The sequence below is a fragment of the Nuphar pumila genome, chromosome 6, assembly GCF_984573655.1.
Source record: "Nuphar pumila chromosome 6, dmNupPumi1.hap1.1, whole genome shotgun sequence".
Taxonomy (NCBI): Eukaryota; Viridiplantae; Streptophyta; class Magnoliopsida; order Nymphaeales; family Nymphaeaceae; genus Nuphar; species Nuphar pumila.
The window spans coordinates 12,057,979-12,202,157 of record NC_143254.1 but is presented as its reverse complement, the minus strand read 5'-3'; the positions used below and the strand labels follow the sequence as shown (position 1 = coordinate 12,202,157).

Genomic DNA, 144,179 nt, shown 5'->3' with positions numbered 1-144,179 from the left:
GTTAGATATATATATATATATATACACACGTCCTGATTTCTAGTGGCAGGGCTGATTTCCATATGTTTTCATAGTTAGCCGAATGATGTTAATCGGACTTCCTATTTTCATAAATGAATATACAAAGTTCTAAACCATTATAACATGAATGCACTGCTTCTAGGTTCATGAACTGTTAAAGTCCGACAGAATCTTACATTTATTACCTAATATAATGTTGTAGGCTGTCTATTGGCATAAGATGGTGCTTGAGTGTAGTAAGCTCAAAGTTTGTAAGATGCAGCGTGGGATCATTGAAACATAACCTGAAAATTTTTAGTTGTGTATAATAGTGCTCATGTTACACTGTTTAGGGAGGATGGATACATAAAACTAAAATTTTATATATGTAATGTATCTTGCTTGGATGTCTCTAGCTGAACATTATATTTTTGGCTAGAATCCATGTGTTAATTAAAAGCTTGTGTATTGGATTGTATGAAAACACTTGCCGTGGAGGTTTATGTTTTCACTTGACTGTTATGATTATGGTATGCATGAGTGGGAGCATGATTCAATTATTAGTAATGCTTCTTGAACATGTACGCTTGGTTTATATGTGAAATGGTACATGTACACTCATACCCTAAAAGAAACCATGGATTGGTTAATACCCGTATGTGATGTAGGTAACACGCACATATTGAAAATGCATATGAATGAATTATGACATGCATATGTTTGGGTTTATATTGGCATGAATATGTATGTTGTTTGGCATTTTGGCTTAGTGTTATAAAAGAAACACTGTTATGGTTTTATTATATGATGCACCGATGGCCTATGGGACCATCACCGGCCTGGAGAGCTGTGGGTTTGGTTTTCTTTTATATATGTTTTTAAAAGCATCACTTAAACCACATAAGATGGTTTGGCACTTTACTACACTGTTCTTTGTGTTTACACGGGCTGGAGTCCCGAATGGGTCCCTGCAAGAGAGGATGCGGGGTTTTCACTTTACTTTTGCATATTGTGTTGCAAACTTAAAGAATGGAATTAAATAAAAATATAATGAATAAGAACAGTGTAATATACCTTCTGGGATATCTCATCTGGAGTATGAGAATCTTAGTTATCTGGTCTTTGGGAGACTGTGAGGATACAAAAACTCTGTGTGCGTTGTTGCCCCTAAACCCGATATTGAGGTTCTTCTCCTGGCCACGGTTTTAGGGAGAGCCCGCCACTTTACCCAGGAGTGGTGTGTTAGTCACAGCTGTGAGTTTATGGTACCAAGGAAGTGACACTTATGGGCGTGGGGTGTCCTTTGTGTCCCCGACATTAGATGTGGAGGTCTAATGTTCCGATGGATGGTGTTGTTTCCTGATATCGGTCGAGGGCTAAGTTGGAACCCAGTAATAAAATACAAATTGTGTGTTAAGCTACCCTGGGAACCTACTTGACCTCGGGGTTTGTACCCGTTTGGTGTATCCGCGGGCCACGGTAATTTAAAAAGAGGAACTTATAGATGTGTGCATTTAATAGGGCATGCATATGGAAAGATGAAACTTAAATGAAAGATAACAGAAGAAATCATGCATTGCACATAATCATGCATTTTTCTGTTATGCATTAGATCATGCATGTTTGAATCATTCTTGATATCATAACATCATTTGGTGGTAGCATACACTTTACTTTGTGAAATCATGCTGAAAGGTTTGGTTATTTAATTATTGATATGTGACATTGCTTTATTGTTCTTGACTGGTAAGTATATGCAACTGTTAGTAGTTATAGATATTTAAATGTTGCAAATTTTATATCTGCACTCGCTCAAATCACTGCATGAAATCTTATTCATGTTCTTTCTCTCACCTGGTTTCTTTAGAAGTAGCTGTGCTCAGAATTTCGGTTCTGACACCCTACTTTGTTGATTTTTCACAGGAAATGGTGAACAGAGAAGTTGGACATGCATCTGGGGATGGATGAGTTATACTTGGGCTTGTCGGCTTCAGTAGATGACTTAGTGGCTCTATCTTTTGTCTTTTAGTTCTTTTAATTTCTGAAATTGTTACTTTACTTTTAGTTGAATAAAACCTTGTCTTTGAAATTTGCTTACTCATTAATAAAAGAGTTTTAGTTGGTTGATATGGATGATAATTGCAACTTCGTTTGTGGTGGATGGGCTATTCAATGGAAAGTGGAACTGTGAGGACCCCAGATCTCTGGGAAGGTTTCCGCAACTCTTTAGAAAAAAAAAATCCGCAATTTTAAAAGGGTCTGGATTGGGGTCGTTACATTGCCAACCTTTAGATTTTCATCCTATGGTTCAAAAAGTTTTCTTATTATTTATCTAGTAATCTTATGCAAGTATATCGTACACAAAGAAGCTTATTTCACTAATGATTTTGCTAATAACCTTATGTTTTCTACTTAATAAACCAATACCCCCGCTACACCCACTTGCATTTCAGAACCTAGTGTCACTGGTGTTGACTTCATCCTCTTTGAGCCCAGAACTAGGCACTTCAACATGTCTCATCCAGTTTTCATGTTAAGAGATTCATGGTTGACCATTTAGACATATTCATCTGTGATTCCATATGATCACAAGAGCCCTGTGCCAATAGGGCCACGGGATGTACTAAGCTCATTTTAGAGTTAAAACAAGGAAGAAGGTCAGAGTATGAGGGTTCATCCTCATAACCAACAGTCTCTAGGTCCACAACATTAAGATCTTGTGAACTAGAAGTCTAGGAAGGAGCATGATGTCATAGTGTTGTGGCATTATGGTTGGTGGAGAAGTCAGTTGGACTTGGAACTCCATAAAACTCTTATGGCTGGTGGAGAAGGCAGTGGAAACTCCATAAATTACCCACTGGCGCCACTGCAAAAACCCCAACTGTCAAAATCATATTTCATCGCAAAGAAGAATGTGTCTGTGAGAGAGAATAGATTGAGAATAGCAAGCTACAACTTGCAGAGACAATGAATATAAGAGAGGTGTTGGTGTTCGAATATGTGAGGAACTACTCAATTTTTTTAACGTCACATTGTTTGTCATTACCAACTTTGTTCAATTAGATCCATGTAAGGATCAGTGTCATGGTATATGTCATGTCTGCTGCAGATAAAAACTATATATATAGTCACTTGTATCATTAAATGTAATTTCTTGGCCAGGGTATTTCTTGGAGAGATTTTCAAAAGTTGATAAATCTTGGAAATATCTTCTAAAAATCTTGGGAGTTTAAAAAATTAAAAAAAATATAAAGAACAACAAAAAACCTAAGAAAATAATAAGTTTTGTATTATTTTTTCAAAAATATAAATAAATATATTTTAAAGGTTCTAAAATATAAAAGAAACAAAAAAATAAGAAATACAAACTTAAAATAAAAAAAACTAAAAAATATCATGATATTTTAAAAATATCGTGATGTATTTCCAATATTATTGGCAAGCATGAAATTCCTATAGGGGCCGTTGGAACCAAGGAAGGGGACAAAGTTGTAGCTCCCAAGCAACTCGAACCAAGGCTCTTCAAATCAACGAGGACCAAAGACCTATCAATATTGTAGAAGAGAGGACATATAACAAAAATTCTTAAGACATTCTTAAAGTCTTCTCTGCCATGTCTCTTCAACAAAGTATAGATGATTATTGGTATCCTGGTGCTGGTGCAACTAACCATTTAGCAATAGACGATCAACAATTCACCCATATCAAGGGAGTGACTCAATTATGGTTGGTAATGGTAAGACTTTGCCGATATCTCACACAGGTGATTTGGTTCTTTCTTCTAACGGTTTCCAATTTATGTCAAAAAAATGTCTTTCATGTGCCTGAAATCATGAAAATTTTATTATTTGTTGGTCAGTTTATTGAAGACAATGATTGTATATTTGAATTTACCCCTTTTGAATTCATTGTTAAGGACTGGCAAACAGACAAGGTTTGGCTCAAGGGTCTGAAAACCAACACGGGTCTCTGCCCAATTAAATTCAATGAGTCTCAGTTGGTGGCAGCCTATGACGGAAAACAAGCTTCATTTGATCTATAACATAAATGGCTCGAACACGCCAACAAGAACATCATTTCCTTCCTCAATTGCAGTAAATCAATTTCTATCAGTAGAGATAGACAAATAAAGTTGTGTGAAAATTGCTTAATTAGGAATGCTCATAAACTTCCTCTTGGGCATTCCCAATCAAATAGTTCACAACTGCTTGAACTGTTACATGCGGATGTCTGGGGATCGGCCTCTATATCTTCTCATGAGGGTTTTAGATTTTATTTACTAATAGTTGATGACTTCTCATGTTTTTCTTGGTTATTTCCAATGAAACACAAATCTCAAGTGTTTGAGTGCTTTAAGATTTTCAAGCCTACGGTGGAAAAACAATTTGTTGTTGACATTAAAAAGTTTCAATCTGACAATGGTGGTGAATTCACAAGTTTTGAATTTGAAAATTATCTTCGGATCAATGGTATTTTTCATGTTTTCCGTGTCCGCATATGCCTGAACTGAATTGGTTGGTCGAGCACAATTATCATCATATAGTAAAGACTGGTCTTAGTATGCTCAGTGGTACTTCTTTGCCTTATGAATTCTAGGTGGATGCATTCAGAACAATGACATATGTTATCAATTGCCTGCCTACATTGGTTCTTCATCGCAAAACACCCTATGAAATTATTTTCAAGAAGCTTCCTGATTACCACATATGTGTGTTTGGTTATTCATGTTATCCACTCCTCAAACTTTATAACACCTCTAAGTTTCAGCCCAAAACCATGGCCCACGTCTTTCTTGAACATGCAACATGCGACATGCCACAAAGGCTACATCTGCCTTCACTGCCCCATTGGTCGAACGTATGTCTTGCGCCATGTTTACTATGAAGCCCCTTGCCCACCACCAGACACTATCCAATGCCCTTCCCAGTTAACCCTCAACCAATGAGGCATGTCGTCCCCAATTTTGCTTGTATCACCGTCTGGTTCACCCACATCCAACCTGCCCCTCGTTCCCAGTCCTCTCACTATATTAAGTCCACCCGTTGCACTACAGCCACCTGCTGCAGTGAATCTACCTGTTGGGCCAAGCCCACCTGCAGCGCAGAGCCCTATGTTTGGCCCTCTCGTCACACCAGGCTCACCTGTGGCGTCGAGATCACCTGTCATGCCATGTTCACCCACCCTCCTTGCCCCATAACTTGGCTGCTCCTCACCTGACTTTAGTGAGCTTTCCAGAGTTGCCTCTTCATTGCCTGAATCTCAGCAGCATCTCCCATCGTCCTCCACAGTTAATACCCTCTGATGACTCAACCTCTTCTGCTCAGACTTTTAATCGTAATACCACTCACCCAGCGGACCATATCCACCATATGGCTACTCGGTCCATGACTGGGTCACTCAAACACAAGCCCTTTGCCACTATTCTACACCCCATCATTTTCACCGGCCTCCATGAATCACTGCTTGAACCTGAACCTACCACCTACAAACAGGCAACTAAGTCTTGCCAGAGGCAATTCCCTATGGCATAAGAGTATGATGTGTTAATTCAGAACCATACTTGTGACTTAGTTTCATCGCATCCTCAACTAAATGTTGTTGGTTCCAAGTGGGTTTACTGTATCAAACGCCACCCTGATGGGTCAATTGCTCGATATAAGGCACGTTTGGTAGCCAAGGGGTTTCACCAGGAGGAAGGAGTGGACTATTTTGAAACATATAGCCCAGTGATTAAGCCCACCACTATTTATGTAATTTTCAGTCTTGCAGTCTCTCGCAAATGGGCTATGCAACAACTTGACTTTAACAATGCTTTCTTAAATGGGTTCTTGAAGAAGACATATATATGAGTCAACCTCTCGGGTTTGATGATGCTAGCTTCCCTAATTATGTGTGTAAACTAGATTGGGCTATTTACGAACTCAAACAGGTGCCTAGAGCATGGTACGAGCAATTGATCTCATACTTAATCTCTAATGGTTTTGTAATATCTCAGTATGACACCTCACTATTTATAGTCCAGAAAAATGGGCTAATAATTTACGTGTTAGTTTATGTTGATGATATTATCATCACAGGAAGCTCGCCCGAGGTAATCAAATGGCTCATATCGCACCTCAGATCCACCTTCTCAATTAAGGATCTTGGGCGTTTGTAAAACCACCCGACGATCATCGGGTGGCCAAGGTAAAAAAAAAAGAGACAATGGGGAAGACAATTCCCCCATTTGCAGAACCACCTTCCCAATTTCGTCGCAGCGGGGTGGGGGGATGAGGATAAACCTCGCCCCCCACGATCAATGGGTCGAGTGAGGTTTATCCTCACCCACCGTGAGGGCCTTATAAAAAGCCATCACAATGAGCCTTCTTTCCCATCGATACACAAAGATCGAGAGCATGAGGAGAGAAAAAAAAAAGAGAACGAGAAAGAGTTGCAGAAAGAGTGGAGGGGCTTACTGGAACCGTTGTCGGCGACCATCGTAGGTACGCCATCCTTCTTCCCCTTCTTTTCTTTTTTCAATTGTTCAGAAGGTCGGCAACCATTACCGTTGGCGAGTTACAGAGAAAAGAAAAGGAAAAAAAATGAACAACAAAGCTAGCAGCCATGGCTGCTAGCCTTGTTGTCGAGAGAGAGAGAGAGAGAGAGAGAGAGGGTCAGCTCTGGTTGTCGGCCCCTCTGCTTTAGAAGAGGGGAAAGTCGGGAAGGGGTCGTTCCCCCTCCACCATTTTACCCAGCAGGCCGACTTATGTCGGTCTAGGTGCAACCCAGACCAAACCAGACGGTATGGGTCGCACCCAGACCAAACCAAGTAGGAAAAAAATTATTCAACCATACCGAACCAAACCGGTCGGGACTGAACCAGTTTGATGATTTTCTTGAGTCAGACATTGTACCCTTCGCTTGTCTTTTAGAAAAGAACTGCCTCACTTATGTCTTCCTCCCTTTGCTTTGCTCCCTCTATAAGGAAAGCACTCACTTGAAACAGCAAACTGTAACATACATAAAATGTTATGTCATACGCAGCCTAATCTAGACTGTGACAAACAACGGAAGCTTCAATAACTCCTTCAACTCCATCGTCGGATCTTTCCCCTTTCATCTTTATTGACTTCCCTTTGAGTGTGCTAGCCCACATGTTCTAATGATCTGGATAGAACCGGTCTGGGTGTGAACCAGACCGGGTCGGCCAAGACCGACTTGATCCACTTCAGTCCAGACCAAATCTGGTCAATTGTTTCAGACTCGACTTGGTTGACCAAACAAGTTCTAACCGAATCAGATTGAGTCAGGTCTGAGAGGGTCTTGGTTCCTTATTTGGATCTGGTCTGATCTGGACTAGATCAGATCTGGGTCTAATTTGATCTAGCCGATCTCGACCAATCCAAATTGAACTACACTCAAACAAAATTTGGTTATGGATCCTGTCTGACAAATCAGGATCCAGATCAGAACTTGATTTGGTTCATATCAGTGTTGAATCTGGATCCAATTGAATAAATCAGTTTTGGATCCAGATCAGAACTAGGTCTCGATCTAGTCTGATATTTCTATATATAGATTAGAGCTGAATTTGAATCTAACTCATAGCCGGATGGATCAGTTTTGGATCCATATTATAACTGGATCTAGATCTAGTTTATGATCAATTATGAATTTTGATAATCCAATTGAGTTTTTAAATCAAGCCCAAATGGGTCCAGACTAGGTTCAGTAAACCTAGTTTTTAAACTCAGATCGAACCTGTTTTGACCTAGAATGAGTCAAGTCAAATCATAAGATTTGAAATAACTAAATTACCCTTGTATGCACTCAATATTTGATTAAGTAAAATGAGCATAACTTTGCACTCTGAACTCAAAATTGAGTGAGGTTTGGTACGTTGAACTCGTATCATAGAGGAGAATCTCTTTGTCCTCTAGTTCTGGTCAAATCAGGGGCACAAAAATTGATGTCTGATGAGTCAACTCGGGAAGAGTATTTTGGTAATTTTATTGAAATATAAAGAAGGTATGTGTATTAATATGAACATGCTTGTATGATAATTAGATTTTGTTGTTAGAGCCTCTTGAGACTCGATTGTGACCAGAGTAAAACATTCATATTCGAGGTAAAGGATATTCTAAGTAACCTTAGTTGTAAACAAACCATATCACATTGCATGTTATTATTGATGTCATATATTAGCATGTTTAGAAATATAGTTCTTAAGTGTGAACATGATATGCATAAAATGATCATGCATGAAATTATTGCAATGAGATGATTATATGCACATGTTAGTCATGTCATGCATATTAGAAAGAGATTATTTTTATGATGACATGTTTATGTTATAGTCTGCAAATAACATACATTATGATAAGATTGTGATTAGCCTCAAGTCTCTTAAATCTAGCCATGTCATATGAATTTTACATTGAGATTAGTATGCATAACCTCTTAAATCTCAAAAGTGACAACCTATGAAAAAAGCTACCTGGTTTGCGGCCAGAATGCAACCATCATGGAGAGTGGGTCACCAGTGATTTAACAACTTAGAGACTCTACTTCATTGCATGCTTAGTATAATACAAAGTATGAACCTTAATGACATTCTGCGATTGAGAGTGAAATCGATCGTAATTATTTTACGATATCACTTGTGTGAGAATGAGTGAAATATGAGTTTTAGAGTAAGATTCAATGTAATAAACTTAAAATATGACATGGGGTTATATTCACAGAGTATCTGAGACTCTAGACAACCATAGAGGGTTGAAAGTCATTATGGTTAAGATATAGCATGAACCATGCCAAGTTTGAGTTTGAGCCTGACCTCCTGGCTAGCTACCGGTGGGGTCCTCTCTTTTTGTTTTACTGTAATGCCTAGTGATCCGAGAATCACTGGGAGTGTATGGTTCATAGTTTGGCCAATAATAGAGAATTGGGTTGTTTTACGTGAGTTGCTACACCCATAGAGAACTATAACCGGTATAGCTGACCTAATGTTATAGTTTTGTTTGAGTGAGTGTTTGAATGAGAGAGTTCAGAAAAAAAAATAAAATATACGAACCTTATATAGTGTGTCAAAAACTAAACTCAAATTAGGAGCTTAGAACCCACTATATTTATAAATTAAAATTATTATTTGCTTATAAATATTTTTTACTGAGTTGTAGACTTACCCCGTGTATATTACAACTGTAGGTTCCAAGCATACTAGCGTAGGCAAGACATGATTGGCTACTCCGACTTTGCAGCAGAGTATTTGTTCGTCTATTTTTTTGTCATTGAATACTTATATAATCATTATTTTCACATATTATGCATGATGAACTTTGTTAAAGAAATTGAGTTATTAGAAAAAAAATAGCCATATTTTCTCTTTGTGAACTCTGTATGATTTCCTTTTAAAAAATAATACCAACCAGACTTGGACTCTCGAGGTCCCAGATCGGGGTATTACAAAATGGTATCATAGTCAGGTTCACACAAAAAGGTTCATTATTTAGAACAAGTTCAATGACATAGAATATAGTATAAGTCGCTACTTGTTAAAAACATGATAGTGACTAGGTTCGAGTGGAATGACAAGTGTGAGTAGAGTTTTTAGAAGATAAAGAAGTGTTTGGCCACTGCTCTAGTTTTGGTCTTACCTTCTGGATCTGGAGGCTTTAGTATTTATAGTGATGTTTCTCATAAGGAATTGGGTTACGTTCTGATGCAGTATAATAAGATGATAGCTTATGTATCTCGCCAACTAAAAACTCATAACTTGGAGCTAGCAAAGGTTGTATTTGCCCTTAAGATATAAAGACATTATTTATACGGTGAAAAGTTTGAATTTTTACTGATCATCAAAGCCTCAAGTACCTGTTTTCATAGAAAGACTTGAACTTTAGACAAAGGAGATGACTTAAATTTTTAAAAGATTATGACTTTGAGCTGAAATATCACCTGAAAAAAGCAAATGTAATTGTTTACGCTCTTAGCAGAAAGAGGGGAGTATTGTCAGACTCATAGATTGAGAGTTGTTTTCTTTAATTGCGCATCAGAAAGGAGAAGCTCGATGCTTACCAGGTTTATTATTGTTTGTGCAAACCATATTAAATTCAGAATTGTGAGAGCAGAATAAGGAAAAGTAACCTTTAGATATAGAGTTGGCCAAAGTTAGAAAGAGAATTTTTGAAGGTAAGGAATCAAACTTCAAGGTTTATGATCATGGTCTTCTCAGATTTCATCATAAAGTGTGCATTTATAAGGATTATCAGCTCAAGAATCAATTGTTGGATGAGGCACATCACTCTAGATATGCCATCTACCCTGGCAGTACCCAAATGTATTGAGATTTGAAGGATACGTTTTGATGGAGCAGAATCGAGAGATATTGTTAGGTTTGTAAGCAAGTGTCTAGTGTGCCAGCAAGTAAAGATTGAGCACCAACAACCCGGAGGACTTCTACAACCACTTTCCATACCTGGGTAGAAATGGGCAGATGTTTCTATGGACTTTGTCTTAGGATGTTCAAAGACTAGGAATAGGATGGATTCAGTATGGATGATTGTGAATAGGCTAACTAAGTCAACTCACTTCTTAGCTTGTAAGACGATTTACACATCTAACCAGTTTGCCTAACTTTTCATCAAAGAGATAATCAGACTTCATGGAGTACCTGATTCGATTGTTTCGGATAGGGACTCCAAGTTTACTTCGTGATTCTGATAGAGTTTTTAAGAGACAATGGGGACACGGTTTAAAATGAGCACAACATTCCACCCTTAGACAGGCAGACAGTCATAAATAACCATTCAAACCCTGAAAGACATGTTGCTAGTATGTACTTTAGAGTATAGTGACTCGTGCAATGATATCCTACCTCTGATAAAGTTTTTCTATAACAATAGATTTTACGCAAGCATAGGCATGGTTCTCTTAAAAACACTATACGGTTGACGGTGCCGAACACCATTGTGTTGAGATGAGGTCGAAGAGAGAAGATTGTTAGGGCCTGAATTGGTGCAACGTATGACAGACTAAGTAAGATTCATTCAAAAAAATCTTCTGGTAGCGCAAAATCGACATAACAGTTATGCAAACTAAAGATGTCGCGAGTTAAAATTTGAGCAAGGTGATCATGTGTTCTTGAAGATATCGCCCTTTAAGGGAATAATGTATTTTAATCCGAGGGAAAAATTGAGTTTAAGATATAATAGATCATTTGAGGTACTCGCAAGAGTTGGTCAGACAGTATATCGATTGTCTTTGCCACTTTTTTTGTCAATTATTCACAATATATTTCATGTCTCTGTGTTGTAGAAGTATGTGCTTGATCCCTCCCATATATTAGACGCAATCAAATCAGTGTTGAAAATTCAGAACGACCTGAGCATAAGTGAGAAACTCATAAAAATCTTAGATGTGAAAGTGCAGAATTTGCGAAACAAAGATATATCACTAGTATTGGTCAGACGAAGTTATCACAAAAAAATAAGGCTACATGAGAGCACGGCTACATGAGAGCACGAATCGGACATTCGTGCATAATTTACATAATTATTTTCAAGTAAGATTAAGGATGAATCTTCTTTTAAGAGAGGTAGAATTATAAAATCACCCGACGATCGTCAGGTAAGAAAGGTAAAAAAAAAAGATAGACGATTTCTCCATTTGCATAACCATCGCTGGAGGGGGGTGAAGATAAACCTCCCCCCCCCAACCCACACACACATCCCTGCCAACGAGGCTGCGCTTAGCAGTCAAATCCATTCACGTTCCAAAACAAAAACAAAAATACCTGTTGGACCGTCCGTTACGGTTCCAGGAGCGTACTTCTTCGAGAAACGGTAACACAGGCTCGAGCCTGCCTGTCATGAGCTGCCTCACATCGGCTTACGAGCCCACCGAACCCACTCGCCCGGTTCTGAAACCGCAACAAAGTACAACCATAACCACGTGTCAGCATTCAAACGAGCCATTCCAATCTCAACGTTCCTCTCACTACCACGCGTCCCTTCTGTGTCAGAAAAACCCTCCACGGCAAAACACCGTCTCACTTTTACCTAATTACCGAGAACCTTCCCTCCTCCCTATAAATTCCCTTCAACCCCCTCTCTTATTCTCACTGACTGTTTTCCTCAACTTTGAACTTTCAGAGTTTCAGGTGCAATCTTGTTCGATTTTCCGGCAACCGGGATGGCTTCGCAGACTCATTTCGGTCGAAGAAACGAACCGGTTAGGGAGCGGACCATCGAGGTTCGAGTCATGTCCGCGCAGGACCTGGAGGACGTCAAGCACCTGAGCAAGATGCGGACCTACGCGGTCGTCTACGTTGAGCCCGGCCGCGCTGCCCGCACCCGGGTCGACGAGGCGGGCGGGACCGACCCGGCCTGGAACGAGACAGTCTCCGTCACGTTCGACCCCAGGCTGCCGGAGACCGACGTCCTCGCGGCGCTCAACGTCGACGTCTACGCGCACGGCCACCTCCACGACAAGCTCGTCGGGAGCGCCAGGGCGCTCCTCTGCGACGTTCTGAGGAAGGAGGACGGCGAATCGAGGGAGCTCGCGTCCGACCCTGTTCAGTTCGTCACACTCCAGCTGAGGCGACCGTCCGGCCAGCCGCAGGGCCTCATCAACCTGTGGGTTCCGCCCACCGGGAAGTTCTTCGTTCCTCGCTCCTCGTTCTTGTTCGACGTCCCCGAGACGCCCGTCGCTCCGGCCGAGTCGGGCGGTGGAGATGGGCTTGGTAAGTGAAGGCAGACTTGGAGCGATGGCGATTGTGCTTGAATGGTGATAGAAAATTTTGCAGCAATTATTTCTGATTAAAGAATAAGTTGCGTAGAAGTAAGCCCCACCTCAAGATCTCACATATGAGAGAGAGAGAGAGAGAGAGAGAGAGATGCAATTACTTGATAATACTGCCCATGTAATTAAGTGTGGTCATTCTGTAGCAATCTTGGCAGACAGTTTGTTCATGAAATGTAGGTTTCATCAGTTGAGTGGTTGTCCTTATGCTCGATAAAGTTGTGCTATTTGTGAAGTGATTTGGTTGGGGGTGGGAGAAAGTCTATTCCGAACATACCAAACACGATAACATCATGTCTAAATGCGATTACCTGAGAACCTTGCCCATGTCAGTTTGGTGTTTGGTCATTCTGTGGTAATCTTGTGGACTGACTACGCCCACGAAATGCAGCTTGCACCAGTTGAATGGCTGTCCTTACACTAGCTGAAGTTGTCCAATTAGTGAAGTGATTTGGTTGAGGGTGTGAGAAATTTTACTCCCAATATACCAAACACGATAAAATCATGTCTTAGCCAACTCTGACTTGGGTACTTTGAATTTCCTAGAATAAGGTGTTTTTTCATCCAGATTTGGATAAAAAGAATCCCTAGTGGCATGTTTGTTTTAGTCATAAATGAGAAAGTAGAAGCTTGATTAGGTAGAAGCTGTGCCTTGTGACCAACTTTCACAATCACAGCTGAATCACAATCACAACTTGTACTTTTTCATGTTTCACTAACCATGACCTTGAAAAAGTATTTTGATTGTGATTTACAATCGCAAGATCCAAGAATCACAGGGCATTGCAAACATTAAGAGTTCCTTATTCCATACAAAGAAATATAGCGGCAGGGAAACGCAATGAGAAAGAAAGCCTTCTACGCCAGGGCAATGTGAAGCTCAAGTCGAAGGGAAAGTGCTTATTTATGAAAAAAAAAAATAAGACAGGAAACAGTTCCTATAGGGGCATCAATCAAACTAATTTTCAATTTCTTCAACCTTTAGAATAAATCGGAAACTTGGATCCAAGGTTTTCGCCGGTAACTTCTCCACACCTAGTAGAGCACAAGCTTGTAGGTTCAAAAAATGTATGTTTCTGTTGGATTTAGTCTTGTGACGAGGAATGCACACCTCAGATATCGAACTCTCAATGTCCTTTAACTTAAATACCTTAAGCAGACCCACCTAGCTAGGTGCATGGATCCCTGTATGCTAGCTAAGCTTGGAAAGAACTTCCCCATGAGTCTTATCTAAATCTTGTTACCCAAATGCTCCTTGTAGGTTTAAATTGTCACATCACTAGATTCACATCAGACAAAAAGTTTGTTCCCCATGTATGCATAGCTTTAGATAAAGAGGTTACAGAATAATAATAGGGTTAGTAGTCCCTTCTGTATGCACATGTACTGAGTTTTTTTTTTTTTGAAAGGCAAGCTGAGGTTAGGCAGGCCTACGAGATATCTCTTAAGCCCCATGTGGCAGAGGGATTCGAACCTGGGCCTTCAGCTTGGCACAGGAGCCCGCTTACCACATGGGATACCACCTCGGTGGTACATGTACTGAGAATTTCTAGTTCTTAAAATTGGATAAAACCAGTGATTACTTTTGTAAATTGATGCATCATTAACTTAATAAAATCATTTCTTATATTTGGACAGAGGACATAAACAACAGCTGAAAGTTTCATACTAGTTTTTTAACACTTTCTTAAAGGAGGAAAAGACATCAAAATTGAGAAAAGAGAAAAGGAAAACCCTTTTTTGGTTGCCACTGAACAACTTGGATGGCAATAAAGTTTCCATAAATTGCAGTGCAAAATAGCCCTAGAGCACATTAACTTGGACATGTAGAAAACAAATAGCACATAAACACAGACCCACTACCCATGAATATAGAACAAGAATGGGTAGGGAAGAAAGACACAAGAAGTAGGGGGGTTGATTCAATCTTACAACCTAATATAAAGTGTCCACAGAAGAGAAATAAAGCCATAGCACATAAAACAGACCCACGCTACCCATGAACCAATATAGAACAAGAATGAAAAAGGAAGAAAGACACATGAAGTAAGGGGGTTGCTTCAATCTTACAACCTAATATAAAGTGTCCACAGAAGAGAAAGAAAGCTATTGAACATGGAGTTAGACAACTAGATATAATTCAACTTAACTAGAATTATTCATGAGTTCATGCTTCTGGCTGTCATAAAAAGTCTGTCACAAGACAAACATAACTCTTAATCATCTAGTGGAAAGAAATATAGACCTATATTTTAATTTTAGATCATGGTACTTAATGCCCATAAGAAGAGAATCAGATCCCTTATTTTAGATGATGTCACTATCGATGGATGATACATTAAACTTTTAATATTTAAAAGGAAAAGGTGGTAAAATGAGTTTGAATATTCATTCTCCGTGCATCGATAGTAGCATAATATTTTCTTCTCCGTGCATCGATAGTAGCATAAGAAGAGAATCAGATCCCTTATTTTAGATGATCTCACTATCGATGGATGATGAATTAAACTTTAAATATTTAAAAGGAAAAGGTGGTCAAATGAGTTTGAGTATTCATTCTCCGTGGATCGATAGTAGCATGATATTTTGAGAAAAGCACTAATGCAAAATAACAGAATGAGCGACATGCACCAATAGTAAGAGAATGGCTCTCAAATAAAGCTCGAGTCAAGGGTTGAGGAAAAGTGGAGTGTTAGTAGGAATATCAGCCATCAAGAACCAGACATAGGATATTGTACCATCTTTTGCAACATGAGAGCAGATTATGCAGCTTTCTGTGTGTGAGCATGTTTACAATGCCAGGAAGGTTTCCCACTGGGTAATGGAACATATTAACTAAAATAGATATAGATATACATGTACGCCTGCTGCTTAAGACAGAGAAAAGAAGAAAAGGCTTTTGCATCTAATCAGATGAGAGCAGCATCAAAAGAAAACATCATAAAACCCCATAAACAGCCTCTCCAATTAAGGCAAGTTCTAAACAAATGTTTTGGAACTCCTATATATTGTGGGTTTTTATTTTTGTTAAGGATCTCCAATCAATTTGCTCTTTCTGCCCACTCAAAGATCAGAATGTATGACATCAAAGAATTGTAATAAAAGATATCTTCCAATGGGTATGTGTAATGTCATCTCAAAATTGCGACATTTTCAACAGACGCATCACATATGATAATATGCAATGATATAGAAAAACGGGAGCATCAACCAAATTGGGTAATCAAGCACAGGGCATTGTAGAGATACAATCCAAGAATCTGAGAAAATATACTGCTCAATGCTGGCCTCACAGATATGTGGAACACGAGAATCTTATTAAGTTTTGCCTTGAGGCAGTGGTTGAACAGTGTATAAGGATCTCAACTGCCTGCTGATGAGCTTGCTATGCTGTGCCTCCTGTAGTTCCAAGTCATGAGACCACCATTGCTCCAATCCATGAGCCTCCAAAAACTTCTGCGGGCCCTTGGACATCACGAATAGCTTAGCAGCCAATTTCCCTTGCTCCTCAACCTTTGGCTTGTCTGGACCACCGGCATCGCCATTTTGCCCTTCAACTGTGCCTGCTGGATTAGTGTAATAACAGCAGATATAGTCGCTGTTGTTCACATATAGATGGGGAACCCATTTATTTAGTTCATTGCAAACTTCACCCTTGTTACTATTGTCTTCTTCATCAAGGGGTTGAACCTCACAATTAGCAGGCAGAATTGCTCGGACCATATCGATTGCACCCCTGATCCTCTTCCACAAATACTCAGCCCTCTCCCCAATGGTTCTTAAGCCCATAGCAATTGAAACAGAGGGTGGATTGAACAAGTGAGTCTCCACGTATATGCCTTGTTTGGCCAATGCTTTGCCCACTTGCAGTGCCAATCCTGCTCCAAGAGAATGCCCTGCAATGCAGATATTGGAGCTGCCAAATTTGTCTGCCGCAGACTTTAGCACTTCCAATGCTTTGCTGAATCTGACAGAGCCCTTTAAGCTTTCCCAAGTCAGGAAACGTAGATCGTCCTCTAAGTCTCTCCTAATGGTTGGGCTCTTCAGTAATGTTCCTCTGAGTGCCAAAACTGCCCGTGGAGCACCACTTGGTCTCATCAAGATGAAGTCCGACAGCGCAGCTGCTCGATCCCATTCCAAAAGTGCCCCAAAAATGGATCCGTCCCTGTCATCTACCAATGTCTCTATAACCTTGTACTTAAATGGCTTCCACCATTTCGGAGCAAGGGCATTTTCTTCATTTCTTTTATCCTGTCTATCGAGCTCGAGAAGGTATACTGCCTGTATGAAGCAAGCTATCACTGTTCTTCTATAGTTTGGATCTTTCCTGTTAGCAAAAAGCAAAAGAAGATTTCAGAGAGATAAAAACAATAGCCTTTTGGGCACGGTGATATCGAAATTTGCATTTAAAAACTAATGAAATTCCTCCTTTAAGATATCAATGCTCTGTTAATTGTTAAAGACCCATCAACTAATGATTTCGAATACAAGTTATTAATTCACTACATTTATGCAACCAATTTCAAATCAGTCATCAAATGCCCTTTCAAATCAGCCATCAAAGAAATTGTATACAGGTCATGTCCGTTGAAGTACATTCAAGTTCCAAAACATACATCACAAGAGCATCTTGCACTAGAATGCTACTCTGAGAAATTTCATCATTGACAATTTTCGGCAATTTTGCATAAAAAAACACTTTTATGTTCACCATTCTATATGCAATATGACGAAAGTCAATTGCATTTTCTATAACATACTTAGAATTTATAAATGAAACCAAAAGCCAAACCACTCAGACTTCTGTGAAAAAGAAAAGACAACAGTCCCCAAAGCAACCCACACAAAGAAGAATCCCAGAACATAATTGGTTCTCTAAAATGAAAACTCACAACCCACTAAGCAGTTATTCCTTTCCCACCTAAGGTAAACATCAAAACCACCGCCCACTACAAAACCAAAAGAAAAACCACAAAACCCACAAAGATTTTGAGACAAAAAAAATGTCCCCATCACAAAATCCCACTCCAAAACCAAACTTTAGCCCAAATAAGACCACAAAGGTCAAAAAGGAAGATGTGGGTGATTACCAACTAGAACAGATGAGGTCCCTCCAGTTAGGAGAGGAAAGATTTCGAGGGCCAGAGACGTGGAAAGCGTAAGGGTGGGCTTCTTCCGCAACCTCCTCTGCACCACTCTGGGCCATCACTATCAATCTTCTTTCTCCTCACCGTCCACACTTTCTATTTACAGCAACTCTAGCATATTACCACCACCACTAGAGAAGATGAATTTGGGGAAGAGCAGAGCAAGGAGTACACAAATAGAGAGGGAAGGAGAGGAGGAAGTGGGGGGGGGGGGGGGGGGGGGAGAACACGGCAAAACGGTCCAGAGAGTCAATGTTCGTGTGGGGTTTCCCTTGCTTTTGAAGGGTTTGCCATCCAAAAGTCAAGTGGTGTCCCCCACCAAGCTTATCGTTCTGGATCCTCCCCACCAACGGTCATATTTTTCGTGTGAGCAAACGGGTCGGATCCTGTTGGATATGGGCATTGCCACGTTAATCGCGTTCTGATTATTGGATCTGTGCTTGAATTTACCGTATGGTTCTAACAAATGTGCCAAGAATCCCTTTGAGGTTGTTCATTCATGCGATGAACGGCATCCAACCACCATAGTTTTTGGCTTTGCTCTCGCATGTCCATTAGATGTGCAGGGCTGGAAAATAAGCTGAACGAGCCGAGATCGTTATGAGCCGATCACGAGTTGACTTGTTTTCTAAAATAAAGATTGCTTTTAAGAATTTTTAAAGCTTGATAATATATATATATATATATATATATATATACATATATTATTTTTTAGTGTATAATGAGTGCTTATATGGTGGTACCATACCAGCATAACTCTTGATTTACAAGAATCTATGCTCCAAATGTAAAATCTAACATTCTGAACATGTTTAACATGTTCTATTCACTATTTTCATGTGTTAACTAAAATATGATGCTTTATACCATTTTTAGACAACCCATGTTTTCATGAATTGTGAGCCTTTGATTTTTCACCGTCTCAAAAGTAAGATTTTATGATGTATTGGACATGATAAAACCATAATAATGTTAAACGCATCCTAACTTTTAGATCTACCATTTTCTAGCTAGATCCATATGTATCACTATAAGGTATCATGGTACAAAACCACCATATATTTTTACATGTATAAAACACATATAATAGCATACTATATACAACAACAACAACTACGCCTTCATCCCAAAACAATTGGGGTCGGCGATATGAACCAACAAAGAAAATCATTTTGGGTCTTCCACATGAATCCTTCTCCTCCATTCATTTTTATCCAATGCCATGTCCTCGGTGAGGTTCAAAGCATTCATATCCTTACCTATCACCTCCATCCATGTCTTCCTAGGCCTACCCCGACCTCTTTTAACTAATATATTTTCCCATTTCTCCATCCTTCTAACTGGAGCATCATTAGGCCTTCGTCGAATATGTCTAAACCACCGTAAACGATTCTCTCTCATCTTATTTTCAATGGGTGCAACGCCTACCTTCTTACGTATATCCTCGTTCCGAATCTTATCTTTTATTGTATATCCACACATCCATCTCAGCATACGCATCTCAGCTACACTCATTTTTTGAATATGATGTCTCTTGGCAGCCCAACATTCCGTACCATATAGTAAAGCGGGCCTAATAGCCGTCCTATAAAACTTTTCCTTCAACCGCAATGTCAATAGCATACTATATATACATATATAATATGTATAAAATACATTACATGTAAAATGATCTTATACGAACCAATCCAAGCCAAGCTGAGCTTGCCATTCGTGTGCTTGGCCCATTTACCTAAACTAGTTGGCTCATAACTCGGCTCATTGAGCTCAATTTTTTGGGCAGAGTCAAGCTGAATGAACCACTCGTCTTAAGATGAACGGCATCCAAAACCCCTAGACCCACTATTTGAATGTGAAACCCATTTACACGATAGACACCTTTATCTATAGGGTTATGAAAGCCTTTTTGACTTGATTCTCTCCCCAAGAAGGCATGGGTGTAAACTTAGACAACTAATCTCAATGGTTTTTGCATTTCTCAAGATATTTGTTTTCATTAATCATTGGATCATGTAATTTCAATGAAAAAATGTGATTGGCATGGTGAAAAAATGTGCTAGAAAATGAGAACTAAAAATATGACCATTTTTGACATTTTTTTGCAAATCCAACCATGTGGATGTGCTTGGCATGGTGAATTTGATAGGAATCAACCATTAGATCGAGTATTTTTTATGAAAAAAATGTGATTTTTGAATGCTTGAATATTTATGAAGATTATAAGCCACTGATTTTAAAGTCTTAAAAAAATCTTGTTTATGCATCAAAATCAGATGATTCAATAGCAGGTTCTTATAAAACCAAACATGTAAATCACATGGGTAAGGTTAGATTCAAGAGAAAAGAACAAAAAATCCATGAAAATAGCAGTTCACACATTAGTTCTCATATTTTCAGTTTTCATATTCTAGTGACTCATTTTACAATAATTTGCATCATATATAAATCATTATCAATACCAGAATTGTACTGGTCCATATGGCTGGGCTTTGGTAAATTAATGAATTGATCTTTGACATTTTTATTAAGATGAAAAACAAAATGGTAGAAGCCAAAAGCTGCTGATATATTTAGACACCAAAAATAAGTTTCTTTCTTTGCTAAAATGAAAACATGGTAATAAGAAAAATAAAGTAAATAGTTACTTTTTGTTATTAAGATGTCATTTGGATAACACCTAAAATGAAATTTTGGAAACTTTTTTTTCCAGGACTTCACAAGTTTGAAACCCACAGGTGGCATCTCTTGCCGTAAGGTAGAAGCTGGGTATACTCCCCTGGCAGGGGAGACCTCAAGGGTTTTACCAACCAGAGGCCAACCAATGTACAGTTGGTGATGGGAAGTTTTTCCCTTGAATTATTCAAAAAAAAAAATTCTTTCAAAACTGTCACAAGCATATGCCATTTAGAATCTGTGTGGAAGGAGACACAATCAGACACGCTAACACGACCTGACACACGCAAACACAATTTTAATACATTTTAATAGTTTGTAATAATTATTTATTATATTTTCCATATATTAAAATTTCAAAAATATGATTTTTTATTCATTAAAATTTTTGAAAGAAATCCATGTCCTTGTGTCTTATTTTCCAAAGAAATTTATGATCTCACGTCACTAACTTCACACAGTGGGTGGTATTGTATCTTTGTGGCACAGTGCAAAAAGTTTTTTTACTTTTTTAATCACTAAAATGGTGGTTTACTAAATAAAAGGTAAAACCCAACTTTTCATAAACAGCACCATCTAGGGTTGTAAACAGTTTGGATGTAGTTAATAGTTAATACCATAGCCAACGAATCGGACATTGGCTAAAGGATTCATATTCAGATTTGGATATGGACTGAAAAGCTCACACTAAAACTGTTTTTTTACATGAAGATGGATTCAGATATCCATCAAATTAGGATATTCGAAGGATTAAGAATCTAAAAACTAAAACCATATTCACATCTAATTATAATCAGATATTGTTTTGACTTATTACCAAATCTGACAAAACAGAGTTGGATTCGATCAGATATCAGATAAAATCCAATCTGTTGACATCCTACCTGCATCGCATTGAAGGGGCTCAATGCCATCTTTACTCTATTATCACCACTACCTTTTCGTCCCACAGTATACAACAGTGACCATATACCTCCCCGGTATATTCCAGCATTCATTTAGACGAAGTTGGTCTCAAAATGAGTGGGAGATGGTCACAGGGACACACCATTTTGGGTGTATTCCCAGTGACATGAGCGGACACGCTCAGACATGCTGACACAGACAGTGAAGCGTATGGAAAATATTTTAATTTTTTTATTATTTAAAAAAAAATAATATTATTTCAATAAAACATATTTTTTACTATTAAAATATCAAAAATAGTTTTTATTGATTAAAATTTTTAAAAAAGATTGTGTCCTTGTGTCCAATTTTCTGAAAAAAAAAATTGAACAGCCATATATAGAGACATCACTGAAAGGAGTTATCTTGTACACCAAAAAGTGCCATGGTCCTGGTTTTACAGCACATCCACTTCACTGTATTTCACATACAATCTTGGAAGTCATGAACGTGTGCTGCGTTATAAAGACTCATCTGACAACAGGAGCATATGCATGGTGAGTGAGAATCATCAAGTACACAGCGTCCATGAACTTGTCCATCTTCCTAAGAGATCATTAAAACTATCTCATGAAACAGTAACCAACACAGCACTGAATTCTTCATCAATGTCTATAACCAAAAAAGTGTGTCCCTTGCATACAGCAAGATTTCATATAACTGAACCAGGCATTGAAGAGTTAGTGGCACTTCTGGCCAGTAGCTGCATGCCAAGCTTGTAACACATGATCCACAATTTCTGCCACACCAACTCCATGCTTCACCTGCAAGCATACGCAATATGAAGTTAGTATATCTATGTTTCCTATGACCAAACAGGACTGTAAATAGCAGAAAACCACAAACAGCACTTGAAATTGATGAAGTTTCAAATATATAATGATTGTTTACAAGCATCGCTGCTAAACAGTTCATCATCCAGGTCCCTGAAGGCACGGGTTAAGATAAGGGTCTAGATAGATTTACTGTAATAAGAAAGTCAAGGCCTGCTGTGTTTTTTTTAATGAAGGACGGGGAAACCACCCTCGGGATCAGAGACCTAATCCCGCTGGCTCAGCCTGTTATACCTATGGTCACCTTCCCAGCGGTGTAAACCCATGGTACACCCCTTGTGCCCAGGGAGTCGCCCGGCTTCAGCTGAGCAAGGGCTTATCCCTTGCCCTCATTAATGCAAGGGGTTTGACACTCATGATAACCCTGACTACCCGTCTAGTGGCCAAGGCCCCCTCCACTGTGCCAAACTCCTTGGGGCTAGTCACGGCCTGCTGTTTGTGTTATAAAGAATGAAATAAACTTGTAATCAACACTCGTCAGTATAGGCAACCCAGAAAGAGTTGCATGTTTTACAGTGAAAAAAGCCCAAATCTAAGTCTGCAGTGTTACACAAAATAGTGACATCAACTGAAAAGAACACTAGTCCATGTTACACAACCTGAGCAAAAACAAAGGGCCCTCCATCACGCATCCGGAGTGCATCATGTTCCATAACCGCCAAGTCAGCTCCAACAGCTGGGGCAAGGTCAGTCTTGTTTATGACCTGAGAAGTGAGAATGTTCCATCCCCATAAGTAACATCCAAGACACATGACCAAGGTGATACCATGGTTTTAAAACCCGGTGACTCGTCACTCAGCTCGTCCTTGAGTGACTCGTGACTCGGCCAGGTCATGTTAACTTTATATTTTATAATATATTTAATTTATAATTTTATTAATACATGTATAATCATATTTTTATATATGTATATATATGCATAACTCGGCTGAGTCGCCCATGACTCGACCGAGTTTTGTAAAACCGAGTTACACATGTTTTTGACCCAGTGACTGGGCGATCCGGGCCGAGTCAACCGAGTCACCAGGTCAACCTGGCGAGTTTTTAAACTATGGGTGATACATGTGTAGCAGCCAGCTTACACAGCTGCAGCATGAACACACCAGCATGCATGGATGTGTGCATGGGCATCACACACACACACACACACAGAGAGAGAGAGAGAGAGCTCACTAGAAGGTCTGCTTGGGTAATTCCTGGGCCACCTTTTCGAGGAATCTTATCACCTCCAGAAACATCAATAATGTAGATGATATAGTCTGCTAGCTCACGGCTAAAGTTGGCAGCAAGATTGTCTGTCAAACCCCAATGTTCAATCACATAAACAAAATAAGATTTCTCTTCACAGATGTTCTCTTCTTATTTTGCCTAATGAATGTGGTATTGTTGTTTGATGATGATCATCATTAGGTACATGTGATATCTCAAAGGGATTTTAATTACAGATGTAGGAAGAGAACTATTTCAAGAACAATGTTATACCAAATACTGCCCCTAACTTTTCAGCCTTTAGGGAAGATTTGAACTTAACCACACAAGTATCAGACAAGTCACTCAAGTATGTGGCAGGTCTTTTCACATTTTTCTGGACATGTCCATAAACTGGAATAGAAGTCATATGAACATAAAAATATGAGCCCAAAAAGATGTTGTAGAAGGTCATGCAGATTGCGGGACCAATTTATTACAGCAAAACCCAACAAAGAAACTAGGTACTGGATGACTTATCAGGCAGTATTTATCTATATTGAGTGTTCAGTGGCATGAATCCGAAGTGGTTTTTAAACTATATGTGCCCTTCTCTAGCCATAATCATAACTATTATAAAATAGAAAGAAGCTACAATTAACAATGTTCATTATAGAGGTACATGGTAACCAAACACCTCTATCATTCATGAAATCACAGCAGCATAGATGAGGTAAACATATCATAACTGATGAAAGACAAAAGTACAAGATGATCATACAACAACAACTACGCCTTCATCCCAAAACAATTGGGGTCGGCGATATGAACCAACAAAGAAAATCATTTTGGGTCTTCCACATGAATCCTTCTCCTCCAATCATTTTTATCCAATGCCATGTCCTTGTTAGTTTGGATCATGGATCCGACCTGCACCACATTCCAAGGATCCACCTCGGGATGCGTGGGCGGTGGCATGTTTGTAATTTAATTTAATTTCGTGTGTAATGTTATACCCTGTACAACACTTATAAATAACAAAAGAAAAGGGAAAACCCTATTGCCGCCGACTCCTCTCTTCTCTCTCTTCTTTCTTTACCTCATCTTTAACTCTTGCAGGTTGATATTTCTGACATGGTATCAAAGCACAGGCGCGGAAATCAATCATCTAGAAGGCCTCTAAGGACCAGCACGTGCTGCTAAAGGACGTAGGTTTCATTTCTGTCTCTCTTAATCAGATTTACTTCTTTCTTCTTTTTCTTAATCCTCTTTCACGTCATTCCAGTTTCTCTTTCGATTCTTTTCATTTTCAGTATTTTTCTGGTACGCATGTCTTAACATCTTGTTTTCAGTCTGCCGAATCTTTGTTTTTCTCCCCAAAACATTTATGTTCAATATTCTTCTGGTTCGCACGTCACTATTCTTCTGTGTAACGTGTGTGCTGATATCATTTTCTGTGTAACGTGTATGTTGATATCATTTTCTGTGTAACGTGTGTGCTGATATTATTTTCAGCACACAGCATTGTTGTTTTCCCCTCAATGCACTGTTAGTACAGTCGGCATTCAATATTTTTCTGGTTCGCACACCACTATTCTTCTGTGTAACGTGTATGCTGATATTATTTTCAGCACACAACATTGTTGTTTTTCCCTCAATACACTGTTGGTACAGTTGGCATCTCATTCTTCATATAATCCATGGATTCCAAGTTGAACCCTAGTTTTCTTACTCACCTCATGACCCACAAGTTATCCCATGATAACTACTTACTTTGGAAACGTCAGATTGTGCCCTTTATTCGCAGTCATGGTCTTTATGGGCATCTAGATGGGCGATCACCCGCCCCACCTACACATATCATGCAAGAAATAACAGGTGAATATGGGAAGGTGAGTCAACTTCGAATCACCAATCCTGCTTATGACATATGGGTACAACGGGATCAGACATTAGTTGCTTACATAACTTCCACACTTTCTGATCGTGTTTTACAAACTATTTCTGATGATCAATCTGCTGCCGAGTTGTGGAATGGACTAGCTCATTCTTTTTCTCAGGTTTCCGAATCTCGAGCTTTACAACTCAAGTGGCAATTCCAATCCATGCGAAAAGGAAACAAATCCATTACAGAGTTCATAGGGGATGTAAGAGTGATTACAGATCAGTTAGCTGCAATTGGAAGTCCTGTATCAGATAAGGATATGGTACAACAGGTATTAGGTAGCCTTGGACCTGAATATCGCATGTTTTGCACGGCACTCCAGGTTGTTTCAGTCCTTCCATGTTTTGATGATCTTCAATCTAAACTTTTGCAATATGAGGTCAGTTTAAATCAGGAACACGCGTCAGATGATGCTCATCCTGTGATGATGGCACATACGCCTATTCAAACAGGAGTCTTATTTACTCCTCCTCGTCCCAATGGAACACCTATGAACAAAGGAGGATTACTACCTACACCAGGTGGAGAAGGTATTGGTTCAGGCAGTGTACCACGAGGGGGACGTGTTCCTACTTGTTTTCTATGCAACAAGCGGGGACATGTTAAAGCAAATTGCTGGTACAATCCTCAGAACCGGAACAAAACAGGGAGGCCAGATAGTAGGCCAGGGCAGAAGGCAACTCATCAGTTTGCACGCACTTCTCAGGGACAGGTTCTTCCACAGGACGTACAAAATATCCTTATGACTACTTTCAATCAGATGAACTTGCGCCAAAATGATGAAGGTATATGGTATATTGATTCAGGGGCAGCAACACATGTTACTTCTGATGCAGGTAAATTTTTTCATTTGACTCCTTACACTGGAAATGGCACTATAGTCATAGGAGATGGATCTCACCACCCTATCTCTCACACTGGAAATGTCTCCCTTTCTTTGCCTGAATCTCAATTACCCTTGTCAAATGTCTTACTCACACCTGCTATTCAAAAGAATATTCTATCTGTGTCAAAATTAGTTGATGAAACAAATTCTTCTGTTGAATTTACTCCTTCTGTTTATCTTAAGGATCTTCACACCAAGAAGACGCTCGCTAAAGGTGACCGACGCGGGAACATGTACGTCTTTGAAGAATCTCATGTGCCTTTGAAGACGTCGTCTTCCGTAGCCGTGGCTTCTTCAGCTTCTTCCTTCCCAACATTTTTGAGTCGATCTACAGATCATAGTTCTTCATCTAGAGTCTTGAAACTTAATAAGCCAGACTTATGGCATCTTCGTTTGGGTCATTGTAGTCAAGTTTTTCTTGACAAGTTGTCGGCTAAAGGTTTAATACCCGCAGTCAGTTTAGAGTCAAAATGTCTAAGTTGTCACTTATGCAAAAGTCATGTACTTTCTTTTCATAGTATCAATAAAAGAGCAACAAAGCCTTTTGAGATTATATGCTCAGATGTTTGGGGTCCTGCGCCCACTGCCTCTCTTTCTGGATCTCGATACTATGTACTCTTTCTTGACTCTTACACTCGTTTTAGTTGGATTTACTTCATGAAAAACAAACATGAAGTTTTCAAGTTGTTCAAACAGTTCCATGCACTAGTCCAAAACCAATTCAATACCAATGTTGTATATTTCCAGTGTGATGGGAGGGGAAAATACATATCCCATGATTTTAGTGAATATTTGAAGGAGCATGGCATTACACGTAACATTTCTTGCCCTCATACCCCTCAACAAAATGGAGTAACTGAGAGAAAACACAGGCATATGTTAAAATTGTAATGAAAAGAGGCGGAAGCACCAATAGAGCAAAAGTCACTCTTTAAGAGTGACCACTAGAGCCAAGAACACAAACACCAAATGTGCACACACAAAACTCTCAAATATAGAAAATGACTTAAAGTCATAAGTTGGATATTATTGAAGAAAGGAAGAGAAGGGTTAAAAACCCATGCTTACAAGAGGAGAACACCTCCTCTATTTATAGAGGAGGGAGGCACAAAGAAGGGACCACAAGGGGGCTCCCTTGTAGTCGTTGGGGCCCCAACGACTACAAGAATGGGGCCCCTTGTGGTCATACAAAAGTAAAAAAAGAAAAAGAAAAAAGTAAAAAAAGGAAAAAGGAAAAAAAGAAAAAGGTAAAAAATAAAAAGTACATTGGCTGTTTTACAAGAATACCCCTATCGGGTATTTCACTAAAAGAGAATATGTATATATATACATATATGTATATATATACTTATATATATATAGATGTATATATATATAAGTATATGTATATATATATACATATTTTAACACGCCCCCTCAAACTTTACGGGGAGAAGACCGAAAGTTTGCTAAGGAGAAACATAAATCGTGGAGTTGGGAGTTCCTTGGTGAAGAAGTCAGCTAGTTGATACTCTGAATTAACATATGGTAATGAGATAGTCCCTCTGAGGTATTCATCTCGAACATAATGGCAATCAATTTCGATATGCTTGGTCCGCTCATGAAAGGTGTGATTGCTGGCAATGTATATCGCACTTTTGTTATCACAGCAGAGCTTGGTGGGAGTGGAAATGGGGATGCCCATGTCAGCAAGGAGACTTCTGAGTCATACGATTTCCATAGTTGTCATTGCCATGGCCCGACATTCAGCTTCAGTGGATGACAGTGAAACTTTTTGCTGCTTCTTGCATCTCCACGAAATGAGGGATTCACCTAAAAAAATACAAGGACCCGTTATTGAGATACGATCATTGGGATTTCCTCCCCAATCAGCATCAGTAAAAGCAGTTAAGTCAAGAGATGAGGAAGAGGATAAGAAGAGTCCCTTGGATATAGTATTTTTGATATATCGCACAATCCTCATTACGGCTGCCATATGAACCGAAGTAGGTGCATGCTGAAACTGGCTTGCTGCATGAACCGCATGAGCTATGTCTGGACGTGTGATGGATAGATAGGTGAGAGATCCAATTAATTGACGGTAGGGGGTTGGATCCTCAAGAAGAACACCATCTCCAAGTCTTAGTTTTGCATTAATAACTTCGGGAGTCTCAACTTTCTTTTCATCAGATATTCCTGATTTGGTACAAATTTCCGCAGCTAATTTCATTTGAGATAGGATGTATCCTCGTGGGGAATAAGCCACTTCAATCCCTAAAAAATATCTCAAATAACCAAGGTCAGACATATCAAAAGTTTCTTTTAACATAGACTTTACATCATTTACTCCCTTTTTGTCATTCCCAGTAATGATCATATCATCAACATACGGTAGAAGCATAATAATGGAGTCACCTGTCCTTTTAACAAAAAGAGCAGTGTCAGTATAGCAAGAAGAAAATCCTAAATTGATTAATATGTTACTAAACCTATCATACCAAGCTTTGGGAGCTTGCTTAAGTCCATATAAAGCTTTTTTTAATTTCAAAATTTTTCCATTTAAATTCATACCCGGAGGCGGTTCCATATAAACTTCTTCATTTAAATTACCATTCAAAAAGGCATTTTTGACATCAAGTTGAAAGATTGGCCATTTTTTAACTGAGGCTATAGCAATAAGAGCTCGAACACTAGTCATTCGAGCAACTGGGGCAAAAGTTTCATCATAATCTACCCCATACTCTTGGGCATATCCCTTGGCAACCAACCTAGCCTTATATCTTTCCAATGAACCATCACTTTTAGTTTTTACTTTAAAAACCCATCTACATCCAATGGGTTTCTTGCCATTGGGAGGATCAATGATTTCCCAAGTTTGTGCCTTTTTAAGAGCATTAAGTTCTAGTTCTATAGCTTCATTCCAATGAGCATATTGCTTAGCATCATTATAATGAGATGGTTCATGAAAGGAATGAAGAGCAAGTAGGCATGCTCGAAAGTTAGGGGAAAAGGAATCATATGAAACAAATCTATTTGGTATTTTGGAAATCCGATTTGATCTTCCTTGAGAGGTCTCTTCGATTGACTCATTTTGGGAAAAAATTTCAAGGGCACAAGGAGGATTTCTTTCATTCCTTCTAGAGTAGACTTGAATTTGTCTTGAAACATTTTCTTCTAAGTTTTGATCATCACTTGGATGTTCAAAATGATCTTCGCTAAGGGATTCACTAGGATCAATATGATCATCTATGATGTTTTCTTGAGGCAACAAGTCAAATAGAAAGGAATCATCAATATTTTCATTTGGTTGGTGCGAAAAACCATTTTCCTCTTCAAGGAATGTGACATCTTTAGAGATATAAAGTTTGTTTTTAAGTATGTCAAAACATCGATAACCTTTTTGTTTTTCGTCATATCCCAAAAAGATACATTCAATAGCCCTAAGAGAAAGTTTATCATTTTTGTGAGTTAGAACAAAACATTTACATCCAAAAATTCTTAGTCTTTTATAATCGGGAGACATATTGTAAAGTTTTTCAAATGGAGAAAGATTTTTCAAAGAGGATGAAGGAGTTCTATTGATAAGATATGTAGAGGTTAAAACCGCTTCGGCCCAAAAGGATTTTGGAATATTTCTTGAAATTAATAATGTTCTTGTAGTTTCTATTATGTGTCTATGCTTTCTTTCCGCAAGACCATTTTGTTGCGGAGTGTTGGGGCAAGAACGTTGGTGACAAATTCCATTTTCTTTTAAATAGCTTTGAAAATCATTGGACATATATTCGCCTCCCGAATCGGACCTAAGAATAGATAGATTTCCCAAAAATTGATTTTTGACCATTGCATGAAATTCTTTAAAGAATGAGAAAACTTCGGATTTGCGACTTAGGAAGTAAATCCAAGTAAATCGAGTGAAGTCATCAATAAAGACCACGTAATACGAAAAACCTCCTTTAGACAAAATAGGGGAAGGTCCCCACACATCGGAATGAATAAGTTCAAATGGCCGAGTGGTAAAGTAACTTCTTTGAGGAAATGGAGTAGCTTTAGATTTCCCAAAAATGCAATCTTTACAAGTCATGTGATTGTCTTTACAAGTATTGTTCAAAAACGGAAAAAGAGACATTTTTACAAAATTTGGATGGCCAAGTCTCTCATGCCATATTCCAATACTTTTGTCTTTTACAAGATTGCAAGATGACTTAGATGGAAGAGTCAAAAAATCCATAAAGTAGAGGTCACCCCTTCTATGGCCTTGCCCAATCAGCTTCCCTGACTGGAGATCCTGCACGGTGCAATCTTTAGGTGAGAAAGAGACTTGGCATCCATGATCAGTGATTTGAGAAACAGAAAAAAGATTTAAATTAATTTTAGAAACGATTCTTACTTTAGGAACGAAAAAGTTTTTAAAATCAAGTGTTCTGATACTTTCAATTTTTAATGATGTACCATCGGCCGTTGAAACACAAGAGGATATGGGTTCGGAAAAAACATTTGAAAGAGAGTTTTTATGAGATGTCATATGAAAAGAAGCACTGGAGTCTAGTATCCACATACCTGGAGGTGATGAAGAGTAGGCGATGGCAGCTCCGGATGTTGAAGGAGAAGTCTTGAGAAGATGTTGGAGAACTTCGGAGATGTGATTTAGAGTTTCTTTGATATCTCCTTCTTTGGTACTTTCTTCCTTCTTTGGAGAATTTTCCCCAACCGCGGCTACCTTTCCTTTGAGTTTTGGACAAACCGGTCTAATGTGTCCCGGTTCATTACAATAATGGCATATTATTCCCTTTCTAGGCCCATTACTATTTTTGTTAAAATGGGGAGGTCTATATACTTTAACATTCGATCCGGGCCTAGTAACGGCCAAAACTTCATCACTCTTAATGCTCAAGCCAAGTCGAGTTTCTTCTTGACATATCTCGGCAAGGGCATCTTCAATAGGTAGGGCTTTGCTTCTATGAAGAAGAGATGCCCTTGTTCAAATTCCGGGCGAAGACCATGAAGAAATTGAAAAAAATGTTCATTTTCAATTTGTTCCCTTCTTAATTCAATATCTTCCAGAGCCACCCACTTAGGCTCAAGAAGAGCAAGTTCATCCCAAAGAGGAGTTAGAGAGCTAAAATAGTCCCGGACACTCATATCCATTTGTTTGGTGGAACGGATTTTTTCTTGACAAAAAAATTGTCGAGCAAGATCCTTTTGGGTATACATACCCTTAAGGAAAAACCAAGCCTCATTGGCCCTTCTAAATTTGGCAATATTAGCACATATTTTAAGGTCTACATTGTTCATAAACCATGCCAAAATTTTGGCATGGTTACTTTTCCCAATCCTCAATTTTGGATTGAAGATCATTAATAGCTTTGATGCGCTCATCGCCATCTAAAGCTTTTTCAACTTCATTTTCGATTTTGGTGAGAACAAGAGAGGGTTTGGGAGTAGTTCCCATAACAAAACCCCAAAGTTTCTTACCTCTAAGATGATTTTCCATAGCGGAAGCCCACATGAGATAGTTGGACCCATTTAGCTTAAAAGAAAGCTCTACTTTAGAGTCACGTTCCATTGGCACCAAAAGTCCTTCCTTTCTTCAAAAATTTGAGAGGCACACGTTCCAAAGAAGAAGCCCAATCACCAACCGAGCTCTGATACCATGTAATGAAAAGAGGCAGAAGCACCAATAGAGCAAAAGTCACTCTTTAAGAGTGACCACTAGAGCCAAGAACACAAACACCAAATGTGCACACACAAAACTCTCAAATATAGAAAATGACTTAAAGTCATAAGTTGGATATTATTGAAGAAAGGAAGAGAAGGGTGAAAAACCCATGCTTACAAGAGGAGAACACCTCCTCTATTTATAAAGGAGGGAGGCACAAAGAAGGTACCACAAGGGGGCTCCCTTGTAGTCGTTGGGAGCCCCAACGACTACAAGAGTGGGGCCCCTTGTGGTCATACAAAAGTAAAAAAATAAAAAGAAAAAAGGAAAAAAGGAAAAAGGAAAAAAATAAAAAAGTAAAAAATAAAAAGTACATTGGCTGTTTTACAAGAATACCCCTATCGGGTATTTCACTAAAAGAGAATATGTATATATATACATATATGTATATATATACTTATATATATACAGATGTATATATATAAGTATATGTATATATATATATACATATTTTAACAAAAATATGTGTACTCGTACACATATATGTATGTTGAAATATAATCCTTAAATGTACATATATATATTTATATATATATATAAAGATACGTATACATATATATGTATATGTATCTCTATTTATATATATATATATATATATATATATATATATTCTCTTCCTAAAATACCCTCAAGGGTATTCTTGTAATTTGTCATTTTACACATATTCCAATTGGAATATGCATTGTAATATTTCTTTTATTTTCTGTTTTTTTTTTTTGGTTTTTGGTTTTTTGTACCATATTGGGGGCCTCCCAATAGAGACGTTGGGAGCCCCCAACGGTCACAAATGTGACCGTTGGGGGCTCTCCAACGTCTCCTTCGGGAGCCCCCAAGGTGGTCCCTTTGAGAGTGTATAAATAGGGGCTCTCCCCTTTGTATTTTCTACTTCAAGAAGGAGCTTTTGCTCCATTGTAATGGGTGTTACACCCTTTTCTCTTCAATAATATTAACTTATGTAATAAAATGGTGGTCTTCAACAAATGCACAAATAACTCACAAACAAGTGTCTATTGGAGACACTACAAGCATGACCCTTGAAAGGGTATAAAGGGAAGAACACTTGAAAAATAAATAATACTTTATTCATGAACAAAATGCTTAAGAAGCATAGTTATTTACATTGAAGGGGTTCACCCCTATATATACAAAAAAATGGGAGAGAGAGGAGAGCTCATTTTGAGCTCTCCAAAAAGTGACGTTGGATTCCAACGTCTCTTAATATAGCTGTTGGACTACAGTCCAACAACATTTATTATTATAGCTGTTGGACTATAGTCCAACAGCATTTATTATAGCTGTTGGACTACAGTCCAACAGCTACTTGCACAGTCAAGTTCCAACAGGAACTTGACTGGATCAAAATATCTAGTTTCTATTGAACTAGATGCTAAAAAAAGAAAATAAAAAATAGAAAAAGAAAATAATAAAAGAAAATATAATAATATTAAATAATATATATATATATTGCAGTTTACATTTTAACACTCCCCTTCAAACTTACGGTACAATGAGCGAAAGTTTGTCTAAGAGGAAGTGAAATCTGGGAGCAGCGAAAGGCTTGGTGAAGAAGTCTGCTAATTGATATTCTGATGTAACATATGGCAGATCAATGGTTCCATGTAAGTATTCCTCTCTGACATAGTGACAGTCCATCTCAATGTGTTTAGTGCGCTCATGGAATGTCCGGTTGCTTGCAATGTAGATCGCACTTTTGTTGTCACAGCACATCTTTGAAGCTTGCGTTGCTTTAGCTCCCATATCCGCTAGCAATCGTCTGAGCCAAACAACCTCCATAGTGGTGGTTGCCATGGCTCTGTATTCAGCTTCGGTGGAGGAAAGAGAGACTTTCTGCTGCTTCTTGCACCTCCATGAAATTAAGGTTTCACCTAGAAACACACAAAAACCAGTAGTTGAGTGTCTATTATTGGGATCACCTCCCCAGTCAGCATTAGTATATGCAATTAAATTTAATGAAGATGAAGCAGACAAGAAGAGTCCTCGTGAAAGAGAGGATTTTAAGTATCTAATAATACGCAAAATCGCTCACATGTGCACGGAGGTGGGAGCATGCTGAAACTGACTGACTGTATGAACCGCATGAGTTATATCTGGCCTAGTAATGGAAAGATAAGAAAGAGCTCCAACAAGTTGTCTATAAGGAGTAGGATCATCAAGAAGTTCTCCATCATCAATTTTCATTTTAACATTAACAACTTCTGGAGTGTCTACTTTCTTATCATCTGTAATTCCAGACCTGGAAACGATATCAAGAGCAAATTTAGATTGAGATATCAAATACCCCCGAGGGGAATAAGCAACTTCAATGCCTAAAAAATATCTTAATAAACCTAAGTCAGTCATTTCAAAGTGAGTTTTAAGAAGAGATTTGATATTTGCAACTCCCTGTTTGTCGCCTCCGGTGATGATCATATCGTCCACATAGAGAAGAAGAATAATGATGCCTGCATCAGATTTCTTAACAAACAAAGCAGTGTCAGTTAAACAAAGTTGAAAACCAATATCAAGCATAACATGACTAAATCGATCATACCAGGCTTTTGGAGCCTGTTTAAGACCATAAAGAGCTTTTTCTAGACGAAGAGCTTTACCCTTAGGGATTCTAATACCAGGTGGGGCTTCCATGTATACTTCTTCAACGAGATTCCCATTCAGGAAAGCATTTTTGACATCTAATTGAAAGATAGGCCATGTTCTAATGGAGGCCAAGGCTATTAAAGTTCTAACAGTGGTCATACGGGCCACAGGAGCAAATGTTTCTTCATAATCGATGCCATACTCTTGGGCATATCCTTTTGCTACTAAACGGGCCTTATATCTTTCCAGGGTCCCATCACTTTTGGTTTTGACTTTGTATACCCACCTACAACCTATAGGTTTCTTACCCGGAGGAATATCTTGTATCGTCCAAGTATTGGCCTTTTCTAGTGCATTCAATTCTATTTTCATGGCTTCTATCCATTCTATATGATTTTTTGCTTGAGAATAGGATGATGGTTCAACATATGATTGTATTAATGTAATGGCGGCCCTATACGTGGGTGAAAAAGATTCATAAGACACAAATTTTTCTGGAGGTTTAGAGATTCTAGATGTTCTTCTAGGTGAGACTTCAGAGTATTTTTGTAATGCACATGGAAGATTTTGCTCTCTACGTCTTGAATATTGTAGACTAACATCCCTATGGATTTGCTCTTCATTATCATCATTTTCAACAACAATAGGACTTTGATCATTGTCAAGGTCACATCCAACATCACATTCATTGGATTTTGAAGTTGGATCAATTAAAAACGAGTATTCAGTGACATCCTTGGATTTTTCAAATTCAAAGAAGCTTTCTTTTTCCAAAAAAGATACATTTCTTGACACATATAATTTATCATTTTGAAAATCGAAACACCTGTAGCCTTTTTTATTATCAGCATATCCTAAAAAGGCACATGGGATTGCACGAGGAGAGAGTTTATCATTTCTGTTGGTGAAAACAAAACATTTGCATCCAAAGACTCTTAATCTAGAATAATCTGGAGTTAAATTAACAAGCTTTTCTATTGGAGTTGTATTCTTTAATGAGGAAGATGGCATCCTATTAATGAGGTAGGTGGCAGTTAGGACCGCTTCAGCCCAAAAACTTTTTGGAACTTGATTTGCAATTAGCAATGTCCTAGTAGTTTCCATAATGTGTCGATGTTTGCATTCGGCTAGGCCATTCTGTTGTAGAGTGTGTGGACATGATCTTTGATGTGTAATACCATGTAAATTGAGATAGTCTTTGAATTCGTTGGACATAAATTCTCCCCCTGAATCAGTGCGAAAAACAGAAATATCATTTTGAAACTTATTTTTAACCATTTTATGAAATATTTGGAAGTTAGCAAAGACATCAGATTTATGTTTAAGAAAATAAATCCAAGTATGTCTAGAAAAGTCATCAACAAAAATGACATAATATGTATAACCACCTTTGGAAATAACTGGTGCGGGGCCCCAAACATCCGAATGTATTAACTCAAGTGGTCGTGAGGAAACAAAAGTTCTACTAAGAAATGGTAACCTTTTCATTTTGCCAAGAATGCAGTCTTTACAAGAAAAATTTTCAGAATTACAAAATTTTTCCAAACTTGGAAAATATTGAATTTTAGACATATGAGGATGGCCAAGCCTTTTGTGCCATAAATTCAATTCTAATTTCTGAATATTATAACAAAATGCATTCTTGGGTAATTCCAAAAAGTCCATGTAATAAAGTCCTCCTTCTCTATGGCCTTTCCCAATCAGCTTCCCTGACTGGCGATCCTGTACCCAACAACCATGAGAAGAGAAGGAGATATTACATCCATAATCAGATATTTGCGAGACAGATAAGAGATTCAAATTAAGTTTAGGGATATATCTAACTTCTGGGATAAAAAATCTTTTGGATTTTTGAAGATTTTCAAAACATCCTATTCCTTTTACTTCGAGAGATGTGCCATCGGCTGTAAAAACCTTTGACACACTTGAGTTATTTTTAAGACATTCGGATAGACTATTAACATTTGGGGTCATATGAAAAGAAGCACCAGAATCTAAAAGCCAAGGAAAGTTACCTGAACCGGAGAAAGATGCAACTGCCGCTCCAGTTGAGGCTTCGGTTGAGGAGGATACCCCTTTGAGAAAAGGTTGAAGGATTTCCATCAATTGAGCCATAGACACAGGTGCATCTTGATCTTTTGACTCAGATTCAACAGATGCAACTCTTTTTTCTTCTCTTCTTTTTAACTTTGGACATTGAGGCCTATAGTGCCCCGGTTCATGACAATGATGACAAATAACTTTTCTTTTATCAAAGTCGTCGTTTTGCCTTCCAAAATGAGGCGGCTTGTAAGTACGAGTATGATTCCCCGGTCTAGATACAGCTAAAACGGAATCATCATCAACTTTTGGAGTACTTTTTCTAAGTCTATTTTCCTCCATAGTGAGCTCTTCTATAGTATCAACAATAGAAGGAATTTTTCCACAATGTAAAAGGGCCGATTTGGTGGATTCAAACTCCGGCCTTAGACCATTCACAAATTGATAGAAATGTTCCATATCGAGTTGCTTTTGGCGAAGCTCGATGTCTTCGGCACAATGCCATTTGGGCTCAAGAAGAGCCAACTCTTCCCAAAGTTCGGACAACTCATTATAATATTCTCGAATAGTTTTATCTTTTTGAGTCATTGTCCGAACTTTATCTTGTAAATTGCATACATGTGCAATATCTTTAAGGGAATACATGTTTTTGAGGTATTCCCAAGCCTTATCGGCATGTTCAAACTTAGCTAGACTAGAGCATTTTTTAATGTCTATGCTATTGATGAGCCATGACATAATTTTTGCATGCCCTATCCTCCATTCTTTCCATTTCTTTTCATAAGTGGCTAACGCCTTACTCTTCTCTTCTTCCGTTAGAGGAACCTCTTTATCACCCTCTTTCTTGGTAAAAGATAGTTTAGGTTCCAAATCGGAACCATCCACTATACCCCATAAACCTTTTCCCCAAATGTGGTGCTTCATAATCGAAGCCCACATTACATAGTTAGTATCATTTAGCTTCATAGGAATGATGGTGATCTTATCATTGTCATCCATCTTTTACAAGGGTAAGAGAGGAATAAATAGGAGGAGAGAGAGAGAGAAAAATAAAAAGAAAAGAAAAAGAGTAGACAAAGGAATAAGAGAGGATACAAAACCAATTTTTTTGTAGCACAAGTTCGCCTTTCTTCAAACAAATCTTCTTGAGCCAAGAACAAGGTGATGAAACACCTTTTGTAAATGTGGCACGGAAATCGAGGCGGAAGCACTTCAAGATCTAAGGATTTCGTAGCTCTGATACCATGTAATAAAATGGTGGTCTTCAACAAATGCACAAATAACTCACAAACAAGTGTCTATTGGAGACACTACAAGCATGACCCTTGAAAGGGTATAAAGGGAAGAACACTTGAAAAATAAATAATACTTTATTCATGAACAAAATGCTTAAGAAGCATAGTTATTTACATTGAAGGGGTTCACCCCTATATATACAAAAAAATGGGAGAGAGAGGAGAGCTCATTTTGAGCTCTCCAAAAAGAGACGTTGGATTCCAACGTCTCTTAATATAGCTGTTGGCCTACAGTCCAACAACATTTATTATTATAGCCGTTGGACTATAGTCCAACAGCATTTATTATAGCTGTTGGACTACAGTCCAACAGCTACTTGCACAGTCAAGTTCCAACAGGAACTTGACTGGATCAAAATATCTAGTTTCTATTGAACTAGATGCTAAAAAAAGAAAATAATAAAAGAAAATATAATAATATTAAATAATATATATATATATATTGCAGTTTACATTTTAACAACTTATGCCTTATAGGCATTTTGCCCCTTTTGTGGGTTATGTGTTAGCACATTATGTGCTTGTGTTGTTCCCTTTAGTGGGTATATTCGCACTTCATGTGCATGTGCATTGGTTCATTATTGAACCTAATGTATTCAAAGTCATTTCCTTACATGGTATCAGAGCGAGGTTACGATGGGGTTGTCTTTTGGTGCAACGGAAAGCGTGGTGCTCAAGAAATGGTGAAGTATTCATTGTTCCTCTCTTTTTTTAGAAGTTTTCGGTATGTATCTCTTTTCTTAATATATTATGCATTATGAAACTATTTTTCTTACACATTTAGTGTTTTTTAGTTGAATCATTCCCTTTCACATTTCGCATGTTCGTATATTTTAAAATATCTCCTTTTTAAATTTGGTGAACTTGTTTATTGTCCAAATATATAATTATTGGTTATATATTAATCGATTCCTCATCACATATAATAGTAATTTATGTTTTGCAAAATTGTTTTTCAATTATGTGAGATTTATGATTTTTCATAAGAATTTCGTGATTAACCTCTAAGTTAACTTTTTATATATGATTTCTTGCTAAATTAATGATCTTTGCTTAAAAACTCTTGTGTATGGTTTTTAGTGCATGTTTTTTGTGAAAACAAACAAACAAAATATATATATATATTTTTATATAATTCTTGTATGAGAATTTCTCACATCTAAATCTTTATAGTTTACTTTTTTATGAATCCCAAGTAGTTCTTGTTAATGATAAATATTTATGAACTCCTAAAAGTCTCTCAATGGTTTTGGTTTATTTAAAGAATTTTGAAAAATTGTTTGTGATAAATATGTTGTATGAACCATTGTGTTCATTAGGAAAGATCCTTTAAAAATCTTCTCACACTATATAGAATGCATAGTGTATCTATTGCATCCTTTGGTATAAAAGATTTCATTAATTTTTTATTTTTTTTCTAATAATGCAACTTTATAAACATGTTTGTTTGTATTTTTCACATAAGGTTTCAAAACCTCTTGATTGTATCTCTAAGGGTGCCTACATTGGCCATAATATGGTCTTCTTTGTCTTAAATTGCATTTATCAAGCATATAATTGCATAATTAAAGCTTGAGTGACTCAAGCATTTGTTTTTTTTATAAAATACATGCATTATTGCATGTTTGCCACTTTTACGCTTTTTGCGTATTTTGTTCAAGTATTGTGAGAGTGTCTTTGTGCACTTCTTTTATAAAGTATTTATGCTTGTATGAGTATTGTCTCTTCATAGACATTTTTACATTGTGGAGCTTTTGTGCACATTTCTTTTGGTGAAAGTGTAATGAATTTAGATATTGATTCTTTTGTCGAATCATTATAAAACATTGTAAGTGCTTATGGCACTTTGTACGTTTCCGCATATCTCATCACAATCAAAGAATATTAAAATTTGTTGCATGGGATTTAATCCCAATTCTATAAATTTTCAAGTATTTTTTGAATATCTTTTCCTTGGATATTGTATTAAAGCTCTCTTTGCGAACCATTACGGTTCTTGTGATGTCTTTGTTAAAAGCTTGATTATCTTCTCTTGATTATCCCAAGATGATTTCTTTATGTCATTATGGTTGTTGAAAAGGTATTTTTGCCTTTTATGGCACTTATTTTATCCATCACAAGTTGTTATATGATGCATCAATCCTTTTATGGCCTTATTGTTATATTAAAGATGGTTGTTGAGGTGAGTTATGGGCACCTTATGTCATTTTAGATTGTCCACTTGCCATATTAAAGATGGTTGTTGAGGTGAGTTATGGGCACCTTGGGGACTCTAAAATGATTTGTTATATGATCTTTAATTATGAGTGTGTCACTCGTTTTTTTCTCTTTTGGCCATTGATCTAGTGGATGCTCTCATTTATATGTAAATGTGATGGATATATGAAACCTTAAATGTTTTAATGTATATTAAAATCAAGGTTTTTTGGGATTATTGAATCTTATGAGTGCATTTGCACATTTGAGATTTCGTGTTTTGTGCTTTTGTGCACAAGTGTTCCAAGTGTTCTTGGTGTGTGTATATTCACACATTTATTCCAAAATGTTATTGTTATAGGTATTCTTTTTAAAAGGAATATTATTTTATTGATTCAAGGTTTTATTTATATGTTCGTCATTACAAGTTTTATTGCTTTAAAAGTCTTCTCCTTTTATGCCCCTTATCTAAGTGTCATCATATGTAGACAAGACATATTATTACACCTTTGTGTGTTGGTAGCCCTTTGTTGGCTTTTGTTCTCTTGGTCTAGTAGTTAAACACACTTGTCTTGAGTGTTATTATATGTAGACAAGGTACGTTGATTCACATCATGGTGTGTGATTTTAGTCCATGTTGGCATTTGTGTCCTTGTTCTAGTCGCTGTAATGTATGCCCATGGTTGTATTTTAGCCCATGGTTGGCTTGATACTCTTGCTCTAGTAGCTGAACATACTTGTTTTTTAGTGTCTTTTTACGTAGACAATAGATGCTTTTGGTCCATGTTGGCATGTATTCTCCTGTTCTTGTCATTGATACACTCATTTCAAGTATTATTACATGTAGACAAGAGGTATTTTTACACACCTTTGTGTGTGTCTTTTGGCATGGCATTATGGTTATGTTCTTGTTCTAGTAGCTTATATACTTGATTTGTAGGTTTTAGAGGACTAATGAGGTACTGGATTGTAGTGGATGAACTACTATTGAAAATTGCAAAATTTCATTCATAACTTGTGTTTTTAGATATAAGTGAATCATATCTATAATATGTTTTTAAATCAAATTGATATTTTAGCATTTAATCTATATATTAAGTGCTTACAGTTTTTCGGCCACTTTTGTATTTGATATGCAAAATGAGTCTTTTGTCTCAAATGATATCCATTCTTGAATCTTGGGTGGATGTTTTAATATACTTAGTCAAATCATGCTTCTTATATATGACATTTGTTTGACATAGATCTTCTCCCTAAAGATGTGAAGAACTCTATTGTTGATCTATGCGTGTTAAATATACCTTTATAAAGCCCCTCTTATTAAAGTTCATATTCGTCATGCCTTTGGACATTTGTATCCATGTTCATTTTGACTAAAGTATGTTTGGAGCATGTTCATTAATGATTTCTTTAAGTGTTAATTCATTTTATGATAGTATATGCATATGCTCATTATGGCCTTTTAGGCCCTCATTCAATAAAGCATATGTAGCTTATGCCTCTTCGTAGGCTTATTATGGTGTCCCTTAGTGGACCATTTTGTTATTCCCCATTATGGGGTTGTGTTTGTCCAATGTTGGACCTTATGAATGCATTATGCATTTTTTTGCAATTCGTTTTCGCTCACTATTTAACATAATATATGATTTTGAAACCTTGGTTTTCTAAATTTTCTTTTCATGCTAAAGTAATTATCCTATCATGTGCTTCAAATTTCTATGCATAAGTTATAATTTTGCACCTTGTTAGAAATGTTCTATTTGAGTAAAGTGCAAAGATATTTTTTACTTGTTCTTTGTTGTTATTCCACAGGATCTTGGAAATAGGATAAAAAGAAGTACCCTAGATGGATCGGGAAATGTGTTCACCATTACAAGGCAATTGGAGAAAGGCATTTACAAGCTTCAATAGCATCCTTACCGAAGCCTCTTGGAGTCTTGCGACTTTTTTCAATCTTTTCGTTTCCCCACAAAGATTGAGAGGGGGTGTTAAAATATGTGTACTCGTACACATATATGTATGTTGAAATATAATCCTTAAATGTACATATATATATTTATATATATATATATAAAGATACGTATACATATATATGTATATGTATCTCTATTTATATATATATATATATATATATATTCTCTTCCTAAAATACCCTCAAGGGTATTCTTGTAATTTATCATTTTACGCATATTCCAATTGGAATATGCATTGTAATATTTCTTTTATTTTCTGTTTTTTATTTTTTGTTTTTCGTACCATATTGGGGGCCTCCCAATAGAGACGTTGGGAGCCCCCAACGGTCCCAACGTCTCCTTTGGGAGCCCCCAAGGTGGTCCCTTTGAGAGTGTATAAATAGGGGCTCTCCCCTTTGTATTTTCTACTTCAAGAAGGAGCTTTTGCTCCATTGTAATGGGTGTTACACCCTTTTCTCTTCAATAATATTAACTTATGCCTTATAGGCATTTTGCCCCTTTTGTGGGTTATGTGTTAGCACATTATGTGCATGTGTTGTTCCCTTTAGTGGGTATATTCGCACTTCATGTGCATCTGCATTGGTTCATTATTGAACCTAATTCCTTACAGCATATTGTTGAGACAGCCTTGAGCATGATGCACACTGTGGGTATTCTTTTCTCTCTTTGGACAGAGGCTTTCCATACAGCTGTTTTCGTTATTAACAGGTTGCCCATGACCATCCTTGAAGATAATTCTCCATATTTTGTTCTTTATAATTGTCATCCATCATATGAAGAGCTACATCCTTTTGGTTGTGTATGTTATGTTCATATTGATCATTCATTGAGAAATAAGTTTCAATACAGAGTTGTACAGTGCAAGTTTCTTGGGTATGCATATGACTATAAGGGATACAGGTGTTATGATCCTCATACAGGCAAAATTCGGGTATCTAGAAATATTGTTTTTTATGATGAAAACTTTGACACTCTAGGTTCATCTTCCACAGATACACAGGATAGTTATGATCCTTGGCTCAGTGGCTCACTTTTATATGACTTGTTGCCTTATGAGGATTCATCTTTATCGACAGACAATGAACCCTATACTTTTGATGTGGAACCGCATATGGAAGACATTCCTCCTACAACAACATCCTCACGTTTTTCTAGTCTTGTTTATTCTCGTAGAGTTCATCCAGTTAATGATGAGACTCCTCTACGACGTTCCACTCGGATTAGACATCCTATAGATCGATGGGTAAGTTATAACAATTTCTCTTTGGATTTTCAAACATTTCTAACTAGAGTGTCCAAAGAAACAGAACCCTCCTCCTTTCATGAGGTTGTACATTCCCGTGCCTGGGTAGAGGCGATGAATGAGGAAATGGAAGCATTGCATGAATGCAACACATGAGAAATTGTACCAAGGCCAGATAACAAGAATGTTGTAGGATCCAAATGGGTGTACAAGATCAAGCACAAACTGGATGGCAGTGTTGAGCGTTATAAGGCTCGTCTGGTTGCACGAGGCTTCACACAGCAGTATGGGCAGGACTACGATGAAACGTTCAGTCCAGTAGTAAAATTGGGCACCGTCAGGATTATCATTGCATTGGCGTTACAACATGGATGGTCACTCAGTCAACTTGATGTTAAAAATGCTTTTTTGCTTGGTGAACTAAAGGAAGAAGTTTACATGGAGCAGCCACCTGGTTATAACATGCATGATTCATCAAATTGGGTATGTAAACTTCGACGCTCTCTTTATGGCCTGAAACAAGCTTCTCGATCTTGGTTTGAAAGTTTTTCCACGGAGATCCAGCATCATGGGTTCACTAAAAGTGTTCTAGACCATTCATTGTTCATATTCAAAAGTGATTCAGCTATTGTTTGGGTGCTTATATATGTTGATGACATCATTATTATCGAGAGTGATGAGGATCACATATCTTGGGTTAAGTCTATGCTGATGGCTAAATTCAAGATGAAAGACTTGGGTCCCTTGTGATATTTTCTAGGTGTGGAAGTTGATAGTCGACATGAGACTATTACATTGAGCCAACATAAGTACATCATTGATATTTTACTTGCTACAGGGATGGAGAATTGTAAACCAATTAGCACACCTTGCCTTCTAAATCATAAGCTAAGTGCTAAAGAAGGCATTACTTATCATTATCCTACTTTGTATCGTCGAGTTGTAGGGATGTTACAATACTTAACATTCACTAGGCCTGACATAGCATACTCTGTCAATCAGGCTTCACAGTTTATGCATGCTCCTACAGATGTACATATGGAAGGAGTAAAAAGGATCCTTCGGTATTTAAAGGGTACGATTGGAGATGGCTTGATGTATACCAAGGACACAGCTTATACGTCAGGGCATCGACTATTCACTTACACAGACGCGGATTGGGCTGGTGATCCTGACGAGCGCAGATCAGTTTCGAGGTATTGCAATCTTATCGACAATAATATTGTAACATGGAGTAGCAAGAAGCAAAAGGCAGTGGCACGATCTAGTACTGAAGCAGAGTATCGTGCAATGGCAGCAGGAACAGCCGATGTTACATGGGTGAGACACCTACTGCAAGAATTACAAGAACCGATCTCGTCCTCTATGCTTCTTTGCGATAATCAGAGTGCTATTAATATTGCCTTCAATCCCATCCTTCATTGTCGCACGAAGCATATCGAGATCGATCAATACTTTGTTAGACAAAAGGTGGAAGAAAAAGAAATTGAACTTGCATATGTTCGGTCAGATATGCAAGTTGCTGACATTTTTACCAAGGAATTATCCACTCATCAGTTTTGGGCACTCAAAGACAAGTTGAGCATGATCAAAGACCATACTCAACTTGAGGGAGGCTGTTAGTTTGGATCATGGATCCGACCCGAACCACATTCCAAGGATCCATCTCGAGATGCGTGGGCGGTGGCATGTCTGTAATTTAATTTTATTTCTTGTGTAATGTTATACCCTGTACAACACTTATAAATAACAAAAGAAAAGGGAAAACCCTATTGCCGCCGACTCCTCTCTTCTCTCTCTTCTCTCTTTACCTCATCTTTAACTCTTGCAGGTTGATATTTCTGACAGTCCTCGGTGAGGTTCAAAGCATTCATATCCTTTCCTATCATCTTCATCCAAGTCTTCCTAGGCCTACCCCGACCTCTTTTAACTAATATATTTTCCCATTTCTCCATCCTTCTAACTAGAGCATCATTAAACCTTCGCCGAATATGTCTAAACCACCGTAAACGATTCTCTCTCGTCTTATTTTCAATGGGTGCAACGCCTACCTTCTTACGTATCTCCTCGTTCTGAATCTTATCTTTTATTGTATTTCCACACATCCATCTAAGCATACGCATCTCAGCTACACTCATTTTTTGAATATGATGTCTCTTGGCAGCCCAACATTCTGTATCATATAGTAAAGCGGGCCTAATAGTCGTCCTATAAAACTTTTCCTTCAACCGCAATGGCATTCTACGATCGCACAACACTCCAGTTGCACTTTTCCATTTCATCCACCCAACCTTTATCCTATGATTTACATCTCCATCAATTTCTCCATGCTTTTGAATGATAGATCCCAAATATTTGAAACAATCATTCACTGGTATTTCTTGCTCACCAAGCTTCACTACACTCCCATCACTACTTCGTTGCTTACTAAACCGACATTCCATATATTGTCTTACTCTTACTCAACTTAAAACTTCTTGCTTCCAATGTTTGTCTCCATAATTCTAACTTACCATTAACCACAGCTCTAGACTCATCAATCAAAACAATATCATCAGCAAACAACATACACCACGACACATTTTCTTGAATTGATCTCGTAAGCTCATTCATCACTATAGCAAATAGGAAAGGGCTTAAAGCAGATCCTTGATGTAACCCAACCGTTATAGGAAAATTGGTTGTCACCCCTCCACAAGTGCGGACATTGGTTACTACTCCTTCATACATATCTTTAATTATACTAATGTACTTAAGAGAAACACTTTTCTTCATCATTGTCCACCAGAGAATGTCCCTAGGTACTCTATTGTATGCCTTCTCCAAATCAATAAAAACCATATGCAAATCTTTGTTCCTCTCTCTATTTCTCTCAATAAGTTGTCTAAGAAGATGTATAGCTTCCATAGTTGATCTTTCACGCATAAAACCAAATTGATTCTCCGATATCATGACAACCTTCCTCAACCTAGACTCAATCACCCTCTCCCAAAGTTTCATAGTATGACTCATGAGTTTTATACCACGATAGTTTGTGCAATCTTGTATATCACCCTTATTCTTATATAGAGGCATCAAAGTACTCTTCCTCCACTCATTAGGCATCTTATTTGTCCGCCAAATCTTGTTAAAAATATTTGTCATCCATTCTAAACATTTCTCTCCCAAGCATTTCCAAGCCTCGATAGGTATACCATATGGGCCAACTGCCCTTCTTGATTTCATTTTCTTCAAAGCCTCTACAATTTCTTTCTTTTGAATCTTGCGCATGAAGTCACGATTCATCTCATGAAAAGGAATGGACAAGTCTCCAAGGTTGTCGCCCGGGCGCCGGTGTGATGCGTCGCTTCCGGGCGACGACCTAGCAACCCTTGCTCATTTATCACTGCCTCCGGGCCTATAGAGTACAGCGCGTCGCTCAGTAGGAAATGCCCCAACGAAATTCTCATATTGGTTCATATTCATAGGGTATGACTAAGTTTTTATGTTGGTTGTCACTGGCCTACCGCAACCCTCCTCCTTTATCCGGGCTTGGGACCGACAATGTATAACTAAACAGTTATACACAAGCGGAGTTAGTACAAGATGATCATATTTAAAAAAAAAAATCAAGACAAGAACACACAAGCAAAAGCTAAATATACCTCCCCCAGATTCACAAAGAAGGATGTCTGCCTTAAACAAGTTGGACAGCTCCTCAAGAGGACCTAGGTTTATACTGATATCTTCTCTTATTGCAGCATGTGGACAGCCACCAGTTTCCACAGCCCGAATCCTTTCCTCAGGAAGTGCTCCATGCTTCACCAAGAACTCTCCATCCTCTTTTGTAAATATATCATTTGTTACCTACAAAATAGCATCATTTACATAAGAGAATTCTAACATAAATATTCCAGGTAGAGAACAACACCAGGACTAATGTGCACGTTTGGATAAATAGCTGCATATTTATATTCAAAACAGTCAAATAATTAAGAACAAACAGAACACTCAAGGAACTGCATAAATACCATAAGGGAAGCTTTGGTTCCAAGTATAGGAGATCTTGATCTTCAAACTATGTAACAATGGCACTTCTACCAGGCTACTCCTGGGTACAGGTCAACTGAGTTCCGTACTTGACCTAACCCATTTTATCTATCTTATGATCCGGTCATGTTCAATGTGGTCATTGCATGAGATAAAAAATGCTCAATGACTCAATGTAAACCATAAATTTCTCAAATATCAATTGTAAGTTAACCATATATCATTGACATGTTTTAGACCTTTAATTCATGATTGGCAATCTATAACTTCAAACGGAGAGAAAATTGCAAAATATAACATAGGCATGCATTTTAGCATGTGTGTAATTTCTGTATTGCACCCTTCATGCTCATGTCACACCCAATACTTGCACTTGTACTGTGGTGATATTTTTAAAAATTAGTTGCATTTAAAAGTATAAGTTCCCAGCTACCAGGGCCCGGGTTTCTTCGCGTAATAAATATAAAAAAAAAGTATAAGTTCTTCATCCCATATGCGATCCATTAAACAATGTAAACACCTCAAAAGTATTACTCAAAAATCATAACAGTTAAGGTGAAACTTTTACACGCATGCATGAGACTCAGATAGGAGGTTTTTTTCCCCTTCCCAAATCTTGCCTTTTGCAGGATGCTCACCTCTATCCTCGAGATGGCTAAATCATCAGGTTTGTTAAACAGGTGCCCTTTTACCAGGCATGGAATGTCTCATGGAACATCAACCTTAATGCATTACTATTACTCAGTGAGCATTCCTCTCTTCAGTCATGTGATGCAGGGCATTGAACTTCTTTTCTACAGGATGTCAGGATGCAAGTTAGAATGGCCGGGCAGAACACATCCTGGATATAGCGATATCAACTAAAAATGGTTTCAGCAATCATTGTTATCAATGAATGGTTACTCTTTATTTTGCATTTGGTTCTTTGTCTGTTTTTGTTCCATGTGGTGACACCATGTCAACTTATTTTCCACCCATTCCGTCTAATAAAGCTTCTAAAAAATCCAAAGAAAAAGGAAAAAAGAGGGTGATGTTTGCTATTCATCAGTAGATATTCTGGTAATAAATAAAAGTTCCAACTACAAAAGTTCGATATGTTTTCTTCCATAATACCCTGCATGCTCAAATTCTAACTTGCAACGTCTTCTATGTCTGCTATGCCAGAAAAAAACAAACCATGCTAACTACTAATGCTTTAACTCTGCATAAAGATTAACCAGGACTACAGAAGTTTTAGGTAGCAAAAGACTTATCATGCAGGTTATTCACATTCAACTAAACCTAAGAATAGAAAGGAAAAAATAAATATAAAAGTCACATACTTTGTTTTTAGGTGATTGAGCATTCAGATGAAAATAGAGAATGTACTCCCTGAAACAGGGGTAAGGTGCTAAATGAAACATGCTAATGGATTTTTGGTGTTTTTTTCTTTAATTCTGACCCCATAGATGTATTCAGCATGATTGATTTACTAAAAATCAACACTTGGATCATGCATTTTGGATGAAAAAATGGTATTTAGAGCCTCAAAAATTTATGAAAATTGTAGACCGTTGATTTTTGAAACCTTATAAAAACTAATCCATGCATCGAAATCAAATGCTCCAAGATGAGATTCCTATAAAAACAAACATATAGATCACATTTGTACTGTTAGAATTTCGAAAAAACATCAGAAATCCAATAGCATATAGCACCATGCCCATTTTGTAGGTTTCCATTTGAAAAAACATCAGAAATCCAATAGCATATTTCATTTAGAACCATGAACATTTTGTAGGTTTCCATTTTCCTATATATATATATATATATATATATATATATATATATATATATATATATATATATAGAGAGAGAGAGAGAGAGAGAGAGAGAGAGAGGAGAGGGGACAGCCATGCCTAATGAACCAACACAAAGCAAGGATGTATTTTTCTAATACCTAACCACCTAATCTTTAGATAAGAGCCATATGAGCATCTATGGTTGATTTTGCTAAAATTGTGCCGATGAAACACTCTAAAGTCATAAGTTATATAAGATACATACCACAGCTAGGCTGTACTTGTCACGCAATGATTGGCAAAGTTCCAACATTAGAGCTGTTTTCCTGGGGAAAAGAAAAAAGAATCTGAATCAGTTACTCGTTGGAATGCAGCTAGTTAAAAAACATGACAATTAGAAGAAAATCAATTTGGAAATAAAAACGTGAATGAATTTGTTTAGTGCAAATATGAAGTGAGGTCTACAATTAAGTACCGAACCCTCATCACAGGAACAAGTAAATAGCAACTTACGATCCAAAAATACAATAGTTTGCAGATAAGCTCATTACTGATCACTTAACGGAAATCCATAGTTTTCAACATATTTGAATACAACCTTCACTTAAGGTTAGAGCAAAAATAACGGAAACGGATGCCCTAGAAATAACATGGAAACAGGAAGATACATTCTTGGATTCCGAACTTACTGTGTCTGCGGGAACTTTTAGAAATTCTGGAGAATTCAAGCATGTCATCGTTTTTCCAGGCAAAGGGTTTTCAATGAAAGCCACTGCACTTTGATCCAAAGAGTTTGCACCTGTGCTGAAAGAACAATGCTAATGCTAGCATCACCTTGAGGAATACTACAACCAACTTCTGACATCATGATCCTAGAATTTCATTTTTCTGTAAAGCACCTTTTTGAATTTTCAGTTACTATCCTTCAGTGTTTTTCAACTTGAAGACTCTATCGACCACAACTCAGAGTTCTGAAAGATCGGTATAATTTATCTAGGTCATGATTCAGTATTAATTGAAATTATTTCTCTTGACACATTACAGCAAACTCTCTAACAGTGAAATAGAGCCCAACCACACAAGAATCATTCAGTACGCAACAGTGGGAGGTTGGTATTAACTAACTTCCCCTAACAAGTATATAAACAATGATTGGTACACTCTAAACCATGATATTCATTATTAAAAACTCAAAAAAACACCCACAATGCCACAACATAATTTATATCCAAATCAATCAAGACCACCAAGATCCAAAACGCTGCATTCGCTATTAAAAAACCTAAAGACCCATAAACTAACTCAATGAAAAATCCAAAACCCATGATAGAAAATAAGATACATTATTATAACAAACTGAGGGAAGTCTATAACGGACCATACCCAGTACCAACGGGACCACCGATTCCGACGGTGAAAGCGCGCTCACTGAAGTTCCTGTTGTGGAGGGGAGGTGCCCTTCTTGAGAAGTAGCCAGGGGAGTAGATGGGTTCATGTGAGTGGGGGGCTAAGCCATCATGGGAATGGTATATCCTCCCATCAGGACCGACCCATGATGATGAATCACTATGGTCTTCCCCACTAACAAATAAAAAGCATGATACCCCAAGAAAAGTAAGAACCTCCATGAGATTAAGAGAGTCATGATGTTGCATTTGAGAGAGAGGCTTACTGATGGTGATGAGCATGGTTATGGGCATGATCGTGGTCGTGGTGGTGATGATCATGGTTATAGGCATGATCGTGGTCGTGGTGGTGATGATCATGGTCATCAGCATGGTTACGAGTGCGGTGTGGATCTTCAGAAGCCATGAAGAGATGTACAGAGAGACGGTGAGAAGTCCTCAGAGAGAGAGAGAGAGAGAGATGAATACAGTCTACTACCTCTCTTTTTTTAGCAGAGAGTGAGCTCTATTTTCACTCCTATCTAATAACCTTTCTCTTATTACTCTATTGGGGGCAATGGGTGCGTCACGGGTTTGTACCGCAGGCACAGCGACCGTAAGTACATCAGGCTTAGTCAGCACGACTAGGTGTCTGATTCGAGAGGTGATTCTTCATTTTTCATTGGAAAAAAAGTTAAAAACTTTTCTCTTATTTACGATGAACGATATCATAATCTTTCTCATACACGCTGAGATTATCTTGCAGTTTAACTAGCCTCTTAGCAGGGCTGGTAAACGAATCGAACAGGGCATGTTCTGGCTCAGCTCGTTTACCATTGGATTGAGCTTATGGCTTGTCGCTTGGATCTTGTTCGTGTTTACCTGATCCGAATTCATTTTCATATTTTATGTATATGTTTTCCACTCATCATTCTTTTTATATATAGTTTATGTATTTTTCTATATTATACGAAAAATTAAGAAAAAAGGTAGGTACCTGACACTTTTTGTGCATACTGTGTGCCTATTGAGCTTAGATAAGGGTTTTCAGATTGTTTTTTAAATATCTGACTCTACAGATGTGTTCATGATCAATTTACTAAGAAATTATACTTAGATCATGTTTTTTGAGAAATTACAGTGGGAGGTTGGTAGTAACTAATTTCCCCTAACAAGTATATAAACAATGATTGGTACACTCTAAAACATGATATTCATTATTAAAAACTCAAAAAAACACCCACAATGCCACAACATAATTTATATCCAAACCAATCAAGACCACCAAGATCCAAAACGCTGCATTCGCTATTTAAAAAACCTAAAGACCCATAAACTAACTCAATGAAAAATCCAAAACCCATGATAGAAAATAAGACAGGTTATTATAACAAACTGAGGGAAGTCTATAACGGACCATACCCAATACCAACGAGACCACCGATTCCGATGGTGAAAGCACGCTCACTGAAGTTCCTGTTGTGGGAGGGAAGTGCCCTTCTACAGAAGTTGTAACGCTGCTGGGGTGGGTAAGGGAAGAGGGGGAACCGCTACCCCTCTTCCTCTCCCACGAAAATGAAAAGTGACAGACGGATGGGAAAACCGCTCCCCCCCCCCCCCCCTATGGAAGGACAAGGGTGAGGTGGGTAACGGACGCCCCTCACCCATGGCTATAAAAGCCATGGGAAGGCTCCTTCCTTCTCTCGTTCTAAATTGACACGGAGAGAAGGAGAGACTGAGGCAGAACAGGAGAATAAGAGAAGGAGGCACGGCCCCACCAACACAGGTAAGTCCCTCTCTCTCACATTTTTTGTTCAGTATAGAGGTCACCGACAACCTCATGGTTGTCGACGAGTTGCAGAGGTTCAGGAATAGAGAGAACCTTGTATCTGCCTTATGTAGAAAAGGGGTTTTCCCTCTGCTATCAAAACCCCCGAACGATGATGCAAAATGTAAAGGGGTCGGCAGTCGTTGGTGATCCAGCGATGCCGCCCTACTTACAGGAGACTGCATCAGTTTGACAACACTGGAGTTGCCGAAACTGCCACACACCGTGAATGGCAGACTCGGTCTGCATTTTCTACAAACCGAGTCGGCTATATCGTTTGGTCTGGGTATGACCCAGACCGAACTGTATCAGGTGCGGACTGGGATATGACTCGGACTGGCATGCCCACACCGAGCCAAGCAATAGGAAAAAAAATTGACAAACTAAGTCGAGTCTGTGTATTTTGACAAACCTACTCAATCTGAACAGACCGAGTCGGGTATGTGTATTGCCACAAACCAAGTCAAGTTTGTGTTTTAGCAACAGATCGACTCGGTCTGAACAGACCGAGTTGGATTTGTTTATTGTGACATACCATCTTGATCTAGACAAACTGAATCAGATCTGATTTTTTTGACCGACTCGATTTGTTTGTACCGACTTGGGTCTGTTTTCTTAGCAGACCGACTCAGTCTAGACAGATCTAGTCAGATATGTTTTCTTGACAGATAGGCTCGGCCTGGACACACCGGCTCAGCCTGGACAAATCAAGCCTGAATTATGTTCACGATAGATCGACTCGGCCTGAGTAGACCGAGTCAGGTCAGTTTCTGCAAACTGACTCGATACAAACCAATTTGGCCCAATATGGGTCAAACTGACTCGGTCTAGACCAAGACAAACCAAACTTTTAATGTATATGAATAGATATGTGTGCACGTAAGTGGAATTGAAAGGGTGCGGTGGAAAATTAAGATAGTGAAGACATCAATTTTTTAGTACAAACCGAATCCAAGTTTGGATCCAAAACTCAAATCGGATTACGAACACCCAAGTAAAATCGAAACTAAGTAGACTTAGTGGATTTTAGTCCAAAATTTAAGACGGTCCAGCATAGACATCATACATGTGCTAAACCATCACAAATAGGTTTGGATTGGGCATATGAGATCCAAGATCCAGTCAAAATTGCAATTAAAAAACCTCAGTGATATATTTTGAAATTATAGTGGATCTAGATCCGAAATTCAATACGAATTAGACATGGTGTAAAAGATGTGGTGTAAAAATAACATAGATCGAAAAACATTGCATGAAATCGGGGGTGGTTAAAAAGTAAAAAAATTATTTTGCCCTTAGTATGCCTAATTAGTAAACAAGGCATAATTTGGTACCCCGAAGTCAGATTCAAGTGATTTTTGGATCCTTAAATTCTCCTATACAGGTGGGATCCATTAGCAGAGGATCTTATGATAAAATCTAAAAGAATGGAGTCAAAGTTTGACATTAAAGCTCAAGAGTATTTTTATAATCTTTATAAAGATAAGATTGTAAATAATAATATAAAATATTTGTTGAATTCATATCAAAACTTGCGATAGGCTAAGAATATTTCTTAGAATTGAAATTTAAGCGTTTCATATAAGTGAACATTTGCAAATTTCTCCTTAGTTGAGTAAAATACATGCTAGTTGGTTTAGAAATCTTTCAATATGATTTCATGTGCTTTAAGTATGCTAGCTTTATTTATCATGAATAAAACAATATTTAGCATGCTTAAGGATCCATAAATTGTAATGTTCAGTATGATGTTTAAATATGATTATACATATTGCATATCGCTTGATTCATGGCATGATTTAATTATGAATGTATCTTATGTTAAGGAAATCATGACATTACTTCAGTGTAGAGTGCCAGAGTCTTGAGGTAGAAACTATCCTAAGAATGTCATGTTTATGCCTTGGGAGGGGCATTGTAAGTGTTGTGATATAATAAGTTTGTGGTGAGTTGTTATCCTTAAAGTTTTGACATGCGAACACGTGTTAAAAAATAGTTAGTGGACATACATTGATGATTGTATAATGCACTAACTTTAAGATATGAATGTTGAAAGAATATTGTGTATAGGATAACCACATTGAGCACAATAATGAACTCTACTATAAGGCATGGTCCAAGGCATTGTTGAGGCTTGTACCTCATGTGTACCTTAAGAATATCTCAGATGTTCGTAGGTGACCCTTAGGGGTTAAAATATTGCCCACTATACACATATAGGATGTAGCATGAACCACAAAATCTTATAAGCAAGTATAGCTCATCAACACTTTGAGGTTAGGTATAACTCCTTAAGACACCTTGAAGGCATGTATAGCTCTTTGAGTACCTTGGGGCAGGTATAACTATCCTACCTCTTCGGCTAGCTACCGATTGAGCTATTTATAGCTCTCGGCTTGCAAACGGTGAGCAGTTGCAACACTTGTGTCTATAGTCTGGGTCGGTTTGTACTATGTTGTTGTGAGTGGTTCATATATCTGGCCAACACCATAGACTTTGAATTGCTTACATGGGTTGCTACGCTCAAATAAGCTTTATCCGGAATAGCCGATTAGAATAGAGTATGAGTTTGAGAATGGTGATAGATATTCGATAAAAGGAAGTAAAATTCATAAACAATATACATGTATAATTAGCAAACTAAACTAAGACTATGAGCTTAGAGCTCACTACAGTTATAACAGTTGTGTTTATTTATAAATAAGAACTTATTGGGTTATAGACTCATCGTCTCTCTTTGTTGCAACTATAGGTTCAAGAATAGCTACCAACCGCAAGAATTAGTCGAGGACTTTGACTTTGCCACCAGATTTCATCACGTTCGAAGTATGACTCACTTTCACTCTTATGTTTATTCTGCTTATGATAGTTGTAGTTGGATGATTATGATTATTGTAAATGGTTGTATGGACATTCAGTTATTGAATGAAAATAAAAAATTTGACATAGCTTTTATGGTTATTACAGTAATTTTCCTCTAGAAACTAACGTCTACGAACTCAAGCTCGAGAGGCTCCAACTTAGGTCGTTACAATTGATATCAGAGTCAGATTTTTTGAAAAAGTTAGATTTTGAGAAAGTTGAGGATTATAATGATTTTAAGGTCCTATAAAAAGATAATTTGAACCATCCAAATGAATACGTAGCAATGAGTTATAGGAAAGTCCATATAGTTGGATAGATCCTGAACTTATTGAGTGTTTCATGTTAGCAGGAATGGACGCTAACAGTAGTGACAACAACGAGAGCGACCATAGGAGTGGTAGGAGTGTAATAAGGCGAACTTATGTGACCCAAATTAAATACAAAAAAAACCAAAATGGATACAAAAAATTTAAATACAAATTAAATACAAAATTAATCTAATGTGACCCAAATTAAATACAAAAAAAAAAATTTGATCAAATGTGTCGTTGAAATTAGATGCATGACAAAAAACCCAAAACGGATGTAATGTGATAATAAAAGTAGGTGCACAACAAGCCTAAAGGGGTTCATAAGGGCTAATTGTGAATGTCACCAAATTGTGTGGAGGTCACAAGTTCAAAACCCAACAGTGGCATTCATTGCCATAAGGTGAGTGTACTCCCCGATGGAAAGAAAAGACATCAAGAGTTTTAGCAACCAGAGGTCAGTTAATGTGTGGTCGGTGATAGGGTTTTTCTTATAAAAAAAAGTCAAAGGGGCGTCATTTTGGTTGTGTCTTTTGGTCAATCAAACACGATGACATGAACACTGACACATATATACTATTTTAATAATTTTAATTGTTTTAATCATTTAAAATAATATTTAATAAAAAACTATGTTTTTCGTATTTGTCAAATTTTAGAAAAACTTTGTCCTTATATTTTTTTTTCAACAAAGCATTTCGAAGTATGGGCATGCAGCACCTTGATGCTTGTCATGGCTCACATGCATACTAAGAGTTGGGGACCACGATTCCTTTTTAGTTGATCTAGTGCACCATGTAAAATGTTTCTAAAGAGGTCAAATGGTCCAAGCTTGCTTTGCTCATGGTTGGCTTGTTTTGCTCGATAGGAGCTCGAGCCCAAGTATGCGCTTACCTAGGGGTGTAATGGGTTCAGGTATACCCAACTAAGACCAATGTCTCAAACCAGTTAAACCTGAGCCTATATAATTTTGATGGACCCCGTGGTTAGAGTCAGGTCTAAACTTCAGACCCTTTTGAAAACCAAGTCGTTTCTTGGATAATAGAAGCATATACTCCTTTGACCTTACGACAAGCGACACCCTCACTTTTTTTTTCAAACCTTGATCATCTCATGTCAGGTGAGGTGACAAATAGGGATGGCAGTGGACCGGGGAAAATGGGGCTCCGCCCCGCCTTGCCCCGTTTGGACCGGGGATGAATGCCATGAAATGGGGATGGTGGCGGGGATGAAGGTTAAAATCCATCCCTGTGTGGGGATGGAGGCGGGGATGAACTTACGCTTTCCCCCACCCCGCCCCGTCTCAATCCCCGCCTTGCCCCGCCTCACCCCATCCCCATCCCCAATCCTTTTAAGGGATGACAATATACCGAGGGGAAATGGGGTCCCGCCTTGCTCCTGTTTTGACCGGGGATGGAGAACATGAAATGGGGATGGAGGCGGGGGTGGAGGTTAAAATCCATCCCAGTGCGGGGATCAGGGATGGATGTTCGGATTTTGAGATGGGGCGGGTGTGAAGACCTTGTCTCCTGCCCCGCCCCGGTCCACGCTAACAGGACTTTTAATAGAAATAGGAACTAAAATTTTGAAATTCTCCTGAACCATGTCAGTGCCCACCCACAATCACAGATGTCGGTGATACGTTGTAAATATTGCAAAAAATGATATTTTTAGTCACCCGTTAAAATGGTCAATACATCGAAATATATATTATCATTCAAACGAACCGATTACATAACATTCAGTAAATATTGGTTAATTTATGGTTTTCACATTATTTAGTAATTCTCTTTTCTACTTTGTTATTTATTTATTTTTTCTATATTCATGCTGAGATTTCGCCAATAAAAATGCGAGAAAGCCAACAAAAATCACGATATTTTCATGGCCGATAAGTTGCGGTTTATAATGTTTGTCCTCGTGGACCCAGCAGATAAGGCTACTGGAAGGCGCAGTGATCCCAATTTTCTTGTTTCTTGAGAACCGCCTATTCCAGACTTTGTGGGGTCACCCGTTTTAGAATCAGAATATGCAACTAAAAAACTAGTGATGACCAATACATGACACAAACATGTGGTGGTATTACTGCTCCCCAAAGTTTACGAGAAAAAACTGGATTCTGAAATTTTTGCCTGTTGCCAAATGCAACAGTGAGGTCAGGAAGGAGCCGAGGCAGAAGCAATGACCGTGCCTTTTGCAGTTTCCATCCCTCCCCACACTTCTCACTCCAGATTTCCAGTCATGGACAGGACTGGACTTCTGAGGATTCGATCCTGGGTCACTTGCACTGCAGTCATAAACTTGGAGCTCCAATGAGATCCCCATCAATTCTGGAGAGACGATCCCCCAGAGCTCAATCTGATAAAGTCTCAGACGACTAGGTCACAACAGATAAGCCACCGCTGACCAAGTTTGTATGTCAAGATTTTCATGAAATATGAGAGAGAGAGAGAGAGCATGGTTTTTGTTTTGTTGAAATAATACTGAAGCTCAGAACAGAACAATTCGTTTGATATAGACTTCACAACATAAGATTGTGCGATTACCAACATTTTTTCGGGTTATATGCTTTCAGGTACAACAGAAGGTGCTCATAGAGCTAACAAAATTGTAGTTGATTTAACTTTTTCATGAAGGTGCTCATAGAGCTCAATAAACACTTAGATTCATTTTTATTTGAAGGTGCTCATAGGGTGAAACAATCTCGTTAATTTTGTGCAACATCACCAACGAATCAGTTAGCATCAGTGAGAAAAAGAGAACATTTTCTATATAAACTTGCTAGCACCAGCGGCTTTTCTAAGAAATCGTTGCAGGAACATCATTAATTCTTTATAAACTTGATGCATGTTTAACTCGGGAAATATCTTGATGCACATTGCACCAGGCATCTTAAGAAAGAGACAGTCACTGTTGAAGGGCTCTTGCTGATATGTCTGTCTGTTGGTTTTGATCTATGTCACATGGGTGCGGGTGCGGGGGTGCAGCACTTTCAAAAACCTTAGGTGGGGGGTGCGGCAGGGAAAAAATGTAAATATATATATATATATAACATAATTTATGTAATCTCATAAGTTTTTAGTTTACTTTTATAGTTTAGTTAGGATTAAGTTAGTTTATTTAACTTAGTTAGCTTTCTTTTGTTTTTTACCTTTTAGTTTTATTTTTGGACATTTTAGGCTTTATGTTTTTTGACCAAGTCAAAAAGCATAAAGTAAGAGAGAGTCGTTGGACCCTCAATGGTTCTATTTAGAGCAGTTGGGAGCCCAAGGACTCCCTCATTCCCTATCTTGTATTATAAATATGGGGTGTTACCCCCTTGTAGTCTACACTTTTGTAAAGCCCCTTTTTGGGACCCAAGATATTGAAGTTGATATTTTTTACGTTTGTGCATTTGTATCCGTGCATTTATGAGAGTTCTCCTTTTGTGCATTTATGCACACTTTGTGTTTATACACAAAATCTCTTTTTATAGAGATTTTCACTATATATATATATATATATATATATATATATATATATATATATATATATATATATATATATATATATATATATATAATTTTCAAGTTTTAACAGTTACCATTAGGGGTGGCAATTTCTTACACGACCCGCCAACCCGCCTCTTAGGCGGGTTCGGGTTGGGCTTAAGCCAACCCATTTAATAAATGGGTCGACCCGCGTAACCCGTTTATTAAACAGGTCGGGTTCGGGTTGGGGGTATGCCAACCCGCCAACCCGGCTGACCTGTTTAATAAACGGGTTAGGCGGGTGGGTCAACCCGCCAACCCGTCTGCCAACCCGCCAACCCGACCCGTCAACCCGACCCGCCAACCTGACTATCTGCCAACCCGATCCGTCAACCTGACCCGCGAACCTGAAAACCCGTTTACCCGACCCAACCCATTTATTAAATGGGTTGGTGGGTCGTGTCGGGTTACTCGTTTATTAAACGGGTCGGGTTCGTGTTTGACACAGCTGACCCGTTTAATAAACGGGTCGGGTTCGGGTTGAGGTATGCTGACACGCCAACCCGACCCGATTGCCACCCCTAGTTACCATTGTCATAATATCATTCATTATGCATGCAATATATCAACCTAAATATCAATCAAATAAGTAAAGCAATTACATAAATCAACCTAAATATCAATCAAATAAGTAAAGCAGAAAAAAACTAAATTACATACCAAAAGTATATCCTACAATCTATATGACGATGAAGTAATGGATCTTAATAATTTTTTTCATCATCATCAAATGCATCATTAGAAGGAATATTGGGTTAAGCTAAATTCATGTTTGTCATGTTGAAATCATGCTCCACATCGAAGTCACAGTCTTCTAGGTTGGGGGGCTCCCCCCTCCCCAACACGGGTCCCACTGCGCGTTCAGCGAGCGGGGGGTCGTAGGGGGGCAGTGCTCCCCGAAAGAAATTTTTTCTTGGGAGGGGCTCGACCCCTCCCGTGAAATCAGAGGGAGCAGGGTGGGGGGGCTCGACCCCTCCCGTGAAATCAGAGGGAGCAGGGTGGGGGGGGCTCGACCCCTCCCTTGCCGAAAACAGGGAGGGGCTCGGCCCCTCCACTGGCGAAAATACGAAGGGGCTCAGCCCCTCCCGTGAAATCAGAGGGAGCAGGGAGGGGGGATCGGCCCCTCCCCTGCCGAAAACAGGGAGGGGCTCGACCCCTCCCCTGAAATCAGAGGGAGCAGGGAGGGGGAGCAAGAAGGGGGGCTCGGCCCCTCCCCTGCCGACCCAACAGGAGGGAGCAGGGAGGGGGGCTCGGCCCCTCCCCTAACGACCCAACAAGAGAGCGAGAGGGAGCAGGGGGCTCGGCCCCTCCCTTGCCAACCAACAAGAGAGCGAGGGGGAGCAAGGAGGGGGGCTCGGTCTCTCCCCTGCCGACCCAACAAGAGAGCGAGAGGGTACCTGAGACGAGGGAGAGGAGGAGGTGGCGTTGGGCTCCCCTGCGAGACGTCGGGAGGAAAGGAGGCGAGCGAGAGAGCGGAGCTGCGCGCGAGAAGAAAGGATTAGGGCAAAAAAAATTTGCCCTAATCCTCTTTCGCAGCCACTTTTGATCGGGCATCAGAAAAAAAAATTACATTAAAAAATTGGATGAAAACAACCCTGGGTGCGTTGACCGCACCCAGGGTCGTGTTGACTGCACCGGGTGCCGCACCCGCGTCGCGTCGATGTGGGTGCGGCACCTGTTTTGCCGAGTCCCTGTGACTTAGGTTTTGATTTAGTTTCATTCAGACGTTTAATTATTCTTTTCCCATATGTGGTTTTTCTTGTCTCTCTTACTGTTGTTTCAATTTTCCCATACATGACATGCAAACCAGTTTAGGGAATCTCAATGACATCCCAGAAAATGAAAAGATGAGTAATATAGTCAAGTGCTCAGTTTTGTGGTTTGAAGTTTAATACCATATGCTTCTTTTCTCAATGGAGTTTCTGCATAAGCTGTGTGAATTTTCTCCCTCATTCAGAATCCTTTAGATCTTAGGATGCCTCTGAGCCATAATACTTCGTAAATCAAGAGCAATCCCTTTTCTGCTTGCATCATACAACCACTGACCTCTGATGTGTGTGTTGTTCATGTCAGAATTTCATTCTATAGTGTGGCCATGGTACTCATACAACTATTCATTTGCTTGAAAAGGATCTTCAATACGTGCTCAGCTGGATCTCTTAGAACAGTTGACATCCAACAGCTCTCCAGACAGTGGTACTGCCCTTGTGCAATTCATTTTCAACACAGACCAGGTTTATCCAATTCACTACCAGTCTATTCATCCAATCGGTTGTTTCCATGATCAGGTTACATTAGTGATGGATATCCACAAAAGGCAACAATCCGTGAGCAGCTCCTGCAACTAGTTGAAGACAGAGAAGGCAACTTCAGTCTTGCATTGGATAAAAAGCTGAAAGAGAGCATGAATTCCTTGACTATTTCACAGAAAAGAAACATCAAGAGACAGGCTTACTTAGACAAAGTATCTCAGAGAAATGACTGCTTTTTTTGCCACCGTTGCATTGTTTATAATTGTGCCACCTTTCCTAATATTAGCTGTAGCTATTTCAACTGGTTATGTACAACTTCTCCCTTAAATGTATGTCACATGATTTGAAGAACTCTTCTTGTTACCCACTGATCATCGCATCAAATTGTCATCCATGATTATGTTGTTTTAGTCAAGCCGTGGGAAAGCCTCTAGCTGGATTCACCAGAAAAATATATATACCTAAAAGAATCATCTTACTGAATGAAGAACCAATTTTTTGTTAACCAACATCAAGTATATAATGTTCTTCCTTCATGTTACTACACAAAGTAGAGAGCATCACATGAATGGAGTTCCACTCAGGATGGAACTTGTCTCCTGCAAGAAACGAGTGCTTGCGACTCTGAATTTCAATCCAGCTAGATCCTGGTTCTCTCTGTAACCGCTTCTCTCTCATTTGTACTCTCATTTCAGCTGCATCACCCCAAAAGCTAGCCTCAGCAAAAATGTTAGACAGGGTTACATATGCAGAAGCGTTACCTGGTTGAACATTTAAGATGTTGTTTGCTACTCTTCTACCAATATCAACATCTCTATATGTCTTACAAGCTCCAAGAAGAGCTCCCCACACAACAGCATCCGGCTTTATTGGCATATCATTTATTAATCTTTCAGCTTCACAAAGTTGACCTGCTCGGCCAAGAAGATCAACCATGCATGCATAATGATCTTGACCAGGTTCAATTCCGTAATCTATGCTCATTGATTCAAAGAACTCCCGACCCTTTTCAACTTCTCCAGTATGGCTGCAAGCGGATAGAATGCTAATGAAAGTTATGTGATTTGGTTGTACACCTGATTTACACATTCTATGGAAGATGCACAATGCCTCATGGCCTTGTCCATTTTGTGAATATCCTGTGATCATGGTGTTCCATGATACTGGATCAAGTTTGGGCATGCTATTGAAAACACTCTCAGCATCCCTCAAGCTTCCGCATTTTCCATATGCATTGATCAGTGCATTGGCTACTCCAATGTCGCATTCAAAACCTCTAGTTATGGTGGCAGCATGCATTGATCTTGCCTGCTGCAGAGCTCCAATGGTAGCACAAGAAGCAAGAGCACAGTTATAGGTGAAGTGATCTGGTTTTATATCAAATTCTTCCATCTTGTAGAAGAGTTCCAATGCATCCTCTGGAGACCTGTGCAGAGCCAAGTCTTTTTCTTGATTCATTTCTGAAGATTTTCCAATTTGGAGGTATCCAAAGATCATTGTGTTCCAAGAAATCAGGTTTTTCTCTGGCATGGTGTCAAAGATCTGACGAGCATCATGTATCCTGTGATTCTTTATGTATGCTGACAGCATGGCCGTCCATGAGACAACATCATACTGACGCATTATTCCAAATACAACTGAAGCACTTACAATATCCTCCTGCTCTGCATACATGGTAATCAAAGAATTTTCAATTGAGGTATGTGAATCAAAACCCATTTTTATTGCATAACCATGAATTTTTCTTCCATTTCTTGATGTTTGGGGACTAGCACATGCATTCAAGAGGCTCGATAAGGTGAACTGATTTGGTTTCACATTGGCCTTGATCATATCAGAGAACAATTCAAGTGCCTCAGCTTGTAAACCATTTTGGACATACCCTGCTATCATAAAGTTCCATGATACCAAATTCTTCTCTGGCATTTTATTAAATAGATCAGCTGCAACCAATATTTCTCCATTTTGAGCATATCCTGATGCCAAAGCAGACCAAGAGACCACATTCTGCTCTGAGATCCCATTGAAAGCTTTTTGGCAATCAACCATGTAACCAGATTTAGCATACATGTCAATAATTGCACTTCCTACAAACACATTTGAACTGACTCCTAATTTTATAGCTTGATCATGAACTTGTCTTCCTTTCCCAAACTCTTGCAAGCAAACACACCCCTTGAGGATTACAGATAATGTTGATGAGTTTGGCAATTGACCATTCCTCAACATCTGAACATACAGATCCAATGCAGCCTCATCATCCCCTTGTTCCTGATATCCAGATATCATTGCATTCCATGATACCACATTTTTTTGAGGCATCATATCAAACAAGCATGCTGCTTCCCTTGTTCTACCATTTTGTGCATGCCCTGTTACCATTGCTGTCCACGAATATACATCTCTATCTGCCATATGATCAAAAACCCACTTTGCATCCTCCAGTCTTCCACATTTCGAATACAAACTGATGAGTGAATTACTAACTGCCAAATCCAGTGAGAAGCCACCCCTAACAACAAAAGCATGGATTTGTCTGCCTTCTTCCAAAGCTTTGAGATTTGAACACCCCAAAAGCACATTCGACAGCGTGAATTCGTTTGGCTTGACGCCCATATAATACAAGTCCCTGAGCAAATTAAGCCCTTTCACATCTTTCTCATTGTGTACGTACATAGAGATCATAGCGTTACAACACACCACGTTTGGTTCCGTGATCCTTTCAAACAATTGGCGTGCATCATCAAAGTTTCTGCATCTAGAAAAGCCAGAAATCATGGCTGATTCAACGATGGCATTTCTCTGAGGCATTTCAACAAACAGTTGGCGTGCAGATACCAAAGAACTGCATTTCAAGTATAAGACAATAAGATTGGTCTGGATCGATTCCAACGTGCTCAATCCGCTCTTGATGGTATTGCTATGCACGGCCATTCCTTTGCCTAAAGAAAGAGAGCTTGCGCATGCCTTCAATAGACTGATAAAGGATTTCTCCACGCACATACTCAAGGTAGTCATGTAGTCATACTATATCCCACCCCACCCCCCACCAAAAAAAAACATAAAAAGGTTGCCTGACCTAATGGTGTGTTCACAAATAAGTCTTGCAAGCTATTTACTGCCACATTACCCACAATAGCTTCGTCAACTTTACTCCTGCGATAAACAGTGGTAATATGATTGGGCTTGATATTTGGGACTGTATTCATGGATAACTCGTGTTTGTTCCAATGGTTTTATGGGGGTATTTCATTTATATTTTGTGGCGTGGTTACGGCGGTTAGGGATGTCAATGGATTGGATTTTATCAGATATCCGACTGAATTCAATTTCATTTTGTTGGATTTTGGTAAGCTAAAACCACATCCGATTATGTTTATGTGAATATGGTTTTTGATTTTTTGCTACCAAATCTAACGAGCATCTGGATTTGACGGATATTGAATCTGATTCAACAACAACAACTAAGCCTTCATCCCAAAACAATTGGGGTCGGGGATATGAACTAACAAAGAAAATCATTTTGGGTCTTCCACATGAATCCTTCTCCTCCATTCATTTCTATCCAATGCCATGTCCTCCGTGAGGTTCAAAGCATTCATATCCTTTCCTATCACCTCCATTCATGTCTTCCTAGGCCTACCCCGACCTCTTTTAACTAATATATTTTCCCATTATCGAATCTTATTGCATGTAAAAAAAACTGATTTGGTATCAGTTTTTCGCCATTTGAATTAGAATCTGAATATGAAACTGTTTAGCTAAGCCAACATTTGATTAGTTGGGTCTGGTATTGACTGCATCCCACTCAAATCCATCTGAACTGTTCACATCCCTAGTTAACGGGACGAGCAGCTTGTGGCTCAGCTCGGTCAAAGCTTGTCCAATCTCATATAACGGGTTAGGCAAGCCAAGCCAAGCCATGATCAACTCGTGAATGGGTTCCGTCAACTCACGTAGGCTAATTAAGGGTAAAAAATGTAACTTTTTATTACATGTTGCATTTATTTTTTTTTATTTTCATGAAGGACAGGAAAAACACCCTCAGGATCCGAGATCAGATCGTGCTGACTCAGCCAGACGGGGTTTTGGTAATTATGAGAACGGAACCCTCACCTGGTGGGGTTTGGCACTTATTAGAATGAAACCCTCACCAGTAGGGCCCAGCAGTGCCCGGCAGCCCGATGAGCCAAGCTGACCCCAGCCTACTGTGAGTCAGGTTTGGACCGAGGTTTTAAGCTCGGGCCCGTTAGATAACGGACAGAAACCTGGCCCGTTATATATGTGGGTCGGGCTTGACCCAATCCCTGGGCTACCGTAAGGGTGCATATGAGTCGAGTTGAGGCTCAAGAAGCTCGACAGAAAAATATATTGCTCGGACTCGATTCGAGCCTGAGCAGTCTTGTTCAAACTCGGCTAGCTTGGGTCAGCTTGTGATAGTCGCACTCGAGCAGAAATCGAGTAACTTGGCTCATTATAGCTCGGCTGGAGTCTCAAATGCATGAATGGTTATAACGAGCTGAGATCAAGTAACTTGGCTCGTTATGGCTCGGCTGGAGTCTCAAACACGTGAATGGTTGTAACGAGCTGAGATCAAGTAACTCCAGCAGTGGCTTCTTCTCTGGCGGAAAAGAGAGACGGAGACGAAGGTGAGCGCGAAGCTTCAACGAGAGGTGACATCAGCAGGAGGAGCAACGCAGAATAGGAGGAAAGAGAGAGAGATGCCCCCTTCTGCAAGCGACCTGAGAAATCTGCAGGTCAGTTTTGGGTCAAGATTTTTGCCAGATACCCAACATGACCCGGCTTTTTGGTGGGGTACCAGACCCACTTGAGTATTTTATATGTATTTTTAATTAAAATATTCTTTTTTAAATATGTGGGTCTGGGATTCTATTTTCATGACCCGTTTGAACCCGAACCCGGTTAATACTTATATGGGCAGGTCTGGGTCAACCCTGACCCGACCTGTCGACAGCCCTAGTCAGGATCTAGGAATTGGTTCAACTGATTTTGCTCAAATTTTTAACCCACTTAAACGCCACTCAAATTGTTTTTGCCTCTTTTCTAAGCCCCTTTACCCAATTATGGACCATGAGCTGGCCCTGAAACATTCAAACAAGACCAAGTTTTCACTGTTTACAACCCATCTACCCCGTTTATGAGTACAAGCCAGCCGCTCCAAAACCCCTTAAAACCAACCTACATTCAAACATGTCGTATCCATTTAAACCATGCCAATCCAAATCCATTTAGACCAGCCGGGTCTAAGATCCTTTTAGATTTATTTTTACTGTTTGAAATTTATGTTTGGATATTAGATAATTGGATTAGAAATTTGGATTCTAACTAGGATTTAGATTCATTTCGGATCCAAATTGGGATTAGGGTTTTTTTTTCCTCTATAAATACTTGTTATGGAACCAAAGGGTCCTCCACTTGTCTGGTAGGAACAGCTAGTGCAAGTCACCTTGTGTTGGGACGTTGCATGTTCAAAACCCAATGGTATAGTTGTATAATTGGTAGGGGACTGACTAACCCCAGCTTGCCCTTAAAAAAAACAAATACTTGTTATGGAGATATGATTGATGTGGATGGATGATTGATTTTTATCTGATATATTCTGGCTTTTCCATAGTTAGCATAATGTTCTATAGATTGTAGTCCATTTTACAATTATGCTTTAGAGCTTCTCCTACATTACATTTCAATCAAAAAGGTACTATTTTGGTTTATGTTAACATATATAAAAAAGTTTTTTGTTGATTAAAAAACTAAAAGATCGGTGTCTTAGTGTTCTAATTTTTAACTCAGGCAGTTGATTGTACTTTCTTAAATGTTAAGCCGCTTTTTTCAATACACCAAAACTAAGGTATCCATTTTGTAAATGATTTCTATATCAACATATCATGTCATGTTTCTCCCATAATGCAGGCTTGGATTTTGTGCATGGCTTTTCCAAGAGAGAGTAACAAGGTGCCCTCCAAGTCCAGCATCTATGTTTCTCTTTACTTTTTATAAATATGGTTAAGGTATCCTCCAAGCATTATTAGTAATCCTCCAAGCATTATTAGTAATTCTCATTAGAGCATTCAACTTCAAAAATTATGGTTGACCATCATATTGTTCTCTATTTTTTTTGGATTTATAACCCAAAGAAACCAAACCCGGCACAAAGACCTGGTCTCGCTGGCTCAGCCTACCATATCAACGTAAAAATCAAAAGATAAGACCATGCCCTCGGGGCCTATGCTACGTGTTGGCTTGCGCAGAGAGGAACACCCATGGGAATCGAACCTTGATTGCTCGCTAGCAGCTAAAGCCCCACCCCCACTACGCCAACCCCCTTGGGGCTATCATATTGTTCTCTTTCTCATGCATAAGCATGGTTGTTACTTGATGCATTGAAGGGGAAAGACAAAGATGTTTCACCAAAGAAGAGGAAGAAGAACAAAGCCAAAACCAATTGACCCAGCAAGCTTTTCTTTAATGTACTATGAACCAAACTTGGACGACATGACATGCTATAAAAACCTGAAGCTTGATGCTAATATGATTTTCACAAACTTGACAAGACAAATTTCTTGTTTGGTCTGCACCCGAGCCCAAATCTGAGTAAGATCCAATGCTGTAGGATTGAATCCAGATCTGAAATATACACGGTAATATTAGATTTGGTAAAAGAAGACAAAAAATGAAGGCTTTTACATGAACTAGATCTGAATCCCAACATAATCTGCTATAAAATGTTGATCCTAATTAGTTATGAATACAAAAATAATCCAAATGTGTAAACCTGAATCCAATCCAAACATTGACCAAATCTGATCCGACTGCTACCGTAGGTTGCTAAAGTTCTTCGTAATTATCTGGAAAACAAATTCTGTAGAGTAGAACCATATATGTACATCGTTCCAAATCCAGATCAAAGAATTTGCACCTACTTCAGAACAGTTTGGATTAACTGGACTTCTAATTCCAATTCTGAGATTCAAATGCAGCTCAAAGTGGCTTTGAGGGGTTTGGTGCAGTGGAAAGAGGCGTTGGCCACGAGACCAGTGGTCACGGTTCCATTCTCATGAGCATCAGTGCCTTGCGGGCAAGGTATAAGCCCTTTGCTCAGCCGAAGCTCTACGACTCTCTTGGGGCAAAGAGTCTGCCACGGCTTACACCGTGCAGACTTAGCCAGGGGGACTAGGTCTTTAATTTCGAGAGTGGTTCAACCCTCCATGAAAAAAATGCAGCTCAAAATCTTAACAGTTGAATCAAATTCCATATCCAAAATTTGCTTTTTGCAAAACATTCTTTGTATTCTTCAACTCCGCCTGTGTATAACTGTTTAGTTATACACTGCCGGTCCCAAGCCCGGATAAAGGAGGAGGGTTGCGGTAGGCCTGTGACAGCCAGCATAAAAACTTTGTCATATCCTATGAAAATGAACCAATATGAGAATTTCGTTGGGGCGTTCCCTACTGAGCGACGCGTTGTACTCTCTAGGCCCGGAGGCAGTGATAAATGGGCAAGGGTTGCTAGGTCGTCGCCCAGAAGCGACGCGTCACACCGGCGCCCGGGTGTGGTGTCAAATAGGCAAGGGTTCCCTCACTTTGTTGGACGGGTGGGGGTAAAGAAGTTAGTCCAAGACCATAAAATTAGGTTAGCCACTTGGAACATAGGGTCTTTAACTGGTAAGTTGGTAGAGTTAGTATATGTTATGTGTAGGAGAAAGATTGATATTTTATGTCTTCAAGAGACCAAATGGGTAGGTGAGAAAGCTAAAGTGATAGAACCTTGGGGATATAAGATTTGGTATACAAGAATAAATAGGAATAGGAATGGAGTAGGGATTGTTATGAGTCGTGAGTTTATAGATAATGTATTTAAGGTCCGTAGGAAGGGTGATAGAATTTTACTTATTAAATTAGTATTAGGTACGGATATTATTAATATTATTAGTGTTTATGCACCTCAAGTAGGTTTAGATGATTCCATTAAGCATCAATTTTGGGAAGATTTAGATGGAGTAGTACAAGGGATATCTTATGGAGAAAAGCTTTTCATCGGCGGTGACCTTAATGGATATGTAGGCATTAGTAGGGATGGATTTGAGAGTATCCATGGAGGCTATGGTATAGGAGAAAGAAATGAAAGTGGAGAAAGGATTTTAGATTTTTGTTTGTCCTATGATATGATCTTAGCAAACACTTGGTTAAAGAAGAGGGAGTCTCACCTAGTAACATTTAAAAGTGGGGTTAATACGAGTCAGATAGATTTTTTCCTACTTAGAAAGAGAGATAGGGGTTGTTGCATCGATTGTAAGGTTATACCGGGAGAAAGTGTAGCTACACAACATAGAGTCTTAATTTTAGATCTTAGAATTAGACAATGCCGCAAAAGAGATAGACATAGGATAAATCCTAGAATTAAGTGGTGGTCACTGAAAGGAGCTAAACAAGGAGTGTTTGTAGAGCAGGTAGTTAAGGAAGCTAATTGGTGTCTCGAGGAGGATTCATAATCAATGTGGAATAAGATAGCGGGTGGCATGAGAAAAGTGGCTAAGGAGGTATTGGGTGAGTCTAAAGGCGGTGCACTACTAGGTAAGGATACATCATGGTGGAACGAGGATGTCAAATTAGCTATTAAGGTTAAAAGAGAGTGTTATAGAAATCTAAGTAAGAGTCGTGATAATGAGAATTTGGAGAAGTATATGATAGCAAAGAAGGAAGCTAAAAAAGTTGTTCGAAACGCGAGGGCTAAGGTATATAAAGAGGTTTATGATAAGTTGGATACCAAAGAAGGCGAGAAGGATATTTATAGGCTTGCAAAGGTGAGAGATAGGAAATCGAAGGATTTGGGTATGGTTAGATGTATCAAAGATGAAACGCAAAGGGTTTTAGTCAAAGATGAGGAGATTAAGGAGAGATGGAAAGATTATTTTGATAAGCTATTTAATGATAGTCATGCTCAAGATCTTGGAGACTTCTCCATTCCTTTTCATGAGATAAATCGTGACTTCATGCGCAAGATTCAAAAGAATGAAATTGCAGAGGCTTTGAAGAAAATGAAATCAAGAAGGGCAGTTGGCCCAGATGGTATACCTATCGAGGCTTGGAAATGCTTGGGAGAGAAAGGTTTAGAATGGTTGACAAATCTTTTTAACTTGATTTGGCGAACAAATAAGATGCCTAATGAGTGGAGGAAGAGTACTTTGGTGCCTTTATATAAGAATAAGGGTGATATACAAGATTGCACAAACTATCGTGGTATAAAACTCATGAGTCATACTATGAAACTTTGGGAGAGGGTGATTGAGTCTAGGTTGAGGAAGGTTGTCACGATATCGGAGAATCAATTTGGTTTTATGCCTGGTAGATCAACTATGGAAGCTATACATCTTCTTAGACAACTTATTGAAAGATATAGAGAGAGAAATAAAGATTTGCATATGGTTTTTATTGATTTAGAGAAGGCATACGATAGAGTACCTAGGGACGTTATCTGGTGGACAATGATGAAGAAAGGTGTTTCTCTCAAGTACATTAGTATAATTAAAGATATGTATGAAGGAGTAGTAACCAATGTTCGCACTTGTGGAGGGGTGACAACCAATTTTCTGATAACGGTTGGGTTACATCAAGGATCTGCTTTAAGCCCTTTCCTATTTGCGATAGTGATGGATGAGCTTACGAGATCAATTAAAGAAAATGTACCGTGGTGTATGTTGTTTGCTGATGATATTGTTTTGATTGATGAGTCTAGAGCTGGGGTTAATGCTAAGTTAGAATTATGGAGACAAACATTGGAAGCTAGAGGTTTTAAGTTGAGTAAGAGTAAGACTGAATATATGGAATGTCGGTTTAGTAAGCAACGAAGTAGGGATGGGAGTGTAGTGAAGCTTGATGAGCAAAAAATACCGGTGAATGATTATTTCAAATATTTGGGATCCATCATTCAAAAGTATGAAGAAATTGATGGAGATGTAAATCATAGGATAAAGGTTGGGTGGATGAAATGGAAAAGTGCAACTGGAGTGCTGTGCGATCGTAGAATGCCATTGCGGTTGAAGGGAAAGTTTTATAGGACAACTATTAGACCCGTTTTACTATATGATACAGAATGTTGGGCTGCCAAGAGACATCATATTCAAAAAATGAGTGTAGCTGAGATGCGGATGCTTAGATGGATGTATGGAAATACAATAAGAGATAAGATTCGGAACGAGGAGATACGTAAGAAGGTAGGTGTTGCACCCATTGAAAATAAGATGCGAGAGAATCGTTTACGGTGGTTTGGACATATTCGGCGAAGGCCTAATGATGCTCCAGTTAGAAGGTTGGAGAAATGGGAAAATAGATTAGTTAAAAGAGGTCGGGGTAGGCCTAGGAAGACTTGGATGGAGATGATCAGAAAGGATATGAATGCTTTGAACCTCACCGAGGACATGGCATTGGATAGAAATGATTGGAGGAAAAGGATTCATGTGAAAGACCCAAAATGATTTTCTTTTTTGGTTCATATCGCTGACCCCAATTGTTTTGGGATGAAGGCGTAGTTGTTGTTTGTATTCTTTGTATTCTTCAAGTTCCAGCACAAACTATTAAAACTCTAAGTTGATGACACGGTCACCCAGCCTTACGTGCCTCAAACGTGATAAATCAATGACAGCCCCTGTGCACCAGCAGGAATTGATCCTGGGCCTTCAGCTGACCACACAGGTAAGCACCGCAGTCGTTGGACGAGTCGTGTCTTACCCAACAGCTCAACATTGATCCGTTAATGATTTGACCTAGACCCACCAAACTATATATTGCAGCCGATTGGCTTGGGTTTGGGCCCGTATAAGCCATAACCCATCACAGATCACATCAGGGTCCAGGTGCGACCTTGGAATTCAAACTCCGGCGGACTTCTGTGCAATCCAAACGCCTCATGTTCCCCACAATTATCTCCCCTTCTTCTACCTTACAAAAGCGTTCCCCCCTCACGGAGAAGTTTTTGCCCTTCCCTCTGGTTCACCTCCCGACGTGAACCAGCACTCCTCTTCAGAGAGAGATGGACGCTGCCGTCTCTGTGGCGGCGGAGTGGCAGCTCCTCTACAACCGGTACTACCGGAAGCCGGAGCTCTACTCCATGTGCTGGCAGAAGATGGATCTCCGGCGACACCGCATCGCCTGTGCCCGCTTTGGCGGCCCGATCGCCGCCATCCGAGACGACTCCAAGATCGTGCAGCTGTTCGCCGAGTCCGCCCGCCGGAAGCTCCTCGTCTTCAATTCCGCCGGCATCCTCCTCGCCTCCGCCGTCTGGGACCGCCCCGGCGGCCGCCTCGTCGGCATGGGTTGGACCGACGAGGAGGCCCTCGTCTGCGTCGTCCAGGACGGGTCCGTCTACCACTACGACGTCCACGCCCGGCCCATTGAGTCGCAGCTCTCGCTCGGGATAGAGGCAGCCGACGAGAACGTCGTGGAGTGCGTCTTCTGGGGCAACGGCGTTGCCTGCGTCACCGACGCCGGCCGCGTCTTCTGCATCCCCGATCTGAAGAGCCCCCGAGCTTGCCGGCTCTGCGAAGCCGGGCTCGTGCCCGGGGAGCTGCCGCTGTGCGCGACGGTGATCGAGCCGCAGTACACAATGTCCGGGAACGTCGAGGTGCTGCTCGCCGTCGGCGACAGCGTGCTGGTGGTGGAGGAGGAGACGGCGCAGAAGCAGGGCGACGGGATCGGGCCGCTGCAGAAGATGGCGGTCTCATCGAATGGGAAGTTCCTTGCGTCGTTCACGCATGATGGGCGGCTCCTTGTTGTCTCCACGGATTTCTCTCGAGTTCTGTTCGAGTTCAATTGTGAGGTCGGTAATTCTGATGCCTTTTTCATCTTCTCTATGAACATTGAATTTTGCTTTTGTCAAATTTCATCATCATCAATTAGTCATCGTGGTGCTACTTGCAATTGGAATTCTGTTTTGTGGATGAATTGAAAGCCTGAAAAATAGCAATCGGACGTGATAACGCTGGGTTAGGCCAGAGAAATTGTGAAAATATGAATTCTAAAGGAACAGAGGGCGTTTTTTGATGCATTTGTTGTTCATGTTGAGGCTTTGTTCAGCAGGTAGAGTTTGGCGGAATTGAGTTTTGATTCAACCTCGTGTTAGAATTTCACCATTTGGTTTCAAGAAGGGAATTTTCAGGATAGACATAGTTGAAATTTCATGTCTCATAGTTTCACCGAGTTGGTATATCAAATTCTGCCAAATGACGAAACTTAAACATTTCCCAAACAGGGAATCTTGACGAGCAGTTATGATAAAGATTAAACTGCTCGTAGTTCCAGTCTTTGCCAGAGTTTCAGCTGACCTCTCATAGTCATCTGGTGAAATCCAGCCACTCATGGAACTCGAGTTCCTTCGGATTCTTGTCTGGCAGAATTTGAGTTACATGAATCAAAATACCTACTCAAAGAAAAAGCTTTTGTGTTGCTGGATTCTATTTGCAAAAAAAAAGCACCTTGGAAAAAAGGATTTTATCAATGCAAATGAAACTATACCTATGCAAGAATCACTCTTCGGTCTCCAATATCTGATTGATGTTCCATGAAGCTTATGAATGTTGTTTCCTTTAACTTGAGTTCTATCACCGAGTAAATGGAATAGCATCTCTAGATTTTCTGCTTCTATATATAAATCCAAGCACCTGCTGAGAGAAAAAATATCTGCCCAATACTAGTCTTTCCATTTTTATATTAAATGGAAATTTCTACTTTGGAAAGATAGGCCTTTTTCTTTTTCTTTTTCTTTTTTAAATGTCCAGAACACTTCTCCTAGTTTGATTACAAGTTCATATATTCTGCATTTTCCTGCAGTCTGCTTTGCCCCCTGAACAACTTGCATGGTGTGGGATGGACAGCGTGCTGCTTTACTGGGACGACTTTCTTTTGATGGTTGGGCCGTATGGGGATGCTGTTAGATACACATATGATGAACCCATCATTCTGATTCCTGAATGTGATGGGGTGCGGATCCTTTCAAACACAAGCATGGAGTTCCTACAGCGAGTTCCTGACTCCACTGTCTCTATATTTAAAATTGGAAGCACAGTACCAGCTGCCTTGTTGTATGATGCCTTGGATCACTTTGACAAGCGTAGTGCAAAGGTATTGTCAGCTTAATTTTGTAGGATACAATCATATAGTGGGAGTGTTTGGGTGCAGATATGTATTATGTTCATATATAAACGTTATAAAAAATAACTTTGCAGTGAGACTATTCTGTTGAGATTGCTTTGTAGTTTGTAGAATGTTTGGTTGATGTTGTTTCCTTCTGTTCAATGGTAATTCAGCACCAAAAAGCCAACTAAAACTGTTTATTAAGGTTGCCTGATTGGCGTTATGAATTATTTATTTGAACTATGATTGCAAACAAAATTTTGTATGAGAACCCATGTATAGTAGCCAGTAGCGAAGCACTTATGTCCTTGTTCTCATCATCACATTGTTTCATGTACAGAGATAACAAAAGGAAAAAAAAATAAATCTGCTTCAAGTAGCTCACTTTGAAATCCACATGAGTTAATTTATTCCATTAACATTTTACATTATAATGCAATGAAGTGAAACCCCAAAGCACCTTTTTCTGAGGGGAATAAAATTTGTTAAATTGAAAAAGCTATGACGGTGATGAGGGCTCACCACTACAAACATCACATTTTTTCCATGAGGTAGGTAAAGATACATTCCCTAATCTAGAGCTACCAATCCAGGAAATGTTGATATTCGGCCATTTCTTGACAGCATAACCTCCAAGGCACCAGTGTTCTATCAATAAAGAAATATCTATCTAAAAGTTTTATCAATCTAAATTTGTTTTTTGAATCAAAGTAAGAACAAAACATAGTGTGGAGACCTACCTAGGGTGAAAGGCTCCATAAACCAGGTTACCAGGGTGTGCTAAGTTAAAGGGCCTAATAGGTGTAAGGGCACCGAGTGAATGAAATAACTTGGAGTCTTGGACATTCTACAACCCTTATAGTTGAAACCTAAATTCGACTGTCATAAACAGAAAAGAGTTATACTCTAAGGTTTTTGAGCAACAAAGGAAATAAGATGACAGTGCCATAAAACAAATAAATCCATAACCAAGTACTGCATTAGCAGATTTAATAGGCAGATGCACTTCATTTATGTAATAAAGAAGGGTTTCCTCTATCGCCTATTGGAAGTTACTTCCAGGAAGTGAAGTGCATGCAATATCCATTGGAAATAAATGTGCCATGTTATCCATGATTGGTTGTAAGAGAAACAGGGAACAAATCCATTGCAAGTTGTGTCACTTTCTATGTCTGTAGCAGTAGAACTCTGTAACATGATTTTCTGCCCTTTAATCATGGTATTTGCTGTTGGATTTCCAATTTCTGTTTTACATAATCCTTTGGAGATTTAAATCAATTTATTATTTTTATCATCTATATGATGTTTCTTTTTGTGTTTGAAGAGGTTTTATGATGTTTGTCAATTGTCACCTTAGCCTATTCTTACTAATCTCTGAATATCTTTGGTCAGGCAGATGAAAATCTTAGGTTGATTCGTTCCTCTCTCCCTGAGGCAGTTGAAGCATGTATTGATGCTGCTGGCCATGAATTTGACATTTCACGCCAAAGAACTCTTCTTAGAGCTGCAAGCTATGGACAGGCTTTCTGCAGGTTAGTGTGCTTCGGAAATTGTTGTCCTGTCGTTGATTTAAATTGGTTTTATGATTTAATTGTCAGATGTAGACATGCTATAAGTAGGGTACACATTGCTTAAGCAACGTTCTTGGGGGAGCGACATGCTTGCATTCTTCCGAGTTTTTTTTACTCCCCAGCCATTTTTGTTCTTTTTCTGTTGATTTAGGTTTACATTCTATTTCATTTGAGATTGGTTTCCAATTGTTCCTTCATTGAAATATCTTTTAGAAGGAATAAACTAACAAATCTAAAGTAACTGTTTCTTTGTTCGGTTGTAGGTGTCTTTCACTTTTTTTCTATTCTTTGATATGGAAAGAAGACAGAGAAGTTTCTCTTGTGAGGAACTTAAGGGCAGATGTATGTGTTTTATTATGTTCCTGATATGAGATTAAATGCGGATTAGAAAGGTTGCTCTTCTGTATGAAACCATTGCAACATTACGTGTGCAATCTTTCTTGTCCTATTTTACATATTAGAAAATCTTATTCATGCATTTAGTAGTTGTAATGGTGTATTATAACTTCATTTTGCAGCTTTCTTGAGGTAATTTCCAGCAAAGTAACATGATTGGGTCAAGTTTCCACATGTTATCCTATTGTTTCTCCTCTCTGTAATGTGTTTTGTCGGTGAGATTTTTAAACTTGATATTTTAACATTTCGTTTTATCCTGTAAAAGGTGGATTGCATTTGGATTTTTCTTGTTCTTTTTGCATCTAATGTCCAAAAGTTTATTATTATTCTGTCTCTTGTCACTTGTTAGTTGTAGTGGCTTTGTGGGCTTCCTTGGAAATACTCCTTTGACACCCTAATTGTCTTTTTTGAATATTTAGGGTGTCTTTTTTGAATATTTGACTAACATCACCCTTATATGTTCATTCCTCTTGCCCATTTGTGTTTCGCCTGGTTTTTGTTTCTCATCTCTTTTCAGCATAATACAATGTTCAATTGGATTTCCCCCTGTTTTTTTAAAATTTCAATCTCACATGCTAGTTATAGCAGGAAAAAAATTTCCATCTCACTTACATAGTTATAGCAGGAAAAAAATTTCCATCTCACATGCATAGTTATAGCAGAAAAAGTGTTTTTTCTGATCTGTGCTTTCGGTAATGAAATCAGTTCACTTTGGCAGCCAGCTCCAACGTGATCACTTTCGAGACGTGTGCAAAACATTGCGAGTTCTAAATGCTGTGCGCAACCATGAGATTGGTGTTCCTCTAAGTATTCAGCAGTACAAGGTTCTTCAACTGAAAGCGCTTTATCTTGTTTCATGAGCTAAAATCTGATTTAGAGTACATGCATTAACTATATCTCTAAAATCAGGTGCTTACACCACCAGTTCTAGTTGCTCGTTTAATAAATGCACATCGGCATCTTTTGTCATTAAGGATCTCAGAGTATCTTGGTTTGAGCCAGGTATGCATGTATCTTGGTTCTCATTGGAAAAGATGATCTCTCCTTTTGTTGACTTACTCTGTGTTATTTGGTTCTGTTCTTTAAGCCATATCCATGAATCCATTCATGTACTTCTGAATATATATATATATATATATATATATATATATATATATATATATATATATATATATATATATATATATATCATAGTCACAGATATCGGTCTTGGATATATCTCGGCAAGGCAATTTCTCGTGATAATATAAGTTTAGTTGATAAATCTCAGGAAAAACTTGGTGCTTAAAAAATTAAAAATATAAAAATAGTAGAAATAAGTAAGAAAAGTAACCTGTTTATATGATAAAATACACATATAATGAAAGAAATAAGTAAAACGTATAAAAGCAAGAAGGAAAACATAGTTAAGATATAGAAAAGAAGTAAAAAAAGTAAAGGGTAACTCATAGTATTCTCATATTATCACAATAATATTGTGACATATAAATTTATGATATTTTGCCTTTAATATTGTTTTATGAATTTACATCTATATTATCGCTATGTTTTAAAATATCTCTTATATCTGTGAATCTATGTCACACGGACTCGGCTAGGGTGGCGCCGCATCCGAGTCGACACGCCCCGACACGGGTGCGGCTTCGGACACGGCCCGGACTCGGTCAACGCCGAGTCGGACTCGGTCAACGCCGAGTCGGACTCGGTCAACGCCGAGTCGGACTCGGTCAACGTCGAGTCGGACTCGGTCAATGAGTCGAGGCCGAGTCCGTCCTTGTTTTGGACTCTGTCAACATTGATTGAGTCCAAAAATGTCCATTTTTAGGGCAAAAAACAAAAAAAAAATCGTTTATATATATATTTTAAAAAAATATATAACCAGACAATGCAACTGCAACTGCACAGTCACAGACTGCATTGCACAGTCACAGACTGCATTGCACAGTCACAGACTGCATTGCACAGTCACAGACTGCATTGCACAGTCTGTGCAACTGTTAACGTATACAACAAGATATTTGGTACTCACTTGGAATGTTATCAACATCAAGACGCATGATCTTAGCCGTGTCCCCTAATGGGCTATAGTCGACTTTTTATATATATATATATATATATATATATATATATATATATATATATATATATATATATATATATATATATATATATATATAGTCGAGTCCCCGTGTCCAAAATTTTTGAAATTGCGCCGCACCCGCAGCTATATATATATATATATATATATATATATAGGGATAGCATTTTCTATACTCATGGGTAAGGAACCCCCTAGTTGGAACTCATAGGGGCAGGTTTTTTGACCAAATCTGACCTCATGGATTTGTTCAGCATGGTCAAAATAGTAAGAATCAGTACTTAGATTATAGTTTTTGACGTGAAAATATATTTTTTTGAGGTTTGAAAATTTGGTACATTGTAGACCGTTGTTTTTTTTAACTCCCGTAAAATCTAATGTATACATCAGAAAAACATGATCGAAAGATCAGTTTCTGCCAAACTTACTATGTAGATCACATCTGAAGGGTCAGATGTGCAAAAAAACTGAAAAAAATAAAAATATATATTTTTTCACTAGGAGGTTCCTTACCCACGAGGGTAGCAAACATATATGTACATATTTATTTATATGAGAAGGGGGATGGTCTACCCGTCCTCCCCTTTAAAATGTGTATGTTAGATATATTTTTTTTGGCAAATCTGACCATATGGATGTGATCTCCATGGTTGAAAACATATGAATAGATTCTTGAATCAAACTTTTTTGATGTGTAGATAGGATTTTACAGGGATCCAAAATTCAACAGTCCTGAAATCTGTGAAATTTTCTATGTTATAAAATCTTACCTACACATCAAAAAACTTTGATCCAAGAATCTAATCATATGTTTTCAACCATGGAGACCACATTTATACTGTCAAATTTACCAAAAAACATATTTAACATACATATTTTGAAGGGGAGGATAAGGGGTGGAGATGGACCATTCCCCTTCTCTCTCTCTCTCATATATATATATATATATATATATATATATATATATATATATATATATATATATATATATAGACAGACACAGAGAGAGAGAGAGAGAGGTCTGAACACTTTACCTTGTTTCTTGCACGCTGGCAATGTAGCTTGCTACTGTTGCTTATGCTTATCTAATTTTCCGCACCATGCAGGAGGTGGTGATAATGCACTGGGCATGTGCTAAAATAACAGCCTCATTAGCTATTCAAGATGCTCCTCTGCTGGACATACTACTTGATAAGGTTTACAATTTGAATAGATAGTGATCAAGTTAATTTGTAGTCAAAAGTTCTCTTATTTGATGAACATTTCATAATTTCTGAAATAGTGGCTTCTGGGTTCAGATGTCAATATGCAAAGGCATTTCTTATGCTGCTGTTGCTGCTCATGCAGATCGAACTGGGCGTCGGAAATTAGCAGCTATGCTTGTTGAATATGAACCACATTCCTCAGAGCAGGTATGGCTACCTAGAACTAAGGCTTCAATGCAAGTCATTGTTAAGGCTATTCAAGTTTCTGTTGCTAGGATTCATGCTTTCTAACATGGTTCCTCTGACTGTGGCAAGATGACTTCTTATCAAGTAGCTGGCAGAAATAGTTCCTTGACTATTTCAATATTCCATTATTTCTATTTTACTTGAAGCACTATGACATTTTCACATGTGTTACCTTTTCTTAGGTTCCTCTCTTGTTAAGCATGGGCGAAGAGGATCGAGCCTTGATAAAGGCAACAGAAAGTGGTGACACTGATCTGGTTTATCTTGTTCTATTCCATATCTGGCAGAAGGTATTTGTTTTTTTCTTGGCAAATTTGTTTTCTCTTTCATGTTCTGCAGCTGAGTCAACATTTGTTTTACATATTGGTGTCAGTCTCGTGTAACATGTTAATGACTTATTTACCAAATGGCATGTTTATTGTCTGTGTGCAAATAATTTATGCAGCTAGTTTATTTATCATGTATCAGACACATTTTGAAGGATTTGAAATTTGTTTTTTCAGAATTAATTTCTTTATATTTGCCTCTATTACTCCTGTCAACTCTAGTATTTCCTATTTGGAATGGTAATTTTGTTGTGTCTTGTAAATAAGCAGCATGATACTAGATACAATATGTATGATCCGGATTCCGAACCCCTTAATTTTAGGAAAAACATGCCTAGGCAATTTCTTTATATTTCCCTCCTACCTTGGTTTTGCTGACAGCATGATGGTTTGGATATTTCACAAATTTATCATCTGGGCTAGGCAACTCATATTTGGTGAATAATCTATTGACTGCGGGATTGGTTCCTAGATGTCTGTAAATATTGTTCTTTTCAATTAGTTACCCAATTGGTTTCTCTTTTTATCTATGTCACACAGACTCTTCTAATAGGGCACCGCACCGACGTCGCACCCGCACCCAGGTGGGTGCGACACTTGGACACAGATTCCTTTGTGTTAGGTAAAGTCAACCACACTGAGGTCCATTTCTATCCAAAAGTAGATTCAGTTAACCCTAATCAAGTCTATTTTTATCTATATTATATATATAAATACATAAATGAACACAAATACACAGTGTTAACTTAAAACTGTTCAAATTTATATATATATATATATATATATATATATATATATATATATATATATATATATATATATATATATATATATATATATATATATATATATATATATCCTCCCCGCACCACCGTGTAAGAAGATGCAACCCACAATCCGAATTCTCAAATGATTCTCACAAAAGGTCTCCCACAAAAATCATAAAGGTTCATAAGCAAAGCTCACTCACTGTGAACCAATAAGGTTCTTGCACAAATAACACCCAAGAGAATATAAAAAAAAATGAAGAAAATATAATTTCATTCAAGTGGGATATAACCCATAACAAAAGAATACTTTACAACGGGGTAAGGCCCCATATTTATAGCGCTAATAAAGAAGAGGGAGAGGGAGTCATTGGGCTCCCAACGGCTCTATTTAGAGTTGTTGGGAGTCCAACGACTCTCTTAGTGCTTTATGCTTTTTGACTTGGTCAAAAGGCATAAAGCCTATTACATGTCAAAAAAAACACTAACTAAACTATGAAACTAAACTAAAAAGATAAGATTACATATGATAATGGTATATTACATATGAGATTAGCTATGAGATTACAATTTTAACACTCCCCCTCAAACTTACGGTTGAACAACCAAAAGTTTGTTTAAGAGAAAATAAAACCGGTGAGCAGCGAGAGGCTTAGTAAAGAAATCTGTCAGCTGATATTCTGATGAGATATATGGAAGATCAATGGTGCCGTATAGGAATTCCTCTCGTACGTAGTCACAATCTATCTCGATATGCTTAGTCTTTTCATGAAATGTCCGATTGCTAGCAATGTAAATAAAAAATTTATTGTCGCAACATAGTTGTGATGCTCCCGTACTCATAAATATCTTGAAGTAATCGCCTTAACTAGATTACTTCTATGGTGGTTGTAGCCATAGCTCTGTACTCGGCTTCAGTTGACTAAAGAGAGACCTTTTGTTGCTTCTTACACCTCCAAGAAATCAATGATTCTCCTAAAAATACACAAAGTTCAGTAGTTGAGTGTCGATCATTGGGATCACCTCCCCAATCTGCATCAGTATAAACAATTAATTCTAATGAGGAAGAAGCAAACAAGAAAAGTCCTCGAAAGATAGAAGTTTTAAGATGTCTAATAATGCGTAACACAACTCCCATATGAATAGTGGTAGGAGCATGCTGGAATTGACTTGGTGTGTGGACAACATGTGCAATGTCAGGTCTTGTGATGGAGAGGTAAGATAAAACCCCAACAAGTTGTCTGTAAGGTTTTGGGTTCTCAAGTAGTTCTCCATCATCAATCTTCATTTTAATATTCACAACTTCAGGGGTGTCAACATTTTTTCATCTGTGATTCCTGACCTGTCAACAATATCAAGAGCAAATTTGGATTGAGTTAGTAAATAACCTCTAGGAGAATAAGCTACTTCGATACCAAGATTTTTTTTTAAGAATCCTAAATCACTCATTTCAAAGTTGTTTTTGAGAAATTTTTTGATATTGTCAACTCCTTGTTTATCACTTCCAATGATGATCATGTCGTCCATGTGAAGAAGAATAATAATAACACCTGCATTAGATTTCTTAATAAACAAAGTTGTGTCAGTAAACCAAAATGGAAAACCAAAATCAAGCATAACTTGACTGAATTTATCATACCAAGCCTTTAGGGCTTGCTTAAGACCATCCAAAGCTTTATGTAAACGAAGGGCTTTTTCTTAAGAAATCTTAATACAGGTGGTGGTTCCATATACACTTCTTCAGCTAGGCTCCCATTGAGAAATGCATTCTTGACATTCATCTAAAAAATATGTCATTTCTTTATCGAGGCAAGAGCTATTAGGGTTCTTATGGTGGTCATTCTAGCGATTGGTGCAAAAGTCTCTTCCTAGTCTATTCCATATTCTTGGGAATAGCCTTTGGCAACTAGTCGAGCTTTAAACCTTCAAGAGTGCCCTTACTCTTGGTTTTAACTTTGTATACCCATTGACATCCTTTGGGCCTTTTTTCTGGTGGAATATCTTGAACAATCCACGTATTTGCCTTTTCTAAGGCATTTAACTATGCTGCTATGGTTTTAACCCATTTTGATTGTTCTTGTGTTGTATCATAATTAGAAGGTTCTATGTAGGAATGTAATAAGGCAATATATGTTTGATGTTTTGGTGAAAAAGACTCGTAAGATACAAAATTTTTGGGTACTTTTGACACCTTAGAAGATTTTCTTGTTTCTATTTGATCCTGTGCTTTATAATATTTTTCTAGAGCATAAGGTTGCTCTAGATCACTTCGTCTAAAGTATTGAGTACAGTCTGGATTATTATGGATGGTTTGGTGCTTATAATATCATTTTGATCTTTTTGATCAACTTCACCTTCAATAATCTTTGGAACTAAGTCCAATAAGAAAGAGTATTCATCTATTTTTCTAGAATTCTTAATTTCAAAGGAACTCTCGTTTTCTAAGAATGATACATTTCGTGATACATATAACTTTCTACTTTTGATATCAAGGCATCTATAACCTTTTTGATGAGTTGCATAACAAAGAAACATACATGGAATAGCACAAGGGGAAAATTTGTCATTTTTGTTAGAAAAAATAAAACATTTGCTATCAATTACCCTTAATCTTGAATAATCTGAAATTTTGAAAAGTTTTTCCACAGGTGATATATTGTTTAACAAAGATGATGGCATTCTATTAATGAGATATACTGCAGTTAGAGTAGCTTCGGCCCAAAATTTTTTTTGGTACTTATGAGTAATGAGTAGAGTTCTTGTTGTTTCTATAATATGCTTATGTTTTCTTTTTCATTTAAACTATTTTGTTATGGAGTATATGAGCATGATCTTTGATGTGTAATGCCATGTAAATTTAAATAATCGTTAAATTCTTTTGATATATACTCTCCCCCTGAATCAGTGCAAAAAATTGAAATATCATTTTTAAATTAGTTCTTGACCAGGTTATGAAATATTTGAAAATGAAAAAATACTTCGGATTTATGTTTGAGAAAATAAATCCAAGTATGCCTTGTAAAGTCATCTACAAAAATGACATAGTATGAAAAACCTGACAGGTGCAGGACCCCACACATCCGAATGTACTAACTCAAGAGGTTGAGAATAGACAAAATTTCTTTCTTGAAAGGGTAATCTCTTCATTTTTTCAAGAATACATTTTTCATATTTGAATATCTCATAATTACAAAAAAAATCATATTTGAAAAAAAAATGAATCTTGGATATGCTAGGATGACCAAGTCTATTTTTTGAACATTACAATATAAAGTATTCTTGGAAATTTTCAAAAAATTCATGTAGTATAGGCCTCCTTCTCTATAGCCTTCCCTAATTAACTTCCTTGACTGGTGATCCTGCACTCAACAACCACGAGAGGAGAAAGAAACGTTATATCCATGGTCAGATAATTGAGAAACAGACAAGAGATTGATGTTTAATTTGAGAATATACCTAATTTGTGGGATATAATTTTTTTTGAGTTTTGAGAAATATTTTCTATCCCTTTGATTTCTAATAATGTTTCATCGTCAGTGAAAACATTTGACCCATTTGAGTTATGACATTTAGATAACATTAATATTTTGGGTCATATGAAAAAAAGCACCAGAGTGTCAAGAAGCCATAGAGATTTACTTGGATCGAAAGTGCTAACTGAAGAGATTTCAGCTCCAGTAGATGAAGATGCTCCCTTGAGTAGAGGTTGAAGCGCTTTCACCAATTGTGCTAAGGACATACTTCTAATGGAAGATTCATTTGACTCTTATGAAGGTCTGACTGAGGCAACCTTTTTCTCATAAGGTCTCTTCAATTTTGGACAGTGAATTTTCATAATCTTGGTTACCGGCAATAATAACAAATGATTTTTCTTTTCTCAAAATCATTATCTTGTTTTTCATAATTTTCCCTTCCATAGTTAAGGGGTTTGTAAGTTCTAACATAATTTTCTGGTTTTGATACGGGTAAAACAGAGTCTTCATCACGCTTGGTGATTCTACTCTTCAGTCTATTTTCTTCCATACTTAGTTCTTCTATTGTGTCTTCTATTGAAGGCACATTTTCACGATAAAGAAGAATAGACTTGGTAGATTAAAACTCTGATCTTAATCCACTAATAAATTGAAAAAATGTTTCACATTTATTTGATTTTGGCGAAGTTCTATATCTTGTGGTCTATGCTACTTTGGTTCAAGAAGAGCTAACTCTTTCCATAATTCCGATAAGCCATTGTAGTATTCTCTAATACTCGTCTTCTTGAACCATATTTCTAAATTTGATTTTGTAGATTGCACACATGTGCAATATTTTTAAGAGAATACATTCTCTTAAGGTAATCCCATGCATCATTTGCATGCTCAAACTTTGCAAGGCTTGAGCATTTCTTTATGTCAACGCTTGTTATGAGCCAAGATATAATCTTGGCATGTCTCATTTTCCATTCCTTCCACTTTTTTTCGTAAGTGGAGATGTCTTTAATTCTTTTTACCTTCGTGAGAGGTATTTCTTTCTCTTCTTCATCTTTTGTAAGGATTATGGTCGGTTCCAAATCGGTCCCATCTAATAATCCTCATAATCCTTTACCCCATATAAGATGCTTCATGATTGAAGCCCATGTAACATAGTTGGTATCGTTGAGTTTGATGGGCTTAATGGTGACATTATCATTGTCATCCATTTTACAATTTTTAGGAAGAAAGAGATAAAGAGGAGAAGAAAGATGACAAATGCAAAAAGAGAGATAAAGAAGAGGATACTCTACCACAAACAGTGAGTACAAGTATTCCTTCAAGCTTTCACACGATCACAACTTCAAATAAACTTTAATTCCTAAAATTTTTATAATTTTTAGGAAGAAAGAGATAAAGAGGAGAAGAAAGAGGACAAATGCAAAAAGGGAGATAAAGAAGAGGATACTCTACTACAAATAGTGAGTACAAGTATTCCTTCAAGCTTTCACACGATCACAACTTTAAAGAAACTTTACTTCCTTTCAAAATCTCGAATGACATGCTTCCCGATGCACCAAAAGAACTTAGTTTGATCACTTCAACCAACGGCTCTGATACCATGTAAGAAGATGCAACCCACAATCCGAATCCTCAAATGATTCTCACAAAAGATCTCCCACAAGAACCATAAAGGTTCATAACTTCATAAGCAAAGCTCACTCACAAGAACCAATAAGGTTCATACACAAATAACACCCAAGAGAATATAAATAAAAAATGAAAAAATATAATTTTATTCAAGTGGGATATTACCCACAACAAAAAAATACTTTACAATGGGGTGAGGCCCCATATTTATAGAGCTAATAAAGAAGAGGGAGAGGGAGTCGTTGGGCTCCCAACGGCTCGGAGTCCAATGTCTCTCTTAGTGCTTTATGCTTTTTGACTTAGTCAAAAGGCATAAAGCCTATTATATGTCCAAAAAAAAACTAACTAAACTATGAAACTAAACTAAAAAGATAAGATTACATATGATAGTGGTATATTACATATGAGATTAGCTATGAGATTACAATTTTAAGACCCCACACCCAAATTTTTTTAAAGTGCCACATCGCCGCATCCGCATCCACACCCGCACCTATGTGACATAGCTTTTTATGTACTTTGTAAACATGTCAGAGATCCCTATGTGTTTTTTGTCCAAGAAACAGATGGACTATGTGAAACTGAACGCATTGTTTTTTATACCATTAAATAGTACCAAGTTTTTGGCATGAAATGACATATTCTCTTCATAATACAGAAGGCTCCTCTGGAGTTTTTCACAATGATACAGGGAAAACCTTTGGCTCGAGATCTGTTTATTACTTATGCAAGGTACCACTATATGCTACCCTGTTTTCCCAGAGTTCTCTCTTTTTACTATGTTCAATAACTTAATGTTATTTTGATAGGATTGTGGAAAGTTGATATTAAACACTTTGTGTGGTGTTAGGTGCTACAAGCATGAGTTTCTCAAGAACTTCTACCTATCAGCGGGGCAGCTTCATGTATGTTTTGCTTATGTTGCTTTGTTAATGCTTTGCCAAATGTATGATGAGATGTTCTAACTGAATATCTTATGCGACAAATACTTGACTTGCAGCTGATTTATTTATCATGTATCAGACATATTTTGAAGGATTTGAAATTTGTTTTTTCAGAATTAATTTCTTTATATTTGCCTCTATTACTCCTGTCAACTCTAGTTTTTTCAGAATCTTTACATGTATTGAGTAGAAGCAGTGGATGTATTTGCTTAAAAATTTTCCAGCATGGTCTATTGGTACTGTGCCTCTCCATACTTTTTTCTTGCCAGAGCTAGAAATTTTCTTCTGCTGTTCATTTTGAGAGTTCTGGCTTTTCTAAGAAGATTGCCTCAAGGGAGGTCTTGAGCACTTGATCTACAAATAAATGATTTCTAGTATCGGTATTCCATTGTCTATCCCAGTGTTATCAGTATTGTATTGTATCATACATAAAGTATCGCTGGTCTACGATGTACCCTTCTGAATTGGAAAATGCAGCATATCGGACCATATTGTACTGTGTCCTGTCGTACAATACATGCCATATTGTAAGATACATAAACTTTTTCACCTTTTTGTGCTGAAAATTTTGAATCAATTTATTTTGGATCCCTTTTCACTTTTAGTGACAACTTTTTATATAAATAAGACTTTAATAGAGTCCTATTCATTTATTTCATAAGTTATGTGAACAAAAAAATAGAAGTCCTTAATTTGTTGTGATTAGTGAAGACAAGAAAGAAGAGAAGAGAAATATTATTATGGAAGAACACACATTATTCAACTCTTCTGCTTATTGTAATTAGTGAAAATAATTAATGAAAACATTATGAAACTTCTCTTTTTTAATGCTTACTACTTCGAAATGAAATTATTTTCTTTTTGTTTTTATTTTACTCTTTTAATATATGTAATGAATACATTGTTATAACATCGTAATTATAGCTTTTATATTTGATAATTGTGCTCAATTTTCATAATTAAGTTTACTTAATATTGTAGTTTGACTAAGATGTGTTTTAATTATCTTTTGTTGTCATATTTTTTTATTTTTTTAGCTATTTCAAATTTTATTTTATTTCTGTATTATGTGATTGTTATAATTTGTTTACTCAAAACTTTGTGCCTTTTTTATGACTCTTTAATAGTAAACCTTTTGTTTTGTTAGTTGTTAGTTTGTTAGGATATTGTTTCACATGTTATAGTAGTACATGTGTATGCTTAATTGTTCATAATGCTTAAACTTGATTTCTTTTTTTTCTATGATTTTTCTACATTTTTCTGATTTTTGTATTTTTTCTGATTTTAAAATGGGGGTTTTCTGTATCTTACAATACAATATGATATGGTATGATACACTTGTATCACCAGCCCTTCCTATACGGTTCCGATATGATCATTACAACATTGGTGTATCCCATTGTACACTTGGAGACAAGAAAGGCAAGCTATGACTTATTCAGGAATTTGCACTTTTGGAGGCATTGGAATTTTGGTAATTGAATCATAGTCATCAAATATCGCAACATTTTTTAAATATCTTGGCTTTTGTAATTGTCAGAATATGATAAAAGAATATCACGAATATCACATTATTTTTGTCAAATTGAAGAAATTGAATGATTTTATTATTCTCTAAAGAATGCCTAAGGCTCTCCTGGGATATTCCTAAGAAAAAAGAATTATTTTTTGCATTCTCCTGCCAAAAAAACCCTTGCTGATAAGAAGAAAGCAATATTTGTGACAATGATTTGAAAACATCTTGATTTTCTTCTTCAGTGATAGGAAATGTTAAAGATCATGTATAATCTGGTGTAGGATGGTGATGATCATGTTGTAGGCTGTATTGGAAATTGGTGTGCTGCAAGTCCTGCTGACATGGTTTGTGGAAAAAAGAAAAGAAAAAGGGAACCGTCATGGTTCACTTGGGAAACTTACTGTCTCAAACTCGTTAAGCCCCAGCATTTGCTAGGATCTTTGGTCTCATGTTTCAAATTCATTGAGGCAACCCAACATGAATCACCTAAAAAAGCAGAATTGATTGGGGTTTATTTGTGAATTGTGATTGTTGTTGATTAACCTATGCATGCTGTGATGCACTTTCACCTTGTATCAGCATTCATACATCAAACCATTTGCAAAATGCTTCATTTTCTGCATTGTTTTAGTGGTTCATGGTATGTGTTTTGCCAATTATGCTGAATAACTTTGACACAGACCAAATACTCTCTTTTATATACGGCTTCAGGTTAGTTAATAATATACTGTTTTTTTTATTGTTACATGGTCAAGGCTAAACATTTAACTTTTTGTTTGTGTTGTGTTGTCAGTTGATGTGATGTATATCTTTTTTCATAGGACTTAGCTTTCTTGTTGTGGAGGGAGTCATGGGAGATAGGGAAGAACCCATTGGCCAGCAAGGGTTCTCCTCTTTATGGCCCGCGTATAAAACTTATCGAGCAAGCTCAGAATCTGTTCTCTGAGACAAAAGAGCATACCTTCGAGTCAAAGGCTGCTGAAGAACATGCAAAATTGTTGAAGTAAGTGGAAACCTAGTTCGTTATGCATCTTCAAACTCATAGTTTGCTATTTATAGGAAAATATAGTACTGTGTTGGGCTGCAAACTGGCATCTCTCTCTCTCTCTCTCTCTCTCTCTCTCTCTCTCACGCGCGCACATGCACGCTCTCTTGCTAACAGCTTGGGTCTTCAATCTTCATATCTTTTTTTATTATCAGGCTGGGGGAAAAGGGTCCCCTCCCTAGGTTCTCAGCAATAAAAGTGCTGATAACCTAAATGCAGTGCCAGTCAGGTGGTTTATCTTTCCTCTGTATGTGATGTTGGAGGAATACAATCAACAAATTTACATAGGATGATGTCAGGAAATCTTCTAACAAATGAACATCTGACTAAGTGATTTTTAATCATATCAAAACTGAGCAGAAGCATCCTGCGTCCTTCCACAATATCTCTCATCCACACGATCCATCTTGCATTTGCAGCAGAAACAGTAATACGGGGGAGACTAAGATCGTCAGGTGCAAGGATAGTGTTAAGAATTTCCGTCTCTTGCATCAAAGTATCATCGATCATCCTCAGCACCCTTGTTCGCAAAAAGATTCCTGGTCTTCAATCTTCATTTTACAATGTACAGTTATGCTTATATTTTTCATAAATAAAATATATAAGCATATTTTTCTCAATCAGCTTATATATTAATATATATTTACGTTTCCATCTTATTTTCATAAATTCCTTTATCCACGTCTTATGTCCACCTCATGTTAAATCCATGTGTGCGACTGTGCAACATAGACCAGTAAAATGGAACTTGGTCCTTGATTTCATTAATTCATTGTTCATTGCCTGGCTCTTTACTCTTTAGTAGCATAATTCTAACTTTGATTATTGACTATCGATAGTAATAGTGGGAGATCCTGCAAATCATCCAAATAGAGCATCAAACATGCATTCATGGCTGTTCTGTAATATAGGACTATCTCTATCAATATTGTAGCCTGCATAAGGATCTTCAACTATATTTCAGATCTCACAAAATTGAAGTGGAACTAGGCATGAGTTTAGGTGGTGCAGTATCCCACCATCTTTGTTCTCTGGGAAACTCTTGTTGGCATCGGTTCAATCACAATGGCCTCTTATTACCACACTTACACTTCATCCATGCACTGGTGAACATGAGGCCAGGGAGGTAAGCCAAAACATGTCCATTTCCTTGAGAGAGCAGTGGTTGCTGCTGCTTCCCTTGTAGTTTGTAGACAAGCAAGTATGGATATCAGAATTGGTAGAGGTAAGCTGGAGATGATGTCTGCATTCTGTGCAGAAGCCATTGGAGCCCATCCTTGAGAATTGGTAGAGGTAAGCTCCCTTTGTATAAACCAAATGTGAAAATTGCAGAAGATTGTACACCAGATGGGTGTCACGAAAAAAAGCATGGATCTCGATGCACTCCGGAATGAACACCAAAAACCAAAATAAAATGTATTTGAATACAAGCTCACCATAAAAGTAAAAATGGAACACAAGAATTAATTAAATGAATAGTTTCATTAAGAATGAAATTCAAATAATACAAAGAAGAAATACAAAATTACAAACAACCTCACTGCAAAACACTCAAACACACAAAAGCTTAAAAACTACCCATCACTCTTTCAACACTTACACATGCACATATTTATAAAGAAGAGAGGAGAGAAGAGGGAAAAAGGGAGATCCCTTCTAGCTGTTGGAGAGGGTCCAACAGCTAGAAATTTTGCCGTTGGACTAGCCTCCAATGGCTAGAAAAGGTCAATCTAAGTTGACTAATATATATGTAATATATATATTATATATATCTACATACTATATATAATATATATTATATATGTATATAAATACAGTTGTATATATAATAGTGCATAAAAAAGATACATTATCTTAACAACCCCCCTCAAACTTACAATGTTTGAAAATACAAAGGTGATACCATTACACGAGATATCATATTTTTCTTGATATGCTCGAAAGGTCTCTAGAATCATCAATAACGCCAATACTTTGAGAACCTGTAAATAAAGCGAAAGAGAAAACCAACTAGAAATAACTATATATATTATGGAGAGAGGATGGTCAAGCACGCAAAAAATACAATATAAAAAATATTTAATAAGACACTTTAAAATATTTAAAGTAAGAAGAATTTATCATTAAATTTTCAAACACAATAGTCATTGAGAGACTTCTTTTTTATGTAACACGGACTCTTCTAACAGGGCACCACACCCACGTCGCACCCGCACCCAGGCGGGTGCGACACTTGGACACAACTTCCTTTGTGTTAGGTGAAGTCAATCACATTGAGGTCCATTTTATCCAAAAGTAGATTAAGTTAACCCTAATCAAGTCCATTTTTATCTATATTATATATATATATATATATATATATAAATACATAAATGCACACACATACACACGATAACTTAAAACTGTTAAAAATTATATATATATATATACACACACATATATATATACATATATATATACATATGTAAAAATTAAGTGTATACAAATACCTGACAAGGGTACTTTTGTCCTTTTATTTAGAATAGTCCACTAGGGACTGAAATGTAATTTTTATTTTCTGTTCACTTTTTACTTTTTCTGTTTTTTTTGTCTGTATGTGTCAGATTTTTTGACTGTTGGGAGACAGTCTCCCAACGGTCATAAAAATGACTATTGGAAGGCAGTCCAACGTCTGCTGGACTGCCTCCCATTCATTACGTGAGGCTCTATAAATAGAGCCTCACCTCTCTTTTGTATACAATGCTTTTCAAAAGCATTTTTGTGTGTTTATAAAACTCTCGTAAGCCTTGTGCTATTTTTTGTGAGAGTGATTTGTCGGTATCACCTTCGTGAGATTATTATTGGTCCATTAGTGACCATTTTATATTCGTGCACTTGTGTAGCCTTTCGTTGGCGTTGTAATAGTGCACTCTTGTTTGATTACATGGTATCAGAGCGAGGTCTTTGAAAAAGCTTTCTTAGTAATCCTTTGTGTTGTTGTGCCCTTCACGCTTGTGTTAGCCACTCTTTTATTCAAATTTTTGCAATTCATTATGGGAGAAAGAGATGCCGCCTCCATCATCACATACAAGCTAAACGAGAACAACTATCTAATGTGGGCGACGGTAATGGAGAATCACATCAAAGGCAAAAAACTATGGGGCTTTGTTAGTGGTTCCACGAGTGAACCCCAACTCAAGTTGACTAGAAGAGAAGAAGATCAAGTCAAAGTGTTGTCCGAAGAAGAAAAGAAAAATGCTTTACAAGAATACCAAGATAAGTTCGAAGATTGGGAAGCAAGCAACACTCAAATTCTCTCATGGTTTATGAATACCATGAAATTTAAGATTGCCACCAACATTATCAAGTTCAAGAAAGCATGTGATGCATGGATCTTCTTAAAGAACTCCTTCATTCAAAAGGATATGGCTAAATTATATTACCTCCAAGACAAGGTACGTAATGCTAAACAAGGAGACAAAAGTGTGAGAGATTTTATCTCCCATTTGGGATAAATTAGCCATGTTAGAACCTAAATGGGAAGGTTCAGCTATTGAAATGAGAAAAACTCAAACCTTTATGGTCTTCAGCCGGAATTTGAATAAGTTTGGTCCTCTTTACTTCATAGGACCTCAATTCCTTCTATAAGTGATGCTCTTGCGCAAATTTGGCAAGAGGAAACAAGACTTGTCATGCACAAGTCAAATGATGAGGTTCTTGCCATGGCAAGAGCCGGGAACTTTGTAAAAACATATAAACCCCCTCATTTTGAACGAAAAACCAATGGGGAAGGACATTACGACGGATACAAGGGCAAAATCATATGTCATCATTGTAAGGAATCGGGACACATAAGGATCGGATTGCCCCAAATTCAAGAAAGTAGCCGTTCTAAGTGAAGAAACTCAAGATATCAAGAAAGAAAGCAATTTCAATGATTTGACAATTGCCCAAATAGCGGAGGCTGTTTCAAATATCATTAAGGCTACTACTACATCGGGTGCCGCCATCTCTTCATCTTCTTCTCCAGGTAAGTCCAATTGGATTTTGGATTCGGGAGCATCTTTTCATATGACATATAATGAATCCCTTTTATCCGATTGCACCAATTCATACTTTTCATGTGTGTCAACCGTCGATGGCACTTCTTTAAAAGTCAAAAGCATCGAAAATCTTAAAGACACCTTAAAAAAAAAATTGTTCCAAATGTAAGGGTCATTTCAAAATTAGATTTAAACCTTTTTTCAGTTTCTCAAATTTTAGATGATGGGTGTAAAGTATTCTTCTCATCTAAGGCATGTTGGGTGCAGGATCTTCAGTTAGGGAAGCTGATTGGGCAAGGCCATAGAAGAGGAGATCTCTATTATATGGATTTTTTATGTTTACCAAAAAAATCTTTTTGTAATCATGTCAAAGACATGGATTTGGATCTTTGGCATAAAAGATTAGGACATCCAAGTATATCCAAATTATCTCAGTTTCCATTTTTGAAATTTTTTTGTAAAGATAAAGATTTTGTATGTGAAGATTGTATGCTTGTTAAAATGAAAATGATACCTTTTGGATCAAGAACTTCCTCTAGTGAAATCTTTGAATTGGTGCACTCGGATGTGTGGGGTCTCGCTCCTGTTATGTCAAAAGGGGGGTATTCATATTATGTTACATTCATAGATGATTTCAGTAGACATACTTGGATTTGCTTAAACTTAAATCAGAAGTTTTTTCGTGTTTTAAAAATTTTCATAACCTTGTTGTAAACCAATTTAAAACAAATATTAAAGTCTTCCGCTCCAACTCAGGGGGAGAGTTTCTCTCAAATGAATTTCAATCATATATCTAAAAACTCATAGGATTTTACACCAACGATCTTGTCCAAGGACTCCTCAACAAAATGAAATTTTTGAAAGAAAACATTGTCACATTATTGAGACTGCTAGAACTCTTCTTATCTCAAAGAATATTCCAAAACAATTTTGGGCCGAAGCTGCACTTACCGTTGCCTTGTCTGTCAAGTTTTGGAAAACAACTCTCTAATTGAAAAACTTTTTAAAATCTCTCATGACTTGAAAAGACTAAGAATATTTGGATGTAAGTGTTTTGTACTTCTTGAAAAATATAACAAACTCTCTCCCAAAGCCATAAAATGTGTCTTTCTTGGATATGCTGAGAATAAAAAAGGCTATCGATGCTATGATCAAACAAATGATAAACTTTATGTGTCCATAAATGTCACTTTTCTTGAAAAAGAAAACGGATTTGATTTTGAAAAACCCAAAGAAGAAGCCGAGTATGCCTTTTTATTTGATTTACTACCTAAATCAAATAATAAAATTGTTAATGACGTTGAAAATGTCGAATCTATTAATGACTCTAATGAAGATAGAGAACCATGCCAAAATCTCTTACAATATTCTAGACATAGTATTGGGGAGCATCCGTGTGCCTTAGAAAGATATAATCAATTAACAAATATCGAGGAAACTAGTGTAAGGAGATTTGAACGAATCCATAGGCCTCCAGATAGATTTGTATCATATGAATCTTTTACTCCAAATTATAGAGCTTATCTTCTAGTTGTCCATGCATATCATGAACCATCTAACTACAATGAAGCTAAAAACATAGATGAGTGGGTAGAAGCCATGAAGATAGAGTTAGATGCTCTACATAAAGCCTATAACTGGACTATTCAGCCTCTTCCCAATGGTAAGAAGACCATAGGGTGTAAATGGGTCTTTAAAATCAAAACAAAAAGTGATGGGTCCCTAGAAAAGTATAAAGCACGATTAGTTGTAAAATGATACTCCCAAGAATATGTAATAGATTATGAGGAGACATTTGCTCCAGTAGCTCGTATGACCACAATTAAGACTTTAGTTGCAGTAGCGCCCATTAGAAAATGACCTATTTATCAATTAGATGTTAAAAATGCATTCCTGAATGAAAATTTAACTGAAGAAGTGTACAAGGATCATTCCCCCGGTTTGACTATTGAAAAGGGCATGGTTCTTCGACTTCAAAAGGCTTTGTATGGGCTTAAGCAAGCTCCTAAAGATGGTATGATTGGTTTAGTAATACCATATTGAAATTTGGTTTTAAATCCTGCTACACTGACACTACTTTGTTTATAAGATTTACAGGTACCTCTCTTATTCTTCTTCTTTTGTTTGTTGATGATATGATCATTACTGACAATGATCAAAAGGAAATTGAAAAAATTAAAGTTATATTTAAAAAATCTTTTGATATGACTGATCTTGGTTTTTTGAGATATTTTCTAGGCATTGAAGTGACTTACTCGCTAAGGGGATACATTTTATCTCAAATCAAGTTTGCAGCAGATATTGTTGCACGTTCGGGAATCACTGATACAAAGTGTGCGGATACACCTGAGATGATAAATGCAAAAATGAGAGCTGAAGATGGAGTACTATTAGATGATCCAATACCTTATAGACAACTTATCGGATCACTAATGTACCTTTCTATTTCTAGACCTGATATTGCGCATGCTGTACACAATGTCAGTCAGTTTCAACATGCACTCACATCGTTTACATGAGTGCCGTGTTAAGAATAGTTCGATACATCAAGAAAACTATTTCTAAGGGGCTATTCCTATCATCTTTCTCATCTTTAAATCTTATTGCTTATACTGATTCTGACTGGGGAGGAGATCCCAATAACCGTCACTCAACAACTGATTTTTGTGTTTTTTAAGTGATTATCTTATTTCTTGGCGATGCAAGAAACAACAAAAGGTGTCTTTATCCTCCATTGAAGCTGAGTATAGGGCAATGGCTACAACAACCACTGAAGTTGTGTGGATGCGTGCATTACTCTCAGATATGGGAGTTGATATTTCAGAGCCTTCAAAATTATGTTGCGACAACAAAAGTGCCATATACATTGCCACCAATCATTACCTTCCATGAGTGAACAAAACACATTGAGATGAATAATCACTATGTTCGCGAAGAATATTTGAAGGGGACTATTACATTGCCATATGTTCAATCTGAATTTCAGATTGCAGACTTCTTCACCAAAGCTCTTCCTTTGCCTAGATTTTTGTATCTTCTTAGCAAACTTTCGGTGATTTCATTGTAAGTTTGAGGGGGAGTGTAAAAATTAAATGTATACAAATACCTGACAAGGGTATTTTTGTCCTTTTATTTAGAACAGTCCACTAAGGACTAAAATGTACTTTTTATTTTCTGTTCACTTTTTATTTTTTCTGTTTTTTGGTATGTACATGTTAGATTTTTTGACTGTTGGGAGACAGTTCAACGTCTGCTGGACTGCCTCCAATTCATTACGTGAGGCTCTATAAATAGTACATTTATAGAGCCTCACCTCTCTTTTGTATACAATGCTTTTCAAAAGCATTTTTGTGTGTTTATAAAACTCTCCTTTGGCTTTAAGCCTTGTGCTATTTTTTGTGAGAGTGATTTGTCGGTATCACTTTCGTGAGATTGTTATTGGTCCATTAGTGACCATTTTATATTCGTGCACTTGTGTAGCCTTTCGTTGGCGTTGTAATAGTGCACTCTTGTTTGATTACAACATACCCTCCTCGCACCCAAGTTTTTTTAAAGCGCCGCATCGCCGTACCTGCATCCACACCCGCACCTATATAACATAGCTTCTTTCAATAGATAATTTTTAAGAAAATATAGTTCTTAATTTACATAACATAATTGCATATTATTCAAAAGAGAGATGCAAGCATAAAATATCATAAAGATAAAATCATTGATCACTTTAATCATTCATGAAAATTATGCATTATTCAAAGTTAATACATATATATATCTATCACAAAAAACACATTAATGCATAACAAGTATGGATTTTTCAAACAACATCAATACGATGAAGAAATAACTCACAAAAGAGTTTAAACCACAAAATTTCCCAAAGGAGAGTAAAGTACTTATAGATAGATTTTCTTTCAACAACAAATCATTTTACACAACAGAATATGTAAATAAACATGGATCAATTAGAAGCAATATTAACCACACAATTAATGCATATATAAATGAACCATGAAATAATTTAGAACCAATGAAAAAGTCACTTATGGACTACTTTTTAAGAGATAATAATGACAATCTTTCAAGAAATATGAAGAGATTTAAAATCCCACAAATATCAAGAAATGCTTAGACCAAAGAATCTCACAATGAAGATACAAACCAACAAGAAAGTTACAAGCAAAATATAAGAGATCTTTCATTAACATATGCTTAGAACAACATTAATTAAATTTATGCAAAACATGTATTTAACATATCCTTGATTATTCAATTAAAGCATATTCAATGCAAAATGCATGAAAATATTTCAATAACCATTTCCCATACAAGAGCAAATGAGTAGTAAAATTTAGAAGTTTTATGGAGAGATTTAGAAATCTCACATAATGAATGATATTTGCAAATCTTGATAATAGTTTGACCACCACAAGCAATCACCTGACAAGACCTCAAAATTCAAGTGTATCAACCACTAAAACAAGAGCATAACCAATGAGTGCACATACTCGCTACATTGAAAACATCTCTTGTCTACATATAATGACACTCAAAATAAGTGTATCAATGACTAGAATAAGAGCATAATTATAGTGTCACTAATAGGCTAAACAAACACACAAAAGTGTGAATAAACATCTCTTGTCCACATATAATGACACTCAAAATAAGGGTATCAACGACTAGACCAAGAACATAATCATAATGTCACTAATGGGCTAAACAAACATACTAAAGTGTGAATAAACATCTATTGTCTATACATAATGACACTCAAAATAAGTGTATCAACAACTAGAATAAGAGCATAATCATAATGCCACTAATGGGCTAAACAAACACATAAAAGTATGAATAGATATCTCTTGTCTACGTAAAATGACACTTAGATAAAAAGCATAATAGGAGAAAGTATACGAGGTAAGAGAACTTGTAATGAAACAAACTAATGCCACCAAGAAGAATAAGGATATCAATTTTCACAAACTTTCAAAACACCATGGTTTCAAAATTAGATAGCCATCACAGATAAACATAATTATGAGCATCCAACATAATAATAATGGCCAAATAAACAAATAAGTGATACAACACACTCATAGAACCAGAGATCAAACAACTGTTAGTTAGAGTGAAACTATAAGCCAACAATCTAAATTGACAAAAAACGAAATGCACACAACTCACCCCAACAGACATCTCTGGTTCAAACAAAGCCAACATGGATCCAAAAGTCAATCAACTATCAATTAGATCTAAAACATGTGTCAATACGACATTCATAAACTTTGATAATTACCAATTGCTAAGATGATTTGAGGTGCACACATAACTCATCTCAATGGCTAATTTTGTTTTAACAACTATAATGCCAGAAATAAATTATGCATCATATAAAATTCTATGATAGACAACCAAATGCCATAACATGGCAACAAAGTGTGAGGAAATAGAGCTTCAAACGGAACTCCAAAAGCAAGCTCACAAAAGATCTCTTCAATGAACACAAGGGTTCATTCAATACACTCACAAAAAATGCTCAAAAAAAGTATACACATCAAGAGAGAAAAAAAGGAAAATATCTCATTCAAGCGGGGAAAACCCACATCCAAAGTGAATACAAAAGCATGGGTTATTGCCCCATATTTATACAAGTAATAAGGAGGCTAGAGAGAGTCGTTGAACTCTCCAACGGCTCTCTCTTGGACTTTGCTTTTTGACTTAGTAAAAAAGCAAAAGTCTAAGGTTGTCTAGTTAGCTTTTGCTTTTTGACTTGGTCAAAAAGCATAAGCTCAAATCAATCCAGCTCAAATCAGTCCAAAAAGAAAAAAGTAAAAAACTAAACTACCTATTAACTAGCTATCCTATTGTAACTAAACTGAAAAATAAAAGATTACATATGATGGGATATTTACATGAGATTGTCTATGAGATTACAACTTTTAACACACAGGACTCATGAAAATAGAGTTCGAATAATAAATGACTTGAAAAACATTATTTCAAATCAGTTTCAATAAAGATTTTTAGGATATGATGTAATCATGTGCAAACAAGGTGTCAATTGACAATATATTATAAATCTTGTGCAAGCAAAGGCAACAAAATTATATAAAAAACAATAGGGAATGACCAAGGAGCTAGCCTACCCTAGCTCATAAGTCCACTAAGGGACCAAAGAAGCGGAAGCACAAACACAAAGATTTCAAGCACCACCGATCATTAAGAGGCGCAAGAGCTCAATACATAAAAATTGTGGTAGCTTTTTATAAGAAAAAGGCCTAACAAAGAGGCATATACACATATGGAGACTCATTAAGAACACAACATGGATGTTAACAACGAGATCATATACAATATGTAAAAGAATGCATTCAAGTACATGATAATAAGGCATGCTTATGCAATCCAAAATAAGTTGGTATAACAATCACAAAGGCTACTCATGGCATATACCCAAGAATATAATGTAAGAGATAATATTCCATCAATTATAAGAACTTAATCTCATAAATTTAAACCATCGAAGATCATACTCAATCAATCATTAATCCTTTACAAAATAATTTTGCCCAATAAAATGGTTTTAAATATAGCAACATCTTAAAGTCATACATTGAAGTCACACAATCATAATAGCGCAATCTCATGAGAGCCTATAAAATATTCATGATATTCTAAGTCACAGGGACTCAGCAAAGCAGGTGCCGCACCCGCGTCGACGCGACGCGACCCGATGCGGGTGCGCATGTGGGTGCGGCACCCGGTGTGGTCAACACGACCCTAGGTGCGGTCAACGCACCCAAGGTCGTTTTTGTCCAAATTTTCAAACGTAAAAAAAAAATCTGTTGCCCGATCAAAAGGGGCAGCGAAAGAGGATTAGGGCAATTTTTTTTGCCCTAATCCTCTCCTCTCCCGTGCAGCTCTGCTCTCTCGCTCGCCTACTCTCCTCTTGACGTCTCGCAGGGGAGCCCAACACCACCTCCTCCTCTCCCTCGTCGCAGGTACCCTGCTCCCTCTCGCTCTCTTGTTGGGTCGGCAGGGGAGGGGCCGATCCCCCCCTGCTCCCTCTCGCTCTCTTGTTGGGTCGACAGGGGAGTGGTCGAGCCCCCCCTGCTCCCTCTCGCTCTCTTGTTGGGTCGGCAGGGGAGGGGCCGAGCCCCTCTGCTCCCTCTCGCTCTCTTGTTGGGTCGGCAGGGGAGGGGGCCGAGCCCCCCTGCTCCCTCTCGCTCTCTTGTTGGGTCGGCAGGGGAGGGGCCGAGCCCCCCACCTTGCTCCCTCTGATTTCAGGCGAGGGGCCGAGCCCCTCCCTGTTTTTGGCAGGGGAGGGGCCGAGCCCCCCTCCCTGCTCCCTCTGATTTTAGGGGAGGGGTCGAGCCCCTTCCTGTTTTCGACAGGGGAGGGGCCGAGCCCCTCCCTATTTTCGGCAGGGGAGGGGCCGAGCCCCTCCCTATTTTCGGCAGGGGAGGGGCCGAGCCCCCCTCCATGCTCCCTCTGATTTCAGGGGAGGGGCCGAGCCCCTCCCTGTTTTTTGTTAAATTATGACAATGTTAACAATTAAAACTTCAAAATTATATATATATATATATATATATATATATATATATATATATATATATATATATATATTAGTCAAAAGAGGTCGAGGTAGGCCTAAGAAGACTTGGATGGAGATGATAGGAAAGGATATGAATGCTTTGAACCTCATCGAGGACATGGCATTGGATAGAAATGATTGGAGGAGAAGGATTCATGTGGAGGACCCAGAATGATTTTCTTTTTTGGTTCATATCGCCGACCCTAATTGTTTTGGGATGAAGGCGTAGTTGTTGTTGTTGTTGTGTGTATATATATATATATATATATATATATATATATATATATATATATATATAATTTTTTACATTTTTGCCCTGCCACACCCCCGCACCCAAGGTTTTTTAAAGTGCCGCACCCGCACCCATGTGACATAGATGATATTTCTAAACAATTTATAGCCTCTACGATTCAATGTATAAATCATTCAAGATTTTAAAGCATATTTTTTCAACATAGAAATTTTACACAATATATCAAGAATCATGCTTTGAACTCAAAAATCATGTAAACACATTTACACAACCATGGAGAGCATACAATATTAAGGAGTACAAGAATATATTCAAAATATCATGCATATCACAAGCTAAAATTCATCAAAACATCATAATATTAAAAAAAATCACAAGACGATTCATGTGAATACACTCATTAAGCGTCATACAAGAAAGGACATATAATAAAATTTAGTATTTTGTAAATCATGAAGAACATATAAGACTTTTAGAAACAGCATACTTTTGCAAAATATTCTTATCTATAATCAAATTTTATGTTTACGTAAAACCATATGTCAAGATACAATAATTTTTACAAAATCTACTTTCAATGGATTTATGAAAAACATATTCAATTCAAAATAATTTCATTTTAAACACATGCCATAACGTCACAATGTACATACCGGAATGAGAGAGCCTTAAATCCAAGCCTTTTAACAAGTCAGAATTTTTCCTTTGAATCACGATCACGAACAATACTTCAAGACCATGATGCCTTTAGGCTCTGATATCATGTCGCAAAAAAGGCACATATCCTAATGCACTCCGGAATGAACACCAAGAGCCAAAATAAAATGTATTTGAATACAAGCTCACCATAGAAGTAAAAATGGAACACAATAATTAATAAAATAAATAATTTTATTAAGAATGAAATTCAAATAATACAAAGAAGAAATACAAAATTACAAACAACCTCACTACAAAACACCCAAACACACAAAAGCCTAAAAACTACCCATTACTCTCTCAACACTTACACATGCACACACCCACATGTTCATAGAGAAGAGAGGAGAGAAGAGGGAAAAAGGGAGATCCCCTCTAGCCATTGGAGAGGGTCAAACAGCTAGAAATTTAGCCATTGGACTAGCCTCCAATGGCTAGAAAAGGTCAACCTTAGTTGACTAATATATATATATATATATATATATATATATATATATATATATATATATATATATATATAAACATGCTATATATATTATATATGTAACTATATATAATAGTGCATACAAAAAATACATTATCTTAACAATGGGCATCTCCAATTGGGGTCTTTGTTGAGGTTCTGGGTCAATCTTAAGTCTGTTGTGAACAAGAAATGGGCAATGGGCATACTTTCCTTTCCCTAGTTGGACAGAAACACCTTTATGATAGGAAAGGTTTTTAAATCTTTGGCCTGCAAACCTAAGGCCGATTCTGAAACATTTCAAGAGCACATGCTATATCATAAACTCAAAATATTGTAACCCAGAAAACCTCTTCCCTGAAATGAATGTTAAAATATTATCCATGTTGGACCTGCCTGTGTGGTGGCCGTGAAATGATGCAAACTGATCTATTAACAAGCACAATACATTTATGTGACACTATTCTTACCCTGAACTTGCAGAACTTTGGTCGATATCATGATCTAGAATGCATATTAGAAGTGGATTTACCGATCTATCTTTGGATCACATATTTCCATCTCTTTTGATACCAATAATGATCCTTAGAGCACTTGTAAAATCTACAGATTGCAGCATGAACTAGAAGTGACTACAAAGCAGGCTATATTTGTCGATTCAAGTGTCAGTGATACAATTCGTACTTGTATTGTACTGGGTAATCATCGAGCTGCAATGAAAGTGAGGACAGAATTTAAGGTTGGAGTCCTTTACTGATAATATTCTTATGTCATCTTTTACTCTCTTTTCTTCATCTTATAATTTTTATTGAGATAATACTTTTTGCAGGTATCTGAGAAGCGTTGGTATTGGCTTAAAGTTTTTGCTTTGGCTACTATAAGAGATTGGGATGCTCTAGAAAAATTTTCCAAAGAGAAAAAACCACCAATAGGTATGTCATCATTTTGTATATTTATGAGCAACTTACTTTAATCCAGTGTCTGCTTTTTGTTCATTTCCTGCTTGAACATCCTCTTCTATTCTACATGCTTGAATGACAAGGATAGAAGGAAATGAAGAATAAGATTCATAGATGAATTGCTGATATTGCTAAATTGATACTTGGAAAGTCCAGAACTTCAGATAACTTTGGATGACCTGTCTAAGTTGATGACCTGCACTGTTTATGTGTTGGGCCCTGCCAAACTGTTTTAGAGGTCCTTTATGTGAGCAGTGCTTCTCATGTCATCTAGTCCTCGTGTGCCTGTATCCTGTCAAGACTGCATCTTAAAATCCTTAGTATTGAATAGCTTTTGTCCTCATAATGCTTTACAATGAAATTTTGAAGCTGATTTCACTCTCCACATATGCATGCGATTCATTGGTTGGCTTCTATTTGTAATATCACAATCGTGTGCTTTACATTTGTTGTTTTTGAGATGAATAGGTTACAAGCCTTTTGTGGAAGCATGTATCGATGCTGATGAGAAAAACGAAGCTCTCAAGTACATCCCAAAGCTGGCAGATCCTCGGGAAAGAGCTGAAGTATGAATTTCTTCTCAAAAGGGGTTCTTTTTAACTTTTTTTTTTGGTATTTTGTTGTCTTTTCATACTTTTTCTTCACTTGCAACTCATTTGGGTGGGTTAAGTTCATTATGGTTGTTAGTGACATGCCTCTCTAACTGAAAATATCATATATTGTGTTTTATGCCAATTTCCATGCATATGTGGCACCTTTGTAGTTAAGGTCATCGAGATGAGCTGACAATAGTAATGTATTTGCTTGATCCCAAGCGCTGTCTGTTGTGGAGATGGATGGTGCATGATACATGTCAAGAATTTGCCCATGGCCATTGTGCAGTTGGCATAAGTTGTTCAAGCGTATACACTGCTTGGTTCAGATAACTTAAAATTGTGTTGCATATCATCTTTATATGTTTGCTGTTAATCAAATTGTCTATGACAGGCATATGCTCGCATTGGCATGGCAAAGGAAGCTGCAGATGCTGCATCACAGGCAAAAGATGGTGAGTTGCTTGGCCGCTTGAAGTCAACATTTGCCCAGAACACGGCAGCCACTGCAATTTTTGATACCCTGCGTGAACGATTATCAATCCAAGGAGTTTCTTAAGTTTTTGGTTTTTGTTTGTGTAATATCTTTGTCCATTGAGAGAAGAAAACAGAAAAGGGAATCCATATTTCTTTTCTTGTATGTTGTTCAGTGTGCTATACTTCAGTCATGGTCTTCGGCTTTTTTTTCCTTTTCCCAATATCAAGTCATGGTCTTTGGCTTGTATCCTGTAAAATGCTCAATAAATAATTGGTTTAAAAAGACATCTTGCCTAACGATTGCTATTTGGAAGCATCAGCCTCTTGATGTTTGATTAAGAACAGACCTATTGGATTGGTGCAAAGCAAGGTTTCACGTATCCAAGCTAGTTTGCACCACAATCGGCAAGCCATCTTGTCATCTAAATCCCTTTTAATCTCTACCTACGAATGATGTTAGGTGTCCAAAATGCGGGGTTTAGATTTTTAGAGTGTAAAGATGCACCCACTTTTTCAGAAAACTGGAATGATTTTGGGATATTGCATTATGGAGCAGAACAAAATTTCCATGTCCAAGTTTTCTGGACATTTGGGTGCAACCAAGAACCCCTTAGAGAGAGAGAGAGAGAGAGAGAGAGAGTTGCTTGGTTGAGCATCAGTGGTGCCTTGAGGCTTGGAAATGTTTCCATTTTAGGATCCGTATTTGCGTCTTTGGACTGTGAATATTCCATTTGTCATTGAACCTCCAATAGGAAATGGAAGGCGCTCAGTGGGATACATCAGAAAATGAAGAGTGAATGAGTGAAGCATTAGGGGGATTTTGGCGTTAAAAAGGAGGGCTATATGAACCTTATCCTTTTGACATGCTCCACCAGTAAGTGACATAATCATCTGAAAATTTTGGTCAGTAAGGAAAGGATAGGTCTATTCATGATGGTGAAGACTATTCCATTCCCAGATTTTGGAAGGAAACATGGAGTGCTTGTCATGAAAACAACAAGAAGATCCCTTGGGCAGATGAAGTTAGACATAAAGTAGATGCGTGGTAGCAATTTGGTATCATGACAGTCAAGTGGGTGCCCCCTTGAGAGGAATTCAGTCCTGGTTTTTCTTTTCTATCTCATGAGGATTCGGCTGGAACCAGAATGGCCGTGCCTGTTTGAAATTCAGATGGTGTTTCTCTCTTTATAGGTGCTGCATTCTCATCATCTGATTACATTATGCCTGAATTTTCCATCGTTCACGAGGTTGTTGTGGCAGTTCGCAAAGGCCCTCAAGGGGCAAGGCTTCTGTCAAACAACAGGTTTACATCAGCTTTGATAGCTGCCAAAGGAGGGGGATTTCCAACAGTTCCATTGCGTGGGTGTATTAGTTCGTTGGTGATTGGCCTATTGAATTTGGCGATCTTTTTAATGTAATTAGGGTCCTTCATAAGCTAGGTGATGTGATGTAGTGGAAACATAAGTTACCTCTTGAGTGGATTCCATCTTGTGGATATGAATTATATGCTCATCATAACATCTAATTGATTAATGAAATGGAGGGGACAATTTCGTGAACACCGCAAAGATGAATGGGGAGATTTGAAGATGCTTGGCTATTGAAGTTCAACTTTTACAACTACAGACTGGTTATCTAGACAAATGTTCAGTATTTTCTTTAGTTTTGTGATCACACCCAAAGTACCAAACAAGAAAAACACAACCAAAGACAAGATAAATACTTGTGTGGGTTGGTGTCTCCAAGGTAAGGATCACTGGATGAAAATTGAGTCCCCCCTACTAGTCCTATGTGCCCTGAGGCCCTTTAAGACTTGCCAAGGGGTGTTGCGCCTCACTTGTTTCCCTTGAGTCTCCTTATTGTAATCCGTAAAACGTGGTGGTGTTTCTATAAGATAATTTAAACACTTCCAATGTACGGTTCAAGAAAGTAGCACATGACCAATATGACTGGAGGAGCAATGCTCACTTGTCTTTCATTTTACGTGGATCTGCTGAATGTCTGGCATGAGAACTAAGAAGAATAACACTAATCGCCATTCTGGCCAGTGCATTTAGCTTGGTAGACTGAATTCTCAAATTTGCCACTCCACCTGCAAATGTTGATGCGAAGATACTAAGATATGAAAAAGGAAAGTGCGGATGTGCGTATGGAGAGAGAGAGAGAGAGAGAGAGAGAGAGAGAGAGAGAGAGAGAGAGAGAGAGAGAGAGTTCTTCATACCTTTGGAGCTTTGTCTTTATCAATGACCGATGCTCTAATACCCTTCTCAGTTCCAACAGATACAGAAAAAATAGATGAAGGGCCAAGATAAAGGCTTAGCTTCTGAATTATCATTTAGTCAGTCGTTACCTCATACGCATCGTTGGATATTACTGATCTTAGTATGTTCATGGAAAGTCTAAATTCTTTCTTCAGGCATTCAGTCAAAGATTGTTTCCTTGCTTCCCGTACCTGGCATGGAATAGAGGCTTCTTTGTGAATGCTGAAATTTGGAAGCCCTAGTAATCAAACATATTATTTCATATACTAGCAAAGTGCTAGTTTTCTCTTTTTCTTCTGATGTGGAGAAAAATTATTTAATTGTGCTGTCTGCAAGCTCTAAATTCCAACCAAATGCAAATGTAAGGACATGATGCACAACTGCCACGTGCTTACTTATAGAGCCTACTGGGATTTTTATTCTTCCCAAAACCGATGAATAGCCTCACTTGTATGGACTGAGATTTTATTTTTCCTGAAAATAGGTGAATTGCTTCTTTTTTTTAGTGAAACAAAGGAGTTTACAAAACCATGAAAAAAATAAAAGGAGCTGTCCACAGTTCATTTCAAAATTTTAAAACAATCAAGTGTTAAAATGTATCATTCAACCTATGTAATCTTATATATATTTTATATATATAAAGGATAATACATATTCATATATGGTATATATGCATATGTATTATCCTAATTATATATATAAAATATATATTTTTCTATTTATAGGCATAGGGGTAGTTTAGTCATTTCACAGTTTTACGCATATTCCATTTGGAATATGTTTGTAATCTTTACTTTTATTTTTTAATTTTTATTTTTCTCTTTTTTAGTGGTTTGCGCCACCTAGGGAGGCTCCCCAAAGAGTCGTTGGGGGCTCCCAACGACTCCTTTGGGAGCCCCCTAAGTGGCTCCTTGCTTGTATTATAAATAGGGGCTTTCCCCTTGTAATTCTCTCACTCCTTGGAGGAGCTTATGCTCCATTGTATAGGGTTTTTACCCTCTTCTTCCTATTTCTTCAATAATATTCAACTTATGACTTTAAGTCATATTCATCCCTTTTATGGGTTTATGTATTAGCACTTGATGTGCTTGTGTTGTTCCCTTAAGTGAGTATATTCACACTTAATGTGCATGTGTATGGGTTCATTATCGAACCTAAAATATTCAAAGTCACTTTCTAACATGGTATCAGAGCAAGGTTGAGATCGAGTTGCTCTTTGGTGCATCGGGAAGCATGGTATTCAAGAAAGTTTTAAAGAAAAATGGTGAAGTATTCATTTCTCTCTCTTTTCTAAAAGTTATTCGGTATGCATTCTATTTCTTTAAGTATTGTATGAAGAATTTAATATGTTTTTTTTTATGTGTACTCTTTGTCATTATGTCTTTTTATAAAAATTTGAGTTACTTGATACTCTATTGAATATTTTTCATATACATACTTTTTCGTATGTTTTTCTTTGAAATTTTTTAAAATGATAACTTGTTTGGCGAAAAATTAGATAGATGATTGCTCAAAACTTAATGGGTCGGTAAAGATTTATGACCATTGGAGCCTTGAATTTATATTTTAAACCTATCTTTGTTTATAAGAATACCTTTTATATGTGGTAAGTCTTTAAAGAAAGGTATGTTAAGATTAAAATGTTTGTGAGATGTAGTTTTTCGAAAAATGCTTGGCATATATGAAAAATTCCTTAATAAGTTTTGATTCACTTACCTAATGTGTCCTTTTTATATGAGCAACATTTAATTAAGTTTTTTTTTTATATATATATATAATTCTGGTTGAATTAAGTCATGTTTTTTTATAAAACTTAAGAGCTTTTTGAATTTTTCCTTAATAAATGTTTAATTTTATAGATTTATGTCATAGTACAATCTTACTTTATCATAAGTTTTTTTAACAAATCTATTATTCTTCTTTGTTGGGATTTCTCTTACTTTAGTGGAGTTTCCCCCTTTTTTGGGATTTTTGTGTGTTTTGAGCTCTCTTTAAGGAGCCTTTTGGTCCTTATAATCTTCTTGTGAGTATATGCTCTTTTATGAAGACTTCATGGTTGTTGTGAGAAGATTGTTTGTGAGTATCCTTTCCCTTGCATAATATCCTTCAAAGATTCATTAATACTTGTAACCCTTTGTGGATCTTTTGAGATTGGTTGTGAGCATCATTTTTTAAGTTACAATAGTGCATTTCATAAGATTTTCAAACTTCACCATCTTTATGAATGCCTATATTGGCCTAAGTTTGTTATTTGCTCATTCAAGATTATTGTCATTTAAAGATCTTGCATTGCATAAAAGTGCATCTATTATCATTTGGTATGCATTTAGTTGCACTTTATATCTATCATAGTTGAGGCTTGCTTTTGACTTTTTGATTATTCCAAATCGGTTCTTACGCATGATGTTGCTTAATATTTCATAATTGTGTTAGTTGCATAATAAGTTTTTTTTTTATAAATGACTTCTTTTGAAGATTAAGTATAATTTGTGTTTATGCAAAATTGTTGTTATAAAACATATTATTGTGATTGATTATATTGGACCTTTGATTCAATTTTTAATCGGTCCTCTTTTCTTTGAAAAATAATTCCTAAAGTGTTTATTGCCTTTTTGTGGCATTTATATTTGTCCATCACATGTTTTTTTAATGCATCATTGTTTTGGCCTTATTTTTATATTAGAGATGTTTGTTGAGGTGAGTTAAGGGCACCTTGTGTTATGTCATTTTAGATTGTCCAAATTGCCATATTATAGATGGTGGTTGAGGTGAGTTATGGGCACCTTGGGACTCTAGAATGATTTGGTATATGATCTCTAATTATGAGCGTGTCACTCGTTGTTATGTCATTTTAGATTGTCCACTTACCATATTATAGATGGTGGTTGAGGTGAGTTATGGGCACCTTGGGACTCTAGAATGATTTGGTATATGAGTGTGTCACTAGTTTGATGTTGGTCATTAATCTTATGGATGCTCTTATTTATATATAAATGTGATGGATATATGATGTTTGAAACCTTAAAATGTTTTAAGGTATATTAAAATCAAGGTTTTAGGGATTATTGCTCAACCTTTTATTGTTTATAAAAATTATGAGTGCATTTGCACATTTGTGATTTCATGCTTTTGTGCACAAGTGTTCCATATGTTCTTGGTGTGCGTATGTTCACACATTTTCAAGAATATTGTTCTATCGGTTGTTGTATCTTGTTGAAGATACTTTTACATAGTTTATTCCAAAATGTTATTTTTATGAGTATTCTTTTTGAAGAATATTGTTCTATTGATTCAAGGTTTGATTTATATATATGTTTGTCATTACAAGTTTTATTACCTCAAAAGTCTTCTCCTTTTATAACTCTTATCTAAGTGTCATCATATGTAGACAAGAATTTTATTACACCTTTGTGTGTTGTTAGCCCTTTGTTGGCATTTGCTCTCTTGGTCTAGTAGCTGAACACACTTGTCTTGAGTGTTATTATATGTAGATAAGACACGTTGATTCACACCATGGTGTGTGATCTTTAGTCCATGTTGGCATTTGTGTCCTTGTTCTAGTCGTTGAGTTGTATGCCCATGGTTGGTTTCTTTCACTCAATTCAAGTGTCATTTTATGTAGACAAGAGATGTATTGTGTTTTTAGCCATGATTGACTTAATACTCTTGTTCTAGTAGCTGAACATACTTGACCTTGAGTGTATTTTTACGTAGACAAGAGATGCTTTTTGTCCATGTTGGCGTGTATTCTCTTGTTCTTATCGTTGATGCACTCGTTTCAAGTATTATCATATGTAGACAAGAGGTATTTTTACACACCTTAGTGTGTGTCATTTGGCCTTTAATGACATTTTATTTATATTCTTGGCCTAGTAGCTTATACACTTGATTTACGGGTTTTGGAGGACTAATGAGGTAGTTGCTTGTAGTGGATGAACTACTATTGAAAAATTGCAAAATTTCATTCATAACTTGTGTTTTTAGATACAAGTGAATCATATCTATGATATGTTTTTAAATCAAATTGATATTTTAGTATTTAATCTATATATGAAGTGCTTACAGTTTTTCAGCATCTTTTGTATTTGATATGCAAAATGAGTCTTTTGTCTCAAATGATATTCATTTTTGAATCTTGGGTGGATGCTTTAATATATTTTCAAATCATGCTTCTTATATATGACATTTGTTTGACATAGATCTTCCCCCTAAAGATGTGAAAAACTCTATTGTTGATCTATGCGTGTTAAAGCCCCTTGAAGTTCATATTCATCATGCTTTTGAACATTTGCATCTGTGTTCATTTTGACTAAAGTATGTTTGGAGCATGTTCATTAATGATTCATGATAGAACATGCATATGCTCATTATGACCTTTTAGGCCCTCATTCAATAAAGCATATATAGCTTATGTCTCTTCGTAGGCTTATTGTGGTGTCCCTTAGACCATTTTGTTATTCCCCATTATGGGGTTATGTTTGTCCAATGTTGGACCTTATGAATGCATTATGCATTCTTGCAATTCATTTCCGCATAATTTGCTTCCACTCACTCTTTAACATGATGTATGATTTTGAAACTTTGATTTTCTAAATTTACTTTTCATGCTAAAATAAGTATCCTATCATGTACTTCAAATTTCTATGCATAAGTTATATTTTTGCACCATTGTTTTGCGGATGTGTCATCCGATATGGTTTCAATTAAGCTTGTTAGAAATGTTCCAATTGAGTAAAGTGCAAAGATATGTTTTACTTGTTTCTTTGTTGTTGTTCCACAGGATCTTGAAGATAAGAGGAAAAGATGTACCTTGGATAGATCATGGAAGGTGCTCATCGTTAAAGACGTTGGAGGAAGACATTTGCAATGACATTCGTACGGAAGGCTCTTGAAGCCATGAGAGTCTTCCTCCTGCTTTCTTCAATCTTTTCGTTCTCCCACGCAAAGTTTGAGGGGGGTGTTAAAATGTATCATTCAACCTATGTAATCTTATATATATTTTATATATATAAAGGATAATACATATTCATATATGGTATATATGCATATGTATTATCCTAATTATATATATAAAATATATATTTTTCTATTTATAGGCATAGGGGTAGTTTAGTCGTTTCACAGTTTTACGCATATTCCATTTGGAATATGTTTGTAATCTTTACTTTTATTTTTTAATTTTTATTTTTCTCTTTTTTAGTGGTTTGCGCCACCTAGGGAGGCTCCCCAAAGAGTCATTGGGGAGCCCCCAATGGTCACAAATGTGACAGTTGGGGGCTCCCAACGACTCCTTTGGGAGCCCCCTAAGTGGCTCCTTGCTTGTATTATAAATAGGGGATTTCCCCTTGTAATTCTCTCACTCCTTGGAGGAGCTTATGCTCCATTGTATAGGGTTTTTACCCTCTTCTTCCTATTTCTTTAATAATATTCAACTTATGACTTTAAGTCATATTTATCCCTTTTATGAGTTTATGTATTAGCACTTGATGTGCTTGTGGTGTTCCCTTAAGTGGGTATATTCGCACTTAATGTGCATGTGTATGGGTTCATTATTGAACCTAAAATATTCAAAGTCACTTTCTAACATCAAGCTGAAGTAATCTTCAAAACCAATAACCAACTCAAAATTGTAGCTTTTAAGAGATTTCGTCACTATCAGTATATGAATGTATGTAGGTATGACAGAAAAATTATGAAAAATAGAAGTTATTCTTCTAGAGCAGTCATTAAAAGTATTGGATATCAGATGCAGGATAAATTTGATTCTAATACTTGTTCAGAATTGACATCTGACGGTGCCCCTCTGATTGTAACACCCCGATCTGGGATCTCGAGAGTCCAAGTCTGGTTGGTATTACTTTCCAAAGGGAAAGCATATAGAGTTCATACACTCACGCTCGTATTAATATACATAACTTCTTATATTTTGACAAAATTACCAAAATACCTCTCTCGAGTTGTCTCGTCATACCTCGATTTTTATACTCTTGATTTTAGAACCAGAAAACAAGGAGATTCTCTTCTACGATACGAGTCCAACACACCAAATCTCACTCAATTTTGAGTTTGGAGTGCAAAGTTATACCCATTTTACTTAATCGGATCTTGGGTATACACAAGGGTAATTTGGTTATTTCGACTATTATGATTTGACCTAACTCATCCTAGGTCAAAACAGGTTCGATCTGAGCTTAGAGTACTAGGTTTACTGAAATTAGTCTCAACCCATCTGGGTTTGGTTCAAAAACTCAATTGGATTCTCACAATTCAAAATTAATCACAAACTGGATCCAGATTCATTTTTTATCTGGATCCAAAACTGTCAGTATGGATCCAGACCCGATTCTGATATGGATTCAGAATTGATCCATTCAGTTGGATCCAGATCAAGTTCTGATCTGGATCCAACACTGATCTGAACCAGATCCAGTTCTATTCTGGATCTAAATCAGTCAAACAGAATCCAGACCCAGATTTGTCTAGATCTAGTTCAATTTGAATCAGTCCAGACTAACTAGATCAAACTGAACCCAAATTTGGTTTGGTCCAGATCAGACCATATCCAAACTGAGAACCAAGACCTAGTCAGACCCAACTCGCTCTGGTTCACACCCAAATCGGTTCGGTTTGACTAAGTCGGTCCGAACCGGTACCAATAAATTTATTTATTTATTTATTTATTTTTTACTTGGACCCGGTTCTGTTTGGGCCACACCCACACTGACCCAGTCTGGTCATCCTATATAAAAGGAAGGGTGGAAGGGGCACAACCCCCTTCCGTCTTGTTTTTTTTTTCAGATGCAGAGGGGCCGACCGACCCACTCTCTCTCGGCAGCCTTGTCAGGGTTTCCTCCCCTTTTTTTTTGCTTGCAACTCGCCGGCAGCCATGGCTGCTGGAACTCTGATCACCTAAAAAAAACCCAGAAAAGAAAGAAGAGTGGCGTACCTGGCATCGTCGGTCGAAATTCTGGTAAGCCCCCCTCCCTGCTACTCCTCGTTTCCCTCTTTTTTCTTTCTTCACACCTCTCTCGCTCTGTCTCTCTTCTTGCTTGATCGATGGATGGAGGAGATGCACCGTGAGGGCTTTTTATATCCCTCACAGTGGGTGAGGATAAACCTCACCCATACCTGTCGATCGTGGGGGTTGAGGTTTATCCTCATCCCCCCTCCCCCCCCCCCCCCCCCCCCCCCCCCCCCCACACACACACACACACACATGATAAGGGGGAAGGCAGTTCCTGATTTTGGGGGAACCATCTTCCCCTGTTTGTTTGTTTTTTTAAAATTTTTCCCCACCCGACGATTTCGTTGGGGTGGTTTTACAGTGATACATGATGTTTATTAGCCAGAGGCAAAGACGAAACATTCACATTTTCCAAAATAACATAAAATTCACTACAAGCAGTCACTTCATCTTGTCAGTATTGCAAGTGTTCCAATTTACTTGACAATAAAATTGAGTTTATTCATATTTCCTTGAATGCTGTTGATATCACCCCAGAATGAGCCCAAAAAATAGCAATTAGTCCATTTATCCTTTAATGAGAATGTCAGTTTCGATGTGCATGCTTCCTTGCATTTTCTTAATCATTTAACAAAAGTAAAATAAATCTCCCCTTTGTAATATATGATTGCTATTGTTGTTTGACATGTTTAGAGCATAAGGCTTGCCTACTGAGTGAAATCAAGTAGTACACTTGTAAAATAAAAAATATAAATACGAGTCGCCTTGTCTAAGTATATGTTCAATTTTCAGATGCAACGTTTAGGCGATATTTCAGTATATGTAAGGCCTTTGATCGCTTATATTATATTGCTTTCACAACAGCACAGTGTATAATATTCACAACAAAATGACTGGAGAATATACATACAGATCTTAGTGTGATCTTCAGTCCTGTTGGTGATGATCGTTTTAACCCCTTGACTACAGCTATCCATCCATTTCCTTCTGCACTGGCCTCTGCCTCCTGAAAACCAACATGAGGACATCACAATCTGGCAGGTTACCTTTCCTACGTTGCTTACAACAAACACCATTAAAATTATGTTGCGTATGATTTAATTTAAAGTTGACTGATTTATGACAGTATCTAGACACGATGATGTGACCATATTAATTTCTCAGATTTTTTCTGTCATGAGCCATTGTACAGCAATGAATGGTTCTTGGTGCTTCACCAGCTTTTACCGGAAGGAAATTGCAAAGAATGCCCTTATGGAAACTGATGGGGTTACCATGACTCTATTTTTACATGACAAACCAAAGGGAGTGTGTGTGTGCATCAGCGTTTTCATGCATGTGTGTTCGTGCAGTAAACTTTTTATTTCCTTTTTTATGCAATTATGTGACAATTGATCTTTCATAGTCACGTGAACAAAATATATCAACAAAGGTTGGATAGAATAATTTGGACACATTCGGTATAATCATAATTAAAAGTGCCAGAAGTCCTGCATTCATGATTTAGAAGATTTGAGCAAGCAATTTTTATATTCTACTCACTGACCAGTGCACTTATGATTTCCTCCACAGATTCTCCAGTGAAGCATTTGTCTATGACAGATTGCCTGCAAGAAGATGAAAAAAAAAAAAATATAGAAAGTGAAGTAATTTCAAAGATGTTATTTCTGAAGAAAGAGAGATTTTCTTGTATTTCGATGGACAACAGTTCCACAAGTACTGGTTTGACTTTTCTTACTTATTCAAAATGCTTTTTTCATCGAGTTCAACAGATACTGAGAATTCCTCAATCACAGATCCGACAACATGCTCATCACCTGAGTCTAAACTTAGTAACCGCTTCTCCAGCTCAAATATTTTCTGCCATAAACAAATAACATAATGTGAAGATCCTCAAAATTGAGTAGTACATATTAACAGAAACAGAATATTAGGGTAGAAAAGCTTGAGCTACATACTCCAAAAATATTTCATAAACGAAACAATTGGTTTTTGGCAAGTGCAGAAACAGGTCTTTAGGTTAAGAATTTCAATAAAACTATGGAGAAATAGGTCGGCAGGTGAAGGATTGCAATAAAACTGTGGGTCAACTTAGCATGGACAGAAAATATGTTTCTTTGAAAATTGAAAGCAATACAAGAACGAATATCCATGTAACCAAGTCTTGATTGGTGCCATAGAGTCAATCTGCTACTCTAAAGACTCAAACAGGATCAGCTGGGACAGAAGTAGCAGACAGACTGAATCAGTCAATTTTTTTCTCTAAGTTCCCTAGGTACACACCAGAGCAGGGTGATGCCCAGACAATTTGACTCAATCAATAAAAGCAAGAGATCAAGGTCCTGTCAGCTGAGACTTCAAGCATAAACCACAGATTACCTCTGATGGGACAAAATGGGTAGCAAGGCCAGCAGAAATCATTTCCTTTCCATCCAGCCTAGCACCAGTCAAAGCCAAGTACTCCCCTGCAGATTATTGTTGTAAGTATTTTAAGGTCAATGATTGTACCTATACTGTCATGCTGAGTGACAAAACCAATTTACCCAAGTGCCCGGGAAGGTGAGAAAGAATGTAGGAGAAACTGCAGCCAGTCTGAAATCCCACACTTGCTTCAGGCACTGAAAATACCTGCCAAAGGAACGGAACAATGAAATATATTGAGATTTTCCTCACGTGACCCAGTTGTCAAAAGGAGGCACAGGACATCAAAAAAAGACCAAGCAATCCGACAGTTATCTATCAGCATTTTACAAGCATAGATAAATCTTTAAACTAATCATCTTATTCCAAACAAAAAGCATAAATAATGATCATATTGGTGTTTTATCATCTTTCAAGAATCATATACTTACAGTTTTTTTCTGTGACAATTGAATATTTCAAGGGAACACTCAGAGATGCACCTCCACCCATGACAATACCATGAACAAGAGCTACCTGAGAATAGCACTACGGTTTACTGATGAGAAATCATGAGGCTAGTTTGAGGCTCTGCTTTCAACACAAAGTACTTAAAGGCATCAACATCATCTTGTTCTTGAAAGTAATTTAGATACTGGAAAAAACAGAGGACTAGTTACATACCATGGTCTTCTTATAGGTGTGAATGTGATGAAGTAGCCAGTGCATCTTATAAACAACTTCAGTACATGAGGCGTCTGCATGAGATGGAGAAAAGAAAAAGATAAGATACAATCAAAGAAATCACAATTTCAGAAAAGCAATCAGCATTGCAGCAACTAGGCTTGGTACTTGTACAAGACCAGTCGAGTCATTTTGTGTGCCTCACCAAGACTTCACCAAATTTTACAGGCCATGCATGGGATTGACTGGGTTAAGACACGAACAGTTGGGCCAAATTGGCAACGGCCACAAATAATCACATGAAAACGTTGCTCTATCAAAGAAATTCACTATTATCGAGCTAGAAGGATCTCGGCAAGCCACATGAAAATATCGAATCCAAAATTGAAGAAAGCAGCACATCGACCAAGTGGGGAAGTAAAGTGAAACAGGAAAATGACACACCCCAGAATTACATAATGTGCATTGTGCCAATTGGGACATCTATCGTAAGGGAAGTTTACCTGTCTTCCCTTCAGTATATAACATCTTTAGATCACCACCAGCAGAAAATGCACGCCCACTTCCCTATTAACAGGCACAAAATGTATCACTTTGCATATAAACTAATTGAACGCCTTCTTTTCCTTTTTTTTGATAAGTATGTCAGAATACTAGCCTTAATAATAACAAGCTTTGCATCATCTTCTCCTTCCCATTTCTCTAGAGATTCAGCTAATATTGACACCTAACCATGGGTCATGCCATACCAATTCATTAACATCCAGACCATCATGCATACAAATCAAGCAAATATGCAATTCCAATTCAATTCCACAACATACCACCCTTGAAGAAATAACATTCCATTGCTGAGGTCTGTTAAATGTAATCAATCTAACACTGCCGACCTCTTCTGCAAGGACTACCTTCACACAGAGAAAATGATCAACTAGTCAGAATTGAGGCACCATTGAGAATCAAGCCAACATCCTTTAGCACAATTCATGAACCTCAAGTCTCATAAGAACAAAACGTAGGGCTTCAAACAGACAGAACCCAGCCAGCGATTGTTCTAAGGGAAAAAATACTAATACAAATTTTCTTCCTTCTAAAAGACATTTTACTTAAACTATTTATCAACCAAATTTCAATGTAGAGATTTGAGAAGCAATAATCTGGTTAACAATGCACATACAAGTGCGTCTCTGTTTTCAGTCAAAAGTTGGGCTATACCAAGAATCTAATTTAAGCCCATGTACTTATTTAAATTGTTTGCACATGATATAATATCTGTTAGTCAAGACAGAAAAAATGTTAAAAAAAATAACTATGGAGAAGTACAATAGAGAAAAATGGTTTAATAATTAATAAAATAAATTAAAATATAAAGTGCAAGTTTAGTACATGACGTAGATGGAAAATTATCACAAACAAAACACAAGTTATTTTTGGTGTTTAGTGAAGGAAAACCCTCTGGTTCAAGTGGTAGGCGCCAGGGACTATAATACTTGCTTCGACTTATGCAAGAAGGATGATGCCCGTGGGAATCGAACCCCGAATGCCTGTATGGCAGCTGAGGCCCGTTCTAACTAGGCTAACCTCTTGGGTCTCATTAAGTTTGCTATTAAAAAAATATCAAAATTTTTAGATATTTAGGATCTACCTTTTTTTTTTAGGAGAAATAAAACATGACATTAAAAATATCATCCATTACATTGTAATGCTATCAATCGATGAGTGGACAACTGACTATTAAAAGAGAAGTTACATCTATCAACGGGGCTCAGCGTGGTTGGTAGGAGCTGTCAGTGCATGTCTCCATGTGGTGGGACGTTGCAGGTTCAAATCCCATGGTAAATTGAATAGTAACTAGTGAGGTCTGTCTAACCAACCCCAGCTTGCCTTTAAAAAAGAAAGAAAGAAAGAAAGAAAGAGAGAAGTTACATCTGAAAATGGCCTAAGCCAGTAGATCAAAAGATCTCCAAGAAAGAGTAGCAATGAAAAAAAAAAACATTTTCCTTTATGACAAGGAGCTCTCATCGAGAACAGGACTGCTTAATGGGCTTGCCCCGTGAGGTAAACCCTGAGTGGGGTCACCCACACCTAAGCTTTTACGGAACCCACCAGTTAAAGGCACCTGCACACCCGGTGAGAGTCGAACATGGGATGAAGGGGTCAGCACCATCACCTCAAGCCTGCTGTCACTCAGGCGACCCGGGTGGGTGCAGCAATGAAAAAAACATATATATGGATAGCCTTGCTGATGGACTGAGCTTATGGAGGGCTGATGGACTGAGCTATGGAGTAGAAATCCCTGAATATCCTATTGTTGCTCTCTTTCAATAAGATCTATGTAACAATAAGATGCTAAACAAGCCAAGAGCTAAACCTCTCATAGAAAAAAAAAGTTTTACCTATGAGATTTTTTTGATATGAGAAATTTTACAAAAGAAAGTTTTTCTCTTGTAAGTATAACATGAGAAAAACAGCGTGAAAAAATGTGAAAAAATAAAAGAGGAGGAGGGTGGTGGTGAGAAGGGCACATTTGAAAGCGATAAAGATATAGGAAAAATGAAAATTTTGCACGGGATTTTTTGACCCTTACAAACTAGAGAGATTTTTTAGCCTAGAGAGTTTTTTTTAAAAAGTACACATAGGAAACTTCCTCCATGAAAGGTGTCAGAATGTTTTCTACCAAGAAAAAAATTATTTTTACACTCCCCACCACCACCCACCATCTCACCATCACCACGGTCATCCATCTCATCACCACCCTCTCTCATTTTTTCACATTTCTCCACTGTTTTTATCAAGGTATACAAACAAGCTAAATTTTTTTTTTTTGGAAAACTTCTCATATCAAAAACTCTCATAGGCAAAACTTTCTTTTCCTTTTCTATGAGCAAATTTTTTTCTCCCAAACTTGCCCTCAGTGTGTCCCTGTGATTCAAAAGATGTTTCTACATGACCGTTGCAAGACCAACACAAAGTCGCGTGTGGTGTTGAGTACCTGGCGGAGTACCTGGCAACTAAAAACAGGTAAAAAAAAATAGATAGGACGATCATGTCAACATCACCATATATAGGAAACTGCGCATAAAAGGGAGATGGAGAACTCATCCTCTCGTCCTCCCCATGTGGGTGACGATTAACATGCTCCCCAGTCCCCAGCAACTGACGCCAAAATCTTTTGATTTTCCTTGCTTAACCCATCAACTAATTATATATTTATCTGAAATATATAATTAGCCCATCCTTTTCCCTTTTGCTTTACCCGTCTATTTATTTATCTAAAATAATTTGCATTTGAGTCATGTATTGGACCCTTCGGGTCCGTTTGATTGGTGGGACACAGTCGCCAACAAATATATGATAAAATTAGCACTATACTGAAAAAGATAATCATTTTAAAATTTTCATGATATATTCATATTGTAAATTTGTTGTAATATAGTCACAATAAATTCAAAATATCAACTTATTGTGACATGGGTCCGAAATTATTTTTTATAAAGATTTGAAAATATTGTCTTGTACAAACAAATTTGGATACCATAACCCCATGTCTTAATTTTTGAGAATTGTCATGTCATACCAAGAGAATTTGCATCATGGACCCATTCACATGTCCAAATCCATGTAAGATTGTTAGGTAACAACTTCAGTCAAAATCGCAATATTGAATTATTGATTTTTCATTCATGGCATGTGATCAAGGGATGCAAATGGGTCCAAATAAATCTAAACCCATACCATTTTGTTTTTCCAAAGTTTTTATTTTTAATGTGCATGTGATTTTTTAATTTTAAAAAAAATTACAAATTATCATGAGATTTGTCCCATGCCAATTGCCAAGTACTGTTTCAAAATGATCGGATATAAGTTGGTTCAAGTCCAACCCAACACTGTATCTAGTTTTGATAAACCAGGTCCCTTTCTAGATATGTATCCAATGCAGGTCCCACTATGAGTTCTGGATCTGATCTGTGCATCCAATGTGGCTTGCTTTCTTGGTTTTGGTTCGGATACAATATGACCCTGACCATTTATGATCTGGATCCAATGTTTTGAACATAGACTACCTGCATTTAGGGGCCGGTGGCAATCGGGTCGGGTTGGCGGGTCAGCATACCTCAACATGAACCTGACCCGTTTATTAAACGGGTCGGCTGTGGCAAACACAAACCCGACCCATTTATTAAACGGGTAACCCGACACAACATGGTTAACCCGTTTAATAAACGGATCGGGTAAACGGGTTGGCAGGTCGGGTTCGGGTAAACGGGTACATGGGTAAACGGGTTGGCAGGTGGGTTGGGTAAACGGCTTGGCGGGCGGGTTGGAGTGTCGGGTTTGGGTAAACGGGTTGGCAGGCGGGTTAGGGTCGGGTAAACAGGTTGGCGGGTCGGGTTCGGGTAAGCGGGTTGACCCGCCCGCCTAACCCGTTTATTAAACGGGTCAGACGGGTTGGCATACCCCTAACATGAACCCGACCTGTTTAATAAACGGGTTAGGCGGGTTGACTCATTTACAACACGAACCCGTTTAAGCCAAACCCAAACCCGGCTAAGACGCGGGTTGGCAGGTCGTGTCAGATTTTGCCACCCCTACCTGCATTGGCTGTATAGTAACCAACTCGGACCTAGCTCTAGACACAACCCACTTGTACTACTATTTTTTTTTTTTTAAAGGCAATCTGTGGTTAGGCAGAACCCTACCGGTTATACAACTATACCATTGAGTTTTGAACCTGCAACGTGCACTATCTACTCCTATCAGACAAGCCGAGCCCCCGTTGATTTTTTTTTCAATAGTAAGAAAAGTTTTCCTTGCCTAATAAGGGTACCCTCAGCCTTATGATTAAGAGGGAGCGATCATTGCTTATTCATTAAGAAACAAGCTTTGTTCTAAATTCATTTAATGTAAAAATATAAATATTTTATCATTAAAATTTAGTACACAAAATGCTTAATCAAAAATATGTTTTTTATTGAATAAATAATAATAAACACATCTAATGGTTTAGGTCTAAGCATCAAACACCTAAAGCTATGATTTTTAAGGGTTCAAAGGTAACCTAACTAAAAAAACGGGGCAGCACAATCGTCATTCTCTTTGGCGATGCATTAAAATTTTATAATCATATATTACAAAGTTGTAAGAGTATTAAAAGACAAAGAACATCTTAAAAACAAAGAATTTATAGAAAAAAGTGACAAAAAAACATAAAAATAGGTGATATGTTTAAAATATCACAAATTATATTGAGATTTTATTGGTTTATCAAAATATTTATATAAAACACGATATTTTGTTAAAATATCGGCTATATCTGTGTGACGTTAGAGAGACCGGTAGGTGGTGGGAGTGGGAATATGAGATGACAGCCGAAGAGGATGTTTTCGTAATTAATGGGATCGAGCGAGGGCATTCGTTTGGAGCTCGGTTAAAGCCGTTCTTCTCCTAACTTTACAAGTTGAATAGACTACAGAGAAATGACGTTTCCATTCCTCTCGGAGTCCTTCTTCTCTTGCCTCTTGACTCTCACAGAGACAGACACGCTCTTTTTGAGTCTGAGAGACGGCGAAGCTCGTCGGAAGTTTCCTTCCTCACCGGAGAAGTGAAGCCCGAAATTGCTAGGGCAGACGCTCAGAACCAGAGAGAGATGAGCGAGGAGAGCCGGAGCAAGGCGGGGGAGAAGGCGGCCTACTATGGGACGTTCCAGGGGGAACCCTCCTACCCCCAACAAGGTGAGCCGGCCATCGGCTTCCCTCAGCCCGTCCCTCCGCTGGGATCCCTGCCCTCCGCCCCTCCCTTATACCCCCACGGCTACCAGGCCGTTCCCGGTACCTCATCTCTCTCTTCTCTACTCTTTCCTGGAAGCCGGCTTGGTTCGGTTTGATCTCGTGTGGTGGATTGCGTTCGGTACCGCGTCTATCGCTTGCTTTGTTTCTCTAGTGTTCCTTTCTTGAGATATGTTGCTTTCGGTTTTGATCTTGGGCGGATGATCGCTCAGAGAATGAAAAGAGGATCGCGTGATGTTTTCTAGGGCGTTCTTCTGGCGGAAATGTTGTTCTGGGGCTTCAAACGGGTTCATTCTTTGGTTTTATCTGGATTTTTTTGCATGAAATTCGGAAAATTTTCTCGTAAAATTGTTTTTTTTATGGAAACGGTCGTTTCTGTGAATTGATCGGAGCGTTTTTCGTGGGTTTTCTGGTAAAGATTTTTTTGGGAAAATGGTGTTTTTAGTGTCTTGATCTAATATCTGCTCTTCTTGCGGGTTTTTTTTTTTGTGTTCCTTCGAATGATATGGAAGTGTTTCTGTGCTTCATGGACAGCGGGCTACGGTGAAACAGTTATTTCTCTTTGTGATTTATGTGATGTACGGTTTATCTGTATAGTTTTTGAATCTTGATTCATTGGCTTGATTGAGTATTTTTTTTCAAGTGTTCAACTAGGAACAGTTCCATTTTATGGCAAAGAGGGAAGACAACAAATGCTTTCGAGGATCATTCCCGATATTTTCAGTTATGCTTGTTGATTATTAGTTAAAATATTGGGATTTGGCTTGGGTTCCCGAAGGACTACTATTTTATATAGCGATAGATCATCAAGGTCGAGTTTGGTGGGATTTTGATCCGATGTGCTTGTGATTCATTCAGAGTTTTGCATCTACAGTTCCCAAATTATACCCATTCATCTAATTAGATTAGCAAGGGGAGGGTGCTGTTTTTGTTTTTCTCTGGCCATACAATTGAAAATAAAAGACGTGCCCTCTCGGGGCATGATTTTATGGTGTTCCACATGGTGGACAACCAAGATGAACTAGGTGAAGCTCTGTCTAGGCAATCCTGGGCATTCGCTTGAACTACACCAGGCTAGAGTCTACTAGTGCCGGGCCTTTCCCGGACTTAAAAACTATATGTTTTTTTTTCATTTCGTTTTCCTTTTTATTTTATTTTATTTTTTACATGTGGTTATCAAGTTTTTGTGTTAGTTTCAGATCTTTACTAACAGATGTTTGATTGTTGATCGTTTGGTGGTTGCAAGGTTATGCAGTTGCAGAGGGAACACCTGTAAGAGAACCTCGTCTTCCTTGCTGTGGCATTGGCTTGGGATGGTTTCTGTAAGTTCTACTTTCTCTATTGTTCAGTAAAATTGAACAGTTAAAAGCATTATATGTTTTTTTGAGCCATGGTTAGTTGATTAGATGATTGTGAAAAGGAAGGGATTTGATGGATAAACTTATGTAATGGTGACATGTTTTCTCTTATACAGGGAATATTATTGATATATAATTTTGTTATAGTTTCTTTCTTTCTACTTAAATGCAAAGTCTCTTAAAATTGTGCTTATTAGCTCAAATTATTTGACCTTCATCACTTTTTTTTTAAACTCTGGTAAGTTGTGATCTAACAAAATTCTATTTTTCTTGTAAAAGGTTTATCATTGGCTTCTTTCTTGCTACAATACCCTGGTATATTGGAGCTTTCATCCTTATCTGTGTTAGAAGAGTAGATTATAGAGAGAAGCCTGGGTACATCGCATGCACAGTTGCTGTAAGTATCAACTGCTGATCTCCAATATGCTTGAGCTTAAAAGGGAATTTTCTGATCTTCTTCAACTGAATGTAGTTTCTTTAAAGTTGAAAATTTTGAACAGCCAATTTGGATAATGAACCAAGGATAAATTTCCAGTTTGTCATGCATTTGGTCAATAAGGCCAATATTTGGTAATATTCCAACTATCCAATCTGCCTGTGCTTTAATATGGGAACAATGACATTACGTTATTGGTAATACTGATATGATTTTACTAAAGAGATAATAGCTTTATCAGAAATTTCAATTATTACGTCCATTAAAAATGGTGCATTAAATATGATTCCTTAAGCCTGTCCTCATTTTTTTTTAGAATACTAATGATCAAGGGTGTTGTAGTTGGTATCTCCATGGTTTTGGATTTAGGTTAGATATCTGACTGAATCAGAGTGTGTTTAGCAAGATTCAGTAACATAGGCCAATATACAATATGTATCGTATCTATGGGGTTTTCCGATACGATACACACCCATATTTCGATACACCTCTCTATCTTACAATACGCTATGCCCTTGTATCTTCTGATACACTCTGATACGGGGCTTTTCTTAAGATATCATTATAAATGCAGTTTAAGTGCACTCATTTCAGATTTTTTTTCAAAAGCATATAAGGCCCCTTGGTGCTAGTTCATATTAATCCCTAAAGAGATTAAGAGTGATTTAGGGAGATTTTTTGCAAAAAAAGAAGACGATGATGATGATATTCATGATTAACGTTATCTAATTCATTTTTGTTTGAATTTTGAAAGAATTTGGTTATGTAATTTTTTTTGGTATTTAAAAAACACACTTTATGATATTGTTTTTGTTTATGTAAACATTATTACGATTTTTGACTTATTGGCTTAAATTCATTATTTAATATGCATATCATTTCATAGTTTTCATTTTGCTTGTGAGATATGCATGCCATTCATAGCACATATTTGATTGATATGTGATATTATTGTCTTATCTTATGCAATTCATCATTTTTTCTTGTATTATGATTCTTTTAGATTTTTTTTTTCGGATTTTTTGAATTTTTTTATTTAAACATATTTTTTTACGATACGATACAATATGTATCTTATTTTGGGCCCGGACTGTAATGAAATATGCGGAAAAACAAATAGTGTGATAAGCACTTACAATACCCACTAATGAACAAACAAAAGAGGTAACACCCAAACCCACGAGACAACACAACATAAAAATATAAATGTCTCTTATTGCAAAAGAGAGAGAGCTCTCAAGAGTGAAAAATACAAGAGGGGTTCACCCCTATTTATACACAAAAGAAGGAGAGGAGGGATGGCCTTATGGCCTTAAAAGAAGAGCCACCTAGGGGCTCCCCATGGAGTCGTTGGGAGCCCCCAACGAAATGTGACTGTTGGGGGCCCCATCGACTCCATGGTGGGGCCCCTTTTAAGTGATCAAAAAATACAAAAAATAAAAAAATAAAAATAAAAAAGGAATTTACAAAAAATAAATGAAAAGAAACAAGTACCCCTATCGGGTACATGTGAAATGACTAAAATACCCCTATTGGGTATTTTAGACAATACACACACATATATATATATATATATATATATATATATATATATATATATATATATATATATATATATATATATATATATATATATATATATATATATATATATATATATATATATATATATATATGAATAACATGTATTTTAACACCCTCCCTCAAGCTTTACGGGGATATAACCGAAAGCTTGTTAAGGAGAAACAAAAAACGAGGAGCAGCAAGGGCCTTAGTGAAGAAGTCTGTCAACTGATACTCAGATGTGACGTAAGGTAGTGCTATGGTTCCTCTTAGGTATTCATCACGTACGTAATGACAGTCCATCTCAATATGCTTAGTACGCTCATGGAAGGTGTGATTGCTTGCAATATAAATTGTGCTTTTGATGTCACAACACATCTTCGAAGGAGTAGAGATGACAATGCCCATATCACTGAGGAGACTTCTTAGCCATACAAGTTTCATGGTTGTAGTGGCCATAGCACGATATTCCGCTTCCGTTGAGGACAATGATACTTTGTGTTGCTTTTTGCATCTCCAAGAAATCATAGAGTCACCTAAGAAAACACAAAATCCCGTAGTTGAGACTCGGTCATTGGGATTTCCTCCCCAATCAGCATCAGTATAAGAAATTAAATCAAGTGATGAGGAGGAGGAAAGAAAAACTCCCTTAGTTATGGTGTTTTTGATATATCTGACGATCCTTAAGACTGCACTCATGTGCACGGTTGTAGGTGCATGTTGAAACTGACTGACAGAGTGGACGACATGAGCTATGTCTGGCCGAGTGATGGATAAGTAGGTTAGAGACCCAACAAGTTGCCGGTAGGGAGTAGGATCCTCGAGAGGTGTTCCATCTTCCAACCTTAATTTTGCATTGATGACTTCAGGGGTTTCTGTCTTCTTATCATCGGAGATACCAGATTTGGAACAAATATCAGCAGCAAGTTTCATCTGAGAGAGAATGCACCCTCGAGGAGAGTACGCCACTTCAATCCCTAAAAAATATCTTAAGAAACCAAGGTTAGACATGTCAAAATTTTCTTTTAAAACTTTCTTAATATCATTAATTCCTTGCTCATCACTTCCAGTGAAGTGATGATCATATCATCAACATAAAGTAGTAAAATAACTACTGAAGACTCTGCACTTTTCACAAACAAAGCAATGTCAGTATAACATGAACGAAAATTCAAACTTATCATTACATTACTAAATTTATCATGCCAAGCCTTTGGGGCTTGTTTCAAACCATATATTGCCTTTTTAAGTTTGAGAATTTTATCTTTACCAATACATACTCCTGGTGGAGGATCCATGTAAACTTCTTCATTTAATTCACCATTTAGGAATGCATTCTTAACATCTAGTTGATAGATAGGCCATTTTTTGACTGACGCCACGGCGATAAGAGTCCTAACACTGGTCATCCTAGCTACGGGTGCAAAAGTTTCTTCATAATCTATACCGTATTCCTGAGCATATCCTTTTGCTACTAATCGGGCTTTATAGCGTTCTAATGAACCATCACTTTTAGTTTTAATTTTGAAGACCCATCTACATCCAATCGACCTCTTTCCAGTGGGTAATGAAGTTATTTCCCAAGTTTTTGCCTTTTCAAGAGCACTAAGTTCTAAGTTCATGGCTTCAACCCATTGGGGAATGTTTTTGGCCTCATTATAATGTGAAGGTTCATGAAATGAGTGTAATGCAATAAGACACGCTCTATACCTTAGAGTTAGAGACTCATAGGAAACAAACCTATTAGGAGGATTGGAGATTCGGCCGGATCTCCTTAAAGAAGTTTCTTCTATGTTGGACCCTTGAGAGTATTTTTCTAAGGCGCTCATTTGAGCTTGTTGACCACGCCTTATATAGGTTTGGATTGGTCTATCACTTTCATCTTCAACATTGTCAAGAGGAATATCTTCTAGGTCATTCAACGACTCATTAGAGATTTCCTTTTCTTGAGGAGTCTCATCTTCTTGGGAGAGAAGATCAAATAAGAAAGCATATTCACTTTCGTCAATATCTTTAGTTTTCATAAAACCATTTTCATTTTTCAAAAAGGTTACATCTTTGGATAGATAGAGTTTGTTATTTTTCAAGTCAAAACATCTAAAACCCTTTTGTTTTTCTCCATATCCTAAGAAAACACATTCAATAGCTTTAGGAGATAATTTGTCTCTTTTATGTGTAAGGACAAAATATTTACACCCAAAAATTCTTAATCTATTGAAATCGGGTGTTCTTTTAAATAGTTTTTCATATGGAGATGTATTTTGTAAGGATTATGATATCATTATATTTATCAAGTAAGTTGAGGTTAAGGCCGCTTCGGCCCAAAAATTCTTTGGAATTTCTTTGGAAATAAGGAGTGTCCTAGTGGTTTCCATGATGTGTCTATGCTTTCTTTCGGCTAAACCATTTTGTTGAGGAGTCCTAGGACATGATTTTTGATGACAAATTCCATTTATTTCTAAATAATTTTAAAATTCATTTGATAGATATTTTTCACCTGAATCAGATCTAAGAGTAGAGATATTACTTGAAAATTGATTTTTGACTATCATATGAAATTTCTTGAAGAAGTCAAAGACTTCGGATTTTAAATTGAGAAAGTAGATCCACACATATCTAGTGTAGCCATCAATGAAGGTAACGTAATAGGAGTATCCTCCTTTAGACATGACCGGGGAAGGACCCCAAACGTCTGAATGGACTAACTCAAAAGGTCTTTTGGACACAAAAGTTCGATTTGGAAAAGGGGTGGATTTCATTTTGCCAAAAATACAACTCTTGCAAACAAAATGTTTCTCATTACAAAATTTCTTTCCAAATGGAAAGGAGTACATTTTCGAGAAACTTGGATGTCCAAGTCTTTGATGCCAAATTTCAATATTTTTATCTTGGACATGGTTACAAAAAGAGTTAGTGGGAAGTTTCAAGTTGCTCATGTAATAGAGATCTTCCCTCCTATGGCCTTGCCCAATCTGCTTCCCGGACTGGAGATCCTGTATAGAGCAATCCGTAGTTGAGAAGGAGATTTCACATCCATGATCACATATTTGAGCAACAGAGAGGAGATTTAAATTAAGTTGAGGTACCACTCTCACGTTTGATACAAAGAAATCTTTAGAAAAAATTAAGGTTCTAAAACTTTTTACTTGTAAAGATGTACCATCGGCAGTTGAAACATAAGAGTTTTTAGAGTTATTACACAAATCAGAAAGCTCATTTTCAAGAGGGGTCATATGAAAGGAAGCTCCAGAATCAAGGATCCAAGAAAACATACCTGGAGTAGAGGAAGAAGCTATGGCGGCACCCGAGGTTGATGGAATCTTGAGTAGAGTTTGTAGTGCTTCCGATAGTTGAGCAAGAGAAAAAGACTCCTTCTCTTTGATAGTTTCCTCCTTCTTTTGAGTAGCTTCTTCAACGGAGGCAACCTTGTTTTTAGGTGCTTCATTCAACTTAGGGCAATTAGGTCTTATGTGACCCGGTTCTTGGCAATGATGGCAAATGGCTTTTTTATAGTTGCCATTATAATTATTTTGCCTTCCAAAGTGTGGAGGCTTATAGGCTTTTACATGGTTGCCGGGTTTAGATACGGCCAAAACATCATCTCCTCCTTTAATCATGCCAAGACGAGTTTTTTCTTGGCATATTTCGGCTATGACATCTTCCAAGGGAAGAGACTTAGATCTGTGAAAAAGGGAAGATCTAACTTGTTCATATTCGGGCCTAAGCCCATGTAAAAATTGGAAAAAGTGTTCTTTTTCCATTTGTTCTCTTCTTAGTTCCACATCCACACTAGAAACCCACTTTGGTTCTAGTAAAGATAGCTCATCCCATAAGGGTCCAAGAGTGCTATAGTAATCCCTTACACTCGTTTCTCCTTGCTTGATAGTCCGGATTTTTTCTTGAAGAAAGAATTGACGAGCAAGGTCTTTTTGAGTAAACATACCTTTCATAAAGAACCATGCTTCATTAGCCATCCGAAACTTAGCAATGTTGGCGCAAATCTTGAGCTCCACATTGTTCATGAACCAAGCAAGAATCTTCGCATGCTTACTTTCTCAATCTTCCACTTTAGATTGGTGATCTTCAATGGCCTTCATGAGTGCATTTCCTTCAAGAGATTTCTCTTGATCACCATCCATCTTAGTGAGTTGGAGTTGTGGTTTCGGAATGGTGCCCATAACGTATCCCCAAAGTTTTTTACCTTTGAGGTTGTTCTCCATGGCGGCGGCCCACATCATGTAGTTGGAGCCATTGAGCTTGAAGGAGAGATCAATCTTTTGTTCCCCTTCCATTTAATCACTCACAAGAGGACAAACGAAGAGAGATACAAAAAAAACAATAATATAACTACTCAACTAGCTATATTAGGAAGAAGAGCATACACAAGGCTCTGATACCATGTAATGAAATATGCGGAAAAACAAAGAGTGCGATAAGCACTTACAATACCCACTAATGAACAAACAAAAGAGGTAACACCCAAACCCACAAGAGACAACACAACATAAAAATATAAATCTCTCTTATTGAAAGAAAGAGAGAGCTCTCAAGAGTGAAAAATACAAGAGGGGTTCACCCCTATTTATACACAAAAGGAGAGGAGGGATGGCCTTATGGCCTTAAAAGAAGAGCCACCTAGGGGCTCCCCATGGAGTCATTGGGAGCCCCCAACGGTCACAAATGTGACCGTTGGGGGCCCCATCGACTCCATGGTGGGGCCCCTTTTAAGTGAGCAAAAAATACAAAAAATACAAAAAATAAAAATAAAAAAGGAATTTACAAAAAATAAATGAAAAGAAACAAGTACCCCTATCGGGTACTTGTGAAATGACTAAAATACCCCTATTGGGTATTTTAGACAATATATATATATATATATATATATATATATATATATATATATATATATATATGAATAACATGTATTTTAACACGGACAATTCGGGTTATGATACGTTTTTACAACATTGACACAGGTAGTATCCAAATTAATAATCGTCTGTTTAGCAGGATTCAGTAACACAGACAGTATCCAAATTCCAAATTAATAACTGGACCCGGGTTTGGTATAGGGTACTACATCTGATGGATGTCCAAATCCGAATAAATGTAAATACCATATTCAATTAGCTATTTAAGTTGAATCTGGATTCAGTTTTAGCTTTTCTGACTATGCAATAACCAATTAGGTTGGGTGCAGTAATACCTACACCTGCTGAACCAAATCTGACCATCCTTGTAGTCTTCTTTTAGATGTGCTGACTATTTTTTCTTACTAGGATAGGAAATAGATTAAATTCTTTTTTGATACTTCCACTACTGTAAAAATTTTCCTAACTGAACACGGTTCGGTACTTCAATTCTTTTGCTACCTTACCAGTTTCTATAATATGAGTCAGCCAATGGTCTCAAGATGTAGAGTTGAAGTTTGTTGTCAGCTTACATAGTTAAAAACAGAACGCTAGTCTTAGACAGCTTTTACAAGGATGGATACAACTTACAGGGAGTTTTTGGTGGTGTCTGTGTTTATGGTTAAAATTTAGGAATGATAACAATATACAGTTAATGTAAAGAGTGTATTTATCTTTTAAGTTATAAGAGCTGTTTATAATCTGTACATTATCGAGGGGTATTTTTGTACTTTGAGATTGTTTTCCCTAATATGAATATCAATGGACATCCTAGCCTTTCCTAGAATGCCAGGGCATCTACCTTTGGCTCCACTCTCTTCTCCGCTTGTGTTTACTTCCTATCGCAGGACAAACATACCAACTCGTGCAAGATCTATTGAAGAGGAACTCATAAGGTGTAGAACATAGTCACAGATATCAGGAATTACTCGGCAAGTGAATATATCGTGGGAGATTTTAAAATTTTTATATTTTTTGGGAAAATCTTGAAAAATCTTGGTTTATTATAATATATTACAAATACATATATAATAATAAGAAAATATTATATGTTTTTTTAGAGGAAGTAAAGTAAATTTATTGGGTAATAAGATGAATAAAGACATTATACAAGATATTATATGTTAAAAGTTTCAAATATAGCATGCTAAACAAGTGATGAGCATTTAATAACTAAGTTAGGTTGTCTAGACTTAGCCAAGAGCATAAGTTCAATAGGAAAGGGAATTAGTCTCGAGTAGAGAGAAGGACCCCTCATTAGGTTATTTAAGAGACCTTCCATCGTTTACTTTTTGCAATGTGGAGGATGAGCGCTGGTGTTGCCACGTAGGCACCATTTTTCAAAACCTTTTTTTTGTTTTAGTTTCCTTTTTGGCCTTGGGAATACACAGGGCTTGCTGCGGAAGAAAAGGTTGCCAGGTGGGCACCTTTTTATAAAAGTATTTTTTATGGGTTAAAGAGGATTTGAATGAGGGCAAAGGTATGATACTGCCCTTTCATAATTTATTTTCTGCATTTAATACCACGATAATATCGCGAGATATTAAAAAATACCGAGATTTTGAAAATCTTGCCAGAATATCGAAAAAAAATACGTTTTCTTAATTTATTGCGTAAATCTCTCGGCGATATTTGTGACTGGTGTAAAACAGCCACAGAAAGCTTCCCTATGTAGGGTTCACAAAAACTAGCAGCATCTGCTGACTTTGGCACAGACGGAACTTTATCTCCTAGGTGGCCATAGTACCCGCAGTACCAGCATCCCATGTTTACACACGATAGACCATCCATATGATGCATGTGTATGAAATCATGAAAGGATTCTTTGGTGTCAGTGTGGTAAAGAATTAGAATATTGATGTCACTCACAGCCTTCTATTTTAAAAATTAAAAGTCAAGCAAATTGGTTGCTTTGGTGCTGCCTAACAGGTTGGGTAGTTAAATGAGACCAGAGCCAAATTCATTCACATTTTGATTTATATTATTGGAACTTGAAACCCCTTTTGTCTTGAGTGTCAGATATTTTCACTGGTATGATAACAATTTGCTTAAGCGTGCAATTCATTGTGCTTTTAACTTTATGGTTTATAGAATAATTGTGAAACAGCATTGTATTGTTGATGGAAATCAATGCATCACATTGCCAAGTATTGCCTTCCAAAGCAGTCAGTCGGACTTGTTCATCTCTTAGTGGCTTTGATGGTGTGCTGGTATTTTGCGTAGATTCTGTGAACTTGATTCTGAAAGCTGTTGATTAGAAGACTCATGAAATTGCAATTTTCAGGCTATCCTTGTTCTCATTGCTATTATTTTCGGGGTGACTAAGGGAACCCACTCCTGGTGACGAAGATTGTTTGGCTTTGATGTACCCAACGAATTTCTGTTTCGGCCACGTTAGCCAGTGCAGATATATTATCTAGACGGATCCGTTTTAAACATCTGTAATTGTCTCCGATCGTATTTGTTTTCACAATTTTCTTTTCATATTTGGTTTGTTATGATGGTGGCTGTGCGCATCTTAATGATCACTACTATATATCCATTTGAAACCTAAACTTCTCTCTCTCTCTCTCTCTCTGATTCAGTTTCAGGCTGTTGGTTTTGATCGCTTTTCAAGAAATAATTTTGGAATGATACTTGGAAGTTATATTAGTTAAAAGAGGTCGGGGTAGGCCTAGGAAGACTTGGATGGAGATGATAGGAAAGGATATGAATGCTTTGAACCTCACCGAGGACATGGCATTGGATAGAAATGATTGGAGGAAAAGGATTCATGTGGAAGACCCAAAATGAATTTCTTTTTTGGTTCATATCGCTGACCCCAATTGTTTTGGGATGAAGGCGTAGTTGTTGTTGTCGTTGTTGTTGTACTCAGGAATTACAGCTATATATTCCAATAGCTTTAATCGGCAGCCAATATTGTATTCAGCTGGGAACCACGTATGATTTGCTGTCAAGTGTCACAGAACGAGTGTTTCTCATGGGAAGTCTTCAACATGTTACATTCCTATAAGGTTGATGAGAAGTTGCTGCCATTTTGTGTTTCCTATTGTGAAGTTGTGTATCTTTCCAGAGATCACTTTCCCACGTCCTTGAGAGTTCCGATGGTCCCTTGACAGAACAATCACATTTGGTCCTAACACTATTGGCTTAAAATATCGTTTTATAGTATTTATCGTCTAAGGTGGGCTGGAGGTTTTGCTATCAGAGATAATTCAGGTGGATTCCATGTTGCTGGATGCTTCTCTAGATATATATCATGGACCAGGTCCTCCATCATTATCAGGTTATCATCGAGAGCTATAAGCTGAACATCAGCTCCACTAACGATACTCTTCAAGGCAAACAAGAACTAAATCAAATTCACTCTCCTCTCCTGCAAAACCTTACTCAGTTCAGATCTGTCAAATGCATATGGACACAAACTTAATTACACATCATAGACCCTTGCTAGACTCGGTCTTGGTTTAGAGATATCCTGGATGGACAAACCTCCCGACTGGTCTCCAATGCTTCATGAGAGATTCTCATGCAAGTCTATCCTTTTTTGTACGTGGGGTTCTGCCTAACCCCAGCTTGCTTATCCAAAAGGGGGCGCAGATCAGGTCATGCTGAACATGAGCGGTTGTGCTCATGCTGACATCGTGGCCGTCTGTTTGCATTTTGGATGAATGCCACATGGTTTTGTTGACTTTTGAGCTTTTTAAAATGCAAATCGGATGGCCACGATGTCAGCATGAGCAAAAACGCTCATGTTCGGCATGACCTGATCCGCTTCCTGTGTATATATATATATATAGAATGTCACAATTGGAATCTGTTACATAGCTAGATATACAATTCACACTGACACGGAGGCTTATGTAAAGGTCAAGACCAAATATTGTGATTCAGCCATGCAATCACGCATAAGTGCCCCAAAGGGGTTTGGCGCGGTGGGATGTGGCCTATGCCACTAGGCAAGCGGTCTAGGCTCAAATCTCATGGGCGTCACCTCTTGCATAAGCGTGGCAATTCCCTTGAAGGCAAAGGGTAAGCCCACAGTCAGAACAGTGATCGTAAAAACAGCAGGCAGAGATAGGCTGTCTGTCTCTGATCTTGAGGGCGGTTTCTCCGTGTAAATATAAAAAAAAAATCAAGCACAAGTTAATTGGAAAAGATTGTGGTGATTTCTGAAAAGTGCGGACAAGTGGCAATGTGAATCTTAATTAACTTCTTGCAATCTTATACCACCAAAGATTCACTGCCCTTGAGAGGAGAAGGTAATTTATGTCTAGACGCTTGAAGTATCTTGAATTGGCGTTTAGCCTGTGCAGCGTATTAAAATTTTAATAAACGATTCATAAAATACTTCAAATGGGCGCTTTTTTTTAGTCTTCATGTACTTAATCACAGTTAATAGTTAAGCACCCTTCCTTCAGTACTTGTCTGATAGGAGCAGTTAGCGCAAGTCACCTTGTGTTGGGATGTTGCAGGTTCAAAAACTCAATGGTACAGTTGTATAACTTGTAGGGGTCTGCCTAACCCCAACTTACCTTTCAAAAAAATAAAATAAAAAATACAATGACAATATCTGAGGAACTGAATCCGAACACACCATTTAGCACGATTTCCATTATCATCTCAGTAGGCAGAAATTCAGGTTTCCAATAATGCTGACAATTTTCTCCATCGTAATGTTTCGGCATAACAAATTTTTTGAGATCTTAACCAATCAATACCCAATATGGTGGCATGTTTGTGAGTACACCAGGTGACGAAGACCTGGTATGGATGTCAAAAATCAGTCCGAATAGTGTAGACCACATGAACCATCAAGACGACCCCCCCCCCCGCCCCCACAACATCAGGGGCGGCCAGCTAGTTAAAATCATTAGTAACGTGTAAAACGATGAGGATTATCCTGATCATCAGCTAATAATCATCCCCAGAACTAATGCCAAGAATAATTTACTGACACTTCTGTTCACCACCACGCCACGATAGTTTGATGTCTAAAACAAGAAAATCACAAGTTTGACTGAAGATGGGACTCGAAACCTGTCCTGTGTAAATTACATTGTTCACAAGCAAATGCAAAACACCATCCATTATAAAAACATGTATTTGTGTGGTAAAACAAGCAAAATAGTTTGCAGGTAGAAGAGCTGACGCAGCAAAAAACATTTCATATAATGGTACAGGGAGCCAGGATCAGGTGCCATCACATGGCACACTTTGAAGTGTGCCTCTGAACCTGGCTACCCTCCATCTGCTTTTGGGCCCCACAACTTACAGACTATCAGCTAAAGATGGAGGGCATCAAGTGCAGCGGCACACTTCAAAGTGTGACATGTGATGGCACCTGATCCTGGCTCATATAATGCTCACCCAAAGTAGGAATCAAGACAACCAACATCACACTGCACTAATCAGAAACGATGTAGGTTTCCCAACGGTCAAATAGCTTCCTAAATTTGCTCTTTACATAGTTCTTAGAAAAGCCTACATCCAGTTTAAAAACTTGAAATAATCCAGAAGAAATCAAAGTAATAAAAGAACTTGGTTGGACAAATTTCCTGCAGGAGTAGCGACGATCCAAAATACAGGTAGTAATTTGAAATGGTCCACAAGATACCAGACTAAGAACTTGCCAACAAAAGCATTTCTGGCAAAGCAGAACTATACAAGAATTACGTATTTGGAAACACTGCAGAAACTAATGACTGCAAGCCTGTCAGTTTTCAGAAAAGAAGCCATACAAAATGATTTGTAGGAAAGGTAAAAGGAAGAATCATGTCCATAGAATTCACCAGATTCATCAGCAACCAACAATGCATATAATAAAATAACTCATAATGTTGTGAAACTTCTAGAAGCATTAATAATGTCAAACAGAGCAAAAACTGATTTCTAGGACAAGATGCTTGGTTCTTTCAAATCTCAGAGACTACAAATCAGAACAAAAATGAATCTGAATTCAAAATTCACCAGCAGAACAGTTCTCACAGGTGCTTCACTCAGCTCACAATGACTAAGTTCAAGCAAAAGCTTTCCAAAACCTTTAACAATCCACTTGAGAGATTTTCTGAATCTAGAAGATCTAAGTGATCAACCTACATAAACAAGTTAGGCCTTGAAGCCTTGAATGTGGTTTTCAACTTTCTGGTGGGTGGCCTAACCTTCTTATATATCAAGGGGAACTTGATTTTAGAATCATGGAATTGCTTGGTACTCTCCCTCTTGCAAAGTTTGGCAGGGACCGTTGCCGTTTTGATTATCTGGATGCACGGAAACCTCACACGATGACGAGAAGCCATCTCATCATACATTTGTTCCACAGCTCCATTAAGTGTAGTATCTCGGTACTCTTTATACATGTTATGGTATCCAGTCCTGCTTTGATACCTTAACCAAATCCCATAATTTTTTATCTTGGTTGGTTTCTTCTCAAAAATCTGCAGCACAATTTAATAATGAATTACAAGCATTCAAGATTTAGAATATCAAATTGGATGCAATCACTTATTATCAGAATCACAAACTATAAAAAACAAAAAAGAAAAAAGGAACACAATACAAACAGTTTATTAAGGAATTCAAGCAAGTTGGTTGGCATAGCCACCACTTAGTAGCACTTATCCAACTGTCACAGCACCAGTTGAACCAAAACTTTCTGGAAGGTCCAGATTCAGAACAATCTCCACACATTAAAATTGCATATGCACAAACGCATCAGGACAAACCTATTATATCTCTTGAACAGATCCAGCACCAAATCTCATATTTCTCCATAAATATAACATAAATACTTCTATCAAGCCCTTGTAACAAGGGCACTGACACTGGGTACTTCTGAGTACAGCTATGTCACATGAGAACAGATGTGGGAGCAAGACACAATACTGATACACTTGGTACGATAATTTTCAAAAATTACAACATACACACATAGATGTATGTACGTGTGTGAGTGTATGTATAAAACAACTATTCTAAATCACTATAATTAGTATCAACAAAGAATGAAACTAAGTTGGAAACGAAATGTAATGTAATTGATGACAATTTTTAAAAGAAAAAGAATTCAAGTGAATATGAAATAAGTAAATAAGATCATAAAAAACTAGATAAATTTAATGACACAATGTTGACTATGAAACTGGTTTGACCATGTCCATGAAGTGTCGTATCGTGTACATGGAGTGTCCAAGTGTTGTATCATGTTGACATGGGATATGCATGTCAAGTGTCCGTGTGACATAAGAGTACAACGGTCAACTGGGTTTCAGATTTGAACCAACCCATTTTATGCATTTTATGATATGGTCAACTCACTGTCAGTGCATTCAAGTATCCAACGTACTCGGCACCATAATACCTTTTCAGAAAATTTTCATGTCAAACCCTTTGTATCTATGCAACATGGGTGCTTATGAAAACCCCACACACGGACAAAGTGTGATCAGACAAAAGAGGCACCTGTGCTGCCAGAATGCACCTAACCCTTTTCATCGAGTTCTAGACTCGATCAACCAAGTGCTGCCCTTGATCCACTCCTCCCACTGAGCCTTAGGCACTCTGATGATTGGCAACCTCCGTTGCTATCAGCGTCAGACTCTCTCTCTCTCTCATACCTAGCAAGTCTGATCAAACATAAGACTGACCAGGCCTGATCAAATCTCCGTCTGATCATGGTTTGTTCAACATGATCTGATTAGGCCCCTTAGTTGTCATAGGCGCTAGGCAAAGTCTAGGTGGTGAGCCCCTAAAAAACCCTAGGTGGGGCTTAGGGGTACCCCAAATAAAAAAAATTAAAAAAACATAATAAGAAACATCAAACATGTATAAAACATAAAATCAATCAACAATAAGCAATAGACAAATAATATGTTGTTGAACATTGTAAAGCAATTATATTACATAACCTTAACTTGCTCAAAAAAATTAAGAATATTTTAACAATTGAATAAACAAAAAATACAACTAACAATATGAAGAACAATACACAAAAAATAAAATTATGTATACAAAAAAGTTAACAACAATAGACATAATATAAGCAATAGACATAATGTTTTTTTTCTTCTCAACAATAGACATAATACAAGCACTAGACAAATAATATGTCTTCTTCTTCTCAACAATAGACATAATATAAGCAATGGACAAATAACATGTCTTCTCCTTTTTCTTCTTGTCCTCGAAGAAGAAAACAAATGATGTCTTAACAAAAAGCCTAAGCTCTTAAAAAAGCCTAGGCGGCGCCTAGGCAGTAAAATAGGGCCCCACCGTCCAAACCTGGTCGCCCAGGCGGTGGGACTGCACCTAGGTCGCCTAGGCACTGCCTTTGACAACTAAGTTAGGCCCTAACCAAAGTCTGATCATTGTTTGTTCAGTATGACCTGATCGGACTTCTATCTAAGCAAGGTTGATCTGGGTGTGGTCAGACCTAGGGTTATCGGAACCTGAGTCTAACCAGGTCAGATCTGGTAGTTGGCACCCTTTGAAACAGCAATATAAAGGATCCTCAAGGAAGAGGCTCCAGCAAGGGGAAAACAAATGAAAAGAACAAATGTGATTAAGCTGGGAATCTCCTGGGGAACCAGCTTTCATGGTGAGATTTGAGAGTTTTCAGTGATACTTTGCCTGTAATGTTATTTACATAGGCATCCACAACTGGGCAAGGCAAGATCACGATGGAGGTGCAATCAGTGCCCAAACACCACCCTTCCTTTTTATAATTTTTTCAAAGGTGGACAAAACTGGAGCAGATCAGAGTTGACCAGGTGCAGTTTTGGGCTAAAATAGCCCCATGTGAGGTTGATGACACCTGATACTGTCCATGCTCATGCCATTAGCTAGGAAACAGAATAGTGTGGGCTCATCAAAAGTTTGAAGTAAGCCTGTATCACCTTTCACCTTGTTATGCACACAAATATGTATTTTATTTGTATACAGTAAGAAATTAATGCACGAGAAAGATGGTACAGATGATGAAGAGAGAGAATGAAGATGGAGAACCAGTTTGCATAGATGATACATAAGAATAACCTAATAAAGCGCAGTTTATGTTATAGGGCCATGGGAAACTCTCATCCGGGTTTTTGAGTCTTAATTTATTTCTTCATTGTAATGGATGCCGAATGTATGGATTTATTAAAACTTGTGAATGACGTGACATCTTAATATGGAAAATTGCATTAACATTGGTTGTTATGCTAATATGCATTTATTAATTTTATTTGTTGATGTTGAATAATTGGATTGACATTAGCAATTTGGCTACTTGTTCTTAGGTTAGCCGGTCATACTTAGTTTGTTAGATACGTAGATAAATCAAGTAATGAAATTAACATCATTACTTGATATTGGTTTTGGAATTCATTTTGAATTCTCTATTTGTACTGGTCGTTGGCTCATGTGTTTTTAAGTATTTCACACTTTGCTAAGTTTTTAATGTTTATTTGTGAGTCCTACTCCTCAAGGCTTTTCACAACATTGGGTCAAACTAGTGAAAACCCAATTGAGCCTAGAAACTAATGTATGAAGTTTATGAGTTACCTGAAAATAAATACTTCCTAATCATTTGGTCTTATAGATGATCAACAGGTTTTAAAAGAAATGAAAAAATGTGACACAGTTCATCTAGAACATGATGATAACAATGATGACCACCAGAATTTTGAATTTCGAACAGTTACTTGAACATCTTTGATAAGCTTCTCAGAGCACCCCAATTTTCTTTATAAAGCAAAATAACCACATTCTAGCATATGATTTCATTTATTCATATGCAGCTTATTAGTTGCAAGTATAGGTTAACATCCATCTCTCACACCCACAATAACCATATGTTAATTATAGGGTTCCAATAAAATATGCAGACACATAAAATAATATACGATCAGGGATACTGTGCAAACGTCATTTTAGGTAAAACCAAACAACAAAACAGATATTTCAGAAAAGTCTGCCAATACAAGAGATCAAGTTTCCACCTTGTTCATGAATCAAATGAAACACAACGGAAACCAAATTCACGAAATCGTCACAAGAAACACTACTACAATTAGACACAAAATTAGATTCAAAACATTAAGCAAAACCTACATTTTTATACTGACATTACATTTTGCCACTTTGGATCTAACAAGCAGATATGAAACTATTTTCGCAAAAGAAAAGAGAAAAACATTATGTACCTCATTGATCGCAAGGACTTGCCCGTTACTCTTCTTAACTTTCTTAAGCTTCCTCAAGAAATACCTGCAGAAAACTCGAAAACGAAACCGGAAACCAAAATCAGAAACTTGCTAAGAGAACCAAAAGAAAGCTCAAGATAGAACCACGAAAACAGCAAGTTCCAAAACCCCACCAAAACTTCGACTTGGCCCGGACATCATTGGTAGCCCAGAGCTTCATCCGGTAGATCTTCGGGTGCTCATCAGCGGCCGTCGGAAGGGCCCGGCCGACGACCTGGTACTGATGAAACTGCAATTTCCCCGAGAGGAACCCAAGCGTTAGCGTAAAAAATGCGAAAAAAATCGCAAAAAATACCAGAAATTACAGGAACTGGAACATAGTAAGATCAGAGGGACGGGAGAAACGAAAGACTGGGGAAGACGAAAGGATTTGGAAACGAACCCTGAACGCCACCATCCTTTCTTCCGCAATACCTCTGCCGAGAGTTAGGGTTTAGATCTACCAAGCGAACAAAAATGAGGAGGTTTGGCGTTTTATACAAGTGCTAGTAAGGAAAAAGTCCTTGAAATTTGATGAATTTACGATAGAGCCACTAGAGACTCGGAGCTTTGTCTCGAATCGGAGTCCAACCCGGAGAGGTTTCTTTTTCAAGTGGATCCGGGTCCCATCGAAACAGACTAGTTATCCAAAATTACCAAAAACGGGTACGGGATATTGGGTATTGGTACTGGTACGTGAGAGCTTAAAAAGTTTTAAGTAGGGATGACAGTGGACTGGGAAAACGGGGCCCCTCCTCGCCTCATTTGGACCAGGGATGGAGGACCTGAAACCGGGATGAAGGTTAAAATCAAAACTCGTGTGTGGGGATAGAATTATGCTTTTCCCCGCCCCGCACCTGCACCTGATTCCCGTTAGTAAAATAATTAAAATGCTTTTAGGGATGGCAGTGAACCGGGGAGAAATTGGGTCCTACCTTGCCTTGATTGGATTGGGGATGAAGGACATGAAACGAGAATGGAGGCGGGGATAAAGGTTAAAATCAAAACCCATGCAGGATGGAGGGCGGAATTTTGAAACAGGGCGAAGGTGGAGACCTTGTCCTCATCCCTGCACCGGTCCACTGCCCTCCCTAGTTTTTAGTACTCTTTTGTTTGAAATAGAAACATTGATAAACTTTCTAAAAGAATTGGCCATGAGTTTTTAAATAATTGATTAAAATATATATTTTCATAAAAGTACATACAAATTTAAATAGCAAAACACATAGATGTAATTGATCATTATTGTAGAGTTGTGGTATACTTTTTTATAAAATAGTGTTTTTAGATGATACGTGTTTCTAAAGTAATTGAGAAGAGTTTATTAAACATTTATTTTTTTATGGTTTTCTAAGCGAGATTTGCACCGGCACTTGCTATTGTGTACCAATTCATCTACGGACCAGACCTATCAAAAAGTCCAGGTCCAAATTTCATGTGGAAAGTACAGGTCACAAGTAGAGATCGGATCCTTGTCCAAACCAAACATGCTAGTAACTAAGGGATGACAGTGGACGGGAGAAAATGGAGCCCCACCCTGCCTTGTTCCATTTGGACCGGAGATGAAGGACTAGAAACGGGAATGGAGGCGGAGATGAAGGGTAAAATCAAATTCTATATGGGGATGGACTTACGCTTTCCCCAGCTCCGCCTTGCCCCATCCCTGATCCTCATTAGTAAAATACTAAAATACTCTTTAAAGATGACAGTGGACCTAGGAAAAACGGAGCCCTGCCCTGCCTCGCCCCAGTGGCGGAGCCAGAAGTTTTTCCTTGGGTGGGCAGACTTCGGGTCTCGGGGACAATGCTATGGTCTTGAAAGACGATCCATTTATTCAGACTAGTTGCGGAGCCCAAAAAAAATCGCTGGAGGAACAACCGTTCGTGGAGAGATAAAACTTAAATAAGCCTTTGAATTAAAATACAATTGTTACAAACACAAACAACTAAATTTATGAACATAATAAGATAAAACCTTAAATTGTACTTTTAAACTAAAATAAAGATTGTTCACTTAAGAAATACAAACAACTAAATTCATGAAAATTTTACAATTGACATCTTCTATTTTTCATATTTTGAAAAAATTCATAATTGCATCATCACTGATGGTATCAAATGTCTCCTTCTCTATGTAAGTAACCAAAGCATCATTGATCCATTCATCTCTCATTCTATTACGTAGACGACTTTTGATATTGTTCATAGCTGAAAATGCTCTTTCAACACTTGTTGTTGCAACTGGCAAAGTTAATGCCAACTTAATCAATAGATACACATAAGAAAATACAATGTGCTTTTGAGTTGCTACAATCATCTCTGCTAGCTGTGCTAAAGATTTTAAACTTGAAAACTGATCACTGTTTCGCATGTCTGCAATATATATATCCAATTGATTTTCAAGTCTAATTATGTTTACAGTAGAAAAGTCCTTGGGGTAAAGCTCAGCAAGACGAATCAACTTATCTTTATCAAAAGCAGAAAATGAATTCTTTGGACTGAAGCATGCCATTGAAAGGAGGAGCTCTGTATTTGCTTCAGTGAAACGATCATTCAACTCTTGAAGTTGTAAATCAATAATAGCATAAAACACATCAATACGATAATGATGCAATGTGGTGATCTTTTCAACCTTATGTCTTGGTCGTCCTTGAGGTGTATGTGAGTTCAGAATATCAAATCTCTTACAAAACATGAACACTTTGTTTATAAGAGAGTCACATCCATTGTCTCTTAGACCTTGAAGGCACTGTTTTGATATAGTG

The 144,179-nt window shown here is 37.6% G+C and overlaps 7 protein-coding genes, 1 long non-coding RNA gene and 1 pseudogene across 9 annotated transcripts; 4 read left to right on the top strand and 5 right to left on the bottom strand.

Moving 5' to 3' along the window:
- The first annotated feature begins 12,171 nt into the window (after positions 1–12,171).
- LOC149833980 (BON1-associated protein 2-like) lies at positions 12,172–12,729 on the top strand. The gene has a single exon (XM_090009249.1). It carries the CDS (start codon positions 12,172–12,174, stop codon positions 12,727–12,729), a length of 558 nt encoding a protein of 185 aa, XP_089865375.1.
- A 3,167-nt stretch (positions 12,730–15,896) lies between these two features.
- LOC149833979 (GDSL esterase/lipase At4g10955-like) lies at positions 15,897–17,986 on the bottom strand. The gene is made up of 2 exons (XM_090009248.1): positions 17,871–17,986; positions 15,897–17,107 (listed from the first exon to the last, which is right to left on the bottom strand). The coding sequence occupies exons 1-2, from the start codon at positions 17,984–17,986 to the stop codon at positions 16,099–16,101; spliced, it is 1,125 nt and encodes a 374-aa protein (XP_089865374.1). The 3' UTR covers positions 15,897–16,098.
- A 4,013-nt stretch (positions 17,987–21,999) lies between these two features.
- Positions 22,000–51,082, bottom strand: LOC149833978 (urease accessory protein G-like). Its single transcript, XM_090009914.1, has 7 exons — positions 50,917–51,082; positions 50,628–50,825; positions 49,510–49,570; positions 47,079–47,280; positions 23,552–23,673; positions 22,978–23,082; positions 22,000–22,309 (listed from the first exon to the last, which is right to left on the bottom strand). Exons 1-7 carry the CDS (start codon positions 51,054–51,056, stop codon positions 22,226–22,228), a joined length of 912 nt encoding a protein of 303 aa, XP_089866040.1. The 5' UTR covers positions 51,057–51,082; the 3' UTR covers positions 22,000–22,225.
- A 6,633-nt stretch (positions 51,083–57,715) lies between these two features.
- On the top strand, positions 57,716–61,763 carry LOC149833977 (uncharacterized). Of its 2 annotated transcripts, XR_016432493.1 has the most exons (3): positions 57,716–58,044; positions 61,234–61,356; positions 61,449–61,763. It is a non-coding gene; the product is annotated as an uncharacterized LOC149833977 (long non-coding RNA). The 2 variants fall into 2 exon arrangements; XR_016432492.1 differs by lacking the exon at positions 57,716–58,044 and having other exon boundaries at positions 60,899–61,356.
- A 150-nt stretch (positions 61,764–61,913) lies between these two features.
- LOC149833976 (pentatricopeptide repeat-containing protein At2g13600 pseudogene) lies at positions 61,914–64,346 on the bottom strand (annotated as a pseudogene).
- An 8,051-nt stretch (positions 64,347–72,397) lies between these two features.
- Positions 72,398–105,114, top strand: LOC149833975 (protein VACUOLELESS1-like). The gene is made up of 15 exons (XM_090011151.1): positions 72,398–73,244; positions 74,255–74,545; positions 75,950–76,089; positions 77,243–77,348; positions 77,434–77,526; positions 79,729–79,818; positions 79,921–80,034; positions 80,256–80,363; positions 86,924–86,997; positions 87,116–87,170; positions 89,547–89,728; positions 103,411–103,540; positions 103,631–103,733; positions 104,229–104,326; positions 104,748–105,114. The coding sequence occupies exons 1-15, from the start codon at positions 72,459–72,461 to the stop codon at positions 104,910–104,912; spliced, it is 2,535 nt and encodes an 844-aa protein (XP_089867277.1). The 5' UTR covers positions 72,398–72,458; the 3' UTR covers positions 104,913–105,114.
- Positions 105,115–106,904: 1,790 nt separating this feature from the next.
- LOC149833974 (3-hydroxyisobutyryl-CoA hydrolase-like protein 5) lies at positions 106,905–119,306 on the bottom strand. Its single transcript, XM_090009247.1, has 14 exons — positions 119,190–119,306; positions 117,964–118,047; positions 117,798–117,866; positions 117,643–117,706; positions 117,140–117,213; positions 116,909–116,992; positions 116,599–116,683; positions 116,435–116,520; positions 115,794–115,915; positions 115,602–115,662; positions 114,966–115,061; positions 107,181–107,282; positions 107,052–107,093; positions 106,905–106,922 (listed from the first exon to the last, which is right to left on the bottom strand). The coding sequence occupies exons 1-14, from the start codon at positions 119,304–119,306 to the stop codon at positions 106,905–106,907; spliced, it is 1,104 nt and encodes a 367-aa protein (XP_089865373.1).
- A 3,335-nt stretch (positions 119,307–122,641) lies between these two features.
- Positions 122,642–133,812, top strand: LOC149833973 (large ribosomal subunit protein eL20z-like). The gene is made up of 4 exons (XM_090011150.1): positions 122,642–122,967; positions 124,172–124,247; positions 124,563–124,680; positions 133,477–133,812. The coding sequence occupies exons 1-4, from the start codon at positions 122,787–122,789 to the stop codon at positions 133,534–133,536; spliced, it is 435 nt and encodes a 144-aa protein (XP_089867276.1). The 5' UTR covers positions 122,642–122,786; the 3' UTR covers positions 133,537–133,812.
- A 3,220-nt stretch (positions 133,813–137,032) lies between these two features.
- LOC149833972 (large ribosomal subunit protein eL20-like) lies at positions 137,033–141,883 on the bottom strand. The gene is made up of 4 exons (XM_090009913.1): positions 141,819–141,883; positions 141,550–141,665; positions 141,377–141,440; positions 137,033–137,629 (listed from the first exon to the last, which is right to left on the bottom strand). Exons 1-4 carry the CDS (start codon positions 141,831–141,833, stop codon positions 137,288–137,290), a joined length of 537 nt encoding a protein of 178 aa, XP_089866039.1. The 5' UTR covers positions 141,834–141,883; the 3' UTR covers positions 137,033–137,287.
- Between the last annotated feature and the right edge of the window lie 2,296 nt (positions 141,884–144,179).

Excerpts from the sequence above, each read along its gene's own strand:
- LOC149833980 (XM_090009249.1), top strand. The coding sequence starts at position 12,172 with ATGGCTTCGCAGACTCATTTCGGTCGAAGAAACGAACCGGTTAGGGAG.
- LOC149833979 (XM_090009248.1), bottom strand. The coding sequence starts at position 17,986 with ATGGCCCAGAGTGGTGCAGAGGAGGTTGCGGAAGAAGCCCACCCTTAC. Across the intron at positions 17,108-17,870 it reads GACCTCATCTGTTCTAGTTG|GAAAGATCCAAACTATAGAA; the intron begins GTAATCACCCAC and ends TTTTGCTAACAG.
- LOC149833978 (XM_090009914.1), bottom strand. The coding sequence starts at position 51,056 with ATGGCTTCTGAAGATCCACACCGCACTCGTAACCATGCTGATGACCAT. Across the intron at positions 50,826-50,916 it reads AACCATGCTCATCACCATCA|TGGGGAAGACCATAGTGATT; the intron begins GTAAGCCTCTCT and ends TTTATTTGTTAG. Across the intron at positions 47,281-49,509 it reads ACAAGTACAGCCTAGCTGTG|GTAACAAATGATATATTTAC; the intron begins GTATGTATCTTA and ends GCTATTTTGTAG.
- LOC149833975 (XM_090011151.1), top strand. The coding sequence starts at position 72,459 with ATGGACGCTGCCGTCTCTGTGGCGGCGGAGTGGCAGCTCCTCTACAAC. Across the intron at positions 73,245-74,254 it reads TGTTCGAGTTCAATTGTGAG|TCTGCTTTGCCCCCTGAACA; the intron begins GTCGGTAATTCT and ends ATTTTCCTGCAG. Across the intron at positions 79,819-79,920 it reads TGGACATACTACTTGATAAG|ATGTCAATATGCAAAGGCAT; the intron begins GTTTACAATTTG and ends TTCTGGGTTCAG.
- LOC149833974 (XM_090009247.1), bottom strand. The coding sequence starts at position 119,306 with ATGGTGCTGACCCCTTCATCCCATGTTCGACTCTCACCGGGTGTGCAG. Across the intron at positions 117,867-117,963 it reads ATGTTATTTCTTCAAGGGTG|GTGTCAATATTAGCTGAATC; the intron begins GTATGTTGTGGA and ends ACCCATGGTTAG. Across the intron at positions 115,062-115,601 it reads AGGAAATCATAAGTGCACTG|GAGGCAGAGGCCAGTGCAGA; the intron begins GTCAGTGAGTAG and ends GTTGGTTTTCAG.
- LOC149833973 (XM_090011150.1), top strand. The coding sequence starts at position 122,787 with ATGAGCGAGGAGAGCCGGAGCAAGGCGGGGGAGAAGGCGGCCTACTAT. Across the intron at positions 124,248-124,562 it reads ATTGGCTTGGGATGGTTTCT|GTTTATCATTGGCTTCTTTC; the intron begins GTAAGTTCTACT and ends TTCTTGTAAAAG. Across the intron at positions 124,681-133,476 it reads ACATCGCATGCACAGTTGCT|GCTATCCTTGTTCTCATTGC; the intron begins GTAAGTATCAAC and ends TGCAATTTTCAG.
- LOC149833972 (XM_090009913.1), bottom strand. Across the intron at positions 141,441-141,549 it reads CGGGCCAAGTCGAAGTTTTG|GTATTTCTTGAGGAAGCTTA; the intron begins GTGGGGTTTTGG and ends AGTTTTCTGCAG. Across the intron at positions 137,630-141,376 it reads AAGTCCTTGCGATCAATGAG|ATTTTTGAGAAGAAACCAAC; the intron begins GTACATAATGTT and ends ATTGTGCTGCAG.